Source organism: Hippoglossus hippoglossus, chromosome 16 (assembly GCF_009819705.1).
Source record: "Hippoglossus hippoglossus isolate fHipHip1 chromosome 16, fHipHip1.pri, whole genome shotgun sequence".
In the NCBI taxonomy this organism is placed as follows: domain Eukaryota; kingdom Metazoa; phylum Chordata; class Actinopteri; order Pleuronectiformes; family Pleuronectidae; genus Hippoglossus; species Hippoglossus hippoglossus.
This window is the reverse complement of record NC_047166.1, coordinates 14,116,229-14,238,124: the sequence shown is the minus strand read 5'-3', so window position 1 is coordinate 14,238,124 and position 121,896 is coordinate 14,116,229. Positions and strand designations below refer to the sequence as shown.

The 121,896-nt window shown below is 42.4% G+C and overlaps 14 protein-coding genes across 33 annotated transcripts in view; 3 read left to right on the top strand and 11 right to left on the bottom strand.

Moving 5' to 3' along the window:
- Positions 1-592: 592 nt before the first annotated feature.
- si:dkey-34d22.1 (discoidin, CUB and LCCL domain-containing protein 1) lies at positions 593-11,416 on the top strand. 5 transcript variants are annotated; one of them, XR_004616408.1, is made up of 16 exons: positions 593-937; positions 3,302-3,523; positions 4,108-4,245; positions 5,355-5,406; positions 5,493-5,565; positions 5,653-5,786; positions 5,911-5,948; positions 6,265-6,456; positions 6,711-6,823; positions 6,958-7,132; positions 7,253-7,345; positions 7,539-7,635; positions 7,980-8,017; positions 8,099-8,209; positions 9,776-10,976; positions 11,174-11,184. XR_004616408.1 is itself a non-coding variant. In XM_034609876.1 (15 exons), exons 1-15 carry the CDS (start codon positions 835-837, stop codon positions 10,222-10,224), a joined length of 2,022 nt encoding a protein of 673 aa, XP_034465767.1. In that variant the 5' UTR covers positions 593-834; the 3' UTR covers positions 10,225-11,416. The 5 variants fall into 5 exon arrangements, 4 of the variants coding, with proteins under 4 accessions (XP_034465767.1, XP_034465765.1, XP_034465764.1 ...); XM_034609876.1 differs by having other exon boundaries at positions 7,542-7,635; positions 8,102-8,209; positions 9,776-11,416; XM_034609874.1 differs by having other exon boundaries at positions 7,542-7,635; positions 9,776-11,416.
- A 256-nt stretch (positions 11,417-11,672) lies between these two features.
- LOC117776196 (oocyte zinc finger protein XlCOF6-like) lies at positions 11,673-14,039 on the bottom strand. Its single transcript, XM_034609877.1, is given in 4 exon segments — positions 11,673-11,887; positions 11,889-13,332; positions 13,416-13,689; positions 13,852-14,039. Coding segments are annotated over 4 exon segments (1,803 nt in total). The 5' UTR covers positions 13,879-14,039; the 3' UTR covers positions 11,673-11,829.
- A 960-nt stretch (positions 14,040-14,999) lies between these two features.
- On the bottom strand, positions 15,000-20,026 carry wu:fe05a04 (oocyte zinc finger protein XlCOF28). The gene is made up of 4 exons (XM_034609871.1): positions 19,595-20,026; positions 18,598-19,092; positions 17,161-18,122; positions 15,000-16,017 (listed from the first exon to the last, which is right to left on the bottom strand). The coding sequence occupies exons 2-4, from the start codon at positions 19,079-19,081 to the stop codon at positions 15,361-15,363; spliced, it is 2,103 nt and encodes a 700-aa protein (XP_034465762.1). The 5' UTR covers positions 19,082-19,092; positions 19,595-20,026; the 3' UTR covers positions 15,000-15,360.
- Positions 20,027-21,304: 1,278 nt separating this feature from the next.
- LOC117777154 (zinc finger protein 675-like) lies at positions 21,305-25,538 on the bottom strand. 2 transcript variants are annotated; one of them, XM_034611731.1, is made up of 6 exons: positions 25,297-25,538; positions 24,943-25,178; positions 24,097-24,274; positions 23,886-24,001; positions 23,298-23,441; positions 21,305-23,086 (listed from the first exon to the last, which is right to left on the bottom strand). In XM_034611731.1, exons 3-6 carry the CDS (start codon positions 24,239-24,241, stop codon positions 22,247-22,249), a joined length of 1,245 nt encoding a protein of 414 aa, XP_034467622.1. In that variant the 5' UTR covers positions 24,242-24,274; positions 24,943-25,178; positions 25,297-25,538; the 3' UTR covers positions 21,305-22,246. The 2 variants fall into 2 exon arrangements, with proteins under 2 accessions (XP_034467622.1, XP_034467623.1); XM_034611732.1 differs by lacking the exon at positions 25,297-25,538 and having other exon boundaries at positions 24,097-24,272; positions 24,943-25,166.
- Positions 25,539-26,448: 910 nt separating this feature from the next.
- On the bottom strand, positions 26,449-38,432 carry LOC117777144. The gene is made up of 10 exons (XM_034611717.1): positions 38,393-38,432; positions 37,307-37,826; positions 35,370-35,891; positions 30,557-34,200; positions 30,206-30,476; positions 29,668-29,865; positions 29,487-29,579; positions 29,198-29,378; positions 28,739-28,946; positions 26,449-28,165 (listed from the first exon to the last, which is right to left on the bottom strand). Exons 2-10 carry the CDS (start codon positions 37,791-37,793, stop codon positions 26,876-26,878), a joined length of 6,894 nt encoding a protein of 2,297 aa, XP_034467608.1. The 5' UTR covers positions 37,794-37,826; positions 38,393-38,432; the 3' UTR covers positions 26,449-26,875.
- Positions 38,433-40,605: 2,173 nt separating this feature from the next.
- si:ch211-261d7.6 (zinc finger protein 501) lies at positions 40,606-50,901 on the bottom strand. 7 transcript variants are annotated; one of them, XM_034611495.1, is made up of 4 exons: positions 50,806-50,901; positions 50,456-50,677; positions 47,068-48,642; positions 40,606-42,316 (listed from the first exon to the last, which is right to left on the bottom strand). In XM_034611495.1, the coding sequence occupies exons 2-4, from the start codon at positions 50,571-50,573 to the stop codon at positions 41,031-41,033; spliced, it is 2,979 nt and encodes a 992-aa protein (XP_034467386.1). In that variant the 5' UTR covers positions 50,574-50,677; positions 50,806-50,901; the 3' UTR covers positions 40,606-41,030. The 7 variants fall into 7 exon arrangements, 6 of the variants coding, with proteins under 6 accessions (XP_034467386.1, XP_034467384.1, XP_034467385.1 ...); XM_034611493.1 differs by lacking the exon at positions 50,806-50,901 and having other exon boundaries at positions 50,456-50,692; XM_034611494.1 differs by lacking the exon at positions 50,806-50,901 and having other exon boundaries at positions 40,606-42,313; positions 50,456-50,692.
- A 1,684-nt stretch (positions 50,902-52,585) lies between these two features.
- Positions 52,586-58,490, bottom strand: zgc:66448 (uncharacterized protein LOC327401 homolog). 2 transcript variants are annotated; one of them, XM_034610669.1, is made up of 4 exons: positions 58,030-58,490; positions 55,346-57,747; positions 54,248-55,309; positions 52,586-54,217 (listed from the first exon to the last, which is right to left on the bottom strand). In XM_034610669.1, the coding sequence occupies exons 1-4, from the start codon at positions 58,424-58,426 to the stop codon at positions 54,125-54,127; spliced, it is 3,954 nt and encodes a 1,317-aa protein (XP_034466560.1). In that variant the 5' UTR covers positions 58,427-58,490; the 3' UTR covers positions 52,586-54,124. The 2 variants fall into 2 exon arrangements, with proteins under 2 accessions (XP_034466560.1, XP_034466561.1); XM_034610670.1 differs by having other exon boundaries at positions 52,586-54,221; positions 54,252-55,309.
- A 269-nt stretch (positions 58,491-58,759) lies between these two features.
- si:ch211-261d7.3 (PAX-interacting protein 1) lies at positions 58,760-62,505 on the bottom strand. 2 transcript variants are annotated; one of them, XM_034610678.1, is made up of 4 exons: positions 62,399-62,505; positions 61,401-62,110; positions 60,620-61,045; positions 58,760-60,513 (listed from the first exon to the last, which is right to left on the bottom strand). In XM_034610678.1, the coding sequence occupies exons 2-4, from the start codon at positions 61,654-61,656 to the stop codon at positions 59,672-59,674; spliced, it is 1,524 nt and encodes a 507-aa protein (XP_034466569.1). In that variant the 5' UTR covers positions 61,657-62,110; positions 62,399-62,505; the 3' UTR covers positions 58,760-59,671. The 2 variants fall into 2 exon arrangements, with proteins under 2 accessions (XP_034466569.1, XP_034466570.1); XM_034610679.1 differs by having other exon boundaries at positions 61,401-62,469.
- Positions 62,506-66,434: 3,929 nt separating this feature from the next.
- LOC117776608 (trypsin-3) lies at positions 66,435-67,826 on the top strand. Its single transcript, XM_034610691.1, has 5 exons — positions 66,435-66,580; positions 66,736-66,895; positions 66,980-67,233; positions 67,323-67,459; positions 67,557-67,826. Exons 1-5 carry the CDS (start codon positions 66,541-66,543, stop codon positions 67,704-67,706), a joined length of 741 nt encoding a protein of 246 aa, XP_034466582.1. The 5' UTR covers positions 66,435-66,540; the 3' UTR covers positions 67,707-67,826.
- A 2,419-nt stretch (positions 67,827-70,245) lies between these two features.
- LOC117776609 (trypsin-3-like) lies at positions 70,246-72,580 on the top strand. The gene is made up of 6 exons (XM_034610692.1): positions 70,246-70,301; positions 70,457-70,616; positions 70,718-70,971; positions 71,061-71,197; positions 71,295-71,489; positions 71,572-72,580. Exons 1-5 carry the CDS (start codon positions 70,262-70,264, stop codon positions 71,442-71,444), a joined length of 741 nt encoding a protein of 246 aa, XP_034466583.1. The 5' UTR covers positions 70,246-70,261; the 3' UTR covers positions 71,445-71,489; positions 71,572-72,580.
- Positions 72,581-72,975: 395 nt separating this feature from the next.
- Positions 72,976-80,700, bottom strand: si:dkeyp-84f3.9 (zinc finger protein 91). 4 transcript variants are annotated; one of them, XM_034610672.1, is made up of 4 exons: positions 80,360-80,700; positions 79,267-79,420; positions 77,560-77,685; positions 72,976-77,187 (listed from the first exon to the last, which is right to left on the bottom strand). In XM_034610672.1, the coding sequence occupies exons 1-4, from the start codon at positions 80,398-80,400 to the stop codon at positions 73,747-73,749; spliced, it is 3,762 nt and encodes a 1,253-aa protein (XP_034466563.1). In that variant the 5' UTR covers positions 80,401-80,700; the 3' UTR covers positions 72,976-73,746. The 4 variants fall into 4 exon arrangements, with proteins under 4 accessions (XP_034466563.1, XP_034466564.1, XP_034466565.1 ...); XM_034610673.1 differs by having other exon boundaries at positions 79,297-79,420; XM_034610674.1 differs by lacking the exon at positions 79,267-79,420.
- Positions 80,701-82,368: 1,668 nt separating this feature from the next.
- On the bottom strand, positions 82,369-85,237 carry LOC117776599. Its single transcript, XM_034610677.1, has 2 exons — positions 85,017-85,237; positions 82,369-84,504 (listed from the first exon to the last, which is right to left on the bottom strand). Exon 2 carries the CDS (start codon positions 84,459-84,461, stop codon positions 82,833-82,835), a length of 1,629 nt encoding a protein of 542 aa, XP_034466568.1. The 5' UTR covers positions 84,462-84,504; positions 85,017-85,237; the 3' UTR covers positions 82,369-82,832.
- Positions 85,238-87,322: 2,085 nt separating this feature from the next.
- znf1035 (zinc finger protein 1035) lies at positions 87,323-112,433 on the bottom strand. Of its 4 annotated transcripts, XM_034610665.1 has the most exons (3): positions 111,646-112,422; positions 103,141-103,199; positions 94,425-103,047 (listed from the first exon to the last, which is right to left on the bottom strand). In XM_034610665.1, exon 3 carries the CDS (start codon positions 103,013-103,015, stop codon positions 95,135-95,137), a length of 7,881 nt encoding a protein of 2,626 aa, XP_034466556.1. In that variant the 5' UTR covers positions 103,016-103,047; positions 103,141-103,199; positions 111,646-112,422; the 3' UTR covers positions 94,425-95,134. The 4 variants fall into 4 exon arrangements, with proteins under 4 accessions (XP_034466559.1, XP_034466558.1, XP_034466556.1 ...); XM_034610668.1 differs by lacking the exons at positions 94,425-103,047; positions 103,141-103,199 and adding an exon at positions 87,323-90,778 and having other exon boundaries at positions 111,646-112,433; XM_034610667.1 differs by lacking the exons at positions 94,425-103,047; positions 103,141-103,199; positions 111,646-112,422 and adding exons at positions 87,323-90,778; positions 93,090-93,483.
- A 6,703-nt stretch (positions 112,434-119,136) lies between these two features.
- Positions 119,137-121,896, bottom strand: part of si:dkeyp-84f3.5 (uncharacterized protein LOC334144 homolog) — an 8,462-nt gene continuing 5,702 nt past the window's right edge. Inside the window, exon 2 of the mRNA XM_034610676.1 lies at positions 119,137-121,769. Coding sequence (XP_034466567.1) covers positions 119,699-121,603 — 1,905 coding nt within the window. The 5' untranslated portion in view covers positions 121,604-121,769 and the 3' untranslated portion in view covers positions 119,137-119,698. The remainder of the gene's footprint in view (positions 121,770-121,896) is intronic.

Below are 121,896 nucleotides of genomic sequence, written 5' to 3'. Positions count from 1 at the left end.
AACCGTTTTTCTAAACTATTTTCACTTTTGACCACAAAACCTTCAACCTTTTCACACAGTTTATTTATGAAACAACCATTTAGGCAAGGAAAGTTTATTCATGAAGTGCCATTCATAGGCAGAGGTAGATTCAAGGTGCTGTACATACAAAATAAAATAAAATATGAAAGCAGTTTAAAACTATTCTAAGCAAATTCAAAAATATTATAAAAGGTTAAAAAAAGAATACTCTCCTCTTAAAATCTCTCGACACATTTTTATAGATGTCTCTTAGATCTATTTTAATCAGTTTATAAAGATAAAGAGTTTTATCTTCTTTTTACTATTTACTATGTTACTCATCTGTACTGTATTTGTGGTCTATTCAACTATTTAAACTTTTGACCGCAAAACTTTCAACCTATACACACAGTTAATGTATGAAACAGCCATTGAGAAATATAAAAGCTACTTTTACTCTTTTCTCATCTGTACCAAATTATTTTAGCCCAGATTTGGCACACATCCCACAAAATCAATCAATCAACCAATAAATAAAACGAATCAATAAATCAGTCTATCTATCTAATCTATCTATCTATCTATCTATTAGTGACGTCAGGTATCGCTGCCTCTCAGATCAGCACACGCCCACAAATCACACCGCCCATATATGGGAATGGAATGCTCGTGATTCTTTGATTGACACCCCGGTAGAGCCAATGAGAAGTGGAGCTGGCGTCTCGTGGCCAATGGTAAATATGCAGGAGTTTGTGTCGGAAGTTTTCAGTGAAGAACCTCGAGCTGCTGCTCACTGAGTTTTCGCAGAGTTTTCCACGCAGAGCGGTGGAAACCATGCCCGCTACGCGTGGAAACATCGGGGATGCTGTGAAGTCTGCCGTTTCCGGTGTGTGGATCCTATTCAGCGTCTGTTCCGCGGTTGTTCGCGCGCAGCAGGGTAAGAGAAGCTATTATTTGTTGACGTTTCTTTGACTGAGACATGATGTCAAATATCGGTTTTGCAGCTCAAACTGATTAGTTGCTGCTGTGTTTTAAGTTCCTGTGGAGTAGCTGGAGTCGGGAGATGCTTTAAAACAAGCGGCACAAGTGTAGAAAGTACGAATGGCCAACGACATGCTTTAAAACATTATTCACATCCTGCCCAAGCTAGTTATTCACTGTCCACTGTGTTCTACATGAGCTACTTACCTCAGTGTTAGCTAGCCAGGCCTGTTACACACACAACCCCTCACAGCTAGGACGTGCTCTGCTGTTTATTCTGCTGTTATTAGCTATTTATAAAGCAAACATTGGCATAATAAGTGTTTGGGTCAGTGGTAACATGCTGCATGTCCCATAGGTGCAGGGGTCGAACATGTGATGTCATGGCAGCATTCTTGACATACTCTTCCCTTGTCCATGTTTACCTACTGATCCCAGCCACCAGCGTACCTTTCCCACAGCAGTCAAGTCCATGTGCAGCATGAATCACACTGGGACAGATAGAAAAACAAAGTATGGTCCCCCCCACACACTCTGAAACCTTCCCATCCACTAACCTGGAGGAGGTGGGGGTCTATGACTCTAACACTCAGCCATACCACAGAACTTTGTTGTTGTTTTTATCTGTCTCCGAGGGGGCGGTTTGGTTTCCTCACATCCGCAGATGATTCAGTCCAGGGTCCATTTATTTATTTATTCCGGGAGCTTCGGTGGGGCCTGGAAATAAGAGGGAGAAGACATCTCAACCCCTCTGTTGTAACGTCCTGATTGACACACAAGACAGAGGAAGACAACGTAGTGACAGGTAGCACAGGTGAACATCCTGTCTGCTAGCGTGGACCTGTAAGGACCTGCCAGCAACGCCTCGGATGGAAAACAATGTTGCCGGGGTGCCTCTGATTGACTGTCTGCTCCACTGCCACCCAGCGTGACTCCTCTTTTCTATAATTCACCTTTAAAATTATTTGAACTGGTCTAAACAGGCTTCCTGTATGAAACTAGAAATCTGTTGGTCTGGAGACAGACAGGGGCTGAAAGGGTTCAGTGAGCAGGGGAGGGGGGGGGGAGATTACAGGCCACCCAGAACTTCCTTGGCATTGCGGCCTCTGGGGCCTCCCGGCGGAAGGTGACAGATCCACGCTCTGTTGCCCACAGTTACAGTATGTGGCTGTGGCATTTCCAGGGGATCCCTAGGGAACCCGAGGAGGGGCAATAACATCTAAAGGTTTATGGTATTAGGATCTGAGGAGCTGTCGGGAAGCAGGGGCACGGCTGGTGTGATGCAGGATGTGTGTGACACAGAGTAAGTGGAGGGTTATCCTCTTGTTGCCCCTCAACAAACCTTCAGGAGCCTTATATGGAAGACAGGGACAGGGAAGTGGTGCAGACTTGGATGGAGCCCGGTGACTTTTTTAATGTTTTGACCATTCTTGGAACTTGACATTTTTGTGGGGGTTAGATTCACTTATCTCTGTGTGACCACTGTTGGAATTGACTCATTTATTTTCCGTGACCAAGGGGAATATTAGACACTCTAAATATTTGTGTTTACAGTTCCAGTTCAAGTGTTAGTCACAGCAACCGCAGGTCGGAGGATGTAATGAATCAACGTAAAAATAAAAAAAATTGCTCATGCGGATTCAGACTTTTGCTCAACAGCATCGCCTCATGACCAGTGTACATGTTAAGAGTTTCAGAAGCTGAGCACAAAGCTGTGTCATCTCACAGTTATGATCAGAAGAGTATAAACATGCCCTGGTCTGCTGTTCAGAGTAGACTCATTACTCATCCATCCTGAAATGAGGCATTAACAAATCCCTTAATATTCTGTTTGTTTAATAAAGGAAATGAATGACGAAAACTGTCTGCGGTTATGGGAGTTTGTCTTTGCCTAAGCTTGACTCTTGATTGTGTGGGATGTCGGCCAGTAACTCCTCTGTTGTCGCAGCTGTTGTAGAAGTAAAAGGTCACAGTTATAAACTATTCTATTTTATATACACACATATGATACTGATATCTACTAGCTGTGTGAGTTAGAACCTGGAATTACAGGATTGACATTAAACTACACAGAGATTCCAAAGTTTCCTCCATAATGAAAAGAGATTCATTCTTTACCGAGAAGACTTGTTTTTAAGAAAGTCATCAAGTATTATCATTTTTAAAAAGCAGATTAGACGAATGACAAATGGACGGAGGCTCTCTCTCTCTCTCTCTCCCTCTTTGAAATCAAATCAGCTAAACATTTCCCTTAATGTTAAGTATACATTTTCCTTGTGTTTCCTGCCACAGCCTCACAATTGTACTTGTGTGATTTCAGGTGATGGCTGTGGACACACGCTGCTGGGCACAGAGTCCGGCACCTTGGCCTCTCAGAACTATCCAGGCACCTACCCCAGTAACACATGGTGTAAGTGGAGAATTCGAGTGCCAGAGGGCCGCACGCTGCAACTCTTGTTTGGGGATTTTGACGTTGAGAGCAGCCCGGGCTGCCGCAATGGCTCCCTCGTGATCACGGACAAAAATGGCACACCCTGGCTGGGTAAGTTTGTTCTCTGTGTTCAGGTTTTTATCCAATCAGCAGGTGTATTAGACATAACATCACAAATCTCACGTGTACCCTCAATCTTTTTTACATTCCGTGTCATATCTGTTGCTCTCCTAGCCGTGATTGTGGAATCCACACAGGGCATGCCATTCCATTGACACATTGACAGAGGAGGCAAGGCTCATTTCGCAACAGACAAATGCACATTTTCAAACCAGGTGTATCAAGTCGTGTCTTGAGGGTATGCAGGTTCGAAGCCTGAGAGATTCAGGAGGGATATTCTCTTTAACTAACTTTTGTGTTTATTATTGGATTCCAACGATCCTGAGCATGTTTTCTAAGTGACAGTCCTCACGGCTCTAACGTGCTATACAGTATTGTATAAGTGGGATGAGATCATGTACATGTATTCTTTTATGCTTCATTGGGTTTGTTAGTTTTTCCTGCTGCTCAAACATCATTACTAAGAACAGGAAATACATGCGCTTCTATTTGGAGAAACGTAGTGTGCTAACAGATGAGCAGCATTTGGGTTTGTGTGCTTTTAGAAACGTGGCTTGTGGTTGTGCGTGTTGCAGGTCCAGTGTGTGGGAAGCTTGATGAGTTGCAGAAGAACGTGACACTCGTAAGCAATGAGGTGATAATAACCTTCATGTCCGGGCCGCACCACTCTGGACGAGGGTTTCTGCTGTCCTACACCACAGACCAGTATCCAGGTATGAGAGTCATTTGTGCACACTGATGTAAAGCCATGCTAGTCTGCTACGTTAAACTATTTGTGTAGTTATGATAAGTATGTGAATGCTGTTTATTAGCGGCTATGTGTTGTTATTGTCTTTGTAGAGCACAAGTCTTACAAATGTGTAATTCTAGGTTTGAATTCAATTTAAAAAATCTGCTCATTAAAATGGTGCAGTTTTAACACAAGTGACTCAGTGAATAATTGTCCCTGTATATGTGCACTTGTGCGTCGATGTGTACACATGTGTGGTTGTGAGTGCATGAGTCACTGCTTATTGGCATTCATCCTCCATCACTATCTTTGCTCTGGCGTGTTTGCTCAGAAAGCAGGAGTCAGACTCCTTCTCTCAGGCTGAATGGAATGAGGCCTCAGGCTTCAGTCTGTTTCGTGGAGTGGCTAGATTCCCCCCCCCTTCCTCTTCACCAGCCTGTTAACCACTGCAAGCCCCCTCCCATTCCGTGTTTGTTGCCATAAGGGGGTGCAGAAGGTTGTTGATTTAGAGGCTGTAAAGTCCACAGACCATAACTTCACTTATTCTTCCAGGGCAACAACAGATTGTAATATGTTGGAACATCATTTTATCTGCGGTCTAAACTACAAATGTAATCTTTAGATTCAATAACAAAATATTTTTTTTAGTTTAGTTTGACTGCTAATCTATATTTAGAGCTAGTTTCCTCTCCTCTGGATGAAGTATCCTGCCCTGTACTGTATGTATCATAGTTTCCTGTTTTTACTGAGCTGCCATGTCTAGAGCTAAGCCTGCGTTTATACATACAAACCACTGTCTGTTAACTGTGATCACACACGGCCATTTAGCTGTACTCGTGAACTGTGACAAAGTCACAGTAACAAAGGCCATAGTCACATCAACTGTGATGAGCGCTCATCCCCTAATTTAGCGCGCAGATCGTGCTCGACTGTCTCACACAGAATCTGTTTGTGTGTTGCTGAGTGAGTGGCAGGGGGAGTATTATGTAAGCCTGAGATACTGAGTCCCACTGCGTACTATTAAAGAAAAGTTCAAATTCATTCTCATGACCGTTTTGTTTTTAACATCTGTCTGTCTTCTTCTTTTTACAGATCTCATTTCTTGTTTACAACGAGGATCTCATTTCAGCTCGCAGCATTTGAGGTTAGCGGTTGACCTCTACGTTCTCTATAAAAGAATCAGTTTCATGAAGGACAGAGTTTCTCACATGTTATTCTGTTGTTTCTCAGCGTTTACTGCCCTGCTGGGTGTAAGAGTGTCACAGGCAATGTGTGGGGGAACTCTGAACTGGGTTACAGAGATGTAAGTACACTTCCTTTCCTTTAACCAAGCTGATATATTTTTTAAGATAAACGTGCATCTAAAAAACACATTCACCTTCTCTCACAGACCTCAGTGCTGTGCAAGTCCGCTGTCCACGCTGGAGCTACATCTGATACTATGGGGGGTCGTGTCACTGTGACTCGTGATAGAAGTCTCACGCTCTATGAATCCATATTTGCCAATGGAATCCTCTCTAAAATGTGTGTTTGCTGTTTTGGCAGTAAAGTCACAGATGCTGCCCGTTAGCTCCAAACTTGTTTACTGTATTTCTGAGTTGTTCTGAATTTGTAAATGTACTGACATTTTGCCTGTCCTCTTTTGAAGGGGATCATTATCTGAAAAGAAGCTGCTCTTCAGCCAAGGTATGATCCAGATGAGACATTTTCCCCACAGGTTTATACTATTTTCCACGTTTTAGTATATTTACAAGAAGCCATTTCAAGACATTTTCTGTTTTAGGTTAAAAAAATCTTCCATAATCTTTCATTTCTTTCACTTGAGTAATAAAAATCTGCTTTTTGATTTATTTATTTAGTGAACATGAGTCTGAAATAATTATCAGCAGTAAAGTTGAAATGACTTATAATCCAATGGCTACTGTCACCATATATAAAAACACTCTGAGTTACACACTGAACCATTTTCATCCCTCCATCCTCTCCTCTGGTCTCTGCACAGAATGCAACAACATCCTACCGGTTTCTGGTCTTAATGCCTCCACTTTCTGGAACAAAAACAGTCAAGAGCATAAAAAGTTCTGGTCCTCCAGAAACAAGGATTCCAGCCACGAGTTCCTACTCTGGACAGCAGAAAATAATGATGCCAACCCATGGGTGGAGCTGGAGCTGAGTGATAGAAGCACCATCACAGGTATGTTATAAATGTAAATATAAAATTAGTATTTGTGCGTGAAAGAATGCTTATTTAATATCCTTTTTAATGAAGTGTTAAAATGAAAAGTCTGGCAGAAATCAGTATTGTTTTTGGAATTTATTGACAATAGCAAAACAACACAAAATCACCAGCCTTGCCCTTTAATTTCTACATCATTCTTTCTTCATTATGTCAAACCATATTCTTTTCCTAAATGTTGATCTAAAACATGCTGTGTTCTGCTCCCTCAGGAATTATAACAACGGGATCAAATGAGGACTACACAGAATCCTACATTCTTCTTTTCAGTAAGGACAGAAAGAACTGGAAGCCTTACAAAGGTGCTCTCAGCAAAGATAAAAAGGTATGAATTGCAGTGGATTGATTGTTCACTTGCTGATTCTAACAGTCCTGAGCTTGTGTGGCAGTTGACTTTGTCCTACAGGCTTCACGGTGCTATTCTCTGTGAATAATTAACTCGGTTGTTATGGTTCCCAGGTGTTTCAGGCGTATACCGAGGGTCACCTCAAGGTTCTCAACAGCTTGATTCCACCTGTCGTTGCTCGGTTCATTCGACTAGAGCCGCGGAGCTGGCAAGGCAGAGCCTCAGCTCAGGTCCAGGTCCGGGGTTGTCCTGTCACAAAGCTCACACCAAGGTCCCACCCACCTGGAGGTAGGCATCAGCCCCCAGTCTCACAATGTATCCAGAATAAACTTCATCTATTCAATTTATTTGTTCAGCATTTTAGTTTTTCTGACCTTAAGTTTTTCTGTGCTGCTGCATGTCCGACAGAATCTCCGTCGATTAAAGTTAACATGGGAACGCCGCGCCCAAGCCCCTCTCCCACCCCCACAGATGGCCCGGTGTTAGTGGAGACAAGACCCAGTATGAACTTCTATCACCCTCTAATCAATCTATATGTGCACAATGATAATTAATAGCGATCTGTTTGGAGAAAGATACTTGTCACACGAGTAAAAACATCTTCTGTCTTTCAACTCAATGTGTACATTGCGATAAAGTGTGTCCTTCCTCATACTTGAACAACTGTTTACTCACTCTGACTCTTGTGCTCCAGCAGGCACCAGTCAGCCGGTAATAGTGGCGGTGGGAGTGGTCCTGGGGTTGATAATGTGCGGCAGTTGTTTGTTGGCTGGAGTCTGGTGGAAGAGAAGGTACCGTATTTCTGTTTTTACTTTAATAAAATGATTTATTTGTACATTTTACACAGACTGTGATTAAAGTGGATTTTATAACACATATACTGTCCCTCTAAATAGATCAATCTGATGATATCCATGCCGAAGCTCAGTAACTGTTCAGTCTATGAAATGTGACGTTTGACCAAGAGTCCAAAACCCAAAGATATTTTGTTCACAAAATATAATCCATTTTTCTCGCAATCAATTATAGATCAATCATTTCTGCTGAACAATGATGCACCAGTAGATGTAGCCCACAGAAAAGCTATCTAGTGTGTACATTACTGAAATGTTTTGTGTTCTTCCTCTCCATACAGAAAAAAAGAATCACCTATGAAGTACTCTTTACCTAAAAGTAAGTCAAGTGCTCTTACGATTTTCTTGTATTTGTTTATTCTCTTGCTAAAAAAGCCTCTGACTCTGTTTGTGTGTCAAGTAGGTTGTCAGAGTTTCCAGGCAAAGAGTCTCCCCTGCCCGCATTCTGAGCTTATCTCCTACCCTCTGGAGCGAAATGTCCATGACGCGCTACCTAGCCCTCCTCTCAACGGTGAGAATTCATAGACATGTTCTATAAATATGTACTTTTTTAAGAGAACAGGGAGCAAGTCAGTCTTTCAGGAAATACTATCAGCTGCTGCCCTTTTCCTTCCTTCCCTTACCCCATTCAAACAGTGTGGTTTCAGTGGTCAGTTTGAGGAGCTCATGCCAGGCCTGACAGGCAAACAGCTCTCTCCACGAGATGGCCATTCGTTCCCCCGGCTCAGCCCATCACCCAGTCACAGTATAAACATTCCTTTCTTTGGTCCACAGAGCCTCTCTGAAAGAGACCCTTTAATTGGAGCTCGATAAAGAGTGCTCAGCCTACTCCCCACCACCACCTCCACCAGTTACCCTCTCTGCCTCCCCCCTTCCCTTCTCCCAGTGAGGGGGCCCTTCACTGAAAGGTCCAGTGATAAACAGGACAGAGGGTCAATGCTAAGACAAACTACAGCTCTCACTAAAGCCGGTCTAATTAAAATAGTTCTGGCTCTGAGGCTCCCTGCGGGCCCTTGAGTAAGGTCTAGGCCTCCCACACCACAGCCTCTTCTGCTGGGGTGAAGAGCAGGGTCTGGTCTGACTGCTACACTGTCACCCCCCCCCCCCCCCCTGTGATTAGAGGACATGTTGGTGGCCAGGCTCTTCTTGCCAGGGCTCAACACTGGCCTGGTATGAGACTGCTATTGAGTAGAAAAGAGGCACTTGCCAGAAACCGTAAGACACAAATAAGCAATAGGAAGTGGTCCCCTTACTGAAAGGACCATGCTATGGGGTGATGGTAATGGTTTCAAACCAATTTAACCACATTTTTATCACAGTAACAGAGTATTAGTGGTGATGATAGTAAAATAGTTCAGTTGCTTAGCTAATCTTAAATATTTCGGCCGCATCTCACAGCTCTCTTCAGTAAAGAAGACTCAAACAGGCAGTGAAATACAGCAGGAATTTTAGCAAGTTAATCTTGATCTTAGAATTTTATCACAGTATTTTAAAAACAATTTCATATATAAAAACTAAAGATTAGACTTTTATCCTGGTTTTTATTTGATAGTTACATTAGGTGACAGTGATTAATTATCAAGCTGCAGCCACAAAAGTAAAAAAGTGATCAATGCACCGAGACATAAATGATAATGATGGCTGGTAATTGAGTCAAATATTGAGAAACTCACAGTAAGAGTATAAAGTATGTATATTTCTTGTAGACAGTATTGATATTGTTCTCCCCTCTGTCTGCCACATGCAGGCTGTACCTCCAGCAGCGGGTTCAACAGTTTCATCAATATAAAACCTAATGGTTAAAAATGACAATACACTGAGACCAGTAACTTTGTGCTTAAGCTTGAAAAGTGCTGTATAAATAAATTGTATTTTTATTAAAACTTCCTTGAGTCTCCACTGGTGGCCTAGCAACAGTACAGCAAGTTGGCCAAATACAAGTATTTAATGATATGTGTACGTCTAATATTGGACTGGTTTTTTAATCTAATGTGAGCAGTACACTGGTGTTTGTTGTATCTCCCATGAATAGAAACTCAGTCTGACTCATTTGTATTCATCCATTCATTCTCTCCAGACTACGCAGAGCCCACTGTTGCAGCGATTGGACAGAAGGTTGGGTCGACATTTAGACCCTCCACAGACGAGGGCTACACCACCCCCTTCATCTTGAACCATTATGACACTCCTGGCAACCTGCCAGAGTACGCTGAGCCACTTCCCCCTGAACCCGAGTACGCCACCCCATTCGGCGATCAGCCCTCCGAGTCCAACCTGTCGACTCTGACGGGGATGCTTCACAGCAATGCGCACGGACCTCCTGTGACAGCGCCACCGCCCGCAGCTAGTGCCAGGACAACATCCAGCCACACTCAGTATGACTGCCCCTCACACAGAATGCTATCCAATGGTTACTGCACTCCTGCTCTACACGGTAGCGGCCCACGACCCGTCAGTGTGGTTTACGCCGAGCCCAGTTCATGTGACTCATTATTACAGAACCCCACATACGAGGAGCCTTTGTGAGAACAACTCAGCTCAGATACAGAGAACATAAAGACTCTCTTGAGCTAAACGTGCAGTGGGACCAGAGGAGCACTTGCAGTGATCTCAAGTGGACCTTGAGTTGTACATTGTGTCCAGAGTGTACTAACGCTGACAGAGCTGAACTTCCGGGGAGGAGTCACTTTGGACCTCCTATGCATATGTGATGGTACAGAATAATCTGAAAACCGTGTGGACAGCTATTTCCATCCAGGAAATATGTATTTGTACTGCGGAAATATCCCATGATGCACAAAGAAAGTCCAGGTTCAGTTGTGTCTCAGAGATACTGTTTATTGATGTCATGTGCTGCACTTTCAGAAAATACATACAGTAATGTATGGGTCAGTCTGTTTAACAGGTTAATGCAAACAACTGAATGTTACTTGAACTCACCAAACATTGTATTCACAATGTGTCATTTCAACATGTTTTGTAAAGACGAAACATTTAAGAAGCACTATAAACAGTTCACTGGAACAAAGTGGTTCAGATGTTGCAGTGATTTTAAATAACCACTAGGTGGCTCTCTTTGAATATCTAACAATAGTGGATTGTTGTCTTTAATCTGCTGGTTGTTGCTCCTCAGATAACCATCATCCATTTCTAACAAACATAGTAAAGTAACAAACAAATACTGGTTTCAAATATGCTATAATACAGAAAGGCACAACAGGCAAGGTTATGTCGTTATCGGGACAGAGGACTTCAGATGTGATTTAAACTACTGCAGTGTCCTTGAGCAAGACTCGGACAAACTCCAGAGCTGTCATCACAACAACAAAAACTATACTAATACTACAGGAGCCAGTGTGCGGCCTCTTCGTTGCTTATTTGATTTCTGTCATTGTACAGCATCTTTCTCATAAGTGAGAAGCACAAATAAGGTAAAATGAACTATTTTCATATGAGATATAAAGGTCATAAACAGTGAAATAACATAATTTAATTCAACTGATATGACAAAAATATAAAATATATATTTAAGATTTAAAATATTACTTTTCTGATTACAATGAGACCAGGTGGCAGAGACAGCCCTCCGTTATATCTGAAACTGTTACTAAAGTGTTGTAATTTCTGGGAAATTTTGTGATTGTTTTTTGTGGCTATAATAAAACAAGAAGAATACAGCTTCTTCCACTGCTGGATAGGGCACAATAAAACGCCTGAATATCTCACTAATAGAAAATCTAACAATGATCAAATAAATGCTGAAGATCTATTAAGACTATTTTGCTTCGATAATAGGAACAAGTGCATATTAGGTGTACAGAATCTCTACTTGAAATCCTTTAAAGGGGTGACAATTTAAAGTCTATTTAAAGAAAACTTATTTTAAATCCACACAGTAGCTCAAAAAAAAGTAGTTCAATACCAAGAATATATATATATATATATATATATATATATATATATAAAATCACACAAATATTTTGTAACACTTAAAAACTTTACAAACTTTGGTGTTGTTGATGCCGCAACAACATTTATTTTAGGGATGTTCTGATATCGTTACCAGAAATGGAAACTGTCGAAAATTCTCGTTTTAGGCTGATACGCAAAGTGGTATCATCTCTCAATAATTCACTCTCCCCCTTTACCCCGGACCCTCTCATTTGTGCTCAACTCTTTCCTCTGCTCCAACCCCCTCCTCCTCGTCTCTCCCCTCAGAGGAGTAGTGCTCCAGGGTCTGGTGTCTGTTCCTGGACGGGGCATCTTTAAAACGCAGGCCACAGTCTTCACATGTGTACAGAAGCCGCTCTCTGTTACTGCCTGGGTTTCTTGCTTCAGCAGTGGTCGACTCAGCAGCTTCTCTGGAAGTCGCAGTTGGATGTGATTCACTATCCGTCCTGTTGGGTGCATTTTGGCCAACACTGGCTGGGGGCAAAGTCCTGGGATAACCCCGGCCTGCTGCCCCACGATGCGCTCCCCCAGCCCCAGCTTCACCGGCATGTTCGAACGCCAGGCCGTGAACTGTGCGGTAGTGGAAGCGGATCCCAGAGCGGTTGGAGAAGCTTTTCCCACAGAGGCTGCAGATAAAGGGCCTCTCTCCTGTGTGGATGCGGGTGTGAATCTTCAAAGCCCCCGACTGCGTGAAACATTTCCCACACTGGCTGCAGCGGTAGGGCTTCTCTCCAGTGTGGGTCCTCTGGTGGGCCCGGACCCCTGCCAGATGGGGGAACCCTCTGCCGCAGAACCCGCAGGAATACGGCCTCTCTCCTGTGTGAATCCGCCTGTGGATCTTCAGAGCCCCTGATTGGCTAAAACTCTTCCCGCAGTCGGAGCAGGTGTAGGGCCGGGCTCCGGTGTGCACGTTGAGATGGATGCGCAGGTTGCTGTGGGAGTTGAAGGCCCTGCCGCATTCTGTGCAGATGAAGCCCGATGGCTTGTGGGCGTGCTCGGAGTGCTGGTGCTGCAGCAACTGGGACGGTCGTGTAAAGGAGGCAGAGCAGTGCATGCAGGGGTGCAGCGACAGCAGCGAGGTAGCCGTCCTGCCTCTCTCCTCCCGCTGCTGTGTTTGCCTCTGCTGGTGATGGAAGGCCTGAGGGCAGGTGGGAAAGGAGCGCTGGCAGGAGAAGCAGGGAAAGGGACCAGACAGCTGCGGGGAGTGAGAGTGGGCAAGATGAGGGCAGGAAAAACAAGAGGTTAAAGAGCAGTGGTGGTGATGAAAATGACGATGGGCGTGGGTGTGGGAAAGCGGCGAGTCCGAGCCGTCCTGGCTGCTTGGCAACTGACTGCAGGGCTGGAGGCTGCGATGGCAACACAGGCAGGGGAACACAGAGAGACTGGACAAGGAGCTCGAGGACGCTCTGGGTGGATGAGCCTCTGAGTTCTGGTCCGGGCTCTGGGTCCCCGTGTCTGCGTTCTCCCCCTGCAGTCGGCCGGACGTCCTGGTCCCTGACTCAGATGCGCTGCTGCTGCTGCTTTGTCCGGTGGTGTCCGGGAGGCACATGCTGAGGTCTTTGGGGTGGCAAACGGCGTCTGACCTCGCCGCCGAGGACACAGATTGTCTGGGTTTCAAGGTCTCAAAGGAAGGCGGGGGCGTGGTGTAAGGGCAGCCAGGGCAGGCGCAGGCGTGATGCACATCTAAACATGAAGAAAACAAGACTCTCAGTGACAATAATCTTTGACAGAAAACGCCTGAAACAAACCATCGTATGACCTCTGACCTTCTCTTCTGTCTCTGGCCTCTCCTTTCCTCTGAGTTGACTGAGGCTGGGTGTGTCGGCCGGCCTCTGCGTCCGTCTTGTCCAGCGCAGGTGGAGGATGTTGTAGAGGCTCGAGCGAAGCGGCTTTGAACCCCAGAGACGCACCAGCAGCAGCACCACCTCCACTCATGCCCCAGGCTGCGTTTAGCACATCTGGCTGATCCTTGGAGGTGTTTCCAGATGTGATGAGCTCACCAATGAACTGATGCATCTCCATCCAGGAGCAGGGAGCATGCTGAAGCACAGACACGTGAGTTCAGCCACACAGAGACACGGTGTGTTCAGATCACTGTGGGCTAACATTCGATTTAAAGTTGAGTGACTTAAATTGTTAGCTTCTATCACAACAGACCAATGCTACACTTAGCTAACTCAAATAGCAGCGTCGCACACTTACAATGTCGTTGCTCTTGTCTTTGTCCATGAATTCAAACCACCGCTGCTGCTGGCGACAGATAATCTTCACATCAACACGCTCAGTTATTCAGAAACGTGTTAAAAACCATGGAAGCGACACAAACACTCATTTTTCACAACACGATTTCCTCTCTGCTGTAGCTTTTGTTTTTTTTCCTTACCTTAGCTTCTACCGTGTCTGTGATTGGTTTACTCTGATAGTCTTCCGGAATCATAACCAATCATCGCTCTTCACGGCTAAGACTAAGCCTATCAGATGCGGGGTAGGGGAGGGTCTTGTTCTCCAGAGAGTGGGAGGGTAAAAATAACGCTTCCTGTTACATACGTCACCAAACGAACACGATAGTATTTCCGGGGTTTATTATCGATCTTGTGATGTAAGATGTAGTTTTATCTTTTTCCCCCTTAAAATACAGTCGAATAATATATTTAAAAATAAAATAAATTTCAAATAAACGTATTAAATCAAAATGTTCATAATTATTTACTGAAAAAAAGTCCGAAAAAATAAACTACACACTGTACTTCAATTGTTTTGGATTTGGCTGCAACGCTGCTTACCCCGAAACTCCAAAAGTGTTTTGTGGACCCAAACACTTCACTCACCCCTCCATTGGCATAGTGGTGAGTAGATAATGAGTGAATTTTCATTTGTGGGTGAACTACACCCTTAACCCTCAAACAGCACTTTGAATTTGTGAGGACCAGCCAAAATGTCCTCACAATGATGGTATTGAACTAAAATTGGCCCCCATAACTATAAACAGACATGCGCACACACTCACACAGCAGTCTGGTAGATTTACAAATGAAAAGAATGTCAACACACACATCAGCTGATATTGCATGAAAGACATGTTTATTTGCATTTAGAAAAACATAAACATACCTGCAAACTTTTCAATATCAAGTATTATTGTAATATTATTGAGAGGTGCTGTTATGTACTTATTTATTCATCCATACAATACTTAACATAGAACTAAAGGTAAAGTGTATAGACAAAAATGCATCCATTTCAAGTTTTCAGCTGAATACCAAGAAACCCAGTGTTTTCATTTAACTTAATAACAGATCCATAAACCCAAGTATACTGCAGAGACTTGTAATTATTACAGTACCATTTTGCTCTGGTTGCCTAAGTCACAAGTCTTATTCAGAAATAAAATTCAGAAGAATGGAGATCGGAACATCTTGTTAGGATTTAAGACCAAAAAAATGTGTCTTTTCTTAAAGCAGAAGTCATACAGTAATCCAATAGAGGGGCCGATAGAGATATAAATCTACTCATACACATGGAAGAAATTCTGCCCTGTCATTTATCCACATTTATGTAACGACAGGGACAGAAAAATAGCAGGAGAGTCCTATGAATGGTAGAAAATGTGACCTGCCTTCAACGCATTTAACTTCTCCTTAACCGAACATGCAGGGTGTGAAACGTCAACCCTTAAACCTTAATTTCTTTCTCTGGCATCCTGTTTATCAGCTAGCAGGACTTCGCTGACCCTAAATCACAATCCGAGCCATCAGACTGAGGCTCTTTCTTAATATCCACGATTAGTTCAGAGGAAGTATTAAGAGGGGAGAGATCCATCTGGTCCATTTTGCACTGCTTCACTTCAGTATCGGCCTCTCCTGGATTTGTTGTAACAATTGCTTCAGTGTCACTGCTTTTACGAACTTGTTTTTCGGTGCCATTAGTTTCTCCTGAGATTTCAAATTCTTGATGCTCATTTTTAACAGTGTGAAGAGGAATGTCGCTCAGAGCAGACTTGGATGAGTTACACTTCTTAGACAAATCCAAAGGTGCTTCACATTCTGGATCCTGTTTAATACCAGTTGCCAAATCCAGAGGGCTGTTCGGCTGCACTCCCAGAGCAGCATCCGCTCCAAGGTGTGTAGAAATCGCATGTGAGAGGGGAGCGCTGTTGGCTTCAGTTGGACACACGGGAAGAAACAAAACAAGTTTAACACCGGGGGGCGGGTGTTTGTCAAGGGTTAGCTTCCATAATCCGTCTGGTGGACCAGACCCAGCGGCAAGCATGGCGACTACGTTTGCTGGACTTGATGAGTCTGGTTTTGCACTGAGCTTCCTTTTCTCAGATGAAGAGGTCTTTGAAGCCGGATGCTTTTTGGGAGCACTCTGAAATGGGAAAGACAACAGACACGTCAGTGACCACAAATAATATATAATACATAAGTGTGACATGCCAATACAACCAACATAAGGATATTAAAAGTTATACCTAAGGCTCATTTACGCTGCCTCTACATATGATAAGGGATACGTCCATATTAAACAATGTAAACATCACTGTCCACATACTTCCAATGCGTTTGTTGTTGGATGTTGTTAAGCAATACATCCACTAGAGGGCAGCGCTGAATCGAAAGTTTATGACATCTACAAACATGGCAACAGCAGAGGAGGTTGTAATAGTGTAACTTAGATTTGTCTGTTTACTCAGATGAAATAAGATCATACAGATGCCTGTAGTTTAACAACTCACAGTCTCACTTCAAAAAGTTCTGCTTTGTTAAAACTTCTTCTTGTCTTATGGTTCCCTCTTTTTCAACTACTGGCAATGCTTTTTTTAAGTGGTGAAGCAAATAATTTCACAAAATGTCAAACTATTTTTTTTTAATTAATTATTATAACGGGCAAGAGAGTGGCTGGGCAAAGTGTTTGTTACTGGTAAATGAATAAACACCAACAACCAACATTTTCTGCAAACCTACATTCTATATAAAAAATAACTTATCAGAAAAATCCTCCAAAAAGTGGCCTACCACTAGCATTGAGTGCATTTTACAGTACACGTGTACTAGTATCCTGGTATTATCTGGTTTAACCAAATGATGCGTCACAAAAGTAAACATCTCAAATTGCGTTTTTAAAAACGGGAACTGCTATCTTGAGAATCCATGAAGTGTTTTCTAGGTTATAGATTGACAAACAAAGAGCTCATTGATTAGTAGATCAGTCGATAGACAGAAAGATTATCTGTGTCCATATTTAAGCAAAAATTGTTCCAACTTCTCCAGTGTGACCCCACCTTCACAGCTATTAAATTCACATTTTAGTACATTTTAAATTGAACTACTGTTTGTTTTGCAGTTTGAATGTCTTGAGGTTGAATCATTTGAAGTAGATTAAAATTAAATCAACGGCTGCATGGGAGGTCAGAAATGTAACTTTACCAAAAAGAAAACAATGCTTTAGAAAATAGGTGGATGCAGTTAAAAACAGTGTTATTGTCTTTTAAAACTCTGTCCCAACACTTACCCCAGGCTTGGGCGTTTTCCCACAGGTCTTGAGGTGGCTGTCATAGTTCTGCTGGTGGGGAAAGCCAAGTCCGCAGCTCTGACAAAGGCAGGGTGACTGACCAGCATGACCGCCCATGTGGGACATTAACAGCAAGGCTGACCGGAACCCCTTTCCACATTCAGCACATTTCAGTACCCTCTGGTGAGCTCCGGCGTGTTTCTTAAGCTCTTCTGAACTATCAAACATCTGTCCGCACTCCAAGCACCTGATCTCATCCCCTTTAGGCTCTTGGTTACCCCAGCAGCCTGTGTCCTTTTTGTGCTGCTGGAAGTCCTGCTGACTAACAAACTCTCTCAGACATGCGACACAGTGTAAACGTTCAGGTTCACACTTGTGTTGGCGGTACAGCACTGCCAGGCGGAAGTGGCAGCGGCATCGTACGCAGGTGTAAGGCAGCAAACCAAGATGGGAGAAGCTGTGTTTCAGGAGAGCATTCTTCCTAGTAAAGGTCTTTGAGCAGTCTGTGCATTTTAAAGCACGGTGGCACAGCTTCTTCCGGTGGCGCACAAGGGATTTCGGAGAGGAGAAATTGCGGCCACACACTTCACAAACAACAGGGAGCGTACATTTGTGTAACCGCACATGCGACTCGCACAACTCCAGAGAAGTAAACACATGTTTACACATGTCGCACTCGTAGAACTCGTTCTCAAAGTGAGTTTTCGACAGGTGGACCTCCAGATCCTTCTGTGACGCAAAACTCACGCGACAAACTCTGCATGTGAGACGGCCCGCTTTGGTCTCAGCATGTGTGCGCAGGTGGACTCGGTAGTTGTAAATCTGGCAGAAGCGCTTCCCACATTCAGCACAACAATATGGGCGTGCTCCGGTATGCAGGTTCATATGGTCCTGCAGCTCTAATTTGGAGGGAAGCTGGAGATTGCAGACACTGCAGCTGTAGCAGTCTGAAGGACTCGACGCTGGAGAAAGAAGAACAAAATTTGATATGGGATAGATCATGATCAAATATGTACACTAAAGAGACAGGTGTAAAATGGAATATTAGAAATAATCAGAGGACTGACATATTCTGGTTCAGTTGGTATCACCTTACATCAGATTTAAAAAGGAATAAATGGCAATAATCTATAATTCATTACTGTTAACAAATCCTGTTAATCACGAAAACAGATGTGATCTCTCAATGTATTTTTTAGGAAAAATGTTTCAAGACTTATTCCTCTAAAAAGCAGCATCCAAATCAAGCCAGATGACTTCAACTCCACATAAATGTTTTGTTATTGTATGTTATATTTGTCAGTGCGCTACCTGAAATAATAACTTAGTACAAGACAAGCATTAAGACTGTGCAATCAGTCAGCACCAGTATACCTGCACATATTGCATTTTGAATTCAAGCAGTTCAATTGTACATTTGTAGAGTTTCAGTCATACCATTGTTTAGCCTGTCTTCTTCCTCATTGTCCTCTTCTACATCAACCTCTTCTTCCTCATACACATCTGAGACTTCACTGTCATCTGACTCATCCTCCACACCCTGCTGCTCCTCTGTGGAACCGTCCTGTGCAGCTTCTCCATTGTGTACACTTTCCTGTTCGTCTTCTTTCTCGTTAATGATCAGCCGTGGCTCGTCCGTCTGTCCAGCGGTGGGAACATCCACTGTGGTGTCTGAAAGCTCTAAGTGTGCAGCCTGGTCATCGTGCACACTCTGTGCAGGAGGTAGTCTTTTACCATGTGTGGTCCGTTTTGCTGGACCCGCTTCCTCGCCATCCAGTGACAGCAGTCTTCGTTTGTGTGTGTTGGACAGAGAGGTGGCAGGGTGACTGGACGCCTCTAAGACTGAGGTGTCCGGTGGCTGCAGGAGGCCCGGAAATCCCAGCTCCGTCAGCTGGATATCAATGGTATATTCAATGGACATGACTGCTGGCTCTGTCAGGGTGACACACAGTGAGGGACAGGCGTTCAAATAAATAGCAGGTGATGCTCGAGGTTATGGGTTAAAGTTTAAAGGTTCAGCGTGTAGAATGTAGTGACATCTAGTGGTGAAGTCTCGTGTTGCAGATGAATACCCCTCACCCTCCCCTTCAAAACATTAAAGAGAACCTGTGTTAGCCTTCATCTGTCCTAAAAACTCGTGTTCTGTTTGTCCAGTCTGGGCTACTATAGCTACCCCCGGCCCCCGTATATTGGACCCGCTTCTGATGTAAATATGAAGTATTTAAATATAGAGGGACCATTCTACAGTAAAGAAAACAACAATCTGTACAATTTAGATGATCACACACACAAGTAAAAACATCACTAGGATTATTTCTATATTCTGCCAGTAGATCCCTTTCACATAAATCTTACACACTGAACCTGTAAGACATAGCATTTAAGTTTATTATGAAACTGGACTCATGATGAACAAATAACCTTTTCTCCCAACCTGACGAGCGCCTACATGTGTGACACGTCCTCCAGCTCTTCGTTTCCGTCCTTCTTCGATTTGCGACAGAAGTTGGCAAACAACTTCCCCATGGAAATTCTTCTACGACACACCCGAGCTCACCGCGGGTCGCCGAGCTCACCTGGCGGGAGGAGCCGCTAACAAACGACGCGTGCTTCAGAACGATGGGAACATTCGCTTTATCCTCGACGTTCGCTGCTCCGCTTGGGTTCAAAACGACTTTTATACGTAGATAAAACACCGAACTAAGGGATTTGACCAGACGACGTGATAACAGAGCGATGAAAAGAGCAGAACAGGAAGATACACACAGTCACTTGCCCCGATGACAGACGAGAACCGAATGAGGAAAAGAGAAAACAGCACAGCAAGAAGAGGGGATCTGAGCGCTCGTGCACACCCAGCGTCTTGGAGGGGTACTACATGTCAGAACAGCAACACAGCTATTCTACCAAGAAGATGAGTAATGTGCAGTGCAGTCTCTAAGTTTAACAATGAATAAGAACATACATTTACAAAAAGTTAGTTACTCCCAGTCATAAGTCTCCATTACTTAATTAAAGGGATAGTTCACCCAAAAATGAAAATTCACTCATTATCTACTCCCCACAATGCAGATGGAGGGGTGGGTGAAGTGTTTGAGTCAACAAAACACTTTTGGCGTTTCAGGGGTAAACAGCGTTGCAGCTAAATCTGATACAATTGAAGCGAATGGTGACCGATTCTTCAAACAACAGAAAAAAACATTAAATGCCTCCATACTGCTCCTTTGGTGTCATCCAAGTGTCTGTAAGCCCCGACATTCAAATTCGAAGAATGGGTCTCTTTGATTGTATCGGACGTGGCTGCAACACTGTTTACCCCTGAAACTCCAAAAGTGTTATGTGGACTCAAACACTTCACCCACCCCTCCATCGGCATAGTGGTGAGTAGATAGTGAATTTTCATTTTTGAGTGAACTAACCCTTTAATAGCACGTTTGTTGGAAATTCAAATACGCTCCATACAGTTAATGTTACCACATTTGCAACCAGTGTCACACTACACCTTTGAATGTATATAGTATTAGTATAGTATTGTATTTGACTATTCTTTTTAGTAAGCTCTTACTACCTTGCTAATGAATATGATGAAAACAAAATAAAAACACAAGGCAAAAGATAGCATAACGGGAGCAGATATAACATAAAAACTAAATACTTCATGTTACTTAAAGTCTATTGTCCAAACACCTCAAGCTTATTGGGAAACTATTCCAAACAAACACATTGAGCTCAAAAAGCAGCTAATAAGTAATTTACTGCGGAGTACAATAAAATGAAATTTGCTGCAGCTTTACTTACATAAGGACATGTATATTATATGATTTTAGACTGCTTCTGTTGTACAGGACTTCTAAATAACCCAGTTCCACTGTTGTCTATGAACATTGCTGCAAATAATGTGCAATGTAAATATAGCTGTGCAATAATAGGACGTGCAATTCAAAGAGTAAAGATAGAGTAAGCATAACTCACATTTGTCTCAATTATGCTGTTTGGTAGGAAATAATATTAACATTAAACAGGCCCATATGACATGCAGTGTGCGAGTACAAATACTGAGATCAACACTTACGGTATAAGTCCACTTTTCAGGTTGTGTTTTCTGTATTGGAAGTGAGTGACAATAAAGACAGAAAGGCACGTAATTTCATCAGCAGCCTCCCTTAGGATAGCATGTTTTATTACTTTTTTTTTTTGCAGTGTCCAGACACATTGCAGTGGGGAGAGAAACAATCCAATCAGCGAATAACATGATATACACAGATCCTTATGGGACTCAAAAAGTATTACAAAGCAACGAGTTCCATTTCAGAAATGTCTAAGACATGAAGTATTATTCTAATAAGTGAAAAAATAAAGGAGAACCTTTTTACACTGCGAGAAAAATCATGATTACAGGGGATCGTTTCTGCCCACAAGCCAAACACTCCACAATGAATCTGAAGAAATTGGCCAAAATAAAATGTAAGCAGAACGCAATGTTGTTAAAAAAAATATTTTTCAATGAGACTTAATTTAGAAAGGAACATAATCAAAATATTAAGTGTTAAAAAAATGCACAATATGAACCAGAAGCTGTACATAACATTTCTTTTGACACACATTCAAACATATCATTACTAGCATCTAATTTGCTTCATAATATGTACTTACCCAATCGGTTTTGAAAAAAAAGGAGGAAAAAAACATTAAAAACATTTTACCACAAAGTGAGTTAAACTCAAGACAGTTATAAATTCACACCACACGCATTTCACGCATAAAAAAACTGAAACAAATCATAAAAAAAAAAAGTTAATCAGGACTATTTGTTTTTACAAATAAACTATGTTCTGTGACAAAGGGTGTAATAGATGGATTTAACATTTGGTTAGTCAATTGAGAACATGTGTCTGTTTGTCCATAGTTTAATCAGCTCATTATCAATAAGTCAACCCAAAATTAGCTAAAACGTCATTCTCAAAACCATTTCAAACTCATCTGAAACCATGGTGTGGAGCATCAAATCTTCAATATTGAAAAAAGGACAATTCCTGGCTAAAATCTTCAAAAACCATACACTTTTTAAAATGTCCCCATAACTCAATTATCTCTTTGCAGTTGGGTCTTCGGGCTTTTCATCCGGGTGGCTTTTTTGGTGAGCTTTCAAGGTGCGCTCACGGCCAAAGCTCTTTCCGCAGGTCGGACAGGCAAAGCGGCCGACAGCATGAGCCCTGGACATGTGGGCGTCCAGCTGCTCAGGGCGGGCAAAGCTCTCTTCACATTCGTCACAGGGGTGGGCTTTCCGCGGGGCGTGTTTCTCCTTCTTGTGAGCGCGGAGCTGAATCAAGCTGGAGAATGAGAGGTCACATTCAGGACAGGGGTGCTGACGCAGGGGTGCTGGGTCTACTTTAGGTTTCTTCTCCTTTCCTGAAGCTTGGCCTTCATCCTCTGGGGTCTTTTCTTCCGTTTCGGATTTTGCTGCTGCTTTAGGAGGGCGGCCTCGCTTTGCTAAACGTGGCTTTCCCTTCTCCTCAGGTGGAGGTGGTGCTGACTCGGATGTGCTGCTGGCCGTCACCGCTTCCTCAGGTGCTTCTGCCTCATCCTTCTTTTTCTGCTTTCCCTTTTTCTCAGCAACAGCCGGTTCTTCGGTTTTGGAAGGACGTCCGCGTTTCTTGGCGGATGAAGAGCTGTCGTTGCATTGCTGACCTTCCGGGTATTTCTCCTGGTGAGCGACCAGCTCGGACTCCTTTTCAAAGCCCTGACCACACTTCTTGCATTGATGGGTTTTCACAGGCTCCTCTGGCTGTGGTGGGGTCTCTACATCTGGGCGGGGGTGCTGGATCAGGCGATGAGTACGCAGAAGTCCAGCACTCCGGAAGGTTTCATTGCAATCTTTACAGACCAACTGTTTCTCCGGACACACTTGTCTTCTATGGGTTGTGAGCTGCATAAGTGAGGAGTAAAATGTTAAACACAACCTTTACATAAGTAGTATTAACCTAGAAGGTGTTTAGAATTTGACAATAGGAACATAGTTTTAATTGTATAAAAGATAATAATTTCAGATAATAACATTCATGGGATTACTCAGTTTTAATATTAGCAGTGATTATGAAGAAATGTTCTGTAAAGAAAAACTACAATATTATACGCACTTCAGAGAATGTTTTAAAGCTCTCCTTGCAGTGAACACATTTGAAGGGCTTGTCATCCTTGCTGTGGGTTGGCTGGTGCGCCGTCAGTTCCTCAGATGACAGAAATGTGCGATCACACACATAACATGTGAACAATGTGTTTCCCTGTAAAAAATAAAAATACAAAAGTATTCAAGATTAAGAACTTCTTGGTGTATCAAATTCACTCAGTTCAAGGACAAAGCAGGCAACAGGAGTCATTCTTAATAGTCGACTTTCTTGAATTACAATTCCGGTACCTTTAAACTCTTATGGAAAATACTCAAATATCAGAAATAATATATATATATATAATGTAGGTGCCAAAAGCATTTAAAAATGCTTCCATACCTATTTAAATAGCATGCGCAATTTGTCAGGGGCAAGGGGACCCTGGCTGCAACTTAAAGACTATAAAACTCAGTGTAAATATGTGCTTATGGAAGTGTGTCATAAACACCAATTCAAAGAGGTATTAATATGTATATATACATTGTTTTAGAAATTTGTGAGTGGCTCAAATTGCCACTGTTTCTCCTGAACTACATGAACTAGCATTGTGAAACTCACCTGCTGAAGCTGTTGCTTATACTCTTCCCGGTGGCTCTTCTTCATGTGCCTTTCCTTGGCTTTGGCACTGCAGAATGTGATGAAGCACTGGAAACACTGCAGGTTTTCATGCTGGTCTGGAGGGTGGAGATGTAAAAGAATTACATGAGGGATCCACGTGTGGTCTTTCATTTGCATTCAACAAACATGTTACGGCCACTGTGTAACTTACAGGACTGAACAGCGGGGAGAGGGGGTCCATTCAAAGTGATGGGCTTGTACGGCTCTGCTGGTTTTGCCGGGGGGGTTACAGGAGGTGGGTCTGGGAGCCCCCGGCCCATCACTATCTCCTCTATGTTCAAAATATCAGAGTCCATCCTGGGAGGCTGGCGGGTCACAACAAATTCCCTCTGGTTTAAAAAAGATGGAGGCAGAAAGACACAGCAGCAGTTTGATTAACAGCGGGAAACTACACGGGTTTAATCCCGCAGACGTCGGGATTTACGTTAACAAGCAATTATGTTCAACAGATGATTATATACGAATAATCGGCAGCACTAGTTAGGCTGTAACAATAAAGTGGTTGTTTATAAAGACACATTTTGCAAAGCTTCGCGGTTTTTTAACTATGAGTCCTGTTTCTCGCTGTGATCACTCAAGTTGCAGCTCATCCTGGCTAACGTACGTTAGGGCCGCTAGCTGTGCTAACTAGCTGCGTGCAAGCTTACGGACATCCGGCCGTGTGTTAGCTGATTAAAATGCATTACCGAGTCTATCTGGAAAATAACTGCGATTTAAACAAAAGATATGTGCACCAGTTTAATGCCTGCACACGTAGCTAAAGCTAATCGTAAAGAAAACAGCCCATCGAGCGGGCTAACGCTAGCTAGCAGTTAGCGCTAACAACACGGGCTGCCATTCAAAACGGACCGAAGACTTTTTCTCTCACCAAACCAACTTTGAACTTTTAACGCACACGCGGATCTCCCACTAATAAATATCACGCACGTTAATATCTGTGCGTGTTGTACGCGATTTCTATAACAAGCTAGTAAAAGTGAGTAAACGCCAGCGTTACCTCTGCCCGCTCTTTGAATGTAGTTTGACTGAGGGAGAGTTGACCTCACAGAAGCACAACACACAGAGCGGCTCCCTCACTTCCTGGCGCGGTGTGTTGTGATCACAGTACAACTAAGATGGCCGCCGGTCACTCCTCAGTACCAGTGTATGTTCACCGCATGTTAGAGAAGCGTGTTCAGAGATAAATGAACAAAGCTCGATCTGTCGTCTTGCTCCGTGGCTCGTGCAGAGAAGCTAATGATGAAGAAAAAAAAAAACGGAAGACGCATTGCGTGGAAGCGAAACACGTGACTTAAACTTCAAACCTTGTTATAAAATAAAGCAAATCACGGTTTAAATATGTTAAGTTCACCTGTTGATCCCAAGCACTGCGACTGTACAGCTTTATATGTGTGTGTTTGGGAGTTGGACTCGTCTCATTTTCTATCAACTCTAGTTCTATGACTGATCTTCGTCACGTGACCAAATACAACTTGGTGAAAAGTACTTCTTGTAATTTTCACTCACTCAGCTTCAGTCGTTTTGTTGATCTCCCTCAGCCACACAGAGACGTTCCTTTATTTCGCATCAGTGACCACGTGTTTACAAGCACATGTAGAAAGCTGTGGAAAACATTACATATACTATCTTACTAAATCAACTTCTCACTTCCCTCAACATTTAGAGGTCCATTTTCAATAAATATACACCATGTGTTTCTTCAAAGTATTTCTTAGATCATATATCTGTCACGTAACTTACGTCTCTGTATCATTTCATTCATTCACAGTTGTTTTTCACTATTGTTATTGGAGCGTATTGGTCCAATGACACTGTATTTTCCCTTTGAGATGAATAAATGCTTTTCAGATGACACAATTTGACATTTTGGAAAAGCACAGGTTTGAATAGGTATTTGAGTCAATGAGGCCAGGATCAAAGATGTATTGTATTGTATTGTTAGCAGCAGGTAAGGAGAGATGTCTTAATATATATGGTTTTATTCTACTCAACTATCACTAAATTACATGCCAATATAGGACATTTATATTATTCTCTGCACATGTTTATACACAAGACAAATTTTAACAAAACATATTTATTAAGGTAAATCTTAACAAATACATTTATTACGTAAAATACTGCAGCATTAATTAGGGTTCTGGTAATGTGATCTAGCAATGCATCTAATGTTTATTATTGTATCTCTTTTTTTTATTCCTCATGAAGCTTTTACTGATACACATAAAACACTTTACATTGGTAGCATCAATATTTTGGGATCAATCCAACCACCCTGATTATCAATAATGAAAACGATGCCTGAATTCCATCTTGAAGCGTCCGTTTCAGGGTCCGGCTACCGTGCACGCCAGCTCCCTGTCAACCCGTCTTAGCTTAGACAGCTGAACATTAGTTCAGAGTCAGTTGATAAGAGTAACTCCTGAGTTTTTTCCCTAGTATGACAAGTCCACAAACCTATACAGGACCTATTTACCAACATTTTAAGCAAATCAACAATGCATTTATTATTCAAATCTTTTTTATTGTTTCATGGAATTCAAATAAATAATGTTACAATCACAGAGCTAAAATCAAGCTCATCATGGAACGTAAACTGAGTCAAGTTCAAATAAATAGTTAAAAATATCATGGTCATTTCAATTTCAAATTCATTTTTATCTCTTTTACAGAAAAAGTGTATGGCTATGAGTTAATTTTTTTACATTTCCTTCTGAAGACAAATTCATTTTTACACTTCCTCAATAATATAATAAGCCATATCACAAAGCATTTGTTTTTGAAGTTGCAGTTGCAGCACAATAATCTTACAAAAGAACAGACACTGCCAGTGAAAGGCATCATGGGAACGTTGTAAGGACAGAGGATATTAGCTGAACACAGTTACATCCTGGAACAGAAAGTCAGATGTTAAAAACAATGGGTAAACACTACTCTTTTCCGAAACTGCCTTGACTGTGGAAATTCAAAAAACAGTTGTGGTTGCGTGAGATACAAAGAAAGACACAGCACTTAAGGCATAGCACTCGAGATGTTCGCTGACAGTCCCCAAAACGGCACCTGCCCCCTTCTCCCTCCCCAAGCTGCTCTGGCCAGTGGCCCGAACCGTCGTACCGCGTGGCTGCATCCGGCAGAGGACATTCCTCCACTGTGGTGGGATTGGGGGTTTGACTTGTTGAGTGTGTTTTCTCTACAGGGGGTTGGGGGGGAACAGAGTCCTGTGTATCAGAGCCACTGGAAAGGATTAAAGCCTTGGACACCTCCAGTCTGAAGGCCATGAGAGTCAAAGGTGCAGAAGGTGCCTGGTGATCCTCCCGGTACAGGAGCCAGGAGTTGACCAAAGCCAGATCCGTTAGGTACCAGAGCACCGCTTGAGGCCAGCAGGTTGGGGCCAAGGCAGTGAGGGGAATAGGGTAAAGGTTTCGCAAATCTCTGTTGAGAAGAGCCGACATCTGGGCCTTCTCAAAGTTGTCGGTGAGAGAAGCCATGCTCCTCTGGCCATTCCCCGCAGTAGAAAGAATAAAGCCGCAGTGTGATCTGCGTAACATCAGCTTCCCGTCTGAGCTCACAAACTCATCCCCGATCTGCCCTCGTGCTCCACCCACCCTGCCTGCACCATGAACTCCAGCAACCAGCAGGCGTTCCAGCATTGCTGGGGTGGAGAGTTCCTGTTTGCAAAGAAACACCATACTTCCTTTGGGGACCATTTTTTCTACAGCATCTTCTTTGTCTGAGAGATTCAATTTAAAATCCACATGTAGGAGTAAACCCCCAAATCCAATTAATGTAGTGCAGTAGAGAGACACTTTGTAATTGTGCAGCTTCCCGGTCAAAGGAAGTAGATATTGGTCAACTGCATAATCACCCTCTCTACTCAGGGACTGGCACCCTGCTTTGAAGCGGCTCAGTAATGGCTGAACCTTCCACATCGGATCAGTCTGTGTTTCGGAAGTGTTCGGATCATTTGTTTTGTCACATTGGCTTTCCCCGTCACTTTGCTGAGAAATTACACATTGACTGCTTGGCAGAGTTTTACCTTGCTGTCCATTTTGAAAGTCAACATCGAGCCTTTCTTCTTGAATAATACTGTTGACCGGATCTTTTGCAGGAGATGCAAACTTCAACCTGCAAGTCAGCTCGAGGAAACGTGAAAGTGGCATGGCATCAGCAACTAAGGGAACCTTTGTCAAGTCCTCCCAGTAGAGCCTTGGACTGGGAAACTGAAAAGAAAAGAGACAAAATATATAACTTTTGGGGGCCTTGAATCTAATTAAAGCTAGGGTTGGTAAGCCTGGAAAAGCTAGCAAGTGCAAACAACACTTTAAAAAAATGCAACCGATATGTCAACCTCCCATAAGCCCTCTTACCACAGTGACATCTTTAAAACACATGAGCGTGCACTGCCTGACAACTGCTGGAAGCTGGCTTTTGTGACTCGCTCGCTAACTTCTGGCCATTGTCTCATTTTGATTGGTGTGTGTTTCTTTGGCTTGAGAAGACTATGGTCATGCAGAGTGAGAGCATTGGCAGGATGCACGCAGGCAAGCACATCAGTTAGTGGCAGACAGCTACGCTAGCTAGTCGGGTTTACTACAGTCCTGCGAGGGCCACAAACAGATGCAGGCTTTTTTCATTTATTTTTTTTCAAACAACTTCATTTATTGATGGCTATCAGGACGTGAAGAGGATTTCAACAAATAATATAAAAAGGTGTCTCAGAAACAACTTAAGCAACCCTACCTTTACCAGAGTCAAGCAATAATTTAAGAAGCAAATCAAATAATAGGACAAACCTTCAAAGTTCCCATTGCAACGTGGATCCCAACAAACTGTGCAACCTCTCGTGCTGTGAAGGGGTTCGACATGCTGGATAGTTTATTTGTGCAATTGGCAATTTCTTTCCAGGTATCCCAACCGAAATATTTGGAGAAGTAATCAATAGGCTCCCTGTTCCTGTTTTCATCTCTTGGTGCAAGGAGCTGGTTTGTTGAAGTTGACAAACTGTGGAAGAAAAAGAAAAAACACCTTGAACAAACAGGTGAGCACCACACACAGATAACATTCAATAGATTTGCAATGACTATGCAAGTGCCACATTTTCAGTTTTTCAACATATTATTATCTACAACCAAGAGTTTGCCCATGACTCTATCAGTTAAGACAAATTGTAATGATAATTAATTATAATTTTTGCACAGTTGGACAGTCAACATGTTTTAGCAGTGTTCTGTGAAGGCCTGTGAATACTGTACCATAGAGATGTTTGATCTGACTGCCGTGCACCAATGGTCTTGTTCTTGTAAAAATAAGCCATCACTTCTGCTTCCGAGTCAAGCTGAGGCTCAGACAGTTCACCTCGTTCCTCTTCATCAGAGCTCCGGAGGAGAAAGTCCCGGACGTCTGGCGGATGAGGCCACTCAGCATCTGCCTCTGCTGAAAGACTGGTTACTTTACAGAGACATCAATGTTCAGCAATTTTGATAAATAGCTCATTAATAAAGTTGTTACTATTGCTTCTGTTTTTTGAAACGGAAAACAAACCTTGTCCATGTGTGAAGTCACTGACCCCTGGTTCTGACAACAGCCCTCTCACTGCTATCTCCTGGTAGTCTTGTGTGGCGTGGCTCCCTTCATCTGTTGTTAGCGGGGGGGGGAATTTTTTAATAAAGGTTTTACTATACTCTTCAATATACTGAGGATAAATATCTAGATAATCACTCACATAAAGCAGGATCAGCACTTTGAAGCTCTGTCTGATGTGCAACACTGGATCCCTCCGGTGTTAAACTCCCTCTGCTGGTCTGAGTGGCTCCGAGTAGAAGCTCCCTCTCCTCCTCTTTAACCGGGTAGAAGATACACTGGTTGGTGTTGAACTCTGGTGTGATGCAACTGTCGTTTATTGTCTCCCCAGTCTGTATCACTGAAAACACAAGTCCAGGAACATGATTCCTCCATCTCTGACGAGGCAGAACACACTGAATTTACCAACACATACGGCTTATTTATTTATCACCTTACTTCAGGAAAATCACCTATACCATGTAAGTGATATAATTCTATTGATTGTTTTTATTTTATAATCTATAGTGGATTATAAGAACCGTTCATGTCCATGCTGGACGGACCATTTTCTATGAATCATCTCCCTACTCTCTCACCCCTTTTCCTGTCTCTATCAAATAAAGGCCAAAAAATAATAATAAACAATCAGATTCTTGCAATGTTTTTGAAATGCTAAAACAGTATGTGCTCATACTCACATGGAGTTGCAGTGTTTTCATTGTCCACTGGCTCCACATTCCATCTGATGTGTCTGCTGCCCTGTGAGGCCTGAGCCTCATTCAGCACGAGGCTGCTCTCCTCTTTCACCAGAACGGTCCTGATGTCACGATGGTGATGTGGCTGCACATTTAACCTCGGCCTATTCTGACTGGAGGGTGCAACCAGCAGCGGGTCTGAGATATTCTCTTCAACCTTGATCTCCTGGCTCCCAGGGACTTGAAATACATTCGCAGTAATGTTTTTCAAACCCTGGAAAGAAAAAAAAAAAAATTGGGTAAAATAGCAGTACTTAATTCATTGTGAATGTACAGTGTTTGTTCATATCTAACCTGTCTCTGATTGATCCTCCTCAGGCACGGCTCTTTGTCAGCAGTCTCTCTCTGTCTGGAGGTGAGGAATTTCTCCAGTATGATGCCTGGAGACTGGTCAACCTCCCGGTCATGTTCCTCTCCTTCATTCATTACTTCCTCCACACTCGTGGTGACCGACTCCAGCTCAAACACGACTTGCTCTTCAGGAGATTCCTCTATCGCAGGGGGCACGAGAGGCAAACATGCGGCAGGAGCAGTAGCTTTTATGGCCTCACATTCAGGATTGGTCTCTGGCTGTGAAGTCTTTGTGCCAGTCTCAACTTCATCGTGAGTTTCTGAATCAGTGGTGATGGTATGTTTTTCATAAACGACCTGACATTCATCTTGTTCTTTCTCCGATTCTGTTCCTCTGACAGTATCCCCACCTAAAAATGTCTTAGCCATCATGCCCCTTTTTAGATGTCCCCTTCCTCGTCTCCTGCCCCTTGTAGCATTCTTTTTTGCGGCTCCTTTCCCTTCAACTTTTTTTCTCTGGACTAACATTTCTTCCTCTTCTTCCTTGATCACCACTTGGTGCGTGGAGCACGAAACTGTTTGCCAAGTTAAACTCTTTTCCATTATTGTTTCATCAGCTTGCCCAGGTGCTGTGGCTGTTTCAGTGCTTCCACTCTCAGAATTTCCCTTGGATTCATCTTGAGCAACACTTTCTTGCGATGAAGCTGGGTCGCTTTCATCTTTTTCATTCTGCTCCCCAACAGTGACCATATCTACCTCGAGAAGTAAATCCTCCTTGACGTCTTCATCCACGTTAGCTTGAACTTCAGAGTCTGGGCTGGGATGCTTCAGCAAACCGTTTTCTTGCTCTGCTTCATCTGATTCTAAAGGCTCCCCAGTCTCAAAATCCTTTGTCTGAGTAGAGGTACTTAAACCGGATTCAGATGTGAAATTTCGAGGCTTCTCACTGTTTTTCACTTGATCAGATAACGAGCAGTCGTCTGGAGAGGTATGAAATTGAACATCTGCTCCTGTTTTACTACCATGCTTATCTCCATGGGCACTCATTTCAACATCTGAGGGAGGAACAGGTAAAGACGGGGATGGAATCAAAGCTGGAAAACAGACACTCCGCTCTCGGTCTTCTAAAGCCAACTCTGTCATCTCAGGCTCCGTATCCCAGTCTGCAGCTGCATTTATCACCCCAACAACCTTATCACTCTGTTTGGGAAGCTGGTAAAGATCCAGCCTGGAAACCCCTTCAAAGATGTTCCCATTGGTGTACGTGAGACTGGGACTCTCCACGATATGCACCGTCGCTTTGTGCTTCTGAAGGGACGAGAGTTCACTGAATCTCTCCCCGCAGTCCTTACACTCTAAGGCACGTTTGGAATGAGAGGAAGTTATAACTCCCTCGGTCTCTACTTTCGAGGAGGCTTTGCGCTTCCTGGTGGTCTTTGGCTTGGTGGGTAGTGTCTCGGATGGTTGACGGGAAACATGTAGCGACGACAACAACGAAAGAGCTTTCTGCTTCTTTTTTGGTCTTCCTCCTTTCTTCTTGTTTTCTGCTGTGAGATTATTCGCAGACTCACTTGTTGGGTGTTTGTTGTCTTTACTCTGTTGGGACATTGTTTGGGCGTCCTGAGCTGAAGCCTCTTGTGTCTGACTTGATGCCTTTGATGGGTCTAACTTGTAAACTTTCAGCTGGGGCTGTTTGTGACCTTTCAGTAGAACAAGCGGGTCTTGTGTTGTGTGTGGTCCTTGTATTTCTGTTGAAGCTGTGCCTGTATTTGTATTAACGTCTTCCTTTTTTGCCCAGTTTTTCTTTCTCTTCCCATCCTTTGCTTTCTTGGGCTGATCTTTTCGCATTATTTTCGTTTGTTTTTTCTTTTTAAAAACAGGCAAAGCAGGAGTTTTGTGTTCACTTACTGTCATCACACCCTCCCTGGGTTGTTCCTTTGGCTTTTTTATTTTATTTTGTTTCGTATGCTCTTTGATTTGCTGCGCCTGTGGTTCCTGGTTTAATGAGGGAGATTTTATTTCAGCTGTAGATAGCAAGTGTCCCACTTCCCTCTCTTTTTTTCCCTTTCTTCCCTTCTTCTGTGATGCTTTTTTTGGTGAGAGATTTGATGTTATCTCTTTTTCCCGTGTTGGCTGATGCTCCTGTGATGGCTTCTTCTGTTTCTTGATTTTCTTTTCTTTGCTCGGTGGACCAAATTTAACAACAAGATGAGACTTTTTTGTTCTTTGGCGTTTGGCAGGTTTGGCTTCAATTTGTAAATCATCCTTTGTTATGGATCCGACCTGTTCTTGTATATATCCTTGAAAGATAAACGCCCTGGCTGGCTTTCTTTTCCGCACTTTAACTAGCTCTTGAGCCGACATTACATTAACAGGTAACTCTGAAATCTGTGGCACCTGCTTGGGCTCCAATTGTGATGGAACCTCTTTTGGAGCAGATGTGTCCTCAACTTCAGACAACTGTTTCTGACCCGTCTTGTGATCAACTAGCAATTTCTCAGATGATTCTTGTTCAAATGGCTCCTGCACTTCTTTTTCTTGCATCTCTTGTGTTGCACCTCCATCCATCACATTGTGGATTAGATCTAGACTTTCTGTCTGCACAAGTGACTCAACATCTTCTTTGACGTTTCTTTCAGATTCACTTGGGGTTTCTGTAAGTGTATCTGATTGAACAAAAGGGCAGGTAGTGACATCCTGTTGCTCTGTTTGTAAAGGTGTCAGCTCCAACTCAACAGTTGACATAAATGTTGGGACTGAGAGGCCGGTCTCCTGCTCATCTATCACAGTCTGATCTGGAATCTTCTCCAGTTCAGTGGTTGGCACAAGAGAGGAAGACGGGATTTCTTCTTTTGGCAAAGTTTTGGATTGCTCCAGCTCCAAAGTTGGCATCAGAGCAGGAGTAAGTTCTAATATGAACGTTTGCTCAAGGTTTTGTTTGAGGTCAGCGAACTCATCCTGACAAACCATTTGATTCACTGGGTCAGATTGAATTGCACTAATCTCAGGCTGTTGAAGGATCTGATGCATCACCTCTCCCTCGGGTCTCTCTGTTTGTTCAGTCTGAACAAATGTCAGCTCTATACTTTCACCTATGGTCATGTGGGAACCTAATTCTGAGAAATGAGGGTTTTCCAATTGGCCGTCCGGTGTAATAGGTTCCAGTATAATTGTTTGCTCCATTGGATCACATTGGTGGTTTAAAGTGTCCAGTTCAATTGTCTTTGATTCTGACTGTCCTATAAAATCTATCTGAGGGGGACTGACGTTTACTGGTTCTGCCAGATGTGATATTTGCTGCATTTCCAGTGGTGTGACATGAGACGGCACCTGCCCCAATATGACAACTTGGTTCACTTTCTGCACATTTCCTAAAGACTCAATCAGTCTGCGAATCTGCTCTGTGTCAATATTGGAATCAACTTTTTGCAGAGGTCCAATGGACTCCAGTTGTAATAGTCCTGGTTGGCAAATAGATATCGGAGTTATGATGGGTGTACCTAGCTTCACTTGCTGCCCAGCTGGTGGTGCATTTCTGGGTGCAGCAGGCAACAAATTGTGCTTAGTTTTCATGTGATGTTGCCGCGTCTTGGTAGTCTTGAAAACTGCCTTGCATATGGGGCAAGAATATTTTACTGTAGAGGCACCTGAAAATAATAAAAGAAAAAAGGTTGTAAGGTATTGTTGTATACTATGAAAAGCAAAACATATTTCCAGCACCCTTATGGTGTGTTCACCACAAATGTTCGTTATGTGTGTTACACACGATTAACCCGAATAAAAACACAAATGATCCCGGGAAAACTTGTGCTGCATTGTGTGAACACACCATTACAGTTTAAATTATATATATTATTGTATTACAGTATATTTATAATTGGATCAGAAAATGGGACTAAAGCTGAGTATGTAGCCATTTGAGTAGCTCTGTGCGGATGTACTCAGGCACTTTAAACTAACCGGCTGAGTGAGCACGTATAGTGTTTCCACTATCTATTGATATTGAACACAAATGGCAGAGTCAATAGCAGAAAGTCAAAAAGGACTCTCTCAACAGTTTGTAGTTTTCAGGAGTATCTATTGCCAGCCCCCGAAAAAAACTTGGATAATATCCAAATGAGCCCATGTGAGAATACAGCAATATCTCAGGATGAAAAGAGGAGCCATACCATAATTTACTAAGAAGATGGAATGGAAGATGTGAACTTAGAAAGACAGCTAGATTTGAGAGCTTTTGATGAAAAGGCCCGATGCCCGTGTTGATGTGCTGTTACATCCTGTCACTGAACACTCCAGAGATTTCGTTGTTGTGAATGTATCTGAGCGGAGAATCTCCTGCTGCGTTCTTCACATGCGAAATGCAAAGTCCGGAGAAAGTCAGGACCCAATTGTGCGGACATCCAGAGTTCATGTCTGAAAATGGCTTATGTTAGTTAAGCCTCACATTTACTAAGTAAGTCTAAATGCAACAAGACAAGAAGGATGGGGATATCAATAGTTTTGTAAGAGTTAGGGAATCAGAAATGTTATTAAGATTCATCCAGGGAAAGACAAGGATACTTGCTTGCTTGCTGGATGCTATATTTCATGGATATCTATTCAATTGCTCCAAACCACTATGTGAACCTCATGTTTACACTGGAGGATTCATCCTTTGCAAACCAAGAATGTTTGTGCAAACATTGATGGAAATCCAAAAAATAGTGGATATTTTAGTCTGGACCAAGGTGGTGGACTTGTAGTAGACCACAAAAAGTGTGTTACCTTTTCAATGTGTAAAATGACAGGATATTTATAAGATAAATTGTTTTCTCACCATCCTTTTTCTTCACTTGTGCTTTAGCTGCTTTAGCTGCGGCAGCTTGCTCATCCAGCTCCGCTCCCTCTGGCAGGTGTGACACCATATGTCTCTGCAGAGTTTTGGACATGGGGAAAGATTGGCCACATTCCTTGCAAACGTACGGCTTTTCTCCAGTGTGTTTGCGTCGGTGATACTTGAGCAATGTAAACGTTTTGCAAGGTTTGCCACAGTCAGTGCAGGCATAGCCGTCCTGGCCAAAATGAATTTTTTTATGAATGGTGAGCTCGGATGACTTTTTAAAGGCCACCCCGCAGATCTGACACTTGAAGGGTTTCTTCTCGATGTGGGCTTTCTGGTGAACCATGAGCTCTGTGGAGTTTGTGAAATGGCGGTCACAAACATAACAGGCAAAAAGGGCGTTCCTTAGTATGCACTGCTCATATTCTGCTGGATGGCTCGTCTTCAGATGGCGCTCTTTGCTCTTGTGGTCACTGAATATTATGTGGCACTCAATGCACTGCAGGGAGAGCTGTGATGCTGGAAGGAAACAGGAGAGGGAGTTAAAATGTAGCATACATTCATATTGTTAGCACAGAGACAAGTACATGAAGTATAAAGCATCCTCTAAAAAGGGAAAACAGCCACGACCAAAACTGGATTTTTAGGGCAGATACTAAATATAAATATATGAGAGTTTAAAAAATATGATAATGATATTTTAGTGGATTGTTTTCAAAACGTATAACACAAACACCTTTCATTTTTTTGATGAATTAAGACAAAAATATAAAATGAGCAGGACATTTTTAGCGCTCTCTGGTGGACCAAGACATACAGTGCAGTATGTGCAGATAAATATATCAGTGAGATGCTAATATTGGTTTATATATATAGGCCAAATTATTAGTCTGTAACTTGCAGTGTTTTGTTTGGCTGCTGCTGAGCACCAGAAGCTATTCATTCATTAAGTTTAATACTACATACATACTACATATAATACGATGGATATTGTGTCCAGTGTAATTATATATAGTATGTATGTAGTATTACAAAACAGGATAGGGTTTTAAAAGAATGCCATCTTGTGAGTAAGTATTTACACTGTAAAAATTGTATAATCTCCGCAGTGATGTTTGTGCAGTAAATATTTTAAAGTATGTAATATTGTATACTAAATCTAAAATCAATCAACAAAATGCCGTAGAAATCACAATAACCCATTTGCAACTGAACAAAAATTCAAGATGCTGCAAAAATGTATCACAACATATTTCTCTTTGTGTTTACTTTGTTGACAGAATATTGCACTGTAAACTGGGATTTTGAATAAACACTGAATCTCCAAACTAGGCAGTATAGCTGCTTTCAATTATGTACTGAACTCTTATGTACTGAACTTTTCAGGTGGGGCTGTATGTGAGAATGCAAATGACATTTTCAGGGACTAATCTTGCCAGCCCCCCTCGTGAAATGTCATGTCGGAGTGAGCCCATGTGAGAATGGAGCAGAAAGATTCACAGCGAGCGAGTGAACGCTTTGATGACGTTTCTAACATGCAACGCACGCTAAACTTGAAGAATACAATTACCTCAGGATAAAAAAGAGGTGCCACACATGTAGAGGATGCAGATGAAGGTGTCAATTTGGAAAGACTTTCAAGAGCTTTTAGCAAAAAGGGCCAATGCCGGTTTCGATGTGCTGTAAACAAAAACCCTGTGATTTCCCTAGCAGAATTTATGTGTCATATCCTGCCTCCTGCATTCTCTACTCAGATGCCCCTCCAAGCCTGAATGCTCTGCACATTTTTCTGTTGTTGTTTCTTTTGAAAGTAGCTGACCAGGACGAGAGTTCATGTCTGAAAACGGCGTATGAATCCTGTACCTTTAGTCCTAAATTCAATGTAATAATCAAACCCCAAGCAGAACCACACACATACAGTACAAAGTACTCACATGTAAGAGGCATGACCAGTGGTTTGGACATGTCCATTTTCAGAGGATCGATCATAGCCTTCTTGGAAGGAACATATTTCCTCCCATCACGTACAACTTTATCCTGTTTCTTTGCCTTTTGCCCGACACACAGAGGATTTGTGTTTGTGTCACATTTTGTGGGTGCACGTGTCTTTAAAGCAGAGTCCATCTCCATCCCTCCAGGCTTTTCTGAGGTCTCACTCAGCGGCAGAGGAGCAGTCTCGTTCTCCACTGCCTGCACGACTGCCACAGTGGCAGGTGTTTCTGGAGTTAGCACCCCCGCCTCATTTTCCTGTGGTGGGATTACTGTGTCAGTCTCAACCGGAGCCTCAGATGCAGCCCCCTCCTCTCGTGCATGTTGTTCATTGAGTGCTGGCTGAGCCTCTGTGCCTGTGTCCAGTGGTTGATCTGTGGGTGCTGTGGTCACAGGGGTTGGCCCGCTGTTTGCCCGGGTAGGACTCTGCATCGCTCCTGGCCTCTCAAATTGTTCATATGTTTCAATAAAAGCAGTTCCTATAGAAAAACACATATGACTGTTAATTACACAAGTAAACCACAACTAACATATCAACAATTACAGGAAACACACGATTTATTTCTTTACTTTGCATCAGTTAAACCTACAGGACTTTGTTAAGGGAAAGGCATCTTTACACAAGTAAAAAGCGGTGAGCTACATCTTTGTTTATCTGCGAGGCGACAGCTGGGGAAGCGGAGAATGAATGGGTTCACAACATTTGTATGACAAAGGAAGACTGGTGGACATGGAAGGCAGCCGGTGGAGGCTGTGACCCAATTCAACAATGAACTTTCTGTAAATAAAATGCCGGCAGAGGCTTGTAGCATGCAAACATGTTAAAAACACGCTATTAGCATGCCCGATTAGCCTAAATTCACCGGTTTGCGGTCAAATCTGGTTGGAAACCTTCAGCATTTCCGACCGAAAGCTGCTAAAAAACCACTCTTCTCCTAAGTCCGGTAGTAAACACGCCCTCGGGAGTGTGTGTGTGTGGATATAGAGGGATGTATATGTGAGGATATAGAGGGATGTAGATGTGAGGGTACCTGAGCTGCTCTGTCCGCACCAACATCTCCGCGTCGCACAAAGCTCAGCACTGCTGCAGACAGCGTGACGTCAGGGCTGACGACACGCGCAAGGGAATCATGGGAGTTGTATTGTTGTTGTTTTTTCCAGGTCCATCCTTCATAGGATTTTGTGCTCGACTGAAACTATACTACCCTTTATAATAATAATAATAATAATAATAATAATGCAAATGATGATTATAATGCAAATAATACCAAAAATTACAAGAAGAATAAAAACAATAATAATAATAAAAACGACCATAATAATACTAAACAGTAATAATAATATTAAACAATAATATAAATAATAATTACAAGAACAATAATAATAATAAAACCACCAACAACCACAATAATAATAAAAACATCAATAATTATTATAAATACAAAAATAATAATCATAATAATAATGATAATGATAATACTGTAGCTTCCCACGGTAAAGACGACACGAGACTTCAGCTCTCCTCGCTTACAGGTTTATTTGTGACCGTACACAGGTTACTGTAGACCAGTGGTCACCAACCTTTTCGAGCCCAAGATCACTTTTTAATTCCAAACGTAAGCCGAGATCTACCACCCTGATATCTTCCAAAAAAACCACTTAGGAGGGTCATATTTTTTATTTTTTGCAATTTGTGTTAAAGGCTGAATGTACAAGAAATATATATACACAAAGAGAGGCAGTTGTGCAACTTTTTCTATTCAATGCACAATATTCAAATTAATATCAATTCATATTTACAATGCAAAATATGTAGCTTCTCAGTTCCACCACATGTTCTGCAGAGGAGCTGCTACTGCAGCACAATGTTTTTACATATAGGCTTTGATTTGAATATGGCCACAAATATAATTATTGCCTTGTATGAAAGAAGTCCCTTACTAAAATAAATACCAGTACTACATAGTAGTGTAGCCGTGCATCTTCCGCTCTTGCAAATATTTCCCAATAAAACCTTTTTAAACAAGGGAATGGATTCCATTAACAGAAACGCTGGAGTGCTTTTATTTTGAAAAGGCATACAGAAATGTTGCAACCATTTGTTTGTGACATAAATTCATCAGAAAAACATTAAAACTCAGGTAAGATCATTTTCTCTGTTTATTCTGCTGTGAACGACAATGTTTATCTGTTTATGACACAAATGTATTTACAACACTTTCTGAACCCGTTTCAAAGTAAAAGCACTCCAGCGTTTCACATTCTGAATCCACTCATTTGTTCAAACGGGGCTTTGATTGTTATCGACAGACCTAACGATGCGCATCTTCATACCGTAGAGTCCTGACAGTTAGTTTCGTACATAAACCAACTTCTTCTTGAAGGAAATGCAGGATATAAACCAGCAGCTCAGACGCCAGTAGCGGACACACAACGGGTGTGGAAAACAGACAAACGACACACAGCTGATCTTTTATGAGATTGTATTAAATTCCCATCAGCTGTTTGCTCTCATAATGACTCAACCTTTACTTAAACCACAATCTCCACTCAAAGCGCTGATGTCGGTTTGCAGTTGTATTATTCCCTCCACCAACAAGGTTGTGTTCACCGCTGTCCATTCCTTTGGATTTGTTTGTAAGCAAAATTACACCAAAACAACTGCAGGGATTACCATGAGACTTAATAGAAAAATGTGTTATGGATCAGGGAGGAGCCTGTTAAATTTTGGTGCCAATCAAGGAATGTTTCTTTTAACATTCTTCTACATCGTAAAGTAGGGTGCTGTTCAACATTTTCCTAGAGAATAAATTGGACCCATTTAAAAACATATTTATGAGTGTGTGACTTTAAGGGGACATGGAGGAGGTATGGGCTTTAAATTTAAAATACTTCTCAGCATAGTTTATTAGATGCATTATTTATTAGTCTTTTAGTTTGTCACACTTTTGGCAAAAGAGGTAGTTTTAGGATGAAAAGTTCAGTGTTCACTGATTTCAGGAACAATGTAAAAATAAATATTCCATGATATTTTCAAAGATTCCACTCAGCCCTCAGGATTAATATTGTTGCTAAAACTAGCTGGATGCAGCATGGGTATGTCATCTCAAAATGAGTCTAATCACACATCTCCCAAATATGTCACTCTAGTGCAATGGGACAGTTGGTTAGTACATTCAGTTTATCGTGTACAACACTCGAAAATCTAATATTGTACCCCTGAACATGAAGGCACAGGTGGATAGACATTTGTATATATTCCAATTTATTTCATTTTACAAGAAGAATGTGGTAGCTTTACAGTTATATATATGTTCTGACTCGCTAACCCAACGTTTAGCTTTTAGTTTATCAGTTTACATATCAAAAATATACACTGAAAACATGCAATATAATCTCAAAGCATCAGACAGTTGAGGTTGTTGTAGATAATCAGTTAATCTCCCAAGATATTTGCCGTTAACGTAGAGTATCACAGTGACAGTGTGTGACAATTAGAGTTTAAAAATTTCAAAGCATAGTAGACATTTTTACAGGAGACGTTCTTTCTTAGCTCAAATTGTAAATAATAAAATTAAATGTAAGAAAAAAGCAAATAACTACCCCAGTGTCAGATTACCAGGAGTAAGAAGGGCCCCACTGTGAGAAAATAAAGGCCACTGTTAGTCTTCATCCCTCAACATCAAACTGTGGAAACGGCAGCTCCCCTGTAGCATGTTTTACATAATGCAAATGCAGCTTTGCCACATCATCAAAGCCCATGTCACATTCAACACACTCCCATTCCCAGTATTTATGCTCTCTGTGCACATTTGTCTCTTGTCCCTCCTGTGGTTGCACTCTTTCTGTTTTCAACCAATCGAGTGGATCAGCCGTGCCAGATAAGTAATGTAAAGGCTCTCCGCAGTCTGACTCTTCAGAGTTTGCCTCATCAGCAACCTCGCATGGCTTCCGAGTTTCACTTTGCTGCGCAATTTTTTCCTTCTCGAGCAGCTCCCCTGTGCCACTGCTGGGAGCGGGTCTCTTCATTTCAGAATTCTTGATAAGCTGAGAACTTTCACCTGACCCGAAGAAAATCCAAAAGTGCTCTTTTTGATGTCTAATTAGGTTTGGCTTGTAGGAAAAACCCTTCCCACACAATGAGCACATGTGCGGCTTTGCTCCAGTGTGGGTTTTGGAGTGATTCATGAGCTCAGAGGACATTTGGAACCTCTTCTGGCAAACGTCACACTTGTGTTGCCTCAGACTGTGATTCTGCAGGTGTTTATCTAGTGACAATTCGTCTCTGAAGCCGATGGCACAACTCAAACACCAAAATGGTTTCTTTTTGTGGAGATCCATGTGACGCAGCAATAATTTTGGACAAAGGAAGACCTTGTTACACTGGTCACATCTGGAAGGTGTTTTTTTGGAAGATTTGCGTGATGCGTGAACTGTCAGATGACTGCGTAGCCGTGTCCTCCTGTGGAACGACATATCGCAGTGTGGGCACTCATATTTACTCAAAGTCAGGACAGTCGGTTTTGACGAAGTAGGCTTCTGTTCATGCTGCTGGAGGTGTTTTTTGTATGAAACCAAGTACGTGTAAAGCTTCCCACAGAAATTACAACAGTACTCGTGTCGACCTTTGTTAATCGATGAGGCGTCTTCAGCAGTTTCCGCTAAATCCGAATTTTTTGTTGATGATGAGCTGCTTGTGTCGCACCCATTGTCAGCACCATCCATCTCTTCATCTTCATCGTCTTCATCTCTGTTTTCACCTTCGTCTTCTCTCCCAGGAAGCAGTTCTGCTGCAGGGTTGCTGTTGTCTGGTTTCAGAGCTTCTTCCACATCAACCTCCTCCACCTGCTCCTGCTCCTCCTCCTCCAGGGAATGCTGGTGCAGGTGAGTCTTGAACACTTCAGAGTCCGTAAACTTCAATCCACATTCCTCACAGTCAATACTGCACTTGTTGTCTACAAAAGAAAAAGAGAGAATGATGATTTCAATCATTTACAATAAATCTTAAAAGCATTCTGTCCATCATATGTGTCAGTTATTCTGTGATGTTTCGCCTGATATGCTGCAGTTTGGTAGAAAGTCTGGTGATTACTGGTTAAGTCACCAATGTTAAATTGAAGCAGGTGAAACTAAACTGAGTCCGAGTTGTGGCTCTGATCTTCGTTCACGGCCAATCAGAACGTCTCAACTTAATCTCCAGAGAAGCTTTCAGTATCAGAGCAGTGCACGTTTTAAGTATTTCTATGTTGTACTGCTCATCATGTGTGTAATCCAAGCAGATTATCTTCATATTCCTTCATAGGAATATGATACTATATGGTGCTACTTCTGTTCTGTAGTATTTTATCTTCATCAACTGGTTTAAAATTTCATGTGTAAAATAGTGCCTAGAGGCCAAGGTTTGTCCAACACTCAGTTAAAAACCCCTAAACATTTACTTTACTTTTAGGAAAAGAGAAAAGCAGAAAATCTACAGATTTATCAAGCTAGAACAGGGACACGTTTGATATTACTGCTTATTATCAAAATAGCTGATCAATTTCTACTATATTCATTTATTAATCATTTTAGTTCTAATACAGTTAACAAATTTAATTAATTCCTAAATACAACAAGCGAGTCCAGTGGCCTATGTGCACATGTTCAACTCTGAAAAATCCATAAGTGTTTCCTAATTGATCGAAATTTCTAGTGATTATAAGATAATATGGCATTGCAGTTCTGTTGGCATACTTCAGGCTCCATATTTATTATACGATCTGTATTTAATGCACCAAATCATTTTGGTATGAGGAGTTCTGCTATTCTTCAGTGATGAATTAACAAGAATTTGTTTTTAAATTGTCACATAGCTTGGAGCTAAAAGTATTCTGTACTATCTGATTAGGTTGTAATTCATGACTAAATTCATTTTCAAGCTTAATACTGCCACACTAGACGGAGTAAACTCACAGTGTTACCAAGAAACACCTACGATGAATGAGTCAGAAGACGAGCACAAACCAGACTGATAAGTCCACACACACGCAGAATGACTAAACTGAGTCTGGATTAATCACACAGTCCAATAATTCACAAATATCGATTAATTTATTTTGTGACTTTTCAGAGATCTTTTTCTTCCTAGTTTCAGAAATGGCAGGACAAGGAGTAGAAGAGTATACTGTCATCTACATTTTCATAAGTTAATATAGCAAAGTAACGTCTCTTGTACAATACAAATAGTTTTGCCACGACACAAATGCTACAGTGAACTAACAACTATGCTACATCGACATAAGCACTATTGTAGTTAAATGAATAGTCTTTCCACAAAATAGAAACACTGACTAGCAACAAAACTAATCGATTAATGCAAACTGTATTGAACATAACGTTTTACGGTAGTAACTGGCTGTAATGTCCAACATCAGAACATCTTTTACAGATTCAAGTAAACGTTGCACATTGATTTTTTTATGTTATTCTTTTCTTTATCTGACATTTGCAAATAGCCAAACCTCAGGTGTTTAAAATGACAGCAGCAAAGTACGAGAAATTTGCAGTAAATAGTGCGTCAACAGCATTTTTCTTTTTTCTGTGAATCTTAAATGCAAGAGGACAGAAACGTACATGCAGAAATCTGGACCTTCAGCATCAGGTGGCTCAAAATTACATAAACACAATTGAGACATCTCAATGTAAGTTCAGAGGTTTTTTTTTACATTTGAAATATCAGTCCAGTGTAGGGGAAATCCCGAGAACAGGAAATTAACCTAAGCAGCTGCTTTTTTAAATACAAATAATTTCAAATAATATCTGAACAAATAGAGAAAGCACATGTCTACTTTAGCTACACTAAAGGTCCAACAAATAATTCTATCTTAAGAAAAACAAATATCTACAATCTAGTGTCAGATCTTTTCCATTTGTCTAATCTAATACACTCCACGGGTATGTTCACTATAGTGCTGGTGCAAATCAGTTTCTTGACTAAAAGTAGTTCCACATTCCAGGCAAGTAAGACCATGGGTATCTCCTGATGAGACAGCAGCGGGGGCTTCACTCTGCCCTATGTAATCACCAATACATTCCTGGTGATGATCAATAAGGTCCTGTATTGCACTGAAGGTCCTGGGGCAAATGGAGCAATGATACGAGTCACTGTTACAGTGCTGAGTTTCATGTTTTTGTAATGCAGCTGGTGAAAGAAAGGCTTTCCCACAGTGTTGGCACTTATGGCTACTTTGCGACTGGCTGTCTGGGTTAAGCGTAGGTTGATTCAGTGTAGAAGAAGGGAGGGACTTGTTGGCTTTTAGAGGCTTGGGAGTCATAGCAGCGCTGAGCCTGTAGCGGACCTCATTTGGGAGACGGCAGCGGACTTCATCGTGCCAGGTGAGGTGCTGCTGCAGCTGATTCTCAGTCCAAAAGGCATGGCAGCACAGAGCGCAGCAAAAAGGCCGACTCTTTGCCTTGGTCTTATGGGTTCTTAGCTGTTCCATTGTTTGAAAAGCTTTCCCACACTTATCGCACTTGAAGAGGCATTTGACTGATTGCTCGAACAGAGGGCCGGGTGGCGAGGAAACGTCAGCGGGGGATTCTGGAGTCTGGACTTCTGATTTAAACTCATGCTTAACGTCCATGCATTCTTTCTTATGGTGTGCAGATCTACACTCTTTCCCACAGTCCAGACATGTGACAGATTTCACAGGTGAAGAGGCAGATATGATGATCTTCTTTTCTGTGCCAACAGGGCTACCTTTCTTTGCAGGAAGATGACTGCTCACCACTTTACTGTTGTCTACAGATGATGAATCTTCTTCACTGCTCGTGGCAATGGAATCCATTTTTGTACTCAAAGGAAATGTATGTTTGCCTTTTGTTCTCTTTAAGTGGGCCTGCCATTTGTGGGCGTGCAGACCTCTTGCTTTGGCAAAGGTCACAGAACAGATTGAACACTGGTAAGTTTTTCCCTTTGTTGTCGATGGCGTGAACTCACTCCCATTGCAACTGACATCTATCTGTGCTGGAACGCAGTCTACTAAGACAAGTCCGTCTCCTTCAGGATCTGCAGCCTCCAAGAGTTTACTGTGCTCATTTTCATAGTGGGCAGCCAGGAGCGAACCTTGCACAAATGTCTCGTTACATTCAGGACATGAGAACTTTTCCAGTGAGCTGCTGCTCTCTGCATTTTTACTTGAATCGGGCTGTGCTTGAAATTTGGTTTGACACTGAGGATTAAACATTTGGTGGCGCTGGAGAACAAAGCGGTTAAAAAACTGTTTGCCACACGTGTTGCACTGAAAAGGTCCATCCTCCGCCTTTAACCTAACAGACTTCAAATCATCCTCTTTGAGCAAAGACAGTGAAAATATCTTTCCTTTGTGCCACCGTTTGTGGGCGCCGAGGGCAGAGTTAGACATGAAGCGCCTCCCACATTCTGAGCAGTGAAACAGCCCTTTACTGGCCTCTTCCTGTTTAGGTTTCGTATGTATGGCCAATTTTGCTTTTGCTACCCTTCTGTAACCATCAGCATGAATTCTTTTATGAAGATTCAAAGCCCCGACCACAGAAAAGCTTCTGTCACATTTATTGCATTTGTATTTCAGATCTGTTTTTCCAAATGGATCTTCTATCTTTCGCTCTCCACTTTCCATTTCTTTCTTTACTTCAGAAATAAATGTTGCCTGATCAGAGATTTTCTGTGTGCTGACCTCCACACTATCCTTGTGAGTATAAACATTTTCTAAGGGCTCTATCTTACAATCAATTGCTCCGCTGTCCCTTTTAATGCAAAGTTTTTTATGAGCTCGTAACGAGGCCTTGCTGTTGAAATGCGCGAGGCATGTTGGACACTGGAGATCTTCCAGCTTTACGTTAGATCTGGGTGACGGCTGGGAGTGCCCAGTCTCGTACCCGTGGCTTTTCATATGAAACTGAAGCGCTTTGGCTCTCGAAAACAGCTTCCCACAGTCAGGACAGCTGTATGTGTTTTTTTTCAACTGCTCCACCTGATGCTGAAAAGACTTACTAGGTGGTGGGAGTAACTGGTCATTATGCACAACCTGGTGTCTGAGGAGGCTGGAAAAAAGACGGAACGACCTGTTGCAGAGTTCACATTTATGATTTCCATTTTCATGTTTTCGCATGTGCAACGCCATAATGCCCTTGTGACGAAACTTCCTACCACACACTGGACATGCAACCTTAACACTAGAGCGTGGGCGGCCATTAAAAGAGCGCGAAGAGGCCCCGTCACCTTTTCTTTGCCTCAATTCTGCACACTCAGTCTGATTTTGCTTGTGGTGTGAATAAGCTCCTAAAGACCAAAAACCCTTCTCACACTGCTCGCAATGATAAATCTTTGGGCCTAGAAGAGTCTTCTTTGGATTGTATTCTTTCTTTGTATTCTCTTTCTTTTGAGCGGAGCAGTTTTTCATATGGTTAAACAAGCTAGCTGCATGCAAGTAAGTCATCATACACTGTGGACATTGGAATTGTTTTCTTTTGGGATGATGTAACTGATGAGAGACTAAAGCAGACAAATGTGAGAAGCATTTACCACACTCATTGCAAGTCAGGTTTGTCTTCTCTAACCCTTCTCCCTGATCGAAGTCATTGTTGCTTGTGTTTTGTATCTTGTGTTGTTGTGTGTGACTGCAGTGTGCTGCATAGCTGCTGCCGTCATGGCCGCATGTGTCAGATGTGCAAACTGCCGCTGACTGACCTTGAGTTTGGCGTCTTTTATGAATGCCATGCCACATTCTGTGAACGCGCAGTGATGAAGCACTAGTAAACCAACGGTAACAGTCTGGACAATTAAATCTTTTCTTTGTGGGTTCATTCTCGGCCATGCTCGCTACCAGTGCACACTGCTCGTCTGCCTGCTCGAAGTCGACTTGTACAATTTTCAAGTCCATCTCCGGTTTGGAAACGAGACCACTGGAGGAAGGTTCTGTGTCACCGTCGTCTCTTGATTCCTGATCCGATTCACACAGCAGCTCCAGATCAGGATTGTGGTCTTTGACAGACTCGTCCTCAGATTCACTTGCACTGATCACCTGAACATTAAAGTCCCCAGGCTCATAACTCTCCATGTCTTCATCACTCTCATTTCTTTGAGAGTCTTCTGCAGCAATGCTGGTGGGAAGCAGCCTCTCTGATTCCACATTTACTTCCATGTTCTCAGTGTCTTTTCCTTCACTTTCCAATTCTTTATGTTGAGATAGGGGAGAAGTGTGTATCCTTATCCCCTTCTCTGTTTGTCTAAAAACCTCTGTGTGGTGGAGCAGATGAGACTGAAGTGCTGAAGCCCTGGAAAACTTTAGCCCACATTCCTTACATTCAAATGCCTTCTTCTGTAGCTGACAAACTTGATGGAGGAATGACTTTGCTGGGGCCTGGTCACTGTGCGCCATACGCTGATGCCTATAGTAGAATGCCAGTGTCATAAAGTCTTTTCCACATTGCTCACATAAAAACCTTTTTGCAGAGTCTTTTGATCGATTGTCATGCCATCGCTGATGGTTGAAGAGGGCGATGTGGCCAGTGAAAGTCTTTTCACACTCACTGCAATGAAACTCACCACAGTTCTTCTTTGGTTTCGGCTTGAATTCATCTGTGGAGCATTGACTTTTGCCGCTAAAGCGCTGATGAGCTTTCATGCGCGACAGAGCCGGAAAGGCTTTACCACAAGGACACTGAAAAGTTTTTTCAGGGGCATCGTTTGCCTTATTTTTAGGAGGCTTGGCTTCAACTTTCAACTCGTCAGTGGGTAATGAATCTCCTGACTTCCTGTTTCGTGACTTGAATAACTTTTCCTCATGACAACGACGATGTGCATCGAGAGCTGAAGCACGGGAATAACTCCGACCACAAGTCTCACACTTAAATGACTTCTTTTTCAAATCTTCAAGCTCACGAAAAACTGATTTGGAGGCTTGTAAGTGTGAACGCTGATGGTTGAGAAAGTGTCCAAGCAACATATAACATTTCCCACAGTCTGGACATTCATAGGCAGGTTGCTTCGTTGTGCCAGATTTTGTCTGAACACCAGACTCCTTTTGGGAGGTTTGTCCGTGGTTCTTCTCCATGTGCAAGTCAAATTCACTCGGTTCAACAAATGACAGTGAACATGAAGTACAAAAATTAGCTGCTCCTTTGTCTTTTTCGCCATTGCTTAATCCATCCAACTGGTCATCTAAATACACGTTTTCTTGTAGGTGCTGCTGGCGATGCTCCAAGTAGGCAGGCTCCTCTCTGAAGGTTTCTTCACAATCCTGACAGCAGAAAACCCCAACCCCTAGAAATAGAAAGGGGAAAATAGGAGGTCAAAGCCACTCCTGTTTCCAGAGATAGAAAGAAAAAGAAAATATCACAAAAACACATGTGCAAATAATGTTTTTATTTTAAGGGGAATTTGAGTTTACAGTAAAATAAAACAAAAGGGTTTCCAAATAACATGAATGATTATGGATAAATAACACTGACCCTAGAAAATCAAATTACAGAGGTTCTAATAAATACAGTGTTTGAGCCAAGAGACTATTGTGACCTTCGAACAAACTTAGACATTTGCATTATTAAATAGGCCAAAGCACACACTGCAAGAGATTGTGGTGGTAATGAAAGAAACTGACTTGAACCTGATACTACTTTCACAATTAAAGTTTAATGGAAAACCTCAGCTCTATTTTTAAAAGGCTAAGAGAGCAGCGTGAGAATAGCGCTCACTCTGCAGATACATCTGAAGGAAATGTGCACAGAAGCACACTACACACTGACTTTACCCCCCAAAAAACTAGTTAAATGGACTATAAGCTTTAACTGAGGGCACAAAGTTAAAAACTGCGAATAAGTTGGTGGACAAAAAAAGAAATAGGCACCACAAATCTGGAAATTGTCCTCTCAATGTCAGTAAATATTTGCTTTTGCTCTGCCAAGGAAAAACAGATGCATATATATTCCGCTGATTCTACCATTGCTAAAAAGTGCATTGTATAACAGAGCTTAGATACAGTATCACTACATTATGGATACATTTTAATTATGTTTCTGTTATTCAGTATCACATTAGAAGCAGTAGATTAAAGGTTTTCAAAGCGTCTTTGTTTGTTGGGTGACTAATACTGACGAAGTAAAGGAAGGCATAGTGGGAGTTAAATGATGCCATAGACTGAACGTAGGGCCAGCATACAGAGGGGTTAGGTTAAAAACTAACACATGGTGACCTTGTTGTTGGCCCACAATGAGCTGCAAGAACAGCTTCAATGTGCCTTAGCATTGCCTCTATGCTTTGGAGCTCTGCTGGAGGAGGCAACGGCATTATAAAATATATTCCGTCATTTGATGCTTTAGCATCTCCCATAAGTGTTCGAATAGGTTGAGATATGGCCACAGCAAAGGCGCCAGCGAATCCCTCACATCAGTGTTTTACTCAAATCATTCAGTGACCTCTCGTTGCCTAAGTGGAGGCATTTGTTTCTCGATTAAATAATCCAGGTTTTCCATTTAAATGTGTCACTGCCTGTCCATACAACTAAAACTACACAAACTGACATAATGTGCATTAGTCACACTCACAACAATGTTCTTTATCTCATCAGATTTTAAATGTCGACATATTAAAAAAAAATAGCAGATTCCACGCAGTCTATGCTACCAATAATTGCACGTGTGCTTTAATCTGAATGGTTTCCTGGTCCTGGCCTGGTCACTTGCTGATCGCTGATCAATAAGAATGCAGTTCTAACATTTTGTTTCCCATCAGTAAACACGTGTAAAATATGTTATATTTGAACATCCTAAACAACATACTTAATGCAAACATGCTTGATAAAACACGATTTGCCGGCTATTCATTTCCACGTGGTAAATTCGGTTTGACGGTTAGCATTGCTAATATTAAAAACAAACGAAGCTATATCAACCTTACATGAATATAGATTAGAGCAAGTTAATGCAACTTTGTGCTTAATCATCTGCGGTTGCAGTAAAATAAATGTAGTTATTTATCGACATTTAATATAATTTCATGTTCGTGTTCTGGACTTGGTGTTGGAGATGGCGACGCCTTAGCTTGGCGATGCTAACAAAGTTAGCTGCTGCATACTTACTGTCATTTGCTGGGTCCTCAGTCGGGGGATGGACATCGTTTTCCGACGCTCGGTGTCCATCGGGCGGGTTGTTTCCAGCTTCCTCCTCTGTGGTCGTCGCAGCAGCAGCACCGTCCATCTTGGCGGTGTGGCTGCTCGGTGGCGCTAGCTTCCTCTAGCTCGAGCTCGGTGACCGAGCAGCGCCACGGCGGCTTCAGTTTCCCTTACTGACGCAAAGCCTGACTGGAAATGAATGGAAACTGTGCGTGAGATAATTTAGCTCGTTGACATTTAACAGCAGCGGGATATTTGACTGTTTTCCCTCAGGCGAGTGATAATAAACAAGGTGACTAACTGTGTAGCATTCACACCTGTACAGTGCGGCGCTGCGTCTACCACCGGAAGTGGATTCTTCTTCTTGTCTGTTGATGTTGTTCTTCCTCTGCTCTGGCTCCCCCCGGTGGCGTAGCTGTGGACCTGCAGTGACTCGTTTTCTGAACGTAAACAGCCAAGATTGAACTGGTTCAGCTTGTAAACAGATGTAAATACACAAGTCATTCCGATTCAGTTTAGATAATAAATTATATTTAAACATAGTTATGGGATTATTTAAAATTCTCGCCAATTCTAAAAGCAAACATTTTAAAGTCAATTTACTCGAGTTCATAAGTAGGCAACAGCGTGAATATTTTTCATAATACTTTGATTGTATTCCACTATTTCAGAGGTTAATAAGCTCTTTAAATGCACTCTATTAGATAGCTTCACATTTTTTTCTTTTGCACTTTCAATAAACTTTTTAATAATCTGTGGTTTCATGGGTTAATTAAAACATTTATAATCCGCATCAGTACATAAATTGTTATAGTTGCCTGTAGCCAACTACTTACATCAGCATGGGGCCATTTTCTGCACTGAATGTTTTTGCTTTTAATTATAATAATACATTTCATAGGCCTCGCTAGACACCCAAGGACACCTTACAATATATCATAAATAAACACATGAATAGTCTCTGTTCACTGTTTTGACAGCCCGCCTGGGTACGTGTTCATGTTGTCCACATGAACCTGACCTCCTCCAGATGTGAACATGGGCATCTGGATGAACATGCCCTTTACACGTCTGTGAAGTGTTAAAAAAATAAACAATGCTGACACACCTCCCACCTGCTTTAAAAAACACATTGTCCACCACTGGCTATATCTTATTTGTATACAGTCTATGTGCGACACACAGCACAGTATGGCTCTACCTACCATATGAACTAGCTACTCTCGGCCATGCAGGCCCACTGAGAGTGCACAGTCCTTAATTCAGTTTAAAAACCTCTCATTTACCAACCAAAGTGTCAGACACAGGCTCAGACACTGACAGGAGCACAACCCACAAATTTGATGTGACAGACTCATTTTAGTCAGGCAGACTGAATTGTTTTTAATTGGCTCAGGGTGACTGTATGCATTTGCGTGATCAATGAAAGTAACACTCTTGAGTTAAAGTAAAGTAGAAAAAATTTAATTACAGAGCAGTAATAATTCTTGATGCATACATGCTCTCTACCGGCTTGTTGAGAACCAACAGATTCATCACTTATAATATTTATCCAGGACTACAGTCATACAATACTCAGAATGATGTACGTATGCCTTTAAACTATTACTATTTTGTTTTATTAATTCTCTATCTATTTATTTTTGAATCACTGCAGGATGCCTATTACCATCTGACAAAGGAAATGTCGATGAAAATTAGTCTTTCAGCTTATTCAGGTGCATTTATATTTGTATGAATCTTGATTAATGTACAGTCCTTTTTTTCAAATAAAGAATAAATCTAAATCTACTGCAACAGGGAAGGTAAAAGCAGGTAATTACCTGGAGACCCGAGCTGAGAGGGAGCCCCTGACAATGGCTCACTAATACACAACAATTTTGTGAGAACCTCCTTAAATCCTACAATAGGCGATGCACAGAACACTGCAACAACATGGCCAAAAACCTGTTAATTAAATACAATCATCTCAGAAATCAAATCCCTCAGTATATGAACACCTTCCAAAGTTTGTCAGCCTGAATGATTGATTTATATTTTATAAATGTTAAACCATGTTTCAGATTTCATTAACAAGTACTGCTCAACACAAAATTATAATATCAAAGGCAAGTTTTATTTTATATGTAGACATCATGGGAAATTTCTATTTCTTTCCATGCCAAAACAGTGGATAGAGGTAGAAGGGCACATGTTTTATATGTTAAGACGCTGAATGTGAAAACGCACAGAAACAGTTCTTTTTTTTTTTAACAAATGGACCTTGTGTTTATTTTACAGTAGTAATGAAGATTTTCAGTCACTTATAGTGCAACCAGAGCTACTCAAATACCCAGTTTGATAATGGAGATGGGATACTGTACTGTACTGATCTAAATCTATGGGTGTGTAATGAAATCATTCAGTATTCACAAATAATACATTGAATTGTACTCAAGAGTGGATTTAAATGTTTTTTACATTCCAATTTGAAATAGTAACTCTTGTAAGGTGCTAAACACTGTCAACCAGCATCAGTGTAAAATCCAATTATCACGTTTCAGTGATGATGAATTGCCAAAAAAATAGTGGACTTTGAATCGATTACAGCAAAACATACATTTCAGATCATTAATTTGGTGTTTGTCTTGCCACTGTAAAAAATTATTAATGACAAAACATCACATAAATCCAAATCTAATTTATTACGGAATTCACCATTGAAACAATTGTGAACTGACAGCTGTTTCTCCCTCTTTGCAATAATTACTCTTAATATTTAAACTTTAATTTACAGGAAATGCTCACTGTGAAATGACCTTAAGTGTAACCATCACAATTGAGTTTTTTTGAGACACTTTTTCTCTGACCAAATTATCACAATGAGAACTTTACTTACAACATACTTGGACCCAGTCAACGGCCCTGTGAATACAAGTGCTTCCTCTCAGGATTATACTGTGTAGTCAGCTTTTCGTTGTATATTCTGACACATGTGAGCACAACAACTCCCACTGCCCCGGCACAGCTCCGCCCCAAGAGCAAAAACTTGAGTTTCTTTGCAGTATCTTCAAAGATGTTGCTCTGTGTTTTGGGAGTGAGGTCACATTGTTGAGTCTACCTTAAGCACAAACTAGGCCTAGAATACCAAGACAGCAGACATGCAGACTGTACTCATAAAAGGCACACAGTAAACTGTACATGAAGGAACACAGTTCAAATGGTTCAGGACATATGAGCGGAACTATAAAAAAGTACTAATATTATCTAAATCTAACTGTCATTGGCAATGAATGAAATGTAGATCACAGAACCTCATTCATCTCCACCGCTCAGAAGTTATTCAAATCATGGAAATATTTGAATAACTTAAATACAATTAAGAAAAAGGAAAAAAATAAGCGGAAACTGATTTAATGACACGTGTATACACCCTCTGTTTCAAACAGCCTAATGTGAAGCTGAACCACTATAAAAAGGTGCATCAAATGTGCGGACGATATCATTATGTTTTAGTCTCTAATGCCCATCCACTTACTTGTAATATGGCACAACTGAGGGTCAAATAAATGAGGTTCCATTGATTAAAAATTATATAGATATATATATATACTTATATATAAAAAAACCTAACCAAGTCTTGCTAATGTAAAAATTTCAAATCTCTCCTTGTGCATGTTGCAAGTAATGCATTTGTAGATCCAGCTCTCGAGGGAGAGAGCACCCACATATCATGCACTGGAGAAGTCGTTCTGGGGCAAAAGGCAAACGGGTCCCGAGTTTGTGAGGTTCTGTCCGAGGGGTGAGTTGAGGTAGGGGCAGGGTCTGTGGCATGTGGGGCCTCTCGCTCATAATTGCCTGTGGTGCAAAAAAAATATTTGGGTGTGGAGGTCTTGGAAGTGCACCAACTGCGATAGAGTGAAGAGGGTGGGTGCCAGGCAAAGCAAGAGGAGGGAGGGGAGCAAGTGACTGGGAGAAAAAAGGCGAGGGCTGATTAATGATTATTTGAGTGCCTGTTACAATTGGTTGTTGCTGTAGCTCTGGTCCATTCCCTGGTTTGAGTTGCCCAGTGATCAGCGTTTGGGGACCCACAGGATTACTTTGGAAGCCCCATATTGAAGTCCCTATCCCCTGGCCAAAACGATGTGGATCGTATTGAATGGAGATGGGAAGCTTCTGTGTCGCTGTCTGACTTTGTAAATTGGTCCAGCCAGATGACACCTGCTTCTGCTGCAGCTGAAAATCTTGATTTACTAATTTCTCAGTGGAATTTATAGTCTTTGGAATTCCTGGTGCTGTTTTTATGTCCCACAAGGTGCTACCTACTGCAAGAGAAACAGGAGTCGAAATTGGCACCGCACTGCTTTGGTCTTTTTGAGCTGATGCACCTGCTAAGCCCGAGGCCCACGGCTTCTCCGGCTGGCTAACAGTCGACGGTATTACTTGAAGATTACTCATATCCCACACTCTATTGTCCTCTTTTTTAGGAGGTGTGGAAGGCTCTTTTTGTGTTGCTCTCCAAATTAGCTCTTGACCAAGCTTATTTGGAATGCTTTGTGAATTTGCAGAGGGTCTGATGCTCCACAGAGCCGCCCCATCGATGAAGGAGGGAATAGAAAAATCATGTTGCAGGGAGCTTGTGGAAGCTACCACTGTGGACATGGGTGCCATGCTCCATGTAATAGGCATGGGCTGCCTGTGCTGCTCCATCTCACTCACTGCTAATGGACTGGATTTTTTTGGCACAGATGCCAGGTGGGAGCTGACAAAAGAAGCTGTGCTCTCTTTCATGTGTGACGACTCTAAGCTCTGAGCCGATGTAGGGCCTGGCTGAGTTATCAGAGGGCTGTCTGCCCAGCATGGACTCCTCTGATGGTGCTGCTGCAGACCTGCCTGCAGCGGACTATCAAACTGCGCTTGCCGTGGAGCTGCGTGTTGCTGCTGTGACGATGGGACAGGCATGACTTCTCCACCGTCCACCTTCCACTGCACCGGCTGAGATTGCAGCTCGGACATCCACGGCTCCTTCATCTGCCTGCTTTGTAAATCCATGTGCGACAAGACCATGGAAGACTGTGGCTGCACTGCCCTTCTGTGCAACTCAGGGTCACTTAGTGCAGAAACTGGAAATTGAGTTGGCAGAGAATTAAGCATCCCTGAGCCCCCTAATGGTCTGGACCAGCCCAACATGAGCCTCCCCCCTCTCCTCCCCCTGTTACCCCTTCCTCTCATCCTAGCACTAATCGCGAGAGAATTATACTGGCTGAAACCTTGGCGCTTGCGAGTGTGAATTTTCTGGTGAACTAGCAGGCTACTAAACCAGGAGAAGGTTTTGTGACACTCATCGCAGCGATGAGGTCTCTCTCCTGTGTGTGTGTTCATGTGATCACGGAGCAGATAGGCCAACCCAAAGCTCTTATCACACAGGTGACACTTGTGAGGTTTGTCACCATTGTGCGACAGCATATGCTGCTGCAGCTGGGACTCGTTGCTGTAGCCTTTGCGGCAGCTGGTGCAGCGGAATGGTTTCTCCTGATGCAGCTTTTGATGGGTTCTCATGTTCTGCAGGAAGGCAAAGTCCTTCCCACAGTCGGGGCATTTGTATGGCTTTTGGCCAGTATGAATGATAACATGCTGCTGCAAGTAGCTACTGAATCTAAAGCCTTTGCCACATACTTTGCACTGGTAAGGCTTGTCCTTGGAATGTATGCGCATATGCAGTTCTAACACTGAGCGATGGCGGAACGTTTTTCCACACTCAGAACATTTGTGTGTCTTAATACCTATGCCATCGCTTCTCCATTTTTCCTGCACATTATCACTACTTTGCAGATTCAATTGATTTTTAGATGGTGCTGCCACCTTTTCTAAATATGCTACCAATTTGTGGACACTTAACAGGTGTATCTTTAAACTGGATTCATCACGATAAACACACGGGCAGTGTGGACACGCGTGTCCTGTTTCCCAGTGCTTGTTAATGTCCTTTGGGGGTTTGGGTATTCTGTCCAGCGTTTCATACTCGGCCTCGTGAATGAGCATGTGGGCTCTCAGGTTAGCTGGTGAGCTGTAGGTCTGCGAACAAAGAGGGCATCTGAATGTGCGTTTTGTTTCCTCACTTTGGTGTGAATTCTCTTTTCCTAGCCCCTTTAGTTCCTCCTGTACTGGCGTCGGCTTGCAGGGCTGCTCAATGGGGGAGTTGGTTTCACGCAGTCTATGCTGGCGGCAGTGTGCCTTCATGTTCTGGGCGAAGGCAAATTTTTTACCACATTCAGGGCAGCGGAAGGGCTTCTGGCCCGTGTGAAGATACTGATGCTGATGGAGGAGGCTGCTATACTTGAAGGTCTTGCCGCAGATGGTGCACAGGTGAGAGCGTGTGCTGTCTGTGTGCTTGCGACGGTGGTCTTCCATGACAGAGTAGTGTTTGAAAACCAAGCCGCACTCTGGGCATTCATAGGGCTTGAGGGCGGTGTGACATCGCTGATGATAGCGCAGGTCGGTGGTGTTTGGAAAGGTCTTATTGCACTCTTGGCACGTAAACATGCTCTCCTGGGAGTGGGTCTTCATGTGCTTTGTGATAGACATCCTAAACTGGAAATCTTGGCGGCACAGGGGGCAGTGGTAAGGCTTTTCGACTGTATTGCTGCAGCTGTGGTCCCTCAGCTTATCCACTGTGGAGAAGATCCTTCGACATTCTGCACATTGAACACTACCCTCCTCCTTCATTTGCACCTCCTTCTTTGGAGTAACAAGTTCCTCCTCCTTCTCTTTATGTTCATTTCTGTGTTTGATGAGGCTGCTGCGGTGCTGAAAGGTAAGGCCGCATTCTTTACAGGTGAGGGGCGTGAGCTCGTCCTCGTGCGCATGAAAGTGGCGGTGAAGGTTGAAAGTCTCGCGGCGGTTAAACCTCATGCCGCACTCCTTACACACCAGACGGCACTTTTTCTGCTTGGCTGCCAGATCAGCGTCCTCCCCTCGGTCTGCCTCCTCCTCGTCTTCAACCGCGTCCTCCGTCCCGTCTGCGTCTCCTAACTTCTCCTCAGGAACTTCCTTCTCTGTGCTCCTCTCAGAGTTCTGCACCACAGGCATTTCCTTCTCTGTGCTCTTCTGTGAGTTCTGCTCCTCAGGAACCTTCTCTGTGCTCCTCTGCTCCTCAGGCACCATCTCTGTGCTCCTCTGTGGGTTCTCCTCCTCAGGCACCTCCTTCGGATCAGCGGCTACAGTACCAACATGTGCATCCTGCTGCACCTTATCAGCCCTTTCTGTAACATTACTGGGGTCTGGAAGAGGGAAAAAAAAACCATCTTAATAGTAATAACTAATAACAAACAAACATATGCATCAATCTCAATGTTGATAACAAAACAAAGTGCGTGCAGCTAACACATGTATCCCCCGTAAGTACAGATAACACTGCAGGATGCTAGTGCTAGCTTGGGTTTGTTATGGTAAGTAACGTTAGCAGAGTAGACAGGGTGTAATGAACCTTTAGTGGGGGCTACATCCCAGGTTAGCCGGAAAGCTAAAGCTAATAGTAAAATACATTATCAACGTTAGCATACCACTCTTTTCATTTCCCTCCTTGTGTGATTTCGCCTCCTCCTCCTCCTCGCCGTCTTCGGCTTCCGACCAGTCGAAATCCCGCTGCTTGCTCCCCGTCACCTCGGCCATTTTTCCGGCCGTCTTCTGGTCCTCCGGTGAATTACATGTCGTTTTGTCTGCTCCAGCACCGGACTCGACACAAACCTCAGAATGGCTGGCGACACCGCCGCTGTCCTCGCCCGCACCGACTCTCCGCTCATCGTCGCGGCTCTCGGTGCTTTCGCTCCGTGTGGGTTCGTCTTTCAGCTTCAGGCTGCGTCCGCGCTCCGCCGCCTCGCTCCTCTCCGCACAAGTCTCCACATCCTCCGCAGGGTATTTCTGTCGTATGGGAGACTCCGACGGGTCTGCGGCGGCCATGTTTCACCCATGCACCCCCTCGTCCAGAGCACACAGATCATGCTAGATGCTAACCAGCCGAACAAGGAAGCAGACTTCCGGTCGAGACTTTCAAAATAAGACGGTCTCTACTGACAGTTGGCTGCGGTTCATTATTTCAGAAAATATAATTGGACACATAAAGTGATTATTTCCTTTTCTGCTCCTGCTGTGATTTTGTTGTTTAACACACCAAACACCTTCCTCACAACTTAATGAATCAAACATACATAAACTTTTCAGCCCAACCACTAACAATACTTTAACTTGTTTTACTTGATCAATGACAAATCCACAAGTCAGGTGTTGATTTACTTGCAGTCAGTTTCTGACTTTTATTAAATTTGAGTTACATTTCATCAGAACATTTGCTATCTACAAAATATAGCTTGTGCAAAACTATGTAGATGGCCATATGCTGTTAGCAACAATCTAGAAACATCCATCATACTGCATGCAAGATTATAATAATAAATAGCCCCTACATACATGTGTATGCTTTTAAAGTCCACTAGAAACATATGAAGGTTAGTCTGAAGCCTACTAGGAGGTTTGATGTCTGATGGGTTTTGTCTTTCTTATCAGCCAATCTGTCATTTTTTTAATGTAGCATTTGTGTCTCAAAACGCACTGAACAGAACACATTCTAACTTTATTGTCCAGCCAAAGCTGGAAAAGTATGTATCATGAAACTGTTAAAAAAGCACAAGCATACATTATCAGGTCATTACAACAGCTGTATAACTACAATGTATGGTAACAACTGCAGATTATAAGTACTTTATGACAATGCAGTTAGTGTATCAGGAGAGTTGAGACAGTACTGAACCAGTAAGAGCATCATGAGCTTTGCAGCACTTCTGCAAATCATGTACAGGGACATGCATATTAAACAGCACCTACATTATGTTGTCAGAATATTGAAAGTCATGAGTGAGGCTGTCACTCCACAGAAGTCTTTCAGCACATGTTCATATGTAAGAGGAACCAAGATAATGTTAAGGCCATACCATTATCTCATATGTAAATTTCTTTTCAGTTTTAGTCCTTCAAAGACAAAACGTAAGTGCAAGATGAATCACTGGTTTGGAGCAGGCAGTAAAACTCCAAACAACTCAGTTCATTTTTACAGAAATACTGTCAGTAGAAAAAGAGCATACTTTCTTGTCACATTTTGAAATTCCAAATAAGCTTAATGTGCACTTTGAGTTTTTAAGTACTTTGTTCTCAACGTCGTCTTCTGCGTCTGTGATCGACAGCTCTGCCTCGCCGCGGCCTCTGCAGACTACCGTTTGTGTTTGTGGGTGGATCAGAAGGAAAAGTGCCACGTATGTCAGGGGACGATGGAGCAGGTGCCACCGCTAACGCTGACTGATTATTTGGATGCTGGGTGACCTGCGGTTGCTGCTGTATTTGTGTTTGTGGCTGTTGTTGTACATGGGACTGCTGTGGTGTTTCAATACGCTGCTTCTGTTGTGGTTCTATAGGTTCCAGCTGCTGCAGAGCTGGCTGTGCCTGTAAGTGCTGTTGCGATGTTTGTGATTGATGCACTTGTTGTACCCGATGTTGCTGTGGTTGTTGCTGGGCCTCAAGCACTCCTAGCAGCCTTTGTAAGAGGACATTGTTTTGTTGTAGGCTCACTGTTAATGCCTCTTGTGAAGCAACAAGTGTCCTCATGTCCTGTCTGAAACCTTCCCCAAAATCCTGCAGACTCTTTTCAACCCTGTTTCCCAGTTGTATTGCTGCTTCCCCTAAACCTCGCAGCTCATCTTCCAGCCAGGAGGTGCGTGGAGGGGCTTCAAGAGGACCCTGCTGGGCTCCAAGCGATGGCTGAGGACTACTGGGTTGAGGGCTGCCATTGAGGAAAGGAGCACTGTAGAGCGGGGAAGGAGGCAGCCATCGTTCGGATGGAGGGGGTGGCCCAATTCCTAGACCCAGTCCTAATCCCAATTTGTCCTCCATGCTGTTCTCTACTGATTCACATTCAGGTTCTCCCATGTCTCTCTCACGTTCTTGATTGTCCTCGTCTTTTTCTAAACCATCTCTCTCTGATCCTTCCATTCCTACACCTGAAAAAAAAAAAACATTTAATTGGACAGAAGCACAGTGGATATTAGTTGCATGGATAGACTCTACAAAGCCATTCAGTTGAGTAATTAGAAAACTTATTTTTACCTGTATCTGAGTCAGGGAAACATGGGAAACTGGGCTTTGGTCGGGTGTTTTGCTTTTGTCTGGCTTGCTGAAGTCTGGAGCTTTGCTGCGAAGGACGTCCAAGCATTGAGGCCCCTCTGCTGGATGGCAAGTAACAGGTTCGGTGCCTGGCATCTGCCAGCCTGCCGCCATTCCGCCTCTTTAAGTCATCCCAGCGCTTCTTCACCTCACGGAGAGTGCGCGGGACTCTGGATACAGCATTGACTCTCTCCAGGATTCCTGCCCAGATGCGCTCTCGCTCCCGCCGCCGGAGCCTCCCCGCAGGACCAAAGAGCTCTCCCTCACACCGAGTGACTTCTGACACCAACACCTCCAGCTCTGCTCCACTGAAACGACTCTTTCTTTTCCCAGAGCCACCAGCAGCCAGTGCAGCTGACATAGCCCTGTCTGTAGAGAGATGGGTAAGAGGACAGCCCAAAGGGAGCGGAAAATACAAAGTGAGGCTAAATATACCATGTGTGGAAGAGAAATTAACTTTTGAGTTTTATTTTTTTAACTGTGCTGAGCCCAAATATATTCAACTACAACTACATTTTGCCTGCCATGGACTCCTAAGAAAAAATGTATTTATCTTATAGTCTTCCTTGATGGATTATAGTGGGTCTTCTGTACACCTCTGTTGTCATTAAATAAAGTGTATATATTATATACACTATTCTCATTTGCATCCACATCCACAAATAAACAAGGTAAATAGCTGATGCTGGTTTCCCATAATATTCTGAATCCAATTCAGGCTTACTTTGCTCGATGGACAAGAGGTCGTCTGAGGACATGCCAGGTGCCATGATGTTCGGATGCACCACTACCACGTTGAACGGGAGCCCCCCAGGTAATCCAGTGCTCTGGTCACAGCTGCCCTCCGAGTCGTCATCCTCCCTGGGGAAGCCGTTTTCTGAGCCTCCCCCTCCAAAGGGTCCCTCTGGAGACTCCACTTTGATGTGCATGGGAGGTGATTGCTCGTACAGCAGCCCCCCCTCCTCGTAGTACTCAGTCATGGGTCAGACCTGATTTACAGCAGAACTGACTGGTGGGCCAATTCTGATTGGGACAGCTGCCTCCCCATCCACACGAGTTCAAGGTCTAACTGAGCCTGCTGCTGGAGACATGACTCTACAGTGAACAGCATCAAACTGTTATGGGCTGTGACTGCCTATGATGAGCAAAGTAACTGTTAATGTTTTTTTTTTAAACTTTTCTTCATGTGAATCAATTCATGGCTGCAGCTCAGAGGGAGGTTCAGTCATGTAGTGTATGACTGGAGCAGTGAGTCCTCTGGCAAGCTGCAGCCACTTTAATCCATTTCAGTCATCTTCATGTATGCTGATGTGCAACTGAAAACATCTGCACACCGAGTTTTAAAAGCACCTGGAGCGGGCTGGCGAGCTACATCTCACCGTGCAGCTGTTCTACAGTGAGAAGCATCATCCAGGCAGAGCATCGCCTCCAGAGCTGAAATGCAACAACAAAACATAACACTGCTTACAACCGCGTCGCATTGTCACACAGCCGCGTTCGCATTTCTCGGCGACGCCGGCTTCTCTATTCTGTCGCATCGATGCGCATTTTCGTCTGCACCACGTCCGCAACGGCTGCGCATTCCGCATACATTAGGTGCTGATCTTGCAATGGAGCTAGCTGTTAGCTGTTAGCCTCGGATGAAGCGGCGGCTCTATGTGAGGTGTCAGCGTCAGCTGTGCGCAGACGAAGAGAAAGCGGACACTGCTGTGTGTCTCTTACCTCGTGATAACAGCACATGGGCGGCAAAACAACAGCAAAACACAGGCGGAGCAGCTGTTCGCCCAGCAGCCGATACACAAACCCACCACCGGCGCTTTCCGATGACGTCACCGAGGGGGCTACGCTCGGGCCCAATCAAAAGGTCGGACATGTTGAACAAATGGACTTCATGTGTGTTTGTGTTCTGAAATGAAGCGGTTTGTTTTCATCTATAAGTTTGAATGTATGAAAACACAGCCTCTATTTACAGTGTTTCTTAAAAGACACTTTATTGTTGTACAAATCCCTGATGTACATGGAGAAGAAAACAACTTTATTGATGCCTTAGAATTATTAGAAGCCCCTTAACTATTATTCATTTTATTTATTGTTATATAACTGTCTACATTATGTGCTCTGGTCTGTGTAGGGCCTAAAGGAGACACGATTTAACTGCCATTTGTCGTTGTAAATCTGTACATCAATAAAGAAGAAAAAGATATGGAGCTGTAAACTCAAAGAAAGGATCTGACTAACACTGTTCACCTGTTCACCTCAGATAAGCTCATTCCAGTTACACCTAGAGAGTCAAAGCAGATCAGCTGAATATGGAGAATTTACAATAAAGTCTATTAATGATGCATTAACAAATATCTGTCTCAGTATTTTGTGTCAATTTCCCTTTATAATCCCCATCATTTTACATAACATCTTTCAGAAACTATCAGAAATGATCAGGAATGCACCCAAGATTAAGATTTTATTGAGTTTGCGACAAAAATAATCTAAAAAGCAGTAGGTTAAAGGCTAAATATTCATTGTGGCACATTGTCCTTAGAAGTAAATACTTGTTAAAGTCTAATACCACTGCAAATATACACTTGAACACAACATATTATTTTTGTCTGCGTCTCCTCCTCAGTATCTCTCTTCAGTATTTAATGCACAGGTAGTTATGTAAAGGTAAGTGTACACAACACATGTGTACACCAGACTGCTGTTTCCCAGCGCTCAGTGCATGGAAAAATCCTTGAGAGATAGTCAGGAAAAAAAGCTGAGGAGTGCTGTATATTCACACTCTGCATGACCTCCTGTTGTGTTTAAGGTCTTTAGTTGCATAATATAATCATGAAGTACTTCATACTCCTGGCCCTGTTTGCTGCAGCTTGTAAGTTCGAGCATATTTTGTTAATTTGTTGCTCTTAAACAAGAGTAAGTTTGAGTTCTTAAAATTGTTAAGAACTCTCTGTTTGTATTGAAGTTGCTGCTCCCATTGATGAGGATGACAAGATTAAAAAGTCATCTTCACTGTTTCTTCAGGTGGACGCATCAAACCTGAGGACACCTCTGCTCACGTCTTGTTCTCTGTCTGTGTCCTATCAGGGAGACTCTGGTTAACTTATATGTTTCTGCACATCCACAGATAACAGGTTGAAAAGGCAGTGTTCAGTATTTGACAAATAAACATTTATGGATTCCACAAAAACAATTATGGCATTGGAGGGATTTTAAGTGAATGATTATTGAAGAATCCTTCATTTATAAATAAAGGTAAAAAACTGACTGCATGTTGCTCAAATCAGCAAAAATATACACTTTACAATTTAGGAAATCTCAGTCACGTTGGATATAAAAGATATAAATACTGTTCATCATACTTTGGATATTTACAACGAATTTTGCCTAGAGATACACTACCGTTCAAAAGTTTGGGGTCACTTAGAAATTTCCTTATTTTTCAAAGAAAAGCACTGTTTTTTTCAATGAAGATAACATTAAATTAATCAGAAATACACTCTATACATTGTTAATGTGGTAAATGACTATTCTAGGTGGAAACGTCTGGTTTTTAATGAAATATCTACATAGGTGTATAGAGGCCCATTTCCAGCAACTATCACTCCAGTGTTCTAATGGTACATTGTGTTTGCTAATCGCCTTCGAAGACTAATGGATGATTAGAAAACCCTTGAAAACCCTTGTGCAATTATGTTAGCACAGCTGAAAACTGTTTTGCTGGTGAGAGAAGCTATAAAACTGGCCTTCCTTTGAGCTAGTTGAGTATCTGGAGCATCACATTTGTGGGTTCGATTATACTCTCAAAATGGCCAGAAAAAGAGAACTTTCATGTGAAACTCGCCAGTCTATTCTTGTTCTTAGAAATTAAGGCTATTCCATGCGAGAAATTGCAAAGAAACTGAAAATTTCCTACAACGGTGTGTACTACTCCCTTCAGAGAACAGCACAAACGGGCTCTAACCAGAGTAGAAAGAGAAGTGGGAGGCCCCGGTGCACAACTCAGCAAGAAGACAAGTATATTAGAGTCTCTAGTTTGAGAAATAGACGCCTCACAGGTCCTCAACTGGCAGCTTCTTTAAATGGTACCCGCAAAACGCCAGTGTCAACGTCTACAGTGAAGAGGCGACTCCGGGATGCTGGCCTTCTAGGCAGAGTGGCAAAGAAAAAGCCATATCTGAGACTGGCCAATAAAAAGAAAAGCTTGATATGGGCAAAAGAACACAGACATTGGACAGAGGAAGATTGGAAAAAAGTGTTATGGACAGACAAATCAAAGTTTGAGGTGTTTGGATCACACAGAAGAACATTTGTGAGACGCAGAACAGGTGAAAAGATGCTGGAAGAGTGCCTGACGCCATCTGTCAAGCATGGTGGAGGTAATGTGATGGTCTGGGGCTGCTTTGGTGCTGGTAAAGTGGGAGATTTGTACAAGGTAAAAGGGATTTTAAATAAGGAAGGCTATCACTCCATTTTGCAACGCCATGCCATACCCTGTGGACAGCGCTTGATTGGAGCCAATTTCCTCCTACAACAGGACAATGACCCAAAGCACACCTCCAAATTATGCAAGAACTATTTAGGGAAGAAGCAGGCAGCTGGTATGCTGTCTGTAATGGAGTGGCCAGCGCATTCACCAGATCTCAACCCCATTGAGCTGTTGTGGGAGCAGCTTGACCGTATGGTACGCAAGAAGTGCCCATCAAGCCAATCCAACTTGTGGGAGGGGCTTCAGGAAGCATGGGGTGAAATTTCTACAGATTACCTCAACAAATTAACAGCTAGAATGCCAAAGGTCTGCAATGCTGTAATTGCTGCAAATGGAGCATTCTTTGACGAAAGCAAAGTTTGAAGAACAAAATTAATATTTCAAATAAAAATCATTTTTTCTAACCTTGTCAATGTCTTGACTATATTTTCTATTCATTTTGCAACTCATTTGATAAATAAAAGTGTGAGTTTTCATGGAAAACACGAAATTGTCTGGGTGACCCCAAACTTTTGAACGGTAGTGTACATACGTGTGTGCTTCAGTTCACTAATGTGACTGAGGAGGATACTATTAAAGACTTTACTTTAGGATACATCTAACGATTAAAAACAGGAAACATTACAAAAAATCCACAAAACATATCTTAAGGCAAATAGTGTTCCTACATAAAATATGGAACTAAATTAATCACACTTACAGTATTGATATATTTAGTAATGATGTGGGAGAGAGGAGATTTTTGTACATTTGCAAGTTAGAATGTGTTTCAAAAAGCAGTTGGAGCATATGTTGTTTTAAGTCACTGTTTTATGGTTTTTGGACAGAGTTGGTTTCTGTCAAAGCACGAGAAACACTCTGATGAATACCTTAAAACTGATAAACACATAAAAAATGATCAACACCTTACAACTGATAAATGACTTAGAACTGATAAATGCCTTAAAACTGATAAACACCTTAAAACAGATAAATACCTTAAAACTAATAAATACCTTTAATTTCAAGATGGAAGTCAGGGTTTTCCTCCACATTGTGGAATCTCATGCATGTTGATATGAGATGAACCAATGTAGTTCAATCTACTGCAAAATAAACATTTGAAGGGCAGAGTCAAAATTAGCATGATTTCCTTTAAACACTTAAAAAAAGCTATTGGTTCTTTTTAATTCACTGTTAACAGAGTGTATGTGACTGGCGGTGGGACTAAAGCACACAATGTCAATATGCTGGCGCTCGTCCTCCAGATGTGTTTTCACACAGGTTGGTAAAAATGGAAATATGTGTCCTTGGCCAATGTGATATCAGAGGGACAGAGTGGGTATAAAAGCTGCTGCAGTGGAGCTGAGCTGACACCGAGGCTCAAACTGACTCCATCATGAAGGCTTTCATTCTTCTGGCTCTGTTCGCTGTGGCATGTGAGTATGAAGACTTAACAAGTCGTACCTTTTAAATTACCTTTTAAAGTGGGTTTGGCCACTTTGTGACAGGGTGGGACTGATGGGTTTTCACAGTGAGATTTCTTTGAAAATTGCTGTTGTGGAAAACCTGAACTCTGTTATTCTATTGTCAGATGCTGCTCCCATTGATGAGGATGACAAGATTGTTGGAGGCTACGAGTGCAGAAAGAACGCGTTGCCCTACCAGGTCTCTCTGAACTCTGGCTACCACTTCTGTGGAGGCTCCCTGATCTCCAGCACCTGGGTGGTGTCTGCTGCTCACTGCTACAAGTCGTAAGTGTGGACAATTACATTCAAAACCACTTGTTTCTCCAAACACATGACTTACACTTTTTTACCCATGTGCCTCTCTGTCAGCCGCGTCCAGCTGCGTCTTGGTGAGCACAACATTGCTGTCAACGAGGGCACCGAGCAGTTCATCAACTCTGCTAAGGTCATCCGTCATCCCAGTTACAACAGCCGCAACCTGGACAATGACATCATGCTGATCAAGCTGAGCAAGCCCGCCACCCTGAACAGCTACGTCGGCTCCGTGTCCCTGCCCTCCACCTGTGCCAGCGCTGGCACCCGCTGTCTGATCTCTGGATGGGGCAACTTGAGCGGCTCTGGAAGTCAGTGAATCACTGCAAACACAACAGGAAAGGTTTTAGGTACATGATGGCATATGAGTATTTACTTATACTGGCCTTTTCTATTCCAGACAACTACCCTGACCGCCTGAGGTGTCTGGATGCCCCCATCCTGAGCGACAGCAGCTGCAGGAGCTCCTACCCTGGACAGATCACCTCCAACATGTTCTGTGCTGGATTCCTCGAGGGAGGCAAGGACTCCTGCCAGGTACCAGCTAAAGTCATCTTCACTGTTTCTTCAGGTGGACGTATCAAACCTGAGGACACCTCTGCTCACGTCTTGTTCTCTGTCTGTGTCCTATCAGGGAGACTCTGGTGGCCCCTTGGTGTGCAACGGTCAGCTGCAGGGTGTGGTGTCCTGGGGCTACGGCTGTGCCGAGAGGAACAGGCCTGGAGTCTACACCAGGGTCTGCAACTACAACGCCTGGATCCGCAGGACCATGTCCTCCAACTAGACAAAGTCCTGCATTACAATGGATGAAAACAAGCTTTAATAATAACATGTGACTAATAGAGCCAGAGTCACAGTGTAAACATTCTGAAGTTATGTGTAATAAAAATATATAAAAAACACACTTGCTTGACTTTTCAACTGATTTTTGAATTATTACGTACAGAATGTTAAAAAAGCTACAGGTCACTGAGCATAAATAACTTCCAGTGTTTGCATTTGTGTAAATAAAATAAGATTTTGATGCAGTTAAAGATTCTGCAGTTGAATGTTTTCATTAAATATCCACGTGGGGTTCCTATAAAGTTCTGCAGTACAAATAACACCTGTGATGTCTGTGTCAAAGTCTATATGTTTGTCATTTATGACTGTGGTTCTATTGCTGGAGGCTCAGAACACGTGAACATTTTCAACACATTAAATCATTTAGGTCATAAAATCACTTTTTATTAGAAAACACTAACGTAACTGAAGTTACTACAAAGCTCTATATTAATGCCTGAGGACAAATGGCTCCAAGTCTGTTATATCGGCCGATCAATACCCAATTATTGATCATTCTGTTTTTATGTATGAAATTAATTAACTTCAATGATATAAATACCAACAACATTCTTATTGAAATGATTGATTAGGATACTATCGACATGGCTGTCAGAGGCTTTCTATCATGTTTCATTTCACGGCTCCGCAATCATTTTGTTTTTTAATCTTAACTAATGAAAATTTACAGCACAATAAAATGGTCAGTCAACAAATTATGGAAAGTGTGTATTATGTCAGTATAATTATTACTGTAGAGCCAATCAATATCAAATAATTAATTAAAAAAAGAAATTTGTTGATACTTTAATATTTAGTTCATCTTCAGTAAATTATCTTGTCATTCAAAATAACACAAACACATTCAATCTAAGGCTCAAAAAGCTGAACATCACCGAATGGAATTGTGTTCCTCGACGAAAACATATAAAATCTATTTTAGAGTAAATTGAAAAAGTATTTCTGTTTTGGTATTCTGTCAATTTACAGTGTTTATCGAACACCCTGAGTAAGTCATTGAGGGAGGTTTGCTTTTTTGGGTGTAAATGAACATTACTTTATTTTGTGCGTAGCTCAAATGCCACTGAAGTTTCAGGTTCTGTAAGATGGTCGCCTCTGACCTCTGGTTGAAATCAAGCTGCCCTGCTCGCCCGTTACACTCACTCTCAATGACTTTTCAAATTTGGGCCTTACTTTAAAAATAAAAAACGAAAACTATCAGTAAAAAAAAAACTTGGTTGCCAAATGTTGGCGACATCCCAACTCCCTCTCTGGACATTGTTCACTCAGAGTTTTTGATTGCTTGATCCCACGGAGTGAAGAAATCAGTTATATAGGATTGGTACTCACTCTCAATAAACCTGAAAAACCCTTTATAATGATATCCTGTCTGGGGGATGGGCTGGGTGAGGTGTGTATTTGTTTTCCCCCTTTTTTGCCTCCTTTGTGGTGTTTATATTATTCGTATATTGTGTGTGTGTTGTGTCTTCACAATTTTTAATACATGAACAAAAAGATCACATAAAAATACCACTGCAGTTGCAACCACCAAGACACGCCCCGTTTTAGAGTTAGGATAATTTGTTTAAAGATGCTTCTTGTAAATTTAACCTTTAGATTCCAATCCACAATAATTCTCAAAAAAGCATCTGCCACTGTAAAGTCCCAGTCATGACATTTCTGAGTGGAAACTGCAGGTTCTGGATGATTCTCTGTGTGCACATTAATGATCAAGAACCAGCAGTTTACGGTGAGAACTGTCATGAGAGCAGCTTTACAGTGGCAGACACATTTTAGAAAATTATTGATTTAATGCAATTAGGCCTCAGTTTTTATATTTTATAATTTGAATCTATATCTGTCTCACTGATGATTATAAATCATCATCAAGTGCACCACATGTCTCTTTTCACAAAGACACAAGGTTTATCACTGCCATGTTGTACTTTAGTTATCTGTGTCATTTAATGATAAATACCATGGATACATTTCTGACTGTAAACTACAGGTCATAAAATATTCTGTGTACATAATAATCCAAGATCAGAGGTGACATGTATCGATGTTATTTATCAATAAATAAGACAGATAATTAAAGTACAACATGGCTTTGAACACTGATGTTTCTATGAAAATATGAGACATATGTTGCACCTGACAATTGGTCTAGCATTAACACAACGAAACAAATTCAAAATGTCAAATACTTTTGAGAACAAAAGAGTGATAATCACCCAATCAGAAGGTTATAGTGTAACTGAGGTATATTTCTTAAAATATACATGGAATGGAGTCTCCCGTACTTCAGGTTTTTTGCATGTGTCAGGGTATTTGTGGGCCCAGGTCAAAGGTAGACCCTCATCCTCCAGATGTGTTCTCACACAAGTTACTCAAGAAGATAACAGTAAAAAAATGGAAATATGTGTCCTTGGCCAATGTGATATCAGAGGGACAGAGTGGGTATAAAAGCTGCTGCAGTGGAGCTGAGCTGACACCGAGGCTCAAACTGACTCCATCATGAAGGCTTTCATTCTTCTGGCTCTGTTCGCTGTGGCACGTGAGTATGAAGACTTAACAAGTCGTACCTTTTAAATTACCTTTTAAAGTGGGTTTGGCCACTTTGTGACAGGGTGGGACTGATGGGTTTTCACAGTGAGATTTCTTTGAAAATTGCTGTTGTGGAAAACCTGAACTCTGTTATTCTATTGTCAGATGCTGCTCCCATTGATGAGGATGACAAGATTGTTGGAGGCTACGAGTGCAGAAAGAACGCGTTGCCCTACCAGGTCTCTATGAACTCTGGCTACCACTTCTGTGGAGGCTCCCTGATCTCCAGCACCTGGGTGGTGTCTGCTGCTCACTGCTACAAGCCGTAAGTGTGGACAATTACATTCAAAACCACTTGTTTAACTGTAATAACTGTTTCTCCAAACACATGACTTACACTTTTTTACCCATGTGCCTCTCTGTCAGCCGCTTCCAGCTGCGTTTTGGTGAGCACAACATTGCGGTCAGAGAGGGCACCGAGCAGTTCGTCAGCTCTAAAGTGGTCATCCGTCATCCCAGTTACAACAGCCGCAACCTGGACAATGACATCATGCTGATCAAGCTGATCAAGCCCCTCACCCTGAACAGCTACGTCGGCTCCGTGTCCCTGCCCTCCACCTGTGCCAGCGCTGGCACCCGCTGTCTGATCTCTGGATGGGGCAACATGAGCGGCACTGGAAGTCAGTGAAACACTGCAAACACAACAGGAAAGGTTTTAGGTACATGATGGTATATGAGTATTAACTTAAACTGGCCTTTTCTATTCCAGACAACTACCCTGACCTCCTGATGTGTATGGATGCCCCAATCCTGAGCGACAGCAGCTGCAAGAAATCCTACCCTGGACAGATCACTTCCAACATGTTCTGTGCTGGATTCCTCGAGGGAGGCAAGGACTCCTGCCAGGTACCAGCTAAAGTCATCTTCACTGTTTCTTCAGGTGGACGTATCAAACCTGAGGACACCTCTGCTCACGTCTTGTTCTCTGTCTGTGTCCTATCAGGGAGACTCTGGTGGCCCCGTGGTGTGTGACGGTCAGCTGCAGGGTGTGGTGTCCTGGGGCTACGGCTGTGCAGAGAGGAACAGGCCTGGAGTCTACACCAGGGTCTGCAACTACAACGCCTGGATCCGCAGCACCATGTCCGCCAACTAAAGTCACTTCATAGTCACTTTTGCTCATCCCTTTGATAAATAAAAAAAAACTCAAACTCATCTGCTTGGATTCTGGAGAGAACAAAGACATTTCACTCAAACTCACAGTACTGGACAATTAAAACCAACCATTATGAGCCTCCTAGTATTAAATCTGACTTACTGTACTTAAAATGTTCATTCACAATATACTTCTCTAATCAATCGATATATTAAAATATTTTCTCGTCTTAACATTTAGCATAATTTCATCACTAGAGATTTCAGCAGCAGCAGCATCTCAAGGCTTTCTTAAATGTGGAGAAAAGGTGTTTCACTTCATGGTGACACATTATTGCCTAGAAATAACAAACAATCACAAATTAATACAAAAGTGACCTTTATTGTTTTTAAGACAAACTGTAGATTAAACTATTTACAACCGATCAGGGTGTCCATGTGGGAAATAAGCATGAAAAAGCAGTAGTGAACAACCATGGCTGTTTGACAGAACTTGGTGCTGAAGGTGTGGAAGGTGTCTAAAAGAAATTTAGCATCATTTGATTCAGCCAACACATCACAAATCCACAGCAGCACAAACTCTTTGACAAACATGGGCGTGATAAGTGCCGACACTGAAAATAACTAAAAATGTTAACACAAAAGCAGCCGCATGTCCTTCAACAGGAAAACTAATTTGGAATTGGTTCAATGTGTTCTCTGAAACATTTTAGCTACAGTTTGACTTACAGACCAGAATATTGATATTAAATCCTCAGAAGTAACATTTGTCAGTAAATTAATGAAATGAATTTGAAATTATATGGACCATTCACGTAATTGCTCATAATATTGAGTGACTAGATGAGAAAAACTTGATTTTACAGTTACAACTACTTTAAATTAAAGAAACTCAAGGAGTTTATAAATAAATTAAGTCTGAAATCTGATCAGCTGTTTGCACACTGACTTGGCAGTGAAAATAAAGAAGTTGGCACAATGATTCAGAGCAACAAGATAATACACAAATTCAAAATGCTTCAGCTATTTTTTTTCTGATGTTTTATGTTCGAACATTCACAAATGTTATAATTCCTGTTGAAATGTATTGCTATTTAGCCAATCACATGAATGCAGGGATGCTTCTTTCAAAGAAAAAAGCAAACCAAAAGAAAAACCAAAGTAAACGTAGTGGCTTCAGTGTAAAGTTGAAAATGTAGTCTCATTATTCTTTTGTACATTCAGGGCCTGATCTACTAAGATCCCAAATAAAGAGTGACGCTGTGCCTATTAGTATTGGGAGGAGTAGATTCAAATATTTTAATTTAACACACGCATTGTGATTTACAAAGGCTGAAAATAATTGCGGTGATTGTGACTATATTGAATACGTTTGAAAGGTAGGTGCTAATCGGTACAGCGATGAGCACAGATGGCTGTAGTTATTGTGGTGAGGAGGAGACAGCATGGAAGGAGTTTTGTTTTATTTGCCACGGTTTTATTATGAGCTTTTTTTTCTTTTGCTCTTCTTCATATGTCCTGTAATCTTCTTTTTGTTTTACCCACAGCATTTACTTTCTCGCAGATACTCTCCCATATCGCATTTCTTTGAGTTATATTAATATTTCTTTGCTGTAGCTCAGCAACATGTTTGTTTGCCTCTTCCACTAACACCTCCCATTCCATGGCATTCAATTTCGCTTTGTGCTTGTGCTCACTCTGCTCTCCGTAATGCTCCATGGCGGAAACCAGTAACGCAAGAAAAAACACTAATCTAAATACTACTGCCTCTAACATGTTTGCACCTGTTATCATTTACGCAATTATGTAACCAACCGAATGTGCAATCTGTTATAATTCACACGCAATTTAGCACTGCTTATTTGGGATCTTAGTAGATCAGGCCCTAAATGTAGACACAGTCACCGCAATTATTTTTAGGCTTTGTAAATCAGTGTGTGTGCTAAATTAAAGTATTTGCATCTACTCCTCCCAATATTTTGCGCACTCGGGCAGAAATGCCCGATACTGCATATTCATTAAGGCAAACGTACTAAATGGACAGTGTGTGTTATTCTGAACGCAATCCTCAGTGCGCATCGTTGGCAGATCAGCTTGCATTTTCTTTTGCGGGTAAAATCTAGTTTGCACACGTTTTTACACTAACCTTTAGTAGATCAGGCCTTCAGTGTACGTCTTCAAAATTGGAAACTTGTCATATGATTAGTTTAAAAATAATTTCCAGGTATTTAAGTGACTATGTTTGTATTTTTCCCACTGTTTGAACAAATTGATAGAGGAATTGTATCTTTGTATGCATATTCTTACACCTGGCCTCTAGCATGCTGTAAATAGTGCTGATAAAGGTCTGAAATGGCAGGATAGGCATTACCACACACAGCGCACTGAATACCATCTGAAGACCCATCATTTGAGTCGCTGGGATTTGGGGTCGTGCATCTTTTCACAGTTCTCAAAGGTGTAATGGGTTTTCCAAGTGAATTTCCATCTTCTCCGTCATGGCTGGTTTCTCTGTCTTGGATTGAGTGCGTGGTGCTGGGACACGGGGACGTTTCACCCAAAACTACACCCGGATTTTCGACAAGAGAAATCACGGGCACTAGATGTGACTCTGGAGGAAGTGGATCTGGATATTTGGAAGAGGTTCTCAGAGGAAAAAAGCTGTCCTCAAGTTCATGTACCCTTGCAATATAGTTGTTAGTAGAAGGGGTAAACGTTATCTTGTTTGCTTGTGTACTATGCTCATCTGATAAATCGTATACATCAAAAGCAGTGTCCTTGTGCGTGTCTTGCGATGCTGAATGGCAAAGCTGGTGACTGAACAGCAAGTCGAGAGTCTTAAAGCTGCACCTGCATTGCTCACATTGATAAGGCAGAAACACTTTCTTAGGCCTGAACTGAACCCACTGGAACTCTTGGTGCTCGCTCATGTGTTTCTTGTAAGGCTCTGCAAACCGAAAACCTTGCCCGCACTGAGGACAAGTGAAGCGACCGTGTCTCTGTCTGTGGATTCTCTGGTGACGCCACAGTTTTCTCCAGTTTTGTAGCGTCTTACCGCAGCAAGTACAAGTGTAACTCTGACCCGGGGCGTGCGTGAGCATGTGGGCTCGGAGTCTGCCCATGTGTCTGAACTGTCGCCCGCAGCTCGGACACAGATATTTCCTGGGGTCGGACCTGTTGTCCAGTTTGTTTAACTTGGACACGAGGTGCGAGAGCTGGTGGGCCGGTATGACTGACTGGAACGGTTTCTTTCGGTTAGCGATGCGTTTCTTGTGGATCAACTGTGGTTGTTTTGTCCGTGTTTCGCAGTTTGCAGCTGTGATGGGAGAAGCCGAGTAGTGTGCTGACGAACACCTCAGAGCAGGCACTGTGTACTGTATCAACGACATTCTGTCTTCCTCCTTTACAGCAGAGCTGGAGGCATTTCTCTCTCTGCACTGGTTGCGATGGGTGTTAAATTCAGACATTACCCCAAACAGCTTGTCACAAAACAAGCAGCGGTAAAGCTTAGCACCAGTGTGGGCTTTCATGTGACTGTTGAACTCCTGCAAATGGTCAAAAACATTCTTGCAGATGTGGCACGTGTACGTTAGTGAAGGCCTTGCACGTCTGTTGGGTTCTGAATCGTCGTTTCCTCCCGTGGGTCGACATGTGTGATTTTTTGCATTGCTGTAATGAGTGAATGATTTTTCACAAAGTGTGCAGTTATAACGCTTCACAGACCAGTGCGTGAGCTCGTGAACCCGGAGGAAATAAGCCTGACCAAAAGCTTTGCCACATATATCACACTTGTAAGGCTTCTCCCCCGTGTGGACACGCACATGTCTTACAAGCGCGGACTGAAAGGGGAACGTTTTACCACAGTACTGACACACTTTCCTTTGTTTCTTTCCCGGGGAAACTGGTGTCTGAGGTGCCTGACCATTTTCATTGTCAACCCCTCTGCTCTGTTTTTCCGATTTGTCATTCTCGGATTCCTGGGCCATCTCTTGTGCGTGCATCTCCATATGAGAAGTGTACTCAGAGCAGGAGAATTTGATCTTGCAAAATGGGCATTTTTGATAAATGTTGCTCTTTCTGTGGGTCTTGAGATGCAGATTTAAGTTGGAATTTTTGGTAAAACCTTTGCCACACTCGGAACACTTGAACGGTCTCTCTCCAGTGTGAATCCGTTGATGGATGACGAACTGGGACTGAAATTTAAATACACGACCACAGTAGCCACACTTCATCAGAGTTTTGCCTCCTCTTTTAATGTAGATAACATTTGCGTCATCCTCTAACTTGGCCTCCTTATCCACGTCTGCACAGTCTTCTGCGAGTTGGGTGTCAGTGCCGCCTTCATGCCCCTCAACGACTTGCTCGCTCTTTATCAACACGTTACTTACTCTCCTCCTCCTTTTGCCGCCTCTCTTGCGCCTTAACATGTTTTGCTGACTGTTCGGACCCTTAGATTTAAGTGTGGTGGTGGCACTGTGTTGTGAAGATTTAGGACTGTTCAACTCTGACACAAGATTTAAATGATCCAGCTCCGCCTCTATATTCTCAGTTTTAACAGCAGGACGGCTGCCGACAAGTTTGGGTGATTCTTCTGTAGACAATACAACATCAGTGCTGGACAGCTCTGTACTCTGCATGTTTGTGTCTTTTGGAGAGTCAGGACTGCTTTGTGAGTGTGACTTGTCGCTGCCAGTGATGCCCACTATCTTATTTAGACTGTTTAAATCCTTTGAGGGAATAACGTCCGGCTCAGCTGCTGCCTGGGAACGCAGTCTCCTTTGTGGTACTGCAACTGCTTTTTGCTCTGTCTGTTGCTCTCCTGTTCTTGACTGCGGGGAGCACTGATGTTCCCGTGTGTCTGCTTCAGTCTCTTGTTTGTCAGTGTTTAGTTCCACCAGCTTATCTGTCTCCGCTCTCCCCCCACAGCCTGTGTTGTTGCCCAACACTGCAGAGACCTCCTGGGAACCCTCCAGTCTGGACACTTTAGCTGGAACCTGCTGATCAGCCAGTTTACTCCTTCTTCTTTTAACGGCTTGTAAATTTGATGCATCAGATCCAGTGAGTTCATCTTGTGTGCAAGGCTCCCTCTCTCCTCTACTCCTCAGCCTCCTTGCAGGACCGTTAATGTCGCTGACATGAGCGGAAGCACCGGGGGTATTGGCATCGGCTGCCTCAGTAAAGATGTTTTTAAAAGCTGTAATTTGGGCTCTTTTTGGCCGCCCTCTTCTCTTTGTCAACACAGGCTCACCGTCTTCTACTTTACCATCTGAGACAGTACGAGGAGCAGAATTATTGATTAAAGGATCGTCTACAGTGTGAGGCACATCACCACTGGTGTGGTTTTCCAAACATGCTGGCAAAGGTATTGTCGTGCTGATCTCCTCGTGCTGAACGGCATCAACCCCAGCGGTATGTGGATTGTTTTTGTCCGCCGCAGTCAACCGCGTTTTAATTTTACGAGTGCGCCTGCGTTTTTTGCAGACCTCCACAGTCTGTTTGTGAGTGTCTGTTGTTGAGCTGCACACGATCGCAGGAGCCATTGCTTCCATCCCTACCTGTGATGGCATGTGCTCACTCTGCTGACTATTAGCTCCGCTGCCTGTTTCAGAGTTAACATGGCCGTCAGACTCCAGAGTCCACGATGAGTGGGACTCAGGGGCAGTTTGACTCGGTTCTGTCGCCTTCATTTCCTCTCTCCAACTGGAGTCCAGGTCTTCGTCACTGCATCTCTTATCCTCAGGTATCTGTGGAAGAAAAATAAATGTTTGTCACAAATGTAAAAATGGTATGTATCTTAGAATATATATAAATATAAAAACACACAAAAGGATAATTCATGCTAATAAAACGAAAAGAAACGAATTTTTAGCCCAAATTGAGAACAAAATCCCATGTACATATGCTGTATAATAAAAAAGGATAATGCAAATAACTATACATCCATCAAAACATAAACTATATCAATGAATCTGCATTTAAATGCATGTAAAGCCTTTAAATGCCAAAGGCCCTACACAAACACAAGATCCTTCACGTTTTAAAAGCAGAAGATTCATGCTGTAACAGAGGGCGAAAGTTTTGGAGCGTTATGCGCGTTTCTTTTTCTCTCTAGCTACCTGCTTGCAGTCGGAAGGAGCATGAATGGAACTGCGAGGATGAGGTGTCACAGACGTTAGGTCAGAGACGGTATTTTGGTCACTGCTTCCTCTGCTGAAGGACATTTTACTCCCCATGTCAAAAGTCTGTGGATTGAAGTGACAAGAAGGTTGGAACGCAAAAAATAAACAAATACAGTGACATGTATTCCTACAGCAAAATGTTATCACGTCACATGGTCTGCAATAAAATATAAATAAATATTCCCTGAAATATCACAGCTGGGAATAAACTGCTTGCTCTGCACACTGGTCACTATAACAAGAGGTGTAAGGCAGGGAGTTCATTTGCCTGATTCAAATCAGTGATTAAAGTACAAGTGTCTACAGTGAAGCATGATGTCAATCTGAACCAGACAGAGGCCTGATGTAAACAATCACTGGACCAGTTTCTAACTTCTTCCTATGTGTTTCTTTTTTAAACTATTTGTTTTTCGCAAAAATGGGAAGATTTGATTTCTTAATCAACACCTGAATTTCTCTACTTGTTTTCACTTTCTTGCAAGCAAATTGTGATTCTGTTTGATATTAATATAGTTCTTTCACATTTATGATATATTTAGTCCTACTTAAAAACACTGATCTAGCTAAAAACCTTCTTAAGATATTTTGACTGTTTATTTCCCCATGGATTCTTTCTATTTCCATGAAACTCAGATATTTAAGTAAATTAAACATGTTATATTAGAAGTTCATCATGTTTAAAAGCAAATTCCTAAATAACTAAGGCTGTAACATTATATTCAGTGGTTTTATTCCATAGGTAGATATCTGTACAAGGTTTTCTATTTTGATCCTGTTGGACCCATTGGGTTCAGTGACAGTTTTTAACAGCTAGGTTAAGGATTAATCTTAGTTTCTTGGTTTAAAATGTTGACATTTTTTCCCAATTGTAAACTTTGCTGAACTAAATTTTGACATTGTCAGCTGCTTGCATTAGAAAACAGTAAAGCAAGTCTGGGCTAATCCCACCTGAAACAGGTCTGGGCGGATTACTGAAAAAGGGGTTTCTGCAGATGTTGGTGTGAGCGCTTTAATTTCAGTTATCTGTGAATCTACATCTGTTTCTGTTCCAGCAGTGAAGGGACACCACTGCTGTCCAGGTCTGATGGACTGCCCTGTGCAAGCTGTAAGATCTGTGAATTCTCTGTATTTATAATCCTCAGCAAGCGACGCGGTTTGCTTTTGGGATGCAAGTTGCAGCCCTGTTTCTGTAGAAAGCTTTATTTGACCAAAAAGTACTTGTGATGCAGGCAAACTGTGGCATCAACTGTCAATTTAGAACATCCACTTCTCCACTTCCTGGTCAGTTCCCAACTAAGCCAAACACGTAATCCAACAAAGTAAACCATCACAGGCTGTAACCTGCACATTTCCTGAGCTCAATGAAAACCAAGTTCAATAGATATCACACAGAGACGGAAAACCTTGAAGTCAACACAAAAACGTATATCTACCCGTGAAATAAAACCACTGAATGTAATATGATAATAATAATTAAATGATGAAGGAGTGAAAAGATCTGCCCATCCATCAATCCATTATCTATACTTCTCATCCTTTGAGGGTTGCTGGGAGGTTCGAGCTAATCCCAGCTGACAGTGAGCGAGAGGCAGACTAGTGCATCACAGGGTCAACATAAAGAGACAAACAACCATTTACACCTACGGTCAATTTAAAGTCTACAATCAACCCAACTCCAATCTGCATGTGTTTGGACTGTGGGCGGAAGCCAGAGTACCCGGTGAAAACCCACGCAGGCACGGGGAGAACATGCAAACTCCTCACAGAAGACCCGGGATTTGAACCGGGAAAGCATGATCTGCGAAAAATCAATTAACAAACAGAAGAATAAATACCTCACAGATGTGACAGAACTATATTAAAAACACTGAATCAACATTTGGGTGCAAGAAAATGAAAACAAGTGGCAGCTAGTTTGAGTAAAAGATTTTGGTTTTAAGGAATTTGATCACTGTAAAATAACTCGGCACATTAACTTTAGGGTTTCTTGGATGTTGAGTACAAATTTAAACCCGATCCTGTAAAACATAAGCAATTCTTGAGGCCAAGAATACAAACACTCAAAGAATCATGTTAAACTAAGCTCCCAAGTTCTAAAATGGCATTGTTAAGAAGTTTATGGAGTAGAGCTAGACCCAGAATTTTAATATAAGATTTTACTATTATTTTATTTTTTATGATTGACAGAGATTGTCTGGTATGAACTGGGAAACTTTTAGTTGTGTATGCATTGATCTGATCACAAGCTACACACGTTTATAGTTCCCACATGAACCAGTGCTGAGCCTGACAACACAATATGCACCTGTGTAGTCTGGTGCAGTTTGCAAAGCAATACAGACACAATGCAAAGCTAATGCGCACTGGGCTATAATCACCCTGTCTGTTATATCTCCTACATTCTTCATCTCATGCACACACAAGGAAAACTGAGCTTTTGAGTATGATTACAAAAACTAACATAAACACAACAGAGTATATTTGGAAAACAGCATTAATCTGACAGCTACAGCCATCAATGCTGATTAAAAAGCCACCAGCACCAAAATATCAACGTAGCCGCTATCTATCGTTAGGCCTGATGCTAGCTGCGCTCATTAAACATCACAGGCCACACGGAACAACCCGTTAGACACAATGTCAGCTCCTGTGTGTCTGTTCAAGCAGTTCAAACATACTGTGGGCTATTCCTGGACCCTGGTGCGCACACGGGCGGAAGTAAACACAAAGTGCTTGCCTGTGAGGGAGAGTCGGGGCTGCGGGTCTCTGCGTAGCCATGCACTGACCGCTGCTGCACTGGCTAGCGACTGGCTAGCTCAAGTTAGCTCCTGTATGCCGTGCTGTGTCGGTACGGTGCTTTCCTTGAAAAAAAAGACACCAGACGTGCATGGACCGGGGAGTTGTTCACGTGAGCCCGGTTTTCTCTCTTGGCCTCAGGGCGAACAGCGGCAGCGGCACAGTCCACATCCACAGACGATGCGGAGAGAGGAGAACATCACGCCGAGCTCAGCGAGCATGTTCGAGGGCTGTGGGAAGTTTCCGCTTCGCTGCAGGTCGGATTTCAAACGTGTCAAAGCTAACGAGGACCAACCTAAAGCAGGCATTTAAAATTTACAATGATATGTATCCATCCTACGTGAACGATTTAACTGGAATGACAACTTGTGTAGTTTTTGTGAGAAGGACATTGAGGCTTTGTAGCGTGTTTTCTTCCAGTGTGGTCTTCATGTGAGAGTTGGCTCCAGTCAAAAGAGATATGGATATGATTATTTTTTTTAATAAATAACCCGATTCTGTTAAGGAAACACTTTACACACTGACATTATATCATTCAATACTAATTATAAAAAATAAAAATAAAATAAAAGTTGATCCCCATATCATAAGACATTTGCAAAATCTCTTCAGTGCATGACAGACAAGCCCTGAAACATTTTTCTCTACTGGATTTGTTTATCCTGATTGAATAAAGCCCCTCAGTTTATTTATTTTATCCATTTATTTAACTTTTGCTCTACTTTTGCTGGCGTTTTTCTTTTTTTCCTCCTTAATACTGCATTGACACCAGTGCAAATCTAGATACATTAATATGTCTTAATAGGTTCATATTTGTAACCGTTGTTTTCAATAAACCAAAAATAAATACAAGAGGCAAAATGGCACAGAACCTCCTTGGTGTGGGTTATAAATGACTTTAAATTTACCTTTAAACCCTAACCCCCCCTCGGAGGTCCAGTAGTGTAAAGGTTGGCAACCATAAGTGTGTCTTTAAGTATTAATTTATGTATTTGTTGTGTGTTTGATGAGATGTAATGTTTATTGACATACACTTTGGTTGCTGGAAATGTGATTTGCACCAACGTTGTGGATTTGACAGGGAGATAAACTACCAGAAATGGGCCTGACATCCCTCCAGGTTGCAGATTGAAGCAGAGTGGGTCCGCACCACCTGTGCAAACATCATTCACCCTCGTCTATATGTTCTTCAGACATAAGGCGCTTGCTCTCTGATTCTACTCAAAGTGATGGAGATTACAAGCGCACAAACACACCTGAACGCCGCATGCACAAATTTCCCAATAGAAGCCGAGTTGGGCGAAGACCGGTCCCTGCCCTGTCTCTGATTGGCTTACCCTTAAAACCCTTAACCAATCATCCAGTGAGGCAACTTATACAAACCAATCAGACACAGGTAGAGAATGTTCCTCTTCCACGATGCATATCGACCTCATCGTTCAGCACCGTGGTTTTTCTGTGAAATGGCCCCATCTGCTGGACGCACAGATAATTGCACCTGAATGAACTAAATAAGTCGGAGGAAGAGGTTCATGTCATCATGGCAGATGAGGAGCCACATTATTAGATAGAATTGATGCATAGTTCTATATAAATGACTCAAATAAGTTACAGAAGTCTAGATCAGTACTTATTTGTGGAAAAACAAAAAAATTGATTTGCCCCATTTATTTTTCTGCCACAATCAGAATCAATATATTTCCAATCATGGCTTCCTTTTAGGATTTCATGTAATTTGTTTTATCTGCCATAATATTTTGATAGTCTTACATTTACTGTGCTTGTCATGCATCATAAACTGGACTTTCCTGTTGTATAACATATGGTATCAGTTCAGGTGTTTGCATAGCTCTTGGGTTAAAGTCACAATACATTCAGTCAATTGATCATGTGAATAATCTCACAAATATCTTTTTTGCATTCTCCCATACACACACACACACGGAATTTAAAAATACAGTTTAATACAACATATAATGTATTCTTGAAGTTTCCCAGAACTGGCAAGAACACACAAGGTATCGTGGTCAGTTCCCAGTCACACAACACAATATCTGATCATACAAAAACATATTTTAAAAGCAAAGCGCAGTGCCTGGTTATCCCATCATATAAGGATGAACCATGCACAAACATTTAATAATGAGCAATGTTGATGTACATCTTCTATAACCATAGAGATACCAACTTCATAATCTGTAGTTAATCCCGTTTACTGTGCTGAGGAGAGAAATCCAGCTCAAGATGCATGTTTGTTGTCACTAAACATCCTACACTTAATCTTTGAAAGTACTTCTTTGTGATAAACTTAAACCAGTGGATGCTGTTCAACCTAGAGGCTGCAATGTTCCTGTACTTGGTCCATCATTAACATAAAATGTAACATGCAAACTGGATGTAGCGCTATAGTTTTGTCAAGTTTTAATAGGAACAGATGAGGTTACTTGGTAAATCATCTCAGCAGGTTTGTCTGGTCCACTTTCAACAATATAACAATCATCGTCCATAGCCCCTCCTGTTTTCTTATTCACAGGAACTGCATCTTGCTCTCGGTCCAGACCGACAGCCACAACTTGGCTTTTCTTCATGTTACCAGCAGCTGGGACCTGGAATCTTCTCTCACCATTCATCTGAATGGGAACTGGGCTTGTCATTGGTATCACAGTCTTTATTTTGTATTGCTGTCTGCCACCCGGGCCATGCTGTGCCATAAACTCTCGTGCTCTGATACACTTGTGCCTCTGAAGGAGCTGAGCAGATTCAAAAGGAAGATGACAGACTCGACATTTGAACCCATTTGATGCAGGGGACATCTGAGAAGGTTTGCTCGATGCAGCTGATGCAATGTTTGTGGGCATCTTTGTCTGCATGGAGTGAGGAATCCAGTGACTGCTTTTATTGGATGCAGTCAGACTTGGACTCTGACTCTTAGATGGAAGGGAGACAGTGTTGTAAAGTTTGGATGTGCTAGGACTCCAAATTCTTGATTGCAGCGACGGAGTGACATGACGCCCCTGATCGCTTTTATGGTATTTTCTGATATCCTGGTGTTTTAATTGCAGGTTGGAAGGGACAAAAGGTCTCCGGATGCCATTATTGGTTGCACTGGGATACTGCCTTTTCAGCTGTATAGAGGTAGAAGCCTGTGGCCCCTGGGCACTCAGTTTCTGACTCTCTGTACGGGCTTCATTTGGCATCTTGAAACCCACCGGTCTCGCAGTAATGAGTCTGAATTTGGTAACATTGTTGGACGAGTTACAGACATGGAAGCGAGGCACGACTTTCTTGCTCGAGAGCAGCAGCCCACATCCTATACAGCCTGAAACTTTATCTGTGACGTGGGAGCCGTGGTGGGAGATTAGAGAAGTTTTTGATGAAAAACACTGCCCACATTTACCACAACCATATGGCATTATCTTGTTAAACTGACGTGATGTTTTAAGCAAAACAACTGGCTGGTAAAGTGTCCAAAGATCCACGGTTGGTGAACCTACACCTGCAAAAATATTCTTCACGCCCTTTGCAGAGCTGACAGACTTTTGGGGAAGGGACGCTTTTGACGCAGAGGGGTACAACTGAGGCACTTGTGAAATCTGTGCGGACTGCATGGGAACTTGTGGCTTATAAGCTGATTTAATGGGTACCTGCGGCATGGGCTTCACTGCCAGGGATTTTGATGGCACAATGTTCAATTTCGGTGCCTCCCAGACGACGTCACCGGTCTGTAATCTTATCAGCTGCTCTTCCTCTGCTATGAGCTTCTCAATTCTGCGCTTTCTTATTGTTTCGTGGTCAAGGACTTGGTGCCCTGGTTCATGTGTCGTGCTGTGGTCTAACATGTCTGCGTACTTTGTAAATTCGGTTCCACAGGAGCAGATGTGAGTTGAAGCAAGACAAACATGTTGCTCCAGGGATCTCCGATCTGAAAATATTTGCTCACAGTTGAAGCAAAACCGGCCGGCATCCATCAAATCCCTGCCTAATCCATCCTCCAGGATATTTTGCAGTGTTTGCGGCTCTCTCTCCATGATCAGGCTGGGCATGGATGTGTTCACTGATGATGTGCAGCCCTCTGAAGCTCCCTTCCTGCAAAGAGTATCATAATGTATCATACTGAATGCAAACAGCAGAATTTACTTGAATATACCAAATATTAAAATCAGGAACACCCCACATGTTATTGGCAGCTGACACAATCTGGCTCTGAGGACCAAGTTAACCTAACAGATACACGGTTAACTGCATGCTTAGCCAAAACCAATATTTCTCCCAATCCCTTATTGCCTCCTTGTACTATTTATCGTTATTTGCTCTTTATTGCCCTTTTAAAAAGTCCAAACTTCTGAGTCGAGTCCATGAACTCTACCAGGTGTCATACACTCTCAAGCTAATGAAATACGCGTCGTATTAACCCAACACAAGTATAGTTATAAGAATTAGTTTCTATGCAACCTAATATTTGTAAAATAAATGAACTAGTCAGGCTATATATTTATTATTGTTGTAAATTTGCGGAGCGCGCGCTTGCCTTGTTAAGCTACAACCCTACCATGCTAACGTTAGCCTCCACTAGCTCATGGACAATAACGTTGGCTTACTTTCACATGGAAACCAAATTGGAGCCGTATCAATAGTCTGGTATGTCCCCGCAGCAAACCGCAAACAGCTTGTCCATGGTCGCTAAGCGAGACGTTCCGAGTCGGGCCAAAATACCGGCGTTTAGCACGAGTGGCAGCAGCTAACCCATTAGCCACAGCAAAATATAGAAGGCCAGAAAAACGGAAACTCCTCAATCCTCTTCTACGGATGGCGCACTTCTACAGGGAATCGGCACGGGCTTGCTGCGCGACACTGACACCTATCGACAGGAGGTGTCAGTTCACCGTGAATCTAATTAGTTATTAGTTACATTAGGTGAATTTTAACCTCGACCCATGAGTCTGACACAGAGATGGACGATATGGTCAATAAATTACATCTAGAATGAAATGTTTTTATCAGTGATGAATGACACATTATTTATTTTAGGTTTGCAGGCTGGTTTTAGCTCCTGAGTGAAGGCTGTGGGTTTAAACTCTTCTTTATGAGCAGAGGATGACAAATCGTTTATAAACATTTACAAATCTAAGGAAGATCTATTATGTGTTATACCCCCTCGCTATGCTTACAGCATACATTATGCATTACAACATACATTGAACTTTTGTTATAGTGCTCTTGCTTATGACATATATGGATGTTTTATTGTCCAGCAAGGACACTTCAGTCTTGACTGGGGAAACAACATACCCACTTACTCATGCCTGTTCAGGCTTACAGCACAGCAGATGGAGTTTCCCCAGTTGCCATGGAAACACAGATGTTTTACAGCACCTCCAGGACTCTCCATGTTTGAACCTGACAGTTTATTCTTGTCCTTGGAGACAGTCTCACCTCAGTCTGCTGATCAGGAGCTGTGGCCCAAACTGTTTTGCATTTTGGCAAAGTATGCATCTAAGCCTTGGGACTTCAGCTTTCTTTTTTTATTTGTCAGTGTAAAGGAATAATTGTGCAAAATTTGATTTAATTCAAGTAAATGGGGGGGGCGGTCGTTACATTTCATTTGAATCGAAAACTCCCGAACTACTCAAGAAATGTGCAAACCAGTCAGCATCTCTAATTTAATAGTGTAATTTATCTTCTAAATGGTGCACACTGGAATATTTTTTTAAGCCCCCCATCATTATACAAGAGGGTAGTGTCAGTCAGACCCCAGTACCTAAACAGAACATTTAGTGTTTTCGGTTTTATGGTTGCACACTTTTGTTTCAGGGATACTGGACAAGAGTTGGATTAGTATTATGCTTTGGTACTGGCACACAGTATCTAAAACATGTTGAATTCAGTTTAAATATTATTTAAATATTTGACACATCAATACTCTTACTTTAAATCCACCACAACCTTGTGTGCAAGGTCAAATATTGTACAACTCCTAAGTTGAATGCCCTAGATCTCCTTAAAATCTTACTGACAATGTTAATGTGCAAGGGGCAGTAATTAAACCCTGTTCCTCAAACTCGCTGTGCGAAGTGTTATGGTGGAATACTTACTCTCCCGACTTGCTGTGTGGAAATTGTGCAAATATGCAACATTTCATAATGCAGAATTTTGACACTGGAACTGGAACTCCCTCAAGACACAGCCACAAGCACAGAAAAATTAGCAGGAGCCACTATCATATCACTCTGATCATATTTGATGTGCTTTAGTGGTGAATTATTCAAAATGTTCATAAAAATGGCACCATCCACGTGACACAGTAAGTCTGGAGTTCTGCAGCAGTTGCTTACTTGCTAAATTAATTCATTATAGAGGAGCGCAGAGTTGTGAAGCTGCCTTTAATGATATCCCTCAGTAAATAACTGTACAGGAAATTACACAATAACAAACACATTACACCTGCCTAAATAGCTGAAATATTCTGAGCCATTTGAAGGGTTGGATAAAATACTGAACCTTAAATTTACTCTCTGTAGAGACTAGTGACTTGAGATTCCATGATAACATTTGTCAGTCAAGCTCTTAAATTTTCACTGTAAACTACATGTTGCAACATTACCACAACCTGCAAATCTATATGTACTTTAGCCTTTCACCTGAAACCTGTGTCTAGCAGGTTAGAACCATAGAACTCTATAGAGCTGCATTAGTCAGGAACTTGGTTTTGTTCATTTTGATTGCTTTATCATAAGTCTACACTTCACAAGGTGGCATATACATTAACAACATTAACAAACCAATTTTTTTAATAATTACAATTAGAGAAAAATATAATAGTGAGAAAAACAAAGACATGAAGCCTCGATATCAGTAAAAAGATTCAGGTTCATATAAAAACAAGCTCTACACGCAATGTATAAAAATGTTCCTCTGTTGACCATTTACTTTTTGCCTTATTTAGTAAGATAAATGATCCCATGACACAAAATGATGTAATGTACACAGTTCACAAACTGGTACGTTTATTAACACCAGGAACAATCACAAGCTACATCACAACCTCTGTGATACAAGTTTGAATAACAAATGCTCTAACATTTACAGGCTAATGACACTATGTGTTATAGGGATTAACTCAAATTTACAGTATATCAAAGCTTCTATTTTTACAGTGGTAAGCTACTATGCCACAAGAGCTGCTTAAAAAACATCAACATATGCAGCTGTAAAATTTCTCCTGGAAAGTAAAAACAAGAAAATTACAATTGGCAAATATGGAGAGAAAATATGTGAAGATAATAATACTATACTAAGTACTTTGTTCTTAATGCACCACTCCCATGTTAGACATTATATCAATGAAATTAAGATGTCAACTCTTCTTGTGTTGGAAGCTTAGTGTCTCCTGCCATGATACGATGAACCCTCCGGCGATGGTTTTTGAGTGATTTAAGGTTTGGGTATGTACCCTGACAGATGTCGCAGCTATAGGATTCAGACTGTTTGTGAGTGAGCAGGTGTTTCTGCAAACTGTCCACTGTGCTAAACCAGCGGAGACAAACAGGGCAACGGACAGGCTTAATGGCAGGCTTGCAAGCCCCGCTCCTCTGGTGAAATATAAGACTGATAGTGTTCGGGAAGTCAGAGTTGCAGTGGGAACAGTGATGGGCTTTTGGCGGATTTGTGGGTAGATTTGGCACACGTGCACCTTTGCATCGGTTCCATGACACGTGCCTTCGAAGGGAACAGCGAGTGGCAAAAGTGTTGCCGCACCGTGTGCATCCAATCCGCTGCTTTTTGGAGGGGTTTGGAAGCTGCTCTGGGCGTGGCTGCTTCTGTGGAGGCTTAGGAGGAGGCTGCTGGGGTGGAGGCTGCTGCTGAAATCGAAGTAACAGAGGCTGAGATCTTTGCGGCAGTCCCTTTAGCAGCTGGTGATGAGGATGCATATGAATCTGCAAATGAACTTCATAGTCTGCCCAGGAATTAACAGTCTCTCCACAAGTTGGACATGTGTAGGATTCCTGGGCATGTTTCTGCAGATGCTCCAGGAGAAGCCTTGGAGATGTAAATCCGACCCCACACTCACATGTCACCCTCCTTGGAAGTACAGAGGGCAGTGACATGAAGCCCCAGTTGCCTCCATCAGCATCCTGTTTTTGACAATCTGCGGGACTGCCTGGCAAACTCTGCTTCTGCTGCTGCACAGTTCCTCTGTCCACATCAGGCACTGTTCGTTGTAACTGGCATTTCCTAGTGTGAACCATCATGTTGTCTTTGCGGTTAAAGTTCTTCCCACAGACACAACAAGAAAACATCGGTTTTATACTGTTTGTATTTAGAGGAATGGCACCGTGACTGCCACCCTGGGCTACAGCCCCGAGTCCACGTGGCCTGAACCCACATAGCCGTAGATGGCGCCTCAAAGTAGATGCCCGGCTGTAGGTCTTCTGGCATCTGTTGCATGGGTAACGTTTGAAACCCTCTCTGACAAAAAAGCGCAGGCTGGCAGGTGTTGTCTCTCCCTGTTTGACTGACACAGATGTGCTCACCTCTCTGTCATCAACAGCTTTCACTGCTGTATTGAGCATCTCCATTTCATCATCCAAGGGCACTGTCCACTGCCCTTTATTACCATCATCACTGTCAACTGCATCCCAGCTCTTTTCTTCTTCTTGCTGGAGTGAAGTCCCACACAGAGAGGTGTCTTTGTGCTGCTCCATCACTGGAGGTTTGGGGGAAAATGGTGAAAAGCGTTTTGCTGGAGGAGTCCAGGCCAACTGAGTGACTGCAGTCTGGTCTGAATTAGAAGAAGCCAATTCTACCTTGATACGACCGGTAACTTCAGTGCCCACAGCAATACTCTTGACAACCTCAGAGCCAGCTTTAACCTCTGTATTTGTTTTGGGTGTACTGTTTGATCTCAATACTAGCATTTTCTGAGGGGGGGGATTGAATTGCTGAGACACAGCTGACCCCTGACACTTGTGCATTTTGAGGTTCCACCTCCGTGCATAGCTGTGCTTGCACAAAGGACAAAAGAAAACCTTTTTTGTGTTGTTGAGCCTATGGAATGGCACTATTTTTTGAGCAAATGGAAACTTGCTTTTAAAAGAACTTGAGGACTGTATGGTCTTGTTTCCCAACTGAGGGCATACATGATTGTCAGGTAAAGGTGGTCGCCCAATGATCAGCTGTTTGCAGCGACGACAACACTTAATCCTCTCTTTTTTGTGCAACAAATGATGCTCTGTCAGTCTGTCCAAGTTTTGAAAGACCCTACGACAGCGGCCACATTGATATATCCCATATATGCCATTACCCACAGTATCCATCAGCTTTTGCCGCGTTTCTAGAACCACGACAGGTGAGAATGTCTTAGTCAGAGAGACAACCCTCTTCTTACTGGACTCAAGAATTCTGCTAATGGGTGGAGCTTTTGTCTTCATACCAGGTTTTGCAAGCAGTCGCCTCAACTGTGCAATAGAGGGATCATTGATTGAGGGCAGTTCAGTTTTTGCTCCTGGTGTTATATCAACAGGGACAACTTCTTGTTTGGGGGTAACTGTGTGATCATTGTTATTCTGAGACTGACTAGGTGGGAAGCGGTTTATGTACGCTGATGCCAGCAATTTCATTAGGGCGTTATTTTTAGGCAAACTCGCACCCTTTTCACTGTCAAGAACAGAGTTTGCGTTGTCTTGGAAATGCACATCTTGAGTCTCTGGTATATCCTCCTCTGTGGCTGACACGTTGTCAAGTTGTTTCTCACAGTTATCTTGGGGGGGTCTACACTGGCCTTGAGAAGGCTTTGTGTTGGCAATGTCATCCCCCAGGCAAACATCTGTTTTATGGTCTTGTAATGTGGGCAGTTCGACGGGTGGGGACATTGAGGTAGAGGGGCAACCAAGGCCTAAACCTGGCTGGGTTACAGTAGAACTGAATGACACGTGCTGGTTTGGAAAACCCTGATTGCCAATATTGTTATCGAGAAGCTGAATTTGAGAGACATGTGAACGCTTGTGCTCCAGCATTAAACTGAAGTCCAGAAACTCCTCTCCACAATCGCAAATATAAAAAGATGGTGAAGAGCTCTCAGGCAAGAGTGGTGTTGGACCAGCCCGCTCACTGGACGAGTCCATACTCGGGAACAGTGTTTCATGTGGGCTGATGACAGGCTGCTGAGGGGCGCCAGAGACCTTGGAGAGTGTATTTGCATGGGTTGCCTGATGCACCAACAAGGAGGCTAGTCCATTGAAGGTGGCTGAACACGCCACACAACGATACACTTTGGAGGACGACGTATTTCCCTGCAAGCCAAGCATCATGGGAGCTGAATGTACAAGGCGATCCTGGGGTTGTGGTCAAGCGAGGCAATTTCCTGTAAAACACACATATACAATGGCGTCAGTAACTAAAAACCCATGATTTTCATGAATATTTATTAAAATAAAATAGTTCTACTTGTTCTAATGACATTCTTGTAGATGCTGAAATATTTGTTCTCATTCATTTCACTGTTGAAGATAGGAAAATATTTCAAACATGGATACGAATGCAAAAGGAAAACAGAAAATTGTCAATTTGTTTTAAAATCATAAATAATATTGTTTACACAATAAAATATTAACAAATTTCCCATTCCCAAAAAACATTGTTGATTGGATTTCAGCCGGTATGACCAAGCTGCAACAGTGCCATACTGAGCCAGAGGAGTGGACACTCCTGTCTCATCCCAGTCACACAAAATTACTCCTATTCCGTCCCACCCAACGACAGTGTCTTAAAAAAACTCTTGTCTTTACCAAATCCTGGAAGGAGAATTTAAAACTACATCGAAAACAAAGCTCCCTTCTCTTTGTGCTAATGCACTGATGTTAACAAGCAAGTTGGGAAGTGAGACAAATTACATCGCATAAAACCAGTTTTTACAATTTCAGATTAGAAGCACATGCACACAGACATGTACTGAATGATCTAATCACAAGGGGACAGCTTTAAGTACATGCGTGACCACACCCAAAATGCCTTGAGGAGGAATCTGAGATCTGATCACTCAGACCACATAGGGAAGTGGTCTGGGATGCGCATGACCACATGCCTTTAGTTGTGTGAACCCAAATGTATCCTAGGCTTAATACAATGCCTACAATACATTTTCAAAATATATCAAATTCTCTTCACACTTATTGATATTCCCCATACACTGATATATTTAAGGTCACCTCTACAATAGTAACACTGATCGCCGCATGTTTATGTTTTTCCCCAAATTAGTAAAATGATTTTTTCATTGGATGCTACGCTTACTGAATCCTTCCTTCTCTTTCACACACACACACGATGCATTTTAATGCCAGGTGTGCACTGATGTACTTGGAGCGCTCCACTTGTAATCAGATCTCTTAGGACGGACGTTAACACTAGGTCTGAACAGGGCCATGATCAGACTAGTTAAAACCAACATCATTTGGTCTTTGTGAATAGAAATTACACACCTAGGTATTTGCACATGACAGAGAGGCCGGTAGAGATGCATTCTAATGACAGGTCTGAACTAAAGTAGTCAGAGTTTGAATCAGATCACCAGAGACAGATGTTAATACCAGGTATGAACAGGGCCTATCTGAGGCAATAACACTGGAAGGGGATCAGAATAGTCAAGGGTCAGGAATAACTTCATAATTTGTGAAGATGACCACAGTAGGTATGCCAAAGAAAAATGGCAAATCTACAAGTTTGTATAATCAGAAGGACTTCTGCAGGTATATCAGTAGAAAACAATTTGTGCTGCTGGATCAGTGTTAAATTATCCAGCCTTAAATCAGAGCCCTGGGTGTAATCAGCAAGTGTGAGAATTAAATTTGACTAATTTCTCATCCGTTTCTTTAAGCCTCTGCATAACCTCAGATATCTTATGTAAAATAATTTAGATATCGAAAAACAACATCTTGTTAGTGGTTATATTGACCACTCCACATGTACCACGAATACATAAGGATTTTCACCATCCATCACTGGAGGCAGTGATTGATTAGATCCATCATAAGACGTTTTTTTTCTAATTTTTGTCTTTAGTGAAGATGTCAGCCATTTTGGAGCATTATTGGACCCCTCTCTTTACTATACAGTACACACATGATACAACACTAAACCGGATGTTTGGTCAGTCGTGTAGAAAATGACCACAACATGCACTTATCACAGTAAACAATAAACACCCGAGGTTCATTCGCGCTTCACGTTCAAATGACGAGGAGCATCAGTGAGCCACCAAACACATAGTGGACGGGAACACAACACAGCCCCGCAGCGAAGAAAACACCACCACACTGCGGATCTAAATGTGTGTGTTAGCTTGCTAATGGTGGGCTAAACAAACAGTCATGTTGCTTCACTAAACAATACACACTTACGCTACGCACAAGCAGTACGGTTTTAACAAGCTAATATCATAAGCTTCACTCAGCTAACACACGTCTGCTAGCCCGGTGTCTGACCCCAGCACACAAACACCTCACAGGGGTAGGTAGAGAAAGCTAATTAGGAGGAGGAGGAGGAGGTGGCAGACCACGTTCCTGCTGAAGGCCGGACGAAGGAGGGAGGAAGAAGCAACGCTAGCGAGCTAGTTACCGTGACCTGTGAAGCGGCTTGAGCACAATACACAACCGCTCGCATCTTCACGTACTCACCAGCCACAGGAGACTGTGCGATATCCTTCACGGCGGAGCCACAAGGGCTGAGCGGGAGGAGAAGCAATGGCTCCACACACATCTGCCCGTCCAGAGGCATCAAATCCCGGGGGTAAAAGGCGGTTGAGCTCGGCTCGGTGGAGAGCAGACGTCATGCAGCTGTGGCAGGGGGAAGAAGCACCGAGAGCTGCAGCGGCTGCAGGCGCGGAGCGATACCGGCGCATGCGCAGTCAAATCGGGATGTACTCGTGTTACCTACCGCGGGGTTTTGCGCTGGAGCTGCGCCACGATGAGGTGCTGTGGCTACAGTCGGTAATGCAGGTCACGTAAGCCCCTGTCCCACATAAATCTTTAATTTATAAATATAAAGTAAAGGCAAGATGCTGAAAAAAATACTGCAGTTTTTTAACGTCCTGCAACTACCTCTTTGCATGATCATAATTTGGACATGTTTCAGTATTTTTTGTTTAGTGTGTGCCGGGGATGCTAAAAATGCCAAAGCACATAACATTATCTTCCACATGTACCTGTAAGTCCATGAACTGTACATCGGTTCCCGGTGACAGAAATGTCCAACTGCAGACCTCACTCACTCAGTGACCTCATGAGCTAGTATATTTACTTGGGAAATAAGCTGCACTTGACCCTACTAATGTTTGAAACATTAACAGAGCCTGATTCGTCAGATAATGGTTCAGGGCAAGAGTGAGCTGTTGGTCCCCTGCCTCTCTGATCATATTCCAGGTCAGACGCAGGTAGTTTCGTTTTTTCCGTTGATGTATATTATAAAAAACGTTTGTGTATCAGGACATGCTTCACACATGGAAAAAAAAAAATGATGGTGACCTCTGACAGAGAATCCAGTTCTTTTGTTTGTCTCAGCAGCTCGAACAGCTAGAGGAGACAACAGTGGTTTGGCAAGTTGAACCAAGGTTTAGTTTACATTAATCGTTTGTGGTCATTATGACTTGTCAAGTTTACGTTTTTATGCTGGGACAGCTCAGATTTGGTGATGACAATACAACTGTGAATTTGTTAAATTTCTGTATGGCTCATCAGCCTGGTCTCCCTGAAGCATCTGGTAGAGAGAAAAAATATTTAAATTCTAGTTGAGACACCATCCATCTCCAGAAAAAAATGATTTCATTCACCCTGCGAGATTTCCCTCACAACAGTACTTTCATTCGTCATACTAATTCAGGTCTGTGATTTAGATCAATGTACCTTCACTTCGACAAATCATGTGATATGAGTTTGTGGAACTTCTTGAATCAACATTTCCTTCTACTGTTTGCCTCCTACGTGGAAAAGATTTAAACACACAAATTGTTTTTTTATTTGTCTTTACTGAATTAATCAACTTTAACATTGTTAAGAAAAGTCACAGCCTCATGTTGTGAAAAGGATATTCAATAACTCAACTTGGATATCTATACAAGAAACATATCAATATCAAAAAAATATATAAACACAGGGAGATGGTAAACTGAAAATTACAAAAGTTTCTATAGTACATGAACTATCATACCATAGAAGATATCAGCTAATTAAACAACCAGTTTTTAGTCTATTTAACATATTGGCAACGAAACAGAAAAAAACAATTTCAGAATAAACATCAAACGTCAGAAATGAGCTTAGTTGATCAGAAATTTCATCCCTTATCCAAGACATCAAAAAAAAATCTTATCCTTTCATGCAGCATTGTTAATCAATGAATCTTAAACAGCTTTACACAACCTCTGCATTAGATATTCAAACACTGTCAGGAAACTATTTTTACTAACTTATTGTATACAAATCCCAATAGTAGAACTAAAAATATATATACATACATGTACACAATGTCAAACTTGGGAGAAAATGTTCTGTCATTGTGACATAAGTCAAGAGCTTTCTAAGTATCTAACAAGGGCCACAAATACAATCTGGATCTAGATTGTGATTGAAAGTGGAGGTATGCAGTCAGATGTAAGGCATGAAAGGGATTTCAAGTTACTTTAGTTATTCAAAGGGGAGATAAGGTAGATGGTATCTAACAATCTTTACTGAGAGGGACCAGCATGAGTCTGTTGATGTTCGACCAACAGGTGAGGAAAAGCAAAGGCTTTGTCACATTCTGTGCATTCATAAACAACTTCACCAACATGACTTTCTTGGTGCTGCTTGAGGAGAGACCACCGACTGAATGACTTGTAGCACATGTCACATCGGAAGCCTCCAACTTCTTTTTCAGCATGCAGTCTCCTATGCAAATACAGATCTTGTGCTGTACTGAATTCGCTCTGACATTGGGTGCACGCAAACCGTTTTTGAGCTGCAGCCAATTTCAAACCATGCCTTCGCAAATGCTCTCTTAGGTACCGCTGCACTGCAAAGGTTTTTCCACAGATCTCACATTTAAATGGCCTCTCCTTTAGGTGAATTTTATTTTGATGCTCTAAGAGAACACTTTTGGAGGAGAACTGCATTGAGCAATGAGGGCAATTGAACAAGTCCTCTCCAGTAACGTCAACCTCCTCCTCTTCTGCTGCTGGTTGATAAGTTGGAGGAGTTGCCTGAACTGATGGATTTGAGTAGTTGGACTCCTTCATCCCATGCTGTTGCTGGGAACAGTGGTGCTGAAGGAAAGTGTTGCTTCCCAAAAACCTCTGGCCACACTCTGTGCATTCAAATTCAGTCGCTGCTGTCAGGTGAGTTTGTTCATGTTCTTCAAGCTTGCGCCCAGAGGGAAATTTCATTTTGCAAATTTTGCATTCAAATGTACTATCAAGATGTATGGGGAAATGACCAATCAATTCAATGGCACTGGTAAAAGATTGATGGCAAACTGGACAAATGAAACTGTCTTTATCTTTACCTTCAGCGTTGCGTTTAATTGCTGCGGCGGGATCAACATGGGTTTTAAGATGGCTTAGGAAATGCTGAGAGGAAGAAAAACTACTGTTGCACTGATTACATGGATATTCACTTTTTGACAAAGATAAGTGATGAGTGTTCCTGTGCTTTTTCAAGTGAGATGCATGCAGATAGTATTTATCACAGTCTGAACAAGCGTATGGTCGCTCTTTGGCGGCCAAGCAGCCATGCTCTGAGAGCTGCTCTGGGTCTTTGAAGCGCTCATTACAAACACCACAACGATATTTAAACTCTTTTGTGAATACTGAGGAGCTTTCTGAAGGTGAAGTAGAACTTTCCTGCTTTGCCCTCGCAAATGAAGGTGGGGGATGGTCGCCTGACTTGGAGTGGCTTTTCCGATGCTCAGCTCTGCTACTCTTGGAGAGAAACACACGATTGCAAATATCACATGGAAAGCTCTCTTCACGGTGGGTGGTCATGTGTTCTGCTAACTGAGAGGGTCCTGTGAAACTGCAGTCACACTTGGCACAACGGTATGGGCGGCTCTTACCATGAGTATGCTTATGTTTACGCAACGCAAAGAGAGAGACAAATCCTCTACCGCATGCCTGACACTGAAATTCAGATTTGTGCATTCGTTGATGCTGCTGCAGCTGAGATGCCTGGAAAAAGCATCTTCCACATTCTTCACATTCATGTGGCTTTTCTCCCAGGTGACACCGTTGATGATCCTCAAGGCTTTCTGATGTTGGGAATGTCTTGCCGCAGACATGGCACGGAAAGTAGGGTGCAGAGTCTGAATCACTGTCCTCACTGCCATTTTTTTCATCCTCATCACTTTCATCAGCTGTACTAACTTGATTGCTTGACTGTGGTTCAGTGCTGCTCTTTTCCTGCAAAGTACTTGCAAGTTCCTTCTGCTCTTTTTGATGCCATTTTCTATAGTGCCTTGATAGTGATTTTTTGACTGAATATTTCTTGTGACAGAAACGGCATGAGAATACATCAACTGGATGGTCTTCACTGCAATGATTAGATAAAGACGGTCTCGTCCAGAACCTTAGATTACAAAGTTTGCAAGCATAAGGTCTATTTGAGTCATGACATGTTCTATGTATTTCGAGATCAGCTGCGGTGAAAAATATCTGGGGGCAGTCAGGACAAGAGAAGTTGTGGTTAGTTTCATGAATCAACATGTGTCTTGTAAGATTTCCTGGATTAGAGCACACCCGTCCACATTTAGAACATGTATTACGCTTTTTCTCTTGTTCCTTTCTTCCATGGTCTTCAAGGTGACTAATGAGCAATAGGCCATCTGTGAAGCTCTTATCACACTCTGAACATTGGTACTGCACAGCTTTCTTCTCTTTACTTGAGCTGCTTTGTACCTGATTTCCATCTAAATCTTGTGGGGATTTTTCGATGAATTCCTCTTTGCAGGAAAAATTGGTTTGCAAAACCCCACTGCCAGTTGCTGTAGAGGCTTCTTTGAAAACTAGAACAGAGTCATCCAGTGCAAAGTCAATCTGAGCTTTCAGAGGTACCTCCATCTGTTGGGTTGCTTTGCTCTCTGCAATATGTCCTGATCTACATTTCCTGAAGTGACTACGGAGAAGACTTCTATTCCAGAATCCTTTCTTGCATATCTTACAGCTAAAAGGGTGCTCCATTGAGTGTACACGCAGATGACCAGTTAGTCCAGCTTTATTTACTAAGGACATATTGCACACTGGGCAGACAAATCCCCTATTTAGAGCTGAATCCAATTTACAGGTAAATTTCGCAGAATCATTGAGCTTTTGGTCACAAGTCTCATCCAAAGGCTCTTCTTTGATCTTTGGGATATTTGACAGGTGATGTTGTAGGGGTGCTGTAGATGCTGGTGGAACCACTGTTTCCAGCTTGTGTGCATTTAAAAAATGCTCTTGTAGCTGTGAAAATAGCAAAAACCGAGAACTACAGTATGCACAAGAAAAGCCTTTTGGTGGGCTTTGCGAAGATGACTGTTTGCTTTGGCAAACTGTTGCTTTCGATAAACTTGGTTTTGTGGTGCAGTTTGTTTTGTGATTCTCAATATTGGCTTTAGAGAAAAATCCACCACATTTATCACAGAGCAATTTCTTTTGCTTTCCCATCTTGGTGCATTTTGGGAGATGACGCTGCACATAATCCTTCCTTATGAATCTCTCCCCGCAATAATCACAGGCAAAAGGCTTCTCTCCTGTGTGGAGGCGGTTGTGAACGGATAACTGCCAGCTGTTTTCAAAAGTACGGGGACAAAAGCTGCATACATATTTGTACTTTTTGTTAAAACAGGGCTGAATCCTCTGGATTATTCGGTTTCTCGACCCCTGAAATAGTTCCTTCACATTTTCTGTTGGATTAGTTCTAAGTGGTGGAGAAGCATTTGTTTCAGTGGGGACCTTTTTGCACCGCTTCTTCTTCTGATGCTTCTTCAGAGACGTTTCATGAGCGAATGAAGAGCCACATCGTGTGCACTTGAATAATTTAGCAAGATGGAACATCTGGTTATGTCGGAAAAGTTTAGACTGATTTGGGAAGCTTCTTGAACAGACTTTGCATTTAAAAATCTCTTGCGTTTCAGAAGGCTCGGTGCCAAACCTATTTTGCCAACCCTTGCCAACATCCTCCAAACTGATTTTGGGAATACAGACTTCCAGTCGCTGTTTTTTCCCTCTACAACGAGTCTGATGTACTTTCAGATGATCATGCCTGGAAAAGCAGCTGTCACAGGCTTTACAGCGATAAGGATTCACTTCATTATGAGTCAAAATGTGACGTCTCAGGTTTCGTGGTTTCATGAAAGTCTTGGTGCAGAATCTACACTTGTACTCATTTTCACCTTCTGCTCTCCTCTGTGCCCCCACTCTGAGAGCTGGCATGGTTAATGAGTTTGCTACAGCATTACTTTTGACATTCGACAGCCCCTCTTTGTAAACTCCGGTACAGAGAGTTTCATGCTGCAAACACATGGTCTTACTTCTATATCCGTGGCCACAGTGCACGCATCCGTAGGGTTGCACACCAGTATGTTTAAAAAGATGTCTCAAGAGAACTGATCTGTACCTGAAATTCTCTTTACAGTGAGGGCATTTAAACTGATGCAACTTGGATGCATTTGACTGAAGGAGTCTATCATGGACACTCTGGTTTGTCTGAGAAGTGCCTCTACTGAAATCGTTACTAAGAGAGTCAGTGTTTAGCTCTGTAGGCACCCCACATTTCTTCTGATGTTGATTTATCTTGGTACGTCCATAGGACTCGCCGCATCTTGAGCATAGAACGAGTGTGTTTGTCTTATGGCCTTGCTGATGACCTTTTAGTCGAATCTTTCTAGAAAATTCCCGTGGACAATAGGAACACTTGAATGGTCTCTTTGTCTCAGTGTTAGACTCTGGAGGTCCAGTTTGAGGAGGAAAACACTCCTGACTGTGACGTTTAAGGTACAAGTCACTCAAAAACAGTTTTCCACAGTTTCTGCAGGAGAGGGTTTTTTCTCCAGTGTGTTGGACCATGTGTCGCAGCAAATTCCGACGACAAGCGAACCTGCGTTTGCAGAATGGACACTGATTTGACGACGACCTAGTTATGTGTGTAAGACAATGTTTTCTGAGTACTTGAGCATCATCAAATGTTTTTTTGCATAATGAACACTGCAATTGCACTGATGGTCTTTCCTCAAGCTGGGATGCCTTCTTTTCTTTATTTCTATGGGTTTCTAGGTGCCTAAGGAGATATACAGGAAACTCGAACTGTAGGTCACAGTCTGGGCATTGAAGCTTTCCCTTTTTAAGATGTGAGCTTCTATGCTGAATAAGTTCTCCAATAGTGGGAAGAATCTTTTTGCAGACAGTGCATTGTATCCTCCTCTGGTGTACAGCTTTATGACAAATCAAATGAGTACGTTTCTTGAATCCTTTTCCACATTCCAGACAGCAGTATGGTCTTTCACCCCGGTGATTGCGCTCATGTGACTTCAGTGACTGTGATGTGCCAAAATATTTTCCACAAAATGTACAGCTCAGGGAAAGAGTGACATTTTCTTCAATTGATGTTAAGCCATCCTCTCTCTCTTCAGCTTGTGTACTTCTTAGAGTTTCTGGTTTAGACATAGAGGAGAAAAATGAATTCCTGTATCTGAACATTTTGCCAGTGAGTTTAAACAACTCATGTTTCTTCATATGTCTGTATTTCCCAGAAGAATGACAAAAAACTGCGGGACAAAGATTGCATTTGTACCGTAGGGCAGGCTGGAAGGCTTTTGTAGCATGGGTTTTTTCTTTTTTCTGTTCATTTTCCTTTGACAGTGTTTTGTCCTTATTTTCATTTGATTGTGTTTTCTGCTCCGTTCCTGTTTCCTTTCCTCCTTTTTTCTGTTCAACCTCTTGGAACAATTTTGCCCTCTCTATTGCGAGTCGAGAAAGACATTCTTTAAGGCAAACTGCCTGCCTAATATGTCTAAATCGGTTGGATGGTGAAGTAAAGATAGTGTGGCACAAGGGACACGGATATTTATTGCCAACCTTTCCCTTGCCATTCCACACAGAGTCTCTAACACAGTCACGCAAATGTCGAGCCCTGTTATAAGAGTACTTAAAAAGCCGTGGACAAAGAGGACATTTATATTTTTTACTTATCTCATTCTCAGCTTTTTGAGTTTTCTCACCAATGGGTTTTGTGGTACACTGATTTAAGGAAACTGTTAAACCCTTTCCCTTGTGTAAGTTGTAGAAGTGCTTTTTGGCCTTCTTTGCACTTACGAAACTTTTACCACATAATCTGCACAGGTTGGTCTTGGCGATATCAACAAGCTTTACATAACAGTTGGGCAGATTTGTATATGGTTTGTTCTGTACCAACTGCTTTTGTGGTGGTGTTTTAGTTTTGGGTGTTTCGGCAGATTTTGAAATTCGACGCCTTGCCCGTGAGCACCTACCAGATATTTTGTTGTGTCTCCGCAGGGTACCACCTTGTGCAAAATATGTTCCACATTCATTGCATTTATAAGGTGTTTCGCCAGTGTGAGTCCGCATATGGCTGATATACTGAACAAATTTTGAAAATCTGAGTTTGCACTTAATGCACCTGTGTCTGCCATGGTGTTTTACTTTCTTCTGTAATCTGGAGTCAGAAGAGAGCTGAGGGAATTTTTTTGTGACACCACACAGATGTTTTTCTGCTTGCTCATTCCTCATGAAATAGAGATTACAAGTTCCGCAAAATTGAAAATCGGGTACTGAATGACAACCATGATGGTGTTCAAATTGATGATCTACACTGGGGGTTGTGTGCTGGCAATCTCTGCAACGATACGATTTGCTCATTCCATTTACTGACTCCAGGGGCTCCAATATTACGATGGGCTGCAGATGTTTTCTCAGTTGTCTCGAGGAGGTTAACTGAACCGTTTGTCCTTCTGAATGGTCCATGTTGTAACTGTCAGGTCTGGCCACTGTTATTTTACTTGTGGCAAGTTTAGTTTCATCGTCAGATGAAGAGTCTTCTCCTGATAGAGGTTCACCATACAGCATGCCAAGCATGGAGTCTTCCTCTGTGGATCTGTCAAACTCTTCAATTGACTCTCCTGCATTTTCATCAACACCTCCTCCTAGACTTTGATCCTGGGACTGATGCTGATCTGCAGAAGAGGTTGCATTTGTATTTTCTGCTGGACTTTTCTGCTCCATTTTCTGAGTGTTTGAGGCATTTGGTTGTGAACAGGATTCTACACTCTTAGAAACACTTTGCCCAATAGGGCATTCACTCAGTTCAGGAATAGCATCTTTCAAATCTGACACCTTGCTGACCATTGTTTCTGAAGATTGACAGGTGTTTGACTCAATACCTTTCTTTTTACAGTCAGTTTGTATATTTTCATCTTGACTGTCAGTGGAGTTGGAATTTGGGGCATTCTGCTCTTCAGAGATCTCAATTCCTAATAAAGCCGATTCTTTTGTTTCCATTTTTAAGACTTGACTTTTGTCTTGCTTATCCTCTTTCATAATTCTATCTTGACTTTCTGTGGAATTAAGATTACCCAATTCCTCATTTTCTTTATTTAATGATTCTGTCATTGTCTCTTTTGGTACTTCGTCTGTAGTCACAATATTTGGAGTAGGAGAAGTGACCTGCTCCTCCTCATTGGCTTCTGGGTACTCCTCGATTCTATTGCCAGTCACGTTTTCAAGGCCATTTATCAAGATGACTGGAGGATTTCCTAGTATGAGCTCTCTCTCCATATCGTCCTCTTGTTTCTGATCTTGACAGCCATCACTGTCGCTCCTATCCTCATTCCCTATATTTGCACCTGTGTGTGAAGAGGAGGAGGATATATTATTGTGTCCTGTGTAAGATTTGACTGTTTTTTCTGGACTTTCCACCTTCTCTTCTGAACACTTTACTAGGTTTTCTTCTGCTTTAACATTTGATGCATTTGGAAAATGTGCATTAATCTCTAACATGTCAGTACACAGACTCTCAGTTGGAAGCATACTTCCAGTATCGGTGAATGGCCATTCTGGGGAGTGTTTTCTACCAACACCAATTGCAGAGTTTGGAGCCGAATTACTTGCCATGAATTTACAAGAGGGCCTGTTTTCAATGACATCTGCATTCGAGCAGTTACTGACATCTGAGTAGTCCTCAAGTAATGATGTAGCTAGGATTTCACAGTCTTGCTTAAGTTCTTGTAAATCCTTTTCAAGAGATGAAGGAAAAGTTCCTGATGTTGATAATCCATCTGTGCCAAAGTCTGTGATTTCCCCAGTTCCACAACTCGGCAAATCTTTTTCCATTTGTTCTTTAACAGCTTGCCATTGCGTTTCTTCGTAGTATTTTTGATAGGCACAGTCTGAACGAGAATTTTCAATACTGGGATTTGTGTTGATGTTTGAGTTGGTGGCAGGGGCCTCATACGAATCCACTGCGTCAGTGAAGTCATGTTCAATGAAGTTCTCCAAATGTTCTGCCTCTGATGTCCTTGGATCAGATGATAGTGGTGGGATGTTATGGAGGTATGAATCCCACCCATGAGCCATTCTCTGCATGGACCAGAAGATGGGGCTTATTCGACCCAATCCTGAAAACACAGAAAAGCATAGAATTATTAAAAAAAAGTAACTAAGAAATATAGTTAAGAAATGTAGACAAGAACGGGGAAAAAATATCTGACCTTTTCTTCAATATATAAGGACAGTCCAGGATGATCAGAAGTTACAACTGAGTGGAAATCTAAAAAAAAGAATATATATTTTCTATTACTATGGAAACATTACAAGATACCAAAACAAAAAACGTCTGCCTGTCCAAGCTAGGCTCAATAAACGCCTTGGAGCCTTTGGGTGGACTCGTAAGTATCTTTGAGACATGCAGTGAACTCCAGAGATCCCCTGGACATTCTCCAGAAGGGCTGCATTTGTGAAAACAAATGTCCCAGTGACAGCCTCCGGATTTTCTGCCGACTACATCCAGCCAGTCCCCTTGTATAAAGTCTGCAGAAAGTAGGGCTGTGCTAAAAAAATCGATATGGCAGTACATCGTGACGTCCTCCTTGCTGATGTATGTATCGATGCAGATGCTACTGTATCGATATGGCATCAAATGCTGTGACGGTAGTCTTGAAAACGAAACATCACCTATGGTGCAGTGCACAATAATGCCAATAGGTGGCAGCATAAGCAAAAACAGCACACGTCTCAATTCAAAACAAACATGGAAGGAAACAGTGAAAAACTGGCAGAGTTATTGCACGTGAAATGCATTCCGCACAGTCTGAATTTGGCCGCTCAAAGTGCACTCAAGACGCCCACTGTTTCCTGTAAACTGGGAAGAACTCGCAGCATCATGGCTTTTTTTTTAGGAAAAGCACAATTGCAAGCCATGCCCTGAATGAAAAGCAGAAGCTACTTTATCTCCCCGAGCACAAGCTCATGACGCTTCTTAGAGCAATTTGCGCCGCATTACTCTCCACTGAGGTGCGGAAGAATGCCAAGGAGTTGTGGACCTTAACTGAAGCGGACCTGGCCTGTGCTGAAGATGTGGCTAAAGCCCTGAAGCCGCTAAAAGTTGCAACACTCGTAATGACAGAAGAAAAGACCCCTACGCTGCCTGTTATAGCACCGCTGCAGGCCCAGCTGTGCAACGGCGCTCATGTCCAAGCAACAGACTCTGCACTTAGCAGAGACATTAAAACACTCCAGGGATCTTGGGAAGAGATACGTGAGAGACAGATCCTTTCTGTGCATCGTTTTTTAGTATAATTTTGTCTTTATAAAAGAACTGATATATTCTGTGGACATTCTTACAGCAAATAGAAGTGCACTTAAGTCAAGTGAAACCAGAATATTATGGCTATTTTAAGTTTAAAAGTTAAGGAATATTTTATTTGCATTTATCAATAACTCTGGGATTAGAAAGATAATTATTTTATTTTACTTGTAAGATCTTTGTTGGCTTTGCCTTTGTTGTTATATGGAATAATAAAGAACAGCTGTTGTAGTAAATTCTGTGCAGGACATGGTCATTATTCAAAAGCAACGTGTTTCGTGATACGTATCGTATCGTGGCCTCTGTATCGTGAGGTTGTAGGCAATGCCCAGCCCTAGCAGAAAGTGCAGAGGAGCAGATCCAGGAGCAGCAGGAGATCCTCTGCTGGATTCACCGCGAGAGAGTGGGCATGTTGATGACATTTCTAACACGCGACAGACGCAAAAGCAAAAAGAGTACAAACATCTGCAGCCAGCAGCAGCACATGTGCTAATGTTTTGGCAACTGTAGCCGTGCACACCAGTATGTCAGGAGTGGGAGCGAGATAAGAGAAAAATGAAAAAGTTAACGAAAACTTGAGCGACAGCGTGACCAAAGAAGACACCTAAACGGACACAGCCCAAGGCTCAAAAGATGAAAACATTGCTGAAAAGAAGGGTCAGAGGAATGTGGAAGTGTGAAGATATTTTGGCTATTTAAAGTCCAACAAGAAGCAGAGTAGCGTGCAATGCAAATTGTGTCGAAAGCATGTTCCCACAAAGACAGGTAAAACCACTCATCTTTCTTACCATCTGAAGCAGAAATGTCAGAAGTAGTGATTTGATATCGTGATATACACTGCTCGAAACAATTATACACTTACTCGTCAGTATAACATCAAGTCAGTTAAACTTCAGGGATATCAATCTGTCTATTTAGGAAGCACAACTGATTGTGAATCAATTTAACCTGCTTTGGTGCAATTAAAAGTGACAACAGGTGTAAGGGAGATGCAAAAGCAAGACACTCCAAAAAGGGAATGTTTTTTTGCATGTGGTAGTCACAGACTTTGCTCTATCCTTATCCTTCCTGACTGATTCTTCTCTAGTTTTGTGTTCTGCTACTGTCATTACTGATAGCATGAGGAGGTACCTGCAGCCCGATCAGGTTGCACAGGTAGTCAAGCTCCTCCAGGATGTCACATCCATACCTGCGGTCGCAAGAAGGTTTGCTGCATCTCCCAGCACAGTTTCAAGAGAATAGAGGAGATGCCAGGAGACCGGCCATTATACAAGGCCGTAGAAGGGCATCAACCCAGCAGCAGGACCGGTACCTGCTCCTTTGTGCAAGGTGGATCAAGAGGAGCACTGGCAGAGCCCTACAAAATGACCTGCAGCAGACTACTGTTGTGCATGTTTCTGACCAAACTGTCAGAAACAGACTCAATGAGGGTTGCATGAGGGCCCGACATCCTCTAGTGGGACCTGTGCTCACAGCCCAGCACTGTGCAGCTTTATTGGCATTCGCCAGAAAACACCAGAATTAGCTCTCTTCACAGATGAGCAGGTTTACACTGAACCGCAGTGGTGAACGTTATGCTGGCTGTAACATCATCCAGCATGACCGGTTCAGCTGTGGGTCAGTGATGGTCTGGGAAGGCATATCCTGCGAGGGTTGCACAGACTGCTGTTAGGTACCGGGATGAAATCCTCAGAGGAATTGTCAGACCCCACTGGTGCAGTGGGCCCTGGGTTCCTCCAGGTGCATGACAATGCCCGACCTCATGTAGCCAGAGTGTGAGGCAGTTGGATGACGAAGGCATTGATGCCATTTACTGGCCCTCACGTTCCCCTGACCTAAATCCAATTGAGCACCTATGGGACGTTATGTATCGGTGTATCCGAAGCCGCCAAGTACCGCCACAGACTGTCCAGGAGCTCAACGATGCCCTGATCCAGGCCTGTTAGGAGATCCCCAAGGACACCATCGGCCGACTCATCAGGAGCATGCCCAGACGTTGTTGGGAGGCCATACACAGTACTGAGTCACATTATAAAGGTGCCGTGATGAAATTCACACCAGTTGGATCAGCCTGTGATTTCACTTTTTATTTAGACTTTCTGTGTGGTGGAATCCTGCCCTCAGTGGGTTGATGATTTTGGTTTCCAGTGGCCTTTGTTACATAATTTTGTTCTAAACAAATGACACAATGTACATCAGTGAAGACTTTCAACTTAAATAATTCATTCATCAAGATCTGATGTGTTATTTAAGTATTCTACAAAAAAATTGGAGCAGTGTATATCGATATTGACTGATTTGAAATAAATGAGTGTGGTAAGACTTTTTTTCCATATCGCCCTGCCCTACCTTCAAGTAATAAATAAAAAGAAACAGAACAGTGGTATGTAGGAAAACTATGAGATTTCAGTTATCAGGTATAGCTCAATGACTGTAAGAAGACAACTGTCATCACTGTGTTCCAGAGAATTAAAGAAGTAATGCTTTATTGCTCTCTCAACTGACTAGTTGGGTATCATTCATGCTGGATAATTGGAAAACATTGCAAACACACTAAATAAGAAGAAAGCAATCGTTACATTAACTTCCTGCATCTACCGAACCTTAATTTTCTATTCCTGGGCCACCTCCCACCAACCATGTCCATCTACACTTCAGTGCACTAACGTTAACCATCGATGTGGAATCACCACAACTCCAACAGAGCCAAAGCTTTCCAGCGACAAGTCCAACAGCAGTAATGTTTATGAAGATTCTCAGTCATTCAGGTCATGGGATCTTCAGGGGTTATGTCTATGGCAACTTGTCTTGCTGGTAAATATTGGGTAATAAAGGGGACCCATTATGCTTTTTCAGTCATTCCTTGTCCTCTAGTGGGTTGTTCAGTGTTTTGTGAATGTGTTAGGTGTGCATGGTTCGAAATAACAAAGTTCGCAGCAGACGGAGCTCCTCTCTCTCACAGTAAACACTTTAGTAGAGGGTGGTGAAACGGCTCCTAGCAGAGTTTTCAACTACAACCGCCACATCTCTACGTCAAAATGGGGATCAATAGCATAATATATGCCAAGCGGCTAGTCGAACAAGCCCCCAACTAAAACGGCAAAGCAAAACCTAAGGGGTTCTGTGAGGAGGGAGGAGGAGAGAGCAGCGTTTGTAATGAGCATTTACTGCTGCCTTCAGGTACTGTTGGAAAATCAAAACACTACAGAGTACAACCAAGCTAAAGCATCTCGTGTACAGTTTGACTATTTACTAAAGCACAGCACGCTGTGGAACTGTTTTTTTGTGAACATATTTGAAATGAATTACACCTGTACAATAAAAATAATCTTGAGTGTTGTGTTTAATTGCAGCAATGTCTGTTCACAGCTTTCTTTCGTCCTGTACTTAAAGGGATAGTTCACTAATAAAATTTAAATTCACTCTTATCTACAACAGTGTTGCAGCCAAATTCTCATTCACACCATGTTTTTAGCCTAAATGATGGTAGTAGCGACGCTACCGGAACTATGCTATTATGCACCCCGCACGATGCTATTATGCACCCCGCACGCACCCTTGGGCGAGAGCTTGTGTGTAGTGTGTCAACAGCTCGTTTTTAAAATATGTAACAATTTGAAAAGTGTAAAGGTGTAAGTGAAGCAACAGAAAAACCAGAAAACAGGAGCAATGTTGTGACAAATCCTTGTCAGGCTGCTTTTACTTTTCCTCCCACTCAACCTTTTGACTCTTGCCAGACAATAGTAAGCTCAGGGGGAATCTGAACTTCAAAATAGATTTGTGCACTTAACGTATTCTTTAAAGACAGACTTAGGAAGATCTTATCCTCTAAAGGCAACATAAGGAGTTACATGTGACACAAATCAAATGCTACACAGAGAGGGAGATTTTTCATGATGAGGCTGTTAGAGCAGCCGATTTACTACTGGCAAATGGTGATATATAGGACGTTATACACAGTGGATTGCCATGGCCCTTAAAATGTGGATGGCCGTAGCACTGGAATGAAACTCTGGAAACAAACTTGAAAAAACCACTCTAAAAAGTAATTAAAATTTCTGGTCATGCACATAAATCTTAGTAATGCTTTATTCACAATCTCTTTTGACAGTCAAAATACCTAAATATGTGGTGGACTTGAAACTACCCAAAGAGAACATTCTGTCTCTTATTCCTCTTCATTCTGCTTTAGTTTCAACTCAAGGCTGTAAAATATGCCGTCTTAGCTTCTATTGGCAACTGACTGGTCTTCAGCAAATGAAAACACCTCAGTGTGCAAGGCGAGTACTGGGTGCCATGGTGGCAGGACACTGTATTTCCTCCCTCTAGTTGTAGCGTGCCATTTAGACCTAGTGACTTGTGGGTACTGCACCACCAGGGTTCTCTGCTTAAGGGGCCAGCAGGTCGCATACTCAACAGCAAACAGAACAAACAAAAGACAGAAAGTGTCAACCAACAATACATAGGATGGACAATTAGGAACAATTTATAGGCACAAGGATAGAGGACAAATAAAAACTATGGTTTTGCAGAAAAAAAGGGAAGAAGTCTGCTTTTTGTTCGGGGGATATCGTGGCTTTCAAAACATGGGACTACAGTCAAGGAATCTTGCAATTGTCTGCGGATTATACCAAATTGGATTACTTCCACAGGATTACCAAATCATGGATCCCTAATGCCGAACAGACTGTGGTGAGCCTGTGCGTTTCCAATCGCGCAAGTATCGCTGCGTCTCTCCATTGTTTTCCCCTATATATTATTTCGCCTTAGTTTGGACAATCATTCAGTGGACTACTAATTTATAAATGTTAACTTTCTGTTAACCCGGGGAACTATTGTGCTTTTGTGTGACCTGTTTTGTGTTGATGAAATATATTGCCGACAGGCCTTGATGTTAAAGTGCCAACCGTGTCGGGTTAGATTAAATTTTTTGGGACCTTAATACATAGTGTTTACCTATGAAACTGTTTTTTCGTCAATTGATAATTGTACCTTAGTTACTGTGAGGCAAACGCAGGTGTTTTCTTCATACTTTATGATTTTCTCACCATTTTGTGTTACCAGGTATTACACATTGACTCAACAGGAGTCAGATCCGCCCGCATCTTAAAATTTTGCGTATGTACATTTCCCAATGTTGACAGAGACCATAAGAATGGTTCTATTCTTGGTCTACTTGGTAGCATGTCTTGTCTCTCAGTGGCTGGACAAGCCAATAAAATTGCCCCTACTTCTCCCTCAATGAATTTCACCATCATACACACCAACCCCTCCAAAATCTTCTCTCCTTCGTAGCAATAATTTCTTTATGAGCGCTGTTCAACATTTATTAGCTCCAAAATTTCAACTTAATCAGTTATGTGTCGGATACTATTTTTAAAAGAGAGCGATGTATAAATGCTCAAAAGCCTAGTAGACTTACGTAGGCTATGATGTTGGATCTGTGGAGTGCAATTGTACAAGATAAGTAGGGTTGGGTACCGTTCACAATTGAACGGATACCAGTACCAGGACTTTGGTTACTGTACCCAACTATATTTCTTTCAGTACTTTACTCTCTCTGTATAACAAAACCAGGGTTTTTCCTGCATGGAGGTGGCCATCAAATGTCATGCCGCCTCCACCCCTGACAAAATTCTAGTACATTGGAACACACAAACAGTGTGATCGGACACATGTGTAAACTCAGTCTGGACCAAAAATGACAGAATTTGTAAACTTAGACAATGTTTGGAGAGCCGGAGGCAAAGGTTGGGCGTGCTCAGTTTGGCTCGATTTGATTGGTAGAGCACAGTGCGAATGATAGAAACACAGGAGCAGTAAATTACTGACAGCAGGTAAAAACTATAAAAAATAAAAATGTTATGGTCCAAACATGTACAGGTGAAAAGACCCAAATAAACACTGTAAGTGGACATAGTGGAAATGTGCCTGGCTCCCTGGATGTCTGCCTTGATGATGCTGGGGCCAGGCTTTGTGCACTCTGACGGTACCTGGGTCTGGGTCAGGGTCCGTGCCCTAGCACCGTGCATGGCTCCCTGGGTGTCTGCACCATTGATTCGCCATTGTTTTGACTGTGTGCGCTGATCAGAAATGAGCTTGGCTTGATCAAGTTCCAGGGGTAAGTGACATGGTCTTGCTCTCTCTCTTCATCCAAGGTATACTCTCTCTTTCTCTTAATGTTACTCACTCATACATACTAACATACTACATACCAACATAATTCGGTCGGTACCCTTCAAAGTACAGGGTTCGTTACCCAACCGGAACAAACTGCTTGGGGACACACTTCTAAGTGTGGTGGTGGGGAGGACAATATGATGTAAAGCCATTAAATCAGCACATTAACTAAAGGTTTATGCTCAATTGTTCAACAGAGTGGACCTAAAAAAAAAGACCTACAATGTGTGAACGTATTTATTTGCGGATATGCAATTATGATTCTGGCAGGGTACAATTTGTACAATACCCAGACTAGTAAGGAGCAGAGCTGTACATTTGGGTGTGTGTGTCTGTTGGGGGGGGGGTCAGAAGTTTACACAGCTACAGTGAGATGCTCACCCTTTTGCAAGAAGCAGGGGTGCGTGTGTATGATAAACAAGTTGTAATAAATACTTATTGCGTTAAACTATAAGCCAACATGAAAACCAATAGTTTACAATTTACAGTGTTGTTTTTATAGCTACATGGCTGTAGCTCATTTTTGTCATTTTGTATAAATGATCCCAGTAATCTGAACATGATTTCTTTTAATTTCCAGGTGGGGACAATCCAAAATATAAATACCTATTCAGAATTAATAAAAAACTTGCTGTGGGTATCTAACAAACTTGGTGGCCACTTGTACAAAAATAACATTTAATTTAATCCATTAATACCGATCAGCCATAAATTCTACCTTTGCAGATTTGACACTGTCAGGGTATTAGTTTAAGTATATGGTCATTAGAACAAGTTCTCTGTGCTGTTGGAGTGGACTGTATTATACGTATCTAACGTGAGAGGGGAAGTATGTCAGACAAACAAAACAAGGCACTACAAAACCACCACAAAATAAAATAAACATACAGAGATTAGTTTTACTGCACGATGTGAAGTGCTTCTTAATACAAAACGGCCACTGGGAAGCGGTGTGTAGCCCATGTCCTGTCTGTGTTATTGTGTGATGCTGCACTTTTAAGCCAACCTGAACTGGGGACAGCAGGGAGGAAGAAAACGGCAGAGAGCTCAACAAACACTCAAACATCCCCAACAGCACTGCGGTCAGCCACGTGTTAGATCATTTTACACCAGCGGTTCGTGCTCGGAGAGCAGCAAGCTAGCTGTCTTAGTGGCTAACACAATGCTAGCTAGCATGAATAACAAGCAGCTAATGGCTTCTCAGAAGCTGGTCTTGGGGAGAGGACCTTACCAGATAGGTGCTGCGTGTCGCTCCGGAGTGCTTCGCCGCCGGGTTTCCTTCGTGGCTCCACGGCTACATCGTCCGAGTTGTTAACAATCACTTAGCAGAGTTCCTTCAAAGACACCACGTCTCGGTTTTCTTTACCAGTCCTCAGAGAAAGCGGTTGTCCTCCTTGCAGATGGCTTCCGTCTTCTCCTGGAAACGCTCACAGGAGACCCCCCTTTCTTTCCCCTTTCTGTACCGTAAGTGGAGGGTGGTTTGTTCCAAAAAGCCTCGTGTTTTACCGCACAGTGTGGCCTATATAGTCCGTTCAGCTCTGGACGGTGGCGATGGCCACAGATCCGCCTCCATTATCTTTATTTGCGCATTTTCACACAATGTGCCCGGAGTTGCACGTACATTACACAACCGCCTGATTGGGACCAATAACAAGGTGCAGAGAGCCCGGGAGAGCCCGCCCCCTCCGTGTTCTGTGCTCGTCACTGCCAGAGCCTGACGCGGAGGACGAGTCCTTCCGGTCGACAGTCCCGCGGTTCCCTCTCTGCTGGTGCAGCTGCCTCGGTGCTGCCTGCAGCTTTACCTCTGCAGACAGTGGTTGTGCTGAGCCACGAAGTCCTCAGTGGGGCTTCAGGGCTCCAATGTGCAGGCTCAGTACCACACTGTGGATGTTGCATCAGTATCATCAGAGTTATTGGGGCACTAAGTCAGACGTGGTCGGTCCTTAAAGGGTTAACAAGTGCCACACAACCATTTTGTGTGCAGGACTTGCTTCAAAATGGCGCCACCCCCTTGTGTTCTGCTCCATAACCCCCTAGGCTGAGGGGGAAGAACCATTAACCAGTGGGTGGACACATTGTTGTATACATATTGAGGGGAAACCCCAAACCTGTTATTTGTTTGGCATGAACAGGGACTTCAGTAAATGTTTGATAATGTGAGACCATTACTTTACTACCTCTAACCATTGAATTTATGCATCCATCTGGATTACTTTGGTGTTACCTCATAAAGTACAAAGTAACTGATCTAAGGTCACTCAGTTTGTATAACTGTGAACTATAATATTTAGCAAATTGATTTGTTACACCTTTTTCACCATAAACCCCCCTCCCCCCCAAAATAAAAAAAAATAATAGCCTCCTTTTTTTGGATTTGATGCAGCTAATAATTCTCTGGATCCTCTGCAACACTCACTTGGTCTCCTTATTATGGGGGTTTGCCCCCTAAATGCTTCTTTAAGGCATGATGTTTAGTTTTACATATTTAGTTACTGCGCCATTTTCAAAACCAAGCCCTGACATTAAGATCCATTTTACAAACTGGACCCTGACCTTGTCTGCACCCCCATTGATAGCAATATCACACTTTCCCCAATTAAAGCTCAAGCTCTTTGTCAGCATACTATATGAAAAATAGGATATGAAAAAACAACACAAATCCTTCCCAATTTTAAAATGTTAACCAGCCTCATCCAGTACAATGTACTGCTGCCCCTGTGCTACCTGAAACCTCAGCAACAGGCAATTAAATAACTTGAAATTTAGCTGCTCTGAGCACTTCCTGGATGTCATCAATGCTTAGAAGAAATGGCCTCTACAAGGCCTGAAGCAAACTAGTTTGAAGAGCAGGTCCAACCATGGCCTGAGACATAAGTGCTTACAACAATTGTGAACGAGATAATAAACCTACTGTCATAGATTGGGTCATGCATGGAGATGTTGTAATGGATCAAATGGAAGATCAAAGGAGGGTAGCAGGCTGAGGGGGTTGTCCACTAACAGGAAGGTGGGTAGTTTGATCCCTGGCTCCTCCAGTCATGCCTGGCCTTGAGCTATACCACCAGTGTGTGAATTGTGTGTGATAGATCAAGTGCAGCATATGGTAGAGTATAGTATATATTATAGCGCTGTATGAATGTATGGTTGTGTGCGTGTGTGTGGGGGGTTATAGTGTAAAACACTTTGAGTGGTTGCTTAGACTAGAAAAGACCATTTACCATTTTGTTTCAGACTCAAGTCCATAACTTCAAAACAACATGATTCTCTAATATGTTGCCCAAGAATACAGTCAAAGTTTGTTGGAAGACATAGAACAGCTGCTGGTTGTGGGTGAGTGATTAGCTGCCATACAATTTAGTGTGGTGTAGTAAGAGCAAGTTCCTGGGAACAGCATTAGTGTGTGAGCCCACTTTAGCATAGTGGCCATGTTTGGTATTGCCACATAACGTACACAGACTTATTAAAATGACTTAGCCCCATGTGCAATGGGAGGAGAGGGGCATGAGTGTTCGTGCTCCAAGGCCCCAGATACCTCTTCAGGGTATGTGGCTGGTGAGAAACTTTCATATAATAAGGCACCACTTTATACAGATTTTTATGATTCACCCATGGGCAAGAGTTGAAAAATGACTCCTCATCATATTTTAATATCCACTGTGAGTATATCATATTATCTTGACATATTCTGTGTACTCATCCAGTTCTTACAGCCTAGTATTTAGTACTTTCTTGAAATTGAATACAGCATCCAAGAAGTGTATATGACCCTTCCCTTAGGATGATCCATTAATTAGTCATGGCGGTCACCCAGCCTTTTTTCCTTTTTTTTTCCATTTTCTTGCCCTTTGCTTTTGTAAAGCTTAGTTAAAATGGCCTCCAAAATAAATCCATAATTAATAATAGGTTGGACCTTTTGGATACCCACACAGAACAGTTGCCCACCACAGCAGAATTGCAAGTTCCATTCCCTTAAATATCTTGCTAAATTGGTGAGCAATGGGATACCCTCTGGATGCTCCAGAAAATCATTGAATGGATTCTCTCATGCAACATCAGCAGAACGGTACTGAATCTGCACATGGGAACACTGAACACTGAGGACGATCAGTTCAGCCATTTCTGGATGAGATAGAGCTGCCTGTCTGCTACAGCACATAGGCAGTGCAAGAGCAGCTGCAACAGCAATGAGGAAACTGCAGCAAGTGCATCCGGAAGGACTTGTGCAACCGCCCCTGTCAGGGGCTGGCAGAGGCAGCCATTTCAGGCACATTGTCTGAAAATGCACAAATTAAGATAATGGAGGTAGATCTGATGCTATTGCTATATGAAGTTATCGCCGCTGTTCACATGCCAACTATAGTTAGGAGTCAACCCTAGACTGTACATAAGATTGTATGACACAACAGCTCCCAAACAGTAAAGCCAAAGCATCTCGATTGTCCCTGGTGGCTGGCTGGAGTATAGGTCATATACTCCACCTCCTCCATGTTAGTGAATAGTAAATGGGGCATGGGCCAGGCTAAAAAGACAAAGTATACTTTATTTAAATATTTTCCCAAAAAAGTTAGGTAGTTCTTATCACACTGATGTATGTTCAAGGGCAAATTTTTTCAGTAATTTAAATTTTAGTCAGTTTATTGATGCTATTAAATCAGGATGAAATGTCATCACTGACAACTAAGACAGACTCGTGATTGGTCGAACACATGTATCAGTGAGACCTCAATACTGTGGTTCCATTCTTCAATCGCTGTTGCAGACAAATTATGTCATTGGCGTACGATGGCAGCCTTGGTAAGTGGGATATTTTAGTTTAACTTTCAGGATAGGATATTCCGAGTCAGCATGTGAGAATGTGCCATTTTTTCAGATCGTACCGGCTTACCCACAGCATACTGAGCAACTTACCTGTAACTTTCTGCTAAATGTATTTTGATCTGGGCCTTTGAACAAGCCTTTTGTTAGCCTTGTTCAGACTGATCACTCAACACTCATTCTTACATTGGTTGGTCTTAGCCTCTTCTTGATGACAGGTTATTGAGTGTGACATTTATGTTCTACTTCATAAATATGCACCCATCAGTGTTACCAAAATCTCCTTGCCATCTTTATCCAAGAACTGAGGGGCTCCCACTGCAAGTGATGCATCTGAGCCTGACATTGGTAGGAGGGCATATGAAGGTTGCCAAATCTGATGTTTGCTCATTAAGAAGGATAGTTAGTAATATTTACCAAAGATTATTCAGGCCAGTGCTGGTGGCCAACTATAGAAGAAAGGCACTTCCCTTTTTTAAACAGATGTATGGTCTACCTCTTGGGGATTTTTGAAAACTCACATGCTATATAATGTAAACCAATGGCAAGTCATGGCTTTCTTGATCTCAGTTAAACATACTGATGTCTATAAGGGTTGGGCCAAGAGAGTTAAACAAAACAATACTAGCCTGCCCTGTAGAGGGGTATTATGCTTCCTGGGCTATAATGGATAGCAAAGTGATAACGAGGAAAAAAAGGGTACGAGACACCATTACAGTGGAGAACCATGCGTTGTCATAGGGATTACAGGGTTGTGCTTCAGGAGGTAGAATTTTAATGATGTAACTGTTAAGTAACGGCATTGTTCACGAGGCATCATCTGACCTAAGCAGTAGGCAATTAATGTTTGACTTGCAGGCCTCCCATATTTGGGGGGCACCACCACATTACTATAGGCCTGTGAGAAAACAATGCCATCATCTTAAATTCAGCTCAAACGTCTCATTGCCAACAATCAGGGACAGCCTAGATTATTGATTCTGTCTAGATATTACTATACACTGTTATGACACAAAAAAAATCAATATGGATACATTAAGGTTAAAAAATTTAAAAACAAGGATTTTCAAGTCTAAATTGTACTATGGACACTCTGTAAGGGAAATAAATAAAACTTTTAAAGGCCACTATAGATAGTAATGCCTGCCAAGGGTTTGCTACCGCCCTGTTCAGAGGTTCAGACCAGGTATTAACATCCGCCCAGAGAGATCTGATCACAAGTGGAAAGTAGCGCTGTCACTTTTTTCTACAAACGCATCAGACTGCCTGAAGTAGTTTGTCTCCTGATCCAACAGAGGGTGATCGCTGTCAGCTTGGCCGATCGCATGCTCTCTTGACTAATCAATACTTTAAAGGGGACATAGCATGCAAATTCCACTTTGTTAGTGCTTCTACACGTTAATGTGGGTATCTGGCATGTCTACCAACCCAAAAACTCTGGAAAAAAACCACTCGCGCATTTTGTTATGGTTCCTCTAAGTCAGAAACGTCATGCTTGAGTGACTCAAATGAGCTTCCTGGGTTTTGTGTCGTAACAATACACTGGAAGTCTCCCTACATGGCCTTGGTCCACCCCCACCTCATCCCCCCTGCCCCCCCCACACTCGTTACGCCGGGTTTACACCGGACGCAGCGAGGCAGCACAGCGCCGTTCCCAAGCGCGCAGCCGCCTGGCTGTTCACACGGGACTCGCATTTCTCTGCGCTGGTCAGCCCGCGATTCACTCACATGTGGCATTTGTCTGGGTCATTGGGACTGGGAGGCTGCAGCAGTTGCTCGGGCGCGACCGCTCGCTCTCCAATGCGTGAGCTGGAATTTGTGTCAATGCCACACAGCCAGCAGTGTGGAAGACTTCCGCAGTGTTCAGCACTACTGTAACACTGGCACAAACACACAGAGCCCCCCCCACTCGTTACGCCGGGTTTACACCGGACGCAGCGAGGCTGCGAGGCAGCGCAGCGCCGTTCTCAAGCGAGCAGCCGCCTGGCTGTTCACACGGGACGCGCATTTCTCCGCGCTGGTCAGCCCCATAGACTGTATATATAAGGTCAGCCCGCGATTCTGCTTTCTCCGCTTGTTGTTATACCCGTTGAATGTCGGGGTTCGGGGGTAAATGATGGTCTTCATAGCCCCCCCCACCCCTCTCTTTCTCTCTCTGTCTGTCTGCTTGTGTGCTTGTAGTGGATGGGCAGAGGGGGACATTTAATTATGTGATTGGGAAAATTAAAACTCCAGGACAACAGAAGGGGAATACAAAGTATGGGATGCATATTTGATAATTTATATCATATAAAATATGTAATTTATATCGTTTAAAATCATGGGGGGAGAGGGGGGAGGGGGGAGCTGGCTCATTAGCATTTAAAGGAACAGGCACTCAAAACAGGTCACTCTGTGGAGGGCTGTTTTAGACAGGGTAAAAAGGGTGCTGTTTTAAATGATCCTTGTGGTATTTTGACCAAAGTATGTTACAGACATTTCATTAAGACCCCAAGGAACCATATCAACTTGTGGTAAAATGGGAATACAATGTCCCCTTTAAGTGTTATGTTCTTTAGCTATGAAAATAAAGGGCGCAAGCAAGCAGATCCGTCCTGAGCAGACAACCTTGACAACAGACCATCTGAGAAGGGGGTGTGGGTTCTGTAGATGGTAACGATCAAATGTGAGGCTTTATGTCTTTGTACCATGTAACTTATAACAAATCTGTGATCTCTGATTCACTGATGTGTCTGATGTTACCGTGCTTGTGTTGGTGTGTGTCTGTGTGTTGGTGCTAGAGAGGTAGAGAGGGCCAGAATGAATCTTATACAGCTCTGCTGTGAGGACAGATTTGACCAATTTAAGAAAAGAATAAATCGTGACGTAGTGATCAGTGTTGAAATTGTGGCAGTGGCCAAAAACACATCAACAATAAAGAAGTTGAGAAGCATTAAAAGTACATTTGATTCATTGTGAAACTGTAGTGAGTCTGAGGACATCAGCTAAATAGGTGGTCCTTCATATGTGGCCCAGGAAGCATTTGTATTCACACAAAGCGTCGCTATATTCATCCCACATTACCTTCAAGTGGGGTCTGAGGGATTGGATGTCAGCACATTAGGGTGGATTCAAATCTGTACTTAGCGCTAACCACTTGTCATCTGATCACTCAGACCTCATTGAGACCAGGTATTAATGTCCTTAGTCCACCTTTTCTTATTGCAGTAGTTTGCCAACTTGGAAACTATTCATTTGGCCAAACTGCCATTGCCATGAATTTTGGTATAGGTTACCAAGGGGACCTTTCCAATGACGCCTTCTAACAGGTCTAAATTTACCCATGATGACCCATACTTTGGCAAGCCATGGAAAGGGAAACTTAAACTTGTCTCTGGTTCTATCTGTGATGAAATACCCAGGGATCTTCCACTCTTGCACAGAGGAATATTTTTTGAAATGCCACTAGTAGTCACCTAACACAAATATCCAGTGGGTCCTGCAAGTATTAATGTTGAATCAACCATAGGAATAGTGAACTGTAGCCATGTGTCACAAAAATCTTAAGAACTTTGTCTACCAACCTAAAACTGAGTACCTAATCTCTGAACCACAATTGGTGACAGTGACAATATAAACAAAGCAAGAGTTAAGGTTAATGCTGGGGATAGTAGTTAAGTAAAGGAATGAAGTTTGATGCAGAACTTGAAATTCTTACTAAACACAGCTGATTAAATAAACAGCTGTTTTGCTACCAATGGCACCCTTTAACCCACTGAAGGATTCCTCTCCATCCAGTTGCCGTTGAAATGCTATACCAAGTTAAACCACCAGCTACACCAATTCCTTAAAAATTGGAAATAGGACGTCTGAGCTACACATAGAAAGAACACTTTCCTACTGTTAAAAAGCAACACTGATAGCCCAGTCATTTCTCTGTTCAATTTTATTGGCATGGTTAATAATCTACTCAGTGAAAATGCAATTCTTTAAAAAGGAAGATACAAAGATACGATATATTAAAGAGAATCTCAAACAATATGTAAACAATATACAAAAATGCAGCAATACGATTGACAAGATGGGTAGCTAATTAAAAAGATACAATAAAAACAATGTACTAGCTAAGGAACAATTGGTGGGACTTTCAAATTATCTACAATCATTGCCTGTGGATGAATACAATGTTTAAAGTTGCTTTTTTCTATGTCAGACATATGTTGTAGATCATATCCTATAAATTTGAGATTCATTCAAGTTATTTGGTTTGCTCCACACCCAAGCCGTACTTCCTGCTTCCATTGGTTTCAAATTGACCAATGAACAGAAATTATCTCCTCATGCCAGAGAAAGAGTATAAAATTAGTTCAATAAAATAACCATCACAAAGTTTTCCATATATTTTTTCCCCCCTATACCATTATAGGTACCAATGCTCCTGAGCACTTGACTGATGGAAATTACAATGACCGATGGGTCTGACATGGTATTTACCCATTGTTTTCGGAGCCATGGGAGGTCTGGTGTTGAAGAAATGTCTCCAAGCATGTGAATGTCTCAGTGCACTCAGTACATTCGTAAAGAACCTCGGAAGAATTTCCTTTATCATTTTGAGTATGGTCCATACACTCATCCTCAATGTCCTCTGCATCTCCCTTTTCTTGGACAGGGTCCTTGTTGGTGCCATAACAGTGAGAAGTTTGTTCAACATCATCTCGTTCTCCAGTTCTTGGGTGATTTTGAAGGTGAAGCTCAAGAGACGAAGAATTCTTGAATTGAGGGCAATTAGTAGGTTCCTTTTTGTGATAACGCAAGTGCCGTTGGTACACACATAGTAGCCCAAATCTCTTTCCACATTCCTGACACTTGTAGTTAACTCGCCCAGCTTTTCCTGATTGTTTCTCCTTTGAGGGCTGCTCTGGAGATGTGGTTTGCTCATTATCAGAAGAACTCTTTGTTTTCTCATCTGGAGAACTTGGGTTTGTTTCACCATTAAGAGAATTTGGGGGAGGCCCATTTTTTGGAGTTGTATACAGGAGTTTCAAAGCTGGTTTCTTTTCTAGTTCAGCTTTGTGGTACATGACCACATGCCTTCTCAAATCACAGCGTTGTGGAAAATGTCTACCGCAAAATACACATGTGTGCATAGTCCCCTTATGGTATCTCATGTGCCGAGATAAACTACTAGAATGATTAAAGACACGATGACAATGCTTGCAAGGATGCAGCTTGCCATTGGGATTACTCCCTCTTCCACGACTGCCTTTAGACTGTATTTTTCTTTTTGAAGTTTTTTGTGATTCTTGATTCAACCGATCAATTTCTTCCTGAGTCTGATGGGTGAGATGATGCTCCTTTAGATCTGTTAACTTATGGAAACGATCACCACATAAACCACATCTGTATGGTGTGAACGAGTATTCTGGAATAATCTTATCCCTAGCATCCCTTAAGTTTTTAGCATCCATTAAGTTTTTATGATCCCCATTCTCGACATCAATAGATGTGCCATTGCTGTGGAAGTTTTCAAGTGGTATGTCTTCTAGGGTTTTAGATTTCACTTCCATTTCAACTTCAGATGCAAAGGTGGTATCAGGCTCTTTTCCTTTGCAATGGTAGAGTGAATGTGTCTGAAAATCTGACATCCAGAAAAAATTCAACATGCACTTCTTACAAGAAAATGCTTTCTCAGTCTTTTTTTCCAGCATATTCTCAGATTTACCCAAAGCTGTAGAATTGGGGGAGAAGTGGTTTTCTTTTTGATGAGCATTCAGTGCATCCATTTTGAGGAACCGCTTACCACAAAGACTGCAGTAGTGAAAGCTTTCATTGGCGTGGTCCTGGAGGTGTTTCTTAAGATCATGTCTCTCTTCAAAGATCTTACAGCACAAAGTGCACTTATAACCCCGCTCTGTGTTTCGATACTGTTGGTGACGATGTAAACTCTGCAGGCTGTTGAATGATCTGCTACATATTTCACATCGGTAGTTGCCTTGACGAGACTTGTCCAGGGTCAAGTCTGAGGGCCTTGGTCTAAGCACATCTCTGTGAGGGGACGGCTGTGGAATTAAAGTAGGAGACACTGGTTTAATAGGGGATGGCAAATGCGATGGCAGGACTCCTGGAGATACCGGTTTCACAGAATAATGTGTCTGTGCTAACTCGTTCACAACTGTCAGGGTACCATTTTCTTGTAGCACATATTCTCGGGGGACTTCAAATCCATTGGAAGAGCCATCAAAAGAAAATGCCTCCAAAGGTCCATGAACAGTCATGTGAGCCAGCACATTAGAGTACTGCCTGAATCCATCACCACACTCGGTGCAGATAAAGGTACTTGATTCTCCAGATTTCTGCTTTTCCATGATATTTTCTTTAAGTGTTGATGGCATCATTTCAATATCATTCAATCAGCAAGTCTAGAGTAGAACTCAATCCAGACACCAACAAAATTGGTTTCCATGTGGGAATCATAATGTCCACACTGAGATGGATTCAACAGACGTCCTCATGAGCTGTATGTTGACCTCTCTTCTCAACGGTTACATGTTGTATCATCACCTGTGGGGAAATACAAAAAAATTAATTATCACACCATCAAAGCCAAAGTTCTTCATACATATCAGAATATATGCCAAATGACTATTCAGTTCTACTTTGCATTGATTTCAAATAACCTTTACTCAGT

Excerpts from the sequence above, each read along its gene's own strand:
- LOC117777144 (XM_034611717.1), bottom strand. The coding sequence starts at position 37,793 with ATGCAGAGTCCTACCCGGGCAAACAGCGGGCCAACCCCTGTGACCACA. Across the intron at positions 29,580-29,667 it reads AAGTGCTGATCCTGCTTTAT|ATGAAGGGAGCCACGCCACA; the intron begins GTGAGTGATTAT and ends CGCTAACAACAG. Across the intron at positions 28,947-29,197 it reads TCAGATCAAACATCTCTATG|TTTGTCAACTTCAACAAACC; the intron begins GTACAGTATTCA and ends TTTCTTCCACAG.
- si:dkeyp-84f3.9 (XM_034610672.1), bottom strand. The coding sequence starts at position 80,400 with ATGGCTACGCAGAGACCCGCAGCCCCGACTCTCCCTCACAG. Across the intron at positions 79,421-80,359 it reads GCCCCGACTCTCCCTCACAG|ATCATGCTTTCCCGGTTCAA; the intron begins GCAAGCACTTTG and ends GATTTTTCGCAG. Across the intron at positions 77,188-77,559 it reads CTCCTTCCGACTGCAAGCAG|ATACCTGAGGATAAGAGATG; the intron begins GTAGCTAGAGAG and ends TTTCTTCCACAG.
- si:ch211-261d7.3 (XM_034610678.1), bottom strand. The coding sequence starts at position 61,656 with ATGACTGAGTACTACGAGGAGGGGGGGCTGCTGTACGAGCAATCACCT. Across the intron at positions 61,046-61,400 it reads CCTCTTGTCCATCGAGCAAA|ACAGGGCTATGTCAGCTGCA; the intron begins GTAAGCCTGAAT and ends ATCTCTCTACAG. Across the intron at positions 60,514-60,619 it reads TTTCCCTGACTCAGATACAG|GTGTAGGAATGGAAGGATCA; the intron begins GTAAAAATAAGT and ends TTTTTTTTTCAG.
- wu:fe05a04 (XM_034609871.1), bottom strand. The coding sequence starts at position 19,081 with ATGTCCATTGAATATACCATTGATATCCAGCTGACGGAGCTGGGATTT. Across the intron at positions 18,123-18,597 it reads AGAAGACAGGCTAAACAATG|CGTCGAGTCCTTCAGACTGC; the intron begins GTATGACTGAAA and ends TTCTTTCTCCAG. Across the intron at positions 16,018-17,160 it reads GGAAAACGCCCAAGCCTGGG|AGTGCTCCCAAAAAGCATCC; the intron begins GTAAGTGTTGGG and ends TTCCCATTTCAG.
- si:ch211-261d7.6 (XM_034611490.1), bottom strand. The coding sequence starts at position 50,573 with ATGGACGGTGCTGCTGCTGCGACGACCACAGAGGAGGAAGCTGGAAAC. Across the intron at positions 48,643-50,455 it reads TGAGGACCCAGCAAATGACA|GGGTTGGGGTTTTCTGCTGT; the intron begins GTAAGTATGCAG and ends TTCTATTTCTAG.
- si:dkey-34d22.1 (XM_034609872.1), top strand. The coding sequence starts at position 835 with ATGCCCGCTACGCGTGGAAACATCGGGGATGCTGTGAAGTCTGCCGTT. Across the intron at positions 4,246-5,354 it reads CACCACAGACCAGTATCCAG|ATCTCATTTCTTGTTTACAA; the intron begins GTATGAGAGTCA and ends TTCTTTTTACAG. Across the intron at positions 5,566-5,652 it reads CTGAACTGGGTTACAGAGAT|ACCTCAGTGCTGTGCAAGTC; the intron begins GTAAGTACACTT and ends CTTCTCTCACAG.
- LOC117776608 (XM_034610691.1), top strand. The coding sequence starts at position 66,541 with ATGAAGGCTTTCATTCTTCTGGCTCTGTTCGCTGTGGCAT. Across the intron at positions 67,234-67,322 it reads CAACTTGAGCGGCTCTGGAA|ACAACTACCCTGACCGCCTG; the intron begins GTCAGTGAATCA and ends TTTCTATTCCAG. Across the intron at positions 67,460-67,556 it reads GAGGCAAGGACTCCTGCCAG|GGAGACTCTGGTGGCCCCTT; the intron begins GTACCAGCTAAA and ends GTGTCCTATCAG.
- zgc:66448 (XM_034610669.1), bottom strand. The coding sequence starts at position 58,426 with ATGGCCGCCGCAGACCCGTCGGAGTCTCCCATACGACAGAAATACCCT. Across the intron at positions 57,748-58,029 it reads GGAGGGAAATGAAAAGAGTG|ACCCCAGTAATGTTACAGAA; the intron begins GTATGCTAACGT and ends TCCCTCTTCCAG. Across the intron at positions 55,310-55,345 it reads TGCAGGCAGGTCTGCAGCAG|CTGATAACTCAGCCAGGCCC; the intron begins CACCATCAGAGG and ends GCAGACAGCCCT.
- LOC117776599 (XM_034610677.1), bottom strand. The coding sequence starts at position 84,461 with ATGCCCAGCCTGATCATGGAGAGAGAGCCGCAAACACTGCAAAATATC.
- znf1035 (XM_034610665.1), bottom strand. The coding sequence starts at position 103,015 with ATGCAGAGAATGGCTCATGGGTGGGATTCATACCTCCATAACATCCCA.
- LOC117776609 (XM_034610692.1), top strand. The coding sequence starts at position 70,262 with ATGAAGGCTTTCATTCTTCTGGCTCTGTTCGCTGTGGCAC. Across the intron at positions 70,302-70,456 it reads GGCTCTGTTCGCTGTGGCAC|ATGCTGCTCCCATTGATGAG; the intron begins GTGAGTATGAAG and ends TTCTATTGTCAG. Across the intron at positions 70,617-70,717 it reads GCTGCTCACTGCTACAAGCC|CCGCTTCCAGCTGCGTTTTG; the intron begins GTAAGTGTGGAC and ends CCTCTCTGTCAG.
- LOC117777154 (XM_034611731.1), bottom strand. The coding sequence starts at position 24,241 with ATGGACTCTGATATTTTGAACATAGAGGAGATAGTGATGGGCCGGGGG. Across the intron at positions 24,002-24,096 it reads TCTCCCCGCTGTTCAGTCCT|ACCAGCATGAAAACCTGCAG; the intron begins GTAAGTTACACA and ends TCCACCCTCCAG. Across the intron at positions 23,087-23,297 it reads GCTTTAAAACATTCTCTGAA|CTCACAACCCATAGAAGACA; the intron begins GTGCGTATAATA and ends TCACTTATGCAG.